This window comes from Saimiri boliviensis, chromosome 3 (genome assembly GCF_048565385.1).
Source record: "Saimiri boliviensis isolate mSaiBol1 chromosome 3, mSaiBol1.pri, whole genome shotgun sequence".
NCBI classification, from domain to species: domain Eukaryota; kingdom Metazoa; phylum Chordata; class Mammalia; order Primates; family Cebidae; genus Saimiri; species Saimiri boliviensis.
This window is the reverse complement of record NC_133451.1, coordinates 14,740,241-14,884,419: the sequence shown is the minus strand read 5'-3', so window position 1 is coordinate 14,884,419 and position 144,179 is coordinate 14,740,241. Positions and strand designations below refer to the sequence as shown.

Here is a 144,179-nt window from a genome sequence, read left to right as displayed (position 1 = left end):
CCGAGACCCACAGCTTCGTTAACTGCCTCCCTCTCCAATTTACATTTAAACCTCCTGAATTTGGCTTCACTAAAAGATGACAGTTTCCTAATGGACTTCTTGGTGTGATGACGTAAAAGTATCCCCTATGAAGCTGCAGGCAGAATACTGCTCAACTCCCCACAAAGATGTCCATGTTCTACTTCCTGGAACCTACATATATGTTATCTTCCATGACCAAAGAAAATTTCCAGATCAAGGTAAGGTACTTGAGATGGGGATAGCATCTTGAATATCTAGTTGGGCTCAATCTAATTCCATGAGCCCCTAAAAGAGAAGACCCTTTTCCAGCTGTAGTCAGAAGGAAATGTGACTATGGACAAAGAGAGGCAACGGTGCTGGCTTTAAAGATGGAAGACGGGGCCACAACCAAGGAATGTGGATGGCCTTTAAAAGATAAAAAACTCAAGAAAACGGATTATCCCCTGAAACTCCTAGAAAAGAACATGCTGATTTTTGTCCACTGAAACCTGTGTAGGGCTTCTAGCTACTCAGAAGGCTGAGGCGGGAGGATAGCTTAAGTCCAGGAGGTTAAGGCTGCAGTAAGCCATGTTTCCAATACTGTACTCCAGCCTGGGTGACAGAACAAAACCCTGTCTCCAAAAAAGGAGAGGCAGAAGAAGAGAAGAAGAAACAGAAGTGAAAATGGAAGTAGCAGCAGCAGCAGAAGGAGAAGAGGATGAGGAGGAGGAGAAGGAAGAGGATGAGAAGGAGAAGGAAGAGGAAGAAGAAGAGAAGAAGAAGCAGCAGACACTGCTGAGAGGACTGAGAGAATTTATTCCCAATCAGAGAATAAATTTGTGTGAGATGATAAATTTGTCTTGTTTTAGGCCACTAAATTTGTGATGATATGTCACAATGGTAACAGGAAACTAATACAGAAATATTTGGGGCAGAAGTGTTCAGTGTGAATCTATGATTACAAGAAATACAAGGACTAAAGTGATTACTTAAATGATATCAAAGAGAAATAACCAGGGCTGGGTGTGGTGGCTCATGCCCATAATTCCAGCACTTTAGAAAACCAAGGTGGGTGCATTGCATGAGTACAGGAGTTTAAGACCATCCTGGGCAACATGGCAAAACTCCATCACTACAAAGAATATGAAAAATTTGCCAAGCATGCTGGTACAAGCCTTTAATCATAGCTACTCAAGAGCCTGAGGCAAGAGGATCTCTTGAGACCAGGAAGCGGAGGTTGCAGTGAGCTGAGATCATGCCATTGCACTCCAGCCTGGGTGACAGAGCAAAATCCTGTCACAAGAAAAAAAAGAGAGAGACAAGAGAAAGAAACAGCCAGGCAAACTAAGATTGTAGCATGTTATTGAAGAAGCCAAATCTTAGTTTGGCTTTACAGACTGGCTAAATTATTCACAAAGCAATGCTAAGCATTAAAAATCCAAGAGGGACTGCTCTGGATGAAAATAGGCAAAGGAGACATAACCAAAAGCAATGTATGATACTCGATTAGATCCTAACAAAGCAGCCTATAAAACACATTATTGAGGCAAATGGAGAAATTAGAATATAGTCCTTATAGCAGATTATATCATAGAATTATTGTTAATGTTCTTAGTTATGATAATGTGGTTGGTAGAAGAATGTTATTATTCCTAGGAAATACTTGCTGGAATAGTTAGGGGTAAGGTACTGTAGTGTCTGCAGCTTACTAGAAAAAAGGAAGAAAGGAAGGAAGGAAAGAAGGAAGAAAAGGAATGAAGAAGGAGAAATAGAGAATAAGGAAAGAGAAAGAAAGAAAATATAGATGGCAAAATGTTGACTCCTGTTTAATCAGACTGAAGTGATTCTGGGAGTTCATTGTATAATCTTTCCATTTTTCTTATATTTTAAGACATTCATAGCAAGACTTGGAGACCTGAGCTAGTTAGTAGAGAATTTGAACACAGAAGAATGGATCCTGAATCACCTGCCTTGCAGATACTGCAGATGGGTTGATCTTTGCGTATTGGATTTTGCAGTGGCTATCATTCACGTCTTCATTCATTTATGTGTCCTTCTGGGCACGTACTTATCAAATACACATTAAGCATCTCTCCTAATCTGGTTCAACTTTTACATAACAAAGTTGTGAATTGTTTTTCAGTTGCCATGGGCTCCCAGGTTAACGTCACATAACCTGAGCATGCCCAGATCAACCAAGTGTGCAATCATGCCTGTTCTGAGACTGAGAGCAGAGACTGCATTAAGAAGTGGACACTGGGAAGGTGTGGTGGCTCACTACTGTAATCCCAATACTTTGGGAGGTTGAGGTGGGACGATCACTTGAGCCTGGGAGTTTGAGACCAGCCTGGGCAACATAGCAAGACCTTGTTTCTACAAAATAAAAAATTAAGTGGGTGTGGTGGCACACACCTGTGGCCCCAGCTACTCAATAGGCTGAGGCAAGAGCATCATTTGAGCCCAGGAGGAGAGGGTGCAGCAAGCCATGGACATGCCACTGGGCTCCAGCCTGGGCAAGAGAGCAAGACCCTGTCTGGAAAGAAGAAGGAGAAGGAGAAGGAAAAGGAGGAGAGGAAGATGAAGAAAAGAAGAAACAGAGGATGCAATCAGATCGAGTCCTGGCATTATCCCATGGCAGAATCCAATCAGATAATCACCTCATTGCAAGATCCAATCAGATCACACCTTGTTACCTTATGCTTATAAAACCTGACCCAACCCGCAGCTCAGAGAGACAGATTTGAGCATTTCCTCCTGTCTTCTTGCTAGTTGACTTGCAATAAAGCTTTTCTTTCCTCTAATGTCAGTGCCGTGGTGTTGGCTTCTACGTGCACTGGGCAGTGAGCCCATTGATTGCTCATTAACATTTTATGTCCAAAGAGATCACATGGAAAGGACACCTCCCATGGGAAGGGAATAATCAGGTTGATATTTCCTGCCAACCCCTAGGCAATTGGCTAACCTTGAGTGAAGAAGAACCATTTCAAGTGACAGCAGGTCAGGCCGGAAGAGATCTTTGCAGCACTAACTTTTCTGGGGACCATTGAGTAGCAAAAGGGAACAGAAGGCAATGGGAAAGACCTCCTCACCCTCACCCCAATTACTTTGAAATGCAAGTTTGAAAAGTTGTGTTTTGCCTTAATCTCAGGATACATCAAGCTGGGCACTTGACTGAAAGACAATTTGTCTTTTAGAGCAGGACAAAATCATCCATTCTTCCATTTAACTAATATTTGTTGAACTCCTATCTTTTGTCAGGAGCTGATCTTGATGCTCATAGTGGAAAAACGAAGCTTCTACCCTCATGGAGTTTATATTATTTTTGAGGATGGAGATGGAGAAAAAACAAAAAAGCTAACCTCGTAACGTAATGGAGTCGTAATTACTACAAAAACAGGCAAAGAAGAATGGGGTGTAGAGAGCCCAGGGGCTTTTGTGGATGGAATAGCTGGCAGTGGCTCTCTAAGAAGCTCACCTTTCAGCAGAGACCAGAGTGGAGAAAGAAAATGTACCTTGTGAACTTGTGGACAGATGTCTTGGGAAGAGGAACAGCTGAAGCAGAGTTCCTTGTGGAGAATGTTCTTGATGTATTCAAGCAAGGGGACAGAGTGGTAGGAGAGGGAGCAGGAGAAGAGGAAAAGAGGTTGTGATATAATAAATATGTTTCTTAAAATAACCTTTGTCTAGGGTTTCTGGCCCAGAGCTCCCAAAGTATTTAGAATTTCCTGAGTAATCGGGTAAAGAAAAATGTCTTTCGCTATTCTTAAGGAGTCCCTTTTGCCCATTTTGTCTTAGTTTATGCCAATGAGACAACTCTTGGAGGACCCCTGGATAGCTTCAAGGTGGGGGCTGGTCACCAGAACGACTAAGCCTTTGTTATAAGCTTGGAGTTTTCAACCAACCTCGGGGAAGGGAGAGAGGTGGAGACTGAGTTCAATCTCCAATGGCCAATAATTTAATCAACCATATCTACGTCATGAACTCTCCCTAAAAACCCCTAAATGATGAGTTGAGGGATTTCCAAGTTGGCGAACACGTCCAAGTGCCAAGAGGATGGTGCACCCCAACCCCATGGAAACAGGGATTTCTGCACTTGGGACCTCATCCTATGTACCTCTTCATCTGGCTGTTTATTTGCCCCCTTTAAAATCAATTTTAATAGTAAGTAGAATATTGGCCTGAGTTCTGTGAGTCATTCTCCAGATTACTGAACCTGATCTGAGGCAGGGGGAGGGTGATGGAAAGCCTCAACTTTGTAGCCACATTGGGAGAAACGTAACTGGTTACTTACAATTGGCATCTCAGGTGAGGACAGTCTTCGGAGACTAAACCCTTAAGCCTGTGAAGTCAGAGACTTACTCCAGGTAATTTATGTCAAAATTGAATTGTAGGACTCTCAGTTGGTGTCAGAGAATTGGTTGGTTATAGATAAAGATGCTGTAAAGGTAGAGGGTGCCCAAGAACCAGACTGTGAAAGAACTTACGGACCATGAAGAGAAGTTTGGATTCTAGTCTAAGTAATTGCTTTCGTATCATTTGTATTTTTGGATGGCCAACTCCATAACTATCTCCTTACATACATGAATTCCTTTATTTTTCATATTCACAAAAACTCTTTGATACATGAGGTCAGTATCATCATGCCCATTTTACAATTAAGATAAAAGTAAGGCTCAGAAATCATGGGTAGCTTACACACAGTTATGCAAATTGGAATGATCATTTGAATTCAGTCCTGCCTGGCAACGCCCTGACAAGGGCAATGGCAGGGATGAGTGTGGACATCTTCCCTGGCTGGGCATGACTTCTTTGAAGAGCAGCAACAAGAGTGTGTAATGGTGAAGTCAGAACAGGAGGCCACTGCTCAGAGATGTCTGAAAGGCACATTGGGTGTAAGAGCAAATATAGTGCATGAGACCACACCAAGGGACATTGTAAGGGGACAGACAAAAAGGGGATAATGTAAAAATAGTGCCCCTGATTACACTGTCGTATTTTTCATTCCTTTTAGAGCATATTGCCCTGTGGCAACAGACCATGCTAGATCAACACGTTCCTTGCTTTGGGAGAAGGCCTAATTTGAAGTCGTTTCTTAGTTTTCTTAAAGCAAACTAAATATGGGACTGAGAAGGAATCCTCCCTACTTCTACATTTGAGTCCTTGTGGATGAACTGCAATCTAATTTAAAGGTAGACAAGATTGAAAACCTGAATTAGGAGTATATGTTTGTAACAATCGCTGAGGTTTGGCCAATTCCACAGGCCACACTTAAACCACTCATACACTGCTGAGTGTTCAGACTGTCTTCAAATAGGCAAATGCTGAGCTGTAACCAGTCCAGTTGTTTCTGTACATCACAATTTCTGATTTCTGTAGGTCACTTTATTTTTTTGTCTATAAATTTGTTTAGACCACAAGATACCCCCACAGTCTCTCTGAATCTGCTGATTCTGGGGACTGCCCAATTCGCAAATTGTTCATTGTTCAATTAAACTCCTTTAAATTTAATTTGGCTAAGGTTTTTTGTTTTGTTTTGTTTTGTTTTTAACAGTTTTGAGTCCCAAAGTTGACTTTCTAGAGTCACTAGGGAGAGAGCAGTGTTGAAAACCAGGTGGTTTTTTTTTTGGTTTGTTTGTTTGTTTGTTTGTTTGTTTTCAGGAGAAAAGGGTTTCTCTACACTGGAAAAGTTCCCCTGTACTTATCAAGAGCCAAGCCTAGCTGTGTAGGATGACCGCTACACCACAGGCCAGAGGGGAAACTCCGGATGTGATGCCTCAGAGTAGGAAGGGAAGTACAGGACCATCAGGGCAATGGGGAAGCAAGCCACTGTCCCGGCTCCTGTGCAGGATGAACACCCCAGAGGGTGGAGGGGAGTGAAGAGCAACAGAGAAATCTGCAAAGCTTTGGAGTGTATCTGAAGAAGGCTTTATTCTTGCTTCTCAGTATTTCTCAAGTTAAATCACAAAATCCTGAGAGAATGCCTTTGTTAAACATGGCACCCACAGCTATGCCACAGGCCAGATGGGAGACTCTGGATGTGATGGCTGGGGGATTTGATGAGTTTCTGTGCTACGCACCTTGCAAAAGGGGACACAAAGGTGCTGAGAGAACTGGTGGACAGAAGAGGCACCTCTTCTGGTTCCAGATCCCAAAGAGAATTAGCCAGCAGGAGCCACACCTCAGTGACACCAGCAAAGAACAAGGACTACTGGCCTCATCCCAGCTCCATACACTTCCTCCTGCTCCCAGATGCCTTCTTGCAAATGAGATGGTGCAGGAGGAGCTTCTTGAGAGAGAGAGAAAATTACCCTGATGAGCAATTTTATCTCTGAAGTTTCTATTTACCCCAAAGAGGCTAAGTTAACCTCAAACAGTGTAACTAAAACCCAGAGATGAAGCAACGTTTAATTGCCTCACTGAGCCCCTCTTCCATCATTATTAGCAGGAATGGAACTTCAGTAGACAATGCCAGCAGTTTATAGAAATAATTTATGCAGACCTACCTGAATTGTAACGTATTTGTTTTCGTTTCTGGATGCTCAGAGCTCACCTTACTCAGACTCTCAGTCTTTCATGAGTTCCTTCCTTTGAGGGTTGTGGTGCATCACATTCCTGGTTTGCCTCTACTTTAGAGGTATATTTTATAGGTCTTCTCTGTCGCCTATGCTGGCCTCATCTCCTCCTTCCTACCTTCACATATTGGGGTGCTTTAGGGGGTCGGTCCTTGGAATGCTTCTGTTGTCATCTACATTCTTGCTTTCCAAAGAATCCCAAGACCAATCTCTCCTCTAGGTTCATACTTGTGTATCCAGCTGCCTAGCTGGCATAGTGCTTGGATGCCTAGTGGTCATTTCCAAGACAGCCCATCCAGAAGTCTTGATTCTCAACCGGCTCCTCGTCCAGGTGTCCTCATCTCTGTATATGGCATTCTCGCTTATCTACGTATTTGGGTTCCATGTATTCAGGTTGTAAACCCAAGAGCCATCTTTCACTCCTTTTTGCCTCACATCTGATACATTAGCAAGTCCTGCTGGCTCTGCCATCAAACCACCACCGTATCTCACCTTGTATCTTCACTGGGCCTCCTGTTTCCATCCTCCTGCAGGCAAGTCTCCATGTAGCAGCCAGAATGTTTTCTAAAACATAAAACACACCTAAACCCCTGCCCAGGACCCTCCAAAGTCTTCTTGTCACATGTGGAATAAAAACCAACCTCCGCTGCATGGAGGAGGTCCCTGTAAAATCTGACCCTTGCTTCCCTCTCTGTTCTCATTTCTAATTTTTAATACCTCTAACTCATTTCTCTGTCTACCTTAACATGACTTTGGTATTCCACAGTCTTCATCAATGTGCCTTTACTTTGAAGATAAACCTTTTTCTTTATTTTCTCTTTATAAAAATTTTTAGTAAAATCAACGTTGCATGACAATACACTGAGTTTTTGTTGTTCTTTTTGTTTTGAGACAGAGTCTTTCCCTGTCACCCTGGCTGGAGCGCAGTGACATGATCTTGGCCCACTGCAACCTCTACCTCCCTGGTACAAGCGATTTTCTGCCTCTGCCTCAGCCTCCCAAGTAGCTGGGATGACAGGTGCATGCCACCATGCCTGGCTGATTTTTTGTAGGGATGGGATTTCTCCCTATTTTCCAGGCTGGTCTCTAACTCTTGGTCTTAAGTGATCTACCAGCTTCAGCCTCCCAAAGTGCTGAGATTACAGGCATGGGGCACATGCCCAGCCAATACACTGAGATTTTTATGAATGTAAATTATTGTTGAGTCATGCTTTAAGGTTGCTGAGTAGTGAAATCTGCAGTCACTGTCTTCATTAATATGACTTTACTACTCTAGGAAACCCTTGCCCAGGAAGAGGAAAAGACTTTATATCAGGAAGTTCCTGGGAAACTGATTTAAATGAGCATGACATTGTTCAGTATTTCAATGGACTGTATCAAATGACTGTTCATATACTCCAGGACTCTTGTAAACCTTCTCCTGGGAGTCTGTATTAATACACGTTCACACTGCTATAAAGAATACCTGAGACTGGGTTATTTGTAAAAGAAAGAAATTTAATTGACTCACAGTTCTACATAGCTAGGGAAGGCCTCAGGAACCTTACAATCATTGGGGGAGGCAAAGGGGAGGCAGGCACCTTCTTTATAAGGTGGCAGGAGACAGGATGCAAAGGAGAGAACTGTTAAACACTTTTAAAGCATCACATGTTGTGAGTACTCACTCACTATCATGAGAACAGCATGGAGAAAGTCACCCCCATGATGCAATCACCTCCCATCAGGTCCCTCCCTCAACACCTGGGAATTAAAATTCCAAACCAGATTTGTGTGGGGACACAGAGCCAAATCATATCAGAGTCCTTAACTTGCTGTGTCTTCCAGTCCTGAAGGATTGTCCAATGATCGTTACCCAATCCTAATCAAGCCTCTGTTTTGAAAGACCCACCTTAAAACAAATCCTGAAGCCCCATGAGCATTTAAACACCCTGATTTTGTCTTCTTTGCTCTGGAACGCTACTAAGGCTCTGCCAGGGTGGCACTAAACTCCACTTGGCTGACTAACTGGTCATTGCAGTGGTATTGTCAGAGAACAGGTATCCAAGAGTAAAAATGAGTGAGTAATCCTGCATCTGAGCTTTGTGAAAGTGTGCCTGGGGTGTGAATGTGCTTGCGTCTGTGTGCACATGCATGCTCTCAGGGATTTCTGAAGAAAGTGACACCTAAGTGGAGTCTTTCTTGGGCCAGATAGTTTCATATCCTGTTTACCTGTTTTTGTCTGACTTGCTGTCATTATGGATCCCCTTTTTTGGGCCATCACTAAAGTGTGAAAATGGTAACAGTACCTTTAATTGTAAAGGTCACATGGTACAATGGGTGGACTTGGAACCACAGTTAAATCTTTGCTCTGCCACTTACTCATACATTGGTTTGGGGGATATATCTTAACTTCTGAGCCTCATCTTTAAAATTCAGGTAACACTATGAGTTAGTCATGGTACTCCAAGGAAGCAGAACCAACAGGATGTAAGAAGAGAGGGAGAAAGAGAGATTGATTTTATGAAATTGGCTAACATGACTGTAGAGATTTGGCAGGTCTGGACTTTTCAGGGTAGGCAAGCAGGCTGGAATCCCATAGAAGCATTGAGATTCCAATCCAAAGGCCGTCTGCTGGCAGAATTTCCTCTCCCTCAGGGCACCCCAGTCTTTTCTTTACGACCTTCACTGATTGGACGAGGCCTGCCATATTGTGGTGGGTGATCAGCTTTATTGAAAATCTGACTGTGGTGTCAGGATATATATTAGTTTTCATCCACAGTTCTGGCTCATAACTCTCATAGCCCCTGTTCGGTCTTTTGCTATAATGTTGAGTGGGTTAGGCTTCCAGGCAGGCCTCTGATCTCCTGCTCTCCTTTCCTTCTATTGTTCTCTTACCTTTCGGACTGTGGGTCTTAAGACCCTCCCATGAGAGGGGCCCACCGTATACCCTGTGGAAAGGAATGTTGACGTCATGAAGTGTCTGTAAAAACCCGGGAGGACTAGGTTCAGTGAGCTGAATAGCTGACCCCATGGAGGTTCCTGGAGGTTGGCGTATTCGGGAAGGGCATGGAAGCTCCATGCTCCGTCCCCCAAGCTCCATGCCCCTTCCCCCCATATATCACCCTGTTCATCTTTTAGTATCCTTTGCAATATCCTTTATAATATATCCATAAATGTGTTTCCCTGAATTCTGTGAGCTGCTCCAGCAAATTAATCCAACTCAAAGAGGGGATCATGAGAACCCTAACTTGAAGTTCTGGAGGTCTGGACTTACACCTGGTGTCTGGGGTTATGGGGAACAGTCTTGAGGACTGAGCCCCCAACCTGTGGGATCTGACACTGTCTCCAGGTAGATAGATAGTGGGTAGACAGTGTCAGAATTGAATTGGAGGACACCTAGCTGGTGTTCACTGCTTAGTGCCTGGGGAAAACCCTCCACGTTTGATCATAGACGTCGTCTTCTGTGCTGATGACTGTGGATTGAGAGTAGAGAAAAAAACACAGTGAGAAAATTTTCCCTTCACCCTGATTTAAATGTTAATTTCATCTAACAAAATACCTTCACAGAAACATCTGCAGTAATGTTTGAACAAATATCTAGATATGATGTGGCCTGGTCAAGTTGACATATAACATTAATCATCACATAATACCAGACTTTGTTTCAGCAACAATAGCAAGAAATCCGACTTGATCTTTTGTCATTTTTCCAAACCCCTAGTATTACCATTTTCTCTTTTTCTAAGGTTATCAATTAGCAGTTACTATTTTTTTTAAATTGACTTAATTTTGAATTTTTTATTTTATTTATTTTTTGACACAAAGTCTCACTTTGTTGCCCATGCTGGTGTGTAGTGGCATGATCTCAGCTCACTGCAGCCTTGACCTCCCAGGCTCAAGTGATCCTCCCACCTCAGCCTCCCAAGTAGCTGGACTACAGGTGAGCAGCACCACAGCTCACTAATTTTTCTATTTTTAGTAGAGATGGGGGTCTCGCTACATTTACAAAGCTGGTCTTGAACTTCTGAGCTCAAGTAATCCGCTTGCTTTGTCCTTCCAAAGTGTTGGGATTATAGGCATGAGCCACCATACTCAGCCTTAAATTTATTTTAATAAGAGGGTTTATTTTATTTTTATGTTAAAATAAAAGTATAATTTTATAGATAATAAAATAATTATAAAGTTAAATACTACATTAAGAAATTTAAGTTTGGTTAAAAACTGTTGCCTCATCTAGGCTCTGAGGCTGAGTACTGTTCCCTCTAGAAAGAGAGAGAGAAAGAAGGAAAGAAAAAAAGAACAAGAGAGGAAGGGAGAGAGAGAAGGAAGAAAAAAGGAAGGAAGAAAAGAAAAAAGAAGAGAAAAGAAAAATGATGGGCATAGGGGGAAAAAGGGGGAAGTAATAAAAGGAAAAAAAAAAAACTAAACAAAATAGTTTTCTTAACCCAAGACTTGTTACTATGTTGTTTCTGGGAATTATCTAAAATCATTACAAGTAAGACTAAAAATTGTCTTTCATGGATATTTATTTTACTTCTTAGAAAACATAGACTCCTAAGAAGGAAGCTCTTCTTTTGAACAAAGGGAATTCAGTGCCTAAAAGCTAAGAGAAAGAGAGAGAGAGAGTATGTGTGGTGGATATTTGGGGAATGAAATGCTGCATGCGCTGTAAACTTTTTTCTCTCTTTTCCCTAAAAACCTCAGTAAAATCTACTTGGAACACTAAGCAATGAGTTCCTTTGGAATATAAAAAAAGCACTGAGTCGTACTTTAAAGTTGCTGCTTGGCAAAAGCAGAATAAGTCAGCCGGCCAACATGTGGGCGATAAATGCCATTTTGCTCATCAAGCAGGGACTGGACATCTGTTAGGTCCAGGCTCCAGCCCCAGCACTGGGAGTGTGGAAATGGAGAAGACCTGCTCCCTCCTCTTGTGATGCTCATAGTAATTAGATGGAAGTGGTGGGGGTGAGTTGTCTCCCATAGAACAAATGAGTTTTCACAAGGTTATATGTTGACTTCTCTATTCTTTGTACAGTGAGAAAAGAATGTTTAAAGACCATTGTGGTTTTAAAGCAACTGCAGTAAATGAATTTCACTAGCAGGTGATTTTTGTCTCAACCCATCCTGATTAAAGTTGGAGAAATCAAGTGGGTAGCCCCCTCAGATTCAAGGTTTCTTCTTCCTGTTTTAGTCTGCTATCAGTGGCATACGTTGGTAACCACTTCAGAATGTTGCTTCTTAAGGCTGGCCAACAGATTCATCCATCAGTATTCTTGAGTCTGGAGCCAACCAATGCCCTATTGTTCAATAAAAATCACAGTGTTCTGAAATTTAACCAAGAATTAGATATCCCATTGGTGACCGATTGCTCTATAGATGATTCTTGGATTGTAAGAGCTTCCCTATGGAGGAAATCTAGAGGGAAACACTAAGCAATCAAACTTGTGTTGAACACTTTTGAGCCTAAAGATAGCAAAAAGGACATCAAACCTCTGTGCCCACCAGGCCATCGGGAAAGCGTTCAAAAAAGATTCTCATTGAGATCAGCAGTGAGTCACTTGCTTTAATCAGTTTCCTTATGTCCCACAAGTAAGTGTTAGGATTACAGGAAGTGAGCTTTGTAAAAGCCTGGAGCATCTCTTAAAATTATTTTAATACTGGAATTGAAAAGAATATATTTTGCTTTCCAGAACCAATTCTTTGCTTAAACCAGTTGAGCAAAAAGAGACATTGAACATTTTATTATCATTATTATTATTAAAAATCCCTATTAGATAAGTCTTTACATTTGCTCCTATTTCCAAATATCCCATATTAATACATTTATTTGTTCACTGTCATTCATTAAACAAACATCTGTTATTCACATGTTATGACAACCGCCAGGTACCATCACTTCAGTCACACTGATCATCTGCTGTTCCCATTCTTTTTCCAGATTTAGTCCTTCCTTTGTGCTGTTCTCTCTAGAATTTCCTTCCCCGACACCACTGCCTGATTCAACCTTCAGAATGGGATGCACACATTGCCTCTTTCAGGAAGCCTCTCCTGACCATCCTGGCTTAGTTGCTGATAATGTGCCAAAATGGCCAATTTGCTTATTTATATCCATCCGTTCTTCAAGGGAAAAGGCAATTTATGTGGTCATCATAACATATGAAGTGTATAGAGTTTTAGCCCAATCTCAAAAGTAGTGGAGAGCTATTTAAGAAATTTAAATTAGCTTGGTTTCTTCAGTACCGTGTAGATGAAGTAATAGTAGCACCAATGACAGTAAGAGCCATCTCACACAATCTTTTTTTTAAAAAAATACATCTAAAACCACAATGCAGTATCTTCTCACACCCATCAGACTGGCTAAAATGGAAAAAATAAACAACACCATGTTGGCAAGGATAGGGAGTGAAAAGAAGTCTCATACACTGGGAGAGTATCTGTTGGGACAATCACTGTTGAAATTTTTATTGGTAGCAATTACTAATGCTGAGCACATGCATAACCTATGACTCAGTAATCCACTCCTTAAACATTCGTAAGAGAAATGCACACACAGGTTCGCCAAAAGGCATGTACAAGAATGTAGTATCATTACTCTTATTAACCCCAAACTGGAAAGTACCCAATTTCCCATTGAGAGTACAATAAAGAAACAAGTTATGATATAGTCACATAACAAAATACTGGGTAGCAATAAGAGTGAGAAAATTACAGTGCACAACAGGAATGAATCTTGCAAACACAGTGTCGATCTGAAAAAGCCAATTACAGAATGTTTATGAAGTATGGTTCTGTTTATACATGTTAAATAAATGTCATTGGAGACCATAATTCAATTAATTCAGGTCCTGAAATAAATACTATTCAAACACATGTGCCACACATAAAACTTTGTGGTACACAAAGTTCAAAAGAGGCAAAAAACCACTCTGTGGTGTTAGAAACCTGGATGTGGTTTTCCTTGGGGGGCAGTTACTGGTTGGAAAGGGCCTGAGGGACGCTTTTACAGTGGTTGCAATGTTGTTCTTGACCTGGGTGCTTGTTACACGGTGTGTTCATGGGTGTTCATTGTGCATGTGTGGTGAGAGAGACAGCAGATTCTCTGGGATCTCTTCTTGTCAGGACATGAATCCTGTCAGATCAGGGTCCCATCCTTATGACCTCATGTAACTTTAATTACATTGTTAGAGGCCGTGTCTTCAAATACAGTGACGTTGGGGGCCAAGGCTTCAACCATATGAAGTTGGCAGGGAGGCAGAGCCACAGACATTCCACTCATAACAGGAGCTGCGAACACTTCGCATCCATTTTTAATTTGCTACGCAGGAGGCGTTCAAGGTACTCAAGGACAAGAAATGCAGCAGGAGCTAATAGGAAATGGAAACTGGACACTGGAACCTCCTGGACGCTGAGGCTGCCTCTCACTTCTTGCTCTCCCTCAGTGCAAGTGCTCCGTTCTCCTCTCTCAACCGAGGCCTGGGTCTATTGCTTATGGGGTATTCCTGACCCTAGACCTTTAACTCTCAGCTTCTATGGTCATCACCAGATGCCATCATTCTCTGGCCTCCTGTTTCAAGAGAGAAATCTGGTTGACTCAGCCCAGACCATACTCCCCCTGCCATACTTCGCCCCCACTCCCAACACACACCTCTTGAGTCTGGTTTCCATGAGCTGTTTCAAGGAGTGTATTATGTGATGTCTAGGGCTGCCCCTTCCAGAAGCAGATGACTTGGCAGAAATGTTTCTAGTATAAGTTCTTATGGGTCTTAAGTAGTTATTGTGGAAAAGTTTAAAAATCAAAATCTTCTAGTCTGTAATTTAAGGTTTCCCAAACAGTTCAGAACCAACCCACCTGTACCCATTAAGAATGCCTTTAATCACAAGCAACAGAAAATGAGGATCTAGATTTATCTTTAACATATTATAAGATGTTTAGAGTTGGGTAATTCTTGCCTTTGGTTCAGTGGCTTGATGTGCCAAAGCCAAAGTCTCTGATATTTTCTAGGCTTTAATTTCATGCTTTTGACCACATAGTCTCAAGTTGGCTGCTACACCTCCAGACATCACACCCACTAGCAGTATATGTCTGCCTTTTCCAAACAAACAAACAAACAAAAAAATCAAAACCTTAATCAGACCTTCCAGAAAACTTCCACAGAGACATATTATTGGCTAGAATTATGTCAAATTACAACCCCAAGCTTCAAAAGACTCTGGAAAGATATATATGTGTGTGTGTGTGTGTGTGTGTGTGTGTTTGTGTGTGTGTGTGTGTATGCATATATACATATATATGTATATATAATATATAGAAACAAATATATATTATATATTTATATATAATATATAGAAATAAATATATATTATATATTTATATATAAATATATAATATATATATATATATATATTTTGACTTTTCTGGACTTTAAAGTAAAAGGTGGCAAGAGAGAATAGAGCTGGAAATGGTAGTTGGGATATCCAGCAGAAATATGTACCATATTCTTTTGAACAGTATTTTAGCACCTGAATTAACTCAGAATTCTTTCCCCTTTGGTCTCCAATGACATTTATCACATACAAAAAATAGAAATGTTAGTAAACAAAGAAACAGACACATGAAAAAATGATGATCTTTTTATTTCTCAACAAATGCAGCCCAGGTATAATCTAGATATCACCCACATTCTCCCATTCTCTGAACGATTGGATGTTGAGCCATCTGGTAACCCAGAACTGGCTCCTCTGGCATCTCAGAGAAGGGAGTGTCCACATCCTGTAGCAGTGTCTCTGCCAGCATGTCTTGGCAGCCATCCCAAAAAAAACAGAATTGGAGAATCCATCCCAAAGAACAGAGGTTGAGAACAGGGGCCAGGGAGACCTACATGTTACCTTGTTTGGGGAATGCTCAACTGAGCCATCCAAACAATGCTCAGTTTGAAAAGCTGAAAGACGCATTATTTTTCCTCTTCTTGAATAAAAACATTTAAAAATCAGAAACCATGAGTTTTAGATAAGAAGGACTTTTGGGGGAAAATATGTAAACTCTACATGTTTTGTTCCTGTTTCTGTCTTCCGGAAAGGGACCCATAAATCTTGACAATAATTTGCTTAAGATTAATAGCCCATTGTCTCACTTTGCTATTTCCATTTTAGAAAGGAAAAAATCATTACACAATAATGCCACAGGGCCTCAGAGGGACCCAAGGGATTTTCCAAAGAGTGCCCAAGATGCTTCAATTCAGCCAGATTGACCTCATTAGCCACACCTTATAAGTGCTGCCAAGACTTTGCTTAAACCCTACCCTTCACCTAGAAACCCTTTGCTCCTCCACCCCATTTACTAAAGTCATCTTCTTCCTTAAAGACCATTGCAGATAGAATTACCTTTTGCTACAAGAAAACAGTAACTTACACAAATAAACAGGTTTATGCTCCTCATGTAACAAAAAACCTAGAAGAAGAAAGCCCTGGGCTGGTCATTAGCTCCTCAGTGCCATTAGGGATCTGGCCTCATTTGTCTTTCTGCTCAGCCATCCTTAGTGTTGTGGTTTGAGCGTTTTTGTTCTCTCCAAATTCATGTGTTGGGAGCTGAATCCCCAATGCAATAGCATTAAGAGGTGGTGCTTGATGGGAGGTGTTAGGTCTGCCCTCATGAGTGAATTAAAGCCTTATGAATGGATACATGTTGGAATAAAGCTCTTTACTATAAAAGTGGCCTATGAGAGAGGGTTTGCTTTCCCTCTCTTCTGTCACATGAAGAACAGTTTCCGTTTCCCCTGGTGGATGCAGCTTTCAAGGTGTTGATGGCAGATGTGATACCTCGGTTCTTGTCTTCTTGGTTTAAAAGAATTTAAATGAGACACACAGCACAGGAAGTGTGACACCGAGCAATTTATTCTTTTGATAAAAGAATAGAGAACAGACAGTATACCCTGAGAGGGAGATTTCAGGGTGGGCTTCTTATAGGGGTGAGACAGCAAAGATGGTACTAGGGAGATCCCTTTCTGGGAGCCTTACATGGTTATTCATAAGGAGGTAGAAAGAGGTGTTACTAGTAACACGTTCTGGGCAGTCGTCTGGATGCACGTGGGCAGTAGCTGATTGTTCACACATCGCATTCTCATTAACATCTTAAATCTCCACCCAGGGGTGTGGCTTTTACAATCATAATGAGCAAGGAGTCAGTTTGAGGACAGGTAAAATCAAACTGTGCATGCTTTCTAGAGAGGAAAGTCCCCATTGAAGATAGCTTTTCTTGAGTGAGCGCAATTATAATTTGAATGCTAAGGCTTATTGTGTTGGCTGTACCGTCACCACAGCTGCTACGTTCTGAGAACATGGTCATTTTCTTGACCACCTATCCTGCCTCAAAGATACCATCTTGGAAGAGGAGACTCAGCCCCTCCCCAGAAAACAAACCTGCCAGCACTTGATCTTGAATTTCCCAGTCTCCAGAACTGTGAGAAATACATTTCTGTTCTTTATAAATGAACATTCTCAGGTATTTTATCATAGCAGCACAGCATGGACTGATAAGCTGTGGTGTTCATCTTCATGCTTGTTGTTCTGTGATTTTCAGCTGGCTACTCCACCTCCGGCATCTGATCCACACTGCAGATAGGAAGACAGGGAAAGACAAAGGATGAAGGACCAAACAAAGGCTTGGGCCAGCTCATCAGGCCTTTGTCAAGAGCTTTCCTGGAAGATTCTCATGGAGATGGGTTTACGCATCAGTCCTAGACTTAAAGTGAGATTGTGATGGGATGTATGCTTTGTTTGTTTTGGTTTTTTTATTAACATAAATGATCACATTGCAGCCTGGAACAAAAATCTATGCTACTTTTAGATGAAAAAGAAGAAATTGATATTGAGTAGGTGGCCAGCAGTACTTGCCACAAGAACCCATCTCAAATTCTGTCTCCTTAGTGAAGGTTTAGCTGACATTCTCAGCCACAGTGGTTCCTGCTTCCAGAGCTCCCACAGCACTTTACATATACACTGTGCATTCTTAGCAAGATGTTCGTGTCTGTCTATCTAGGACATTCTTTGACAGCTATAAATCTTTTGTACATCCAGACCATGCACTGTATTTCCTTGAACAGAGCAGATATAGTAATTGAATAGTTCAAAGGATAACAAATATGTAAGTCCTCATAACTTTTCTTTGGACAACAAAAATCAGCTTTTTGTTTGGTCTTTCTGTTTGTTTTTTTTTTTTTTCTAAAAAGTTTTAAATTTAAACTCCCATGTGTTTTATAAAGACAAATTCAACTTAAATGTTTATCTGCTTAGTATGATTTAATGTTCTGATCTGACAAAACTCTTGTAAGTGGATTTGCCTCCCAGCAGGGTTTATTCCTGAGTCTTAAGACTTTCATTCCACTTGACATGTCTAAATTCTTAATAAAATATTATTAAAATTATGTTAACATAATTTTAAAAATCATACTAGAACACATTTCTGTCAAGGTTTTAGGTTGATTTTACCACCTCCTTTCAGATTCCAACTGTAATGCTGAAGATCTGATTTTTCAAAGCTCTGTTGTATTAGTCAGTTCTTGTATTACTCTATAGAGATACCTGAGACTGGAATACTATGCAGCCATAAAAAAGGATGAGTTCACATCCTTTGCAGGGACATGGATGAAGCTGGAAACCATCATTCTCAAATTGACACAAGAACAGAAAACCAAACACAGCATGTTCTTATTCATAAGTGGGTGTTGACACAGGGAGAGGAACATCATACACTGGGGCTTATCCGGGGTAGTGGGCTAGCAGAGGGATAGCAGGGGTTTGGGGGATTGGGGAGGGATAGCATTAGGAGAAATACCTAATGTTAATGATGGGGTGATGGATGCAGCAAACAACCATGGCACATGTATACCTATGTCACAAGATTGCATGTTCTGCACATGTACCCCAGAACTTAAAGTATGACAAATAAAATTTAAAAATAAATAAATAAATAAATAAATAAAAAGAAATACCTGAGACTGGGTAATTTATAAAGAAAAGAAGTTTAATTGGCTCACGGTTCCACAGGCTGTACAGAAAGCATGATGGTGACATCTGAGCGGCTTCTGGGAGGCCTCTGGAAACTTACAAACATGGCAGAAGGTGAAGGTGAAGCTGTTGCTTCAAGTGGCCAGAGTGGGAGGAAGTGGGTGGGGGAGGTGCTACATGCATTTTTAAACAACCAGATCTCATGATATCTCACTCACTGTCACGAGACCAACACCAAGGAGATGGTGCTGAACCATTCATGAGAAATTGCCCCCATGATCCAATCTTGCTAGGCCACACCCTCTTGCTAGGCCACACTTCCAACACTGGGGGTTATAACTGAACATGAGATTTGTGTGGGGACATGGATCCAAACCATATACCTGTCAACACTACCTGCAGAGCTGGAACAAGGGTGACACTTTGCATTTTTACAATACAGTCTCTATGACCTGAAATTTTGTGTGCAAAAGTTTTCACTTTATACTTCTTGGTCATTCTCATTAGATTCTTCAGAGCTCTTCAGAATAAAAGTAAATTCAGTTTGGGGAAGAATTTGATGAAGAAATGCCAATTTGAAAAAAGCTACTCTTCACTGTGGTGAACTCAATGAATGGACTGCTAGAAATTCTGTTTTGAACATATTGTTTTTCCTAAGTCCTAAAGATTACAGTGCTTTCAGGTGACACAGTTTAACCATTCAAATTGCTATTGTTAATTGAACATATTTATCATGTATGCATTACACAGTAACAGGCACTTTGCTAGGCATTTTATGTATGTTTCCTCATTCAATCTATGCAACAACAATATGTGGCAGGAATTTTATTTCAACTTTGCAGATGGGAAAATAGGCTCTGAGTGGCTAAATATGCCCAATGTCACATAACTAAGGAATAGAGGAGGCAGGATTTAAACCTGGGCCTGTCACCTGCAAAGTCCACCCTCTAAACCACATGCTACCTTATTCCCTCCTGCACCATGGTTTAGGATCCCCTCCAGCAGAGGAAGGTAAAGGTTTTTTGTTTTTGTTTTTTGTTTTTTGAGATGGAGTCTTGCTCTGTCGCCCAGGCTGGAGTGCAGTGGCACAATCTCAGCTCACTGCAACCTCTGCCTCCCGGGTTTAAGCGATTCTCCTGTCTCAGCCTCCCAAGTAGCTGGACTATAGGCACCCACCACCATGCCTGGCTAATTTTTGTATTTGTAGTAGAGATGGGGTTTCACCATATTAGCCAGGCTGTTCTCGAACTCCTAACCTTGTGATCCGCCCACCTCGGCCTCCCAAAGTGCTGGGATTACAGGCATGAGCCACTGCGCCTGGCCAAAAGTAAAGATTTTCCAGTAATAATGGGTACCTTTCTGTGGACTCCTGGTACCCTGATATTTAAATCATGCAAGACAAAACCAAGATTAAAGGACTCAACAGTCTCACTGTAGATGCTGATGAAATTTTTTTTTTTTTTTTTGAGACGGAGTTTCGCTCTTGTTACCCAGGCTGGAGTGCAATGGCGCGATCTCGGCTCACCGCAACCTCCGCCTCCTGGGTTCAGGCAATTCTCCTGCCTCAGCCTCCTGAGTAGCTGGGATTACAAGCACGTGCCACCATGCCCAGCTAATTTTTTGTATTTTTAGTAGAGACGGGGTTTCACCATGTTGACCAGGATGGTCTCGATCTCTCGACCTCGTGATCCACCCGCCTCGGCCTCCCAAAGTGCTGGGATTACAGGCTTGAGCCACTGCGCCCAGCAATGCTGATGAAATTTTTAAGCAGAATACAAAGAAATCTCATATAGTACCTTACCACACGAATGATATGAGTTAAAGTAAGATTACCACACGAATGATATGAGTTAAAGTAAGATTGGGCATTTGCTCCTCATGCCTGGAACTTTCTTACAGATGATTTTCCTGCATTAAAAATTATCTATATCCTAGAAAAGTATAATTTTTTAAAATAATTGAAATGTTGTTAGTTCCAATAAATGGATAATATAGTAGCTTTCTGTCATATTAAAAGAATCCTACATATAAAATTGTATGAATATGAGGACATGATTTAATGTCCCAAGAAAAATTTAAATACTAGCCCTTCCACTTGTTGGCTAAGTGGGGCTGGGTGAGTCTTTCCACCTCCTTGAGACTTGGTTTGCTCATCTGTATAATAAAGTCTGATGACACCTGCTTTACCCACTTTATAGGATCACAGTGCTTCAGAGATTGTCTGTGTTCAAATTCCAAGTCTACTGTTTACTATTCCTGAGGCCAGGAGCAAGTTATTTAATCCCTTGATGACTTTAGCTTTCTTGACTGAAGTGAAAAACAATAACTTTATTTTCCTCATAGAACAATTCTGAGGATTAAATGAATTTATACAAATAAAGCTCTTAAAGCAGTGGCATAAAGTGTGCCCTAGAGGAATATTTACTATTATTATCAATAGTGGCGTGTGTCTGTATGTGCTTGAAAACAAGCACCACGCAGGGCTTGTGGCTGCCATTGCTGGAGGAGTTACATCAGAGAGGGCCTTTTCTCTCTGCAGACAATGACATCACGGTTGTCTGTGTAACAGGTGAACTGGCAGACACAGTCCAGAGCAGTGCCAGTCTAGGTAACAAGATCCAACACAAACAAAGATTTTGAGAACTGGAGGGATTAATCTAGAAGAATCCAAACCTCAGTGTGAGTGAGCCATCCACATTCAACTAGCAGTTAATTAGCCATAAAAAACAACGAATTATACTAGATGGATATGTTACATCATCTACCTGCTTGCGTTTTGTTGTCTGCAACTAACGTCTCATCTTCTTTATGACCTTTGTACAAAGTCCTTCCTTGACTTTATTTAAAAATGCTTTCTAAAGTGATTTATCTTCTTTTTCTTTTTTTTTTAACCTTAAGTATGTTTATTTCAAAATAAATCCTCATTTACTTATTACTGATGATAATGCAAAATGATACCCTCTGTGTAGAGCGGAAATTATTCATGCATTTACCTTTTGTTCCAACAACTGAGCTCCTAAGAACTCATCCAATAGTAGACTGCATAGGTAAGAAATGCATGCATGCAAAGCAATTAACGGTGGAAGTGTCTGAAAAGCCAAGATTGGAAACAACGCACATACGTAGCAATAGGGACTGGTTGAATACGCTGTGGAACAGCCACATACTGAAGTATTGTGCGGCCACTAAAAAATAACGAGGACCATCTGTTTGTATTGATATGGAGAGAGATCCAGAATGAATATATTGTTCATTGGAAAAAAGCAAAGGGTTTAACCACATATAGTATGTTGCCTTTTGTATAAGAAGGGAGAGGATCACTATGTATCTACTATATAACATATATGTTTTGAGATGTGTGTGTGCATGAGTGTTCCTGTATATATACAAATAAACCAGAGCCTAGTAAAAATGCGTTACCTGTAGAGGGCAGGGAGGAAGAAGATGGGAGACACGGAGCAGAAGGGCTTTTCTGTTGATCTTTCTAAATAATTTTGACTTTTGGATCATGTAAATGCCTTGCCTATTCCAAGGGTAGAATCCCATCACCTGACAATGAAATACATTTTTAAAAATCTAAAAGAAGCCCTATTACTATCATAAATGGAAATTCCACTTGCCATAAATACATGGTAACCATAAAAATAGGTCATTGCTAAAATCTCTCTCTCTCTCACACACACACACACACACACGCACACACACGCACATGCATGCATGCATGCACGCCCGCACATGCATCACACACACACACACACACACACACACACACACATTTGGTACCACCCTTTGGAAAACATTCCTTTAAACACTGCCTTAGAGGTTGCCCCCGCTAGGAAGCTCATTTGAACCTCTTCCCAGGATGGGTTAGCTGCCCCTTCTGTGGGCTCAATCACTGCATGTGTTACACTCTATTCTAATGATTTATTTGGGATCCTATTTTCTCTGCTGGACTTGAATTCTCTGAAGGCAGGAAATATGTCTTTTTCATCATTATAACCCCAGAGTCTAATTACTTGTAGGTGAATAAGTAAATGCATACATACACATAAAGAAAGAATGAATGAATGCGTGCATTTTTGTTTAACCAGTGCTCTCTGTGGACTGCAGTTGTCTTTTCACAAAAGTAGTGTGGGCAAGGCTATGGTCCTGAATGCACCCCATGTGTTCCTCTCTGGCTCACAGCCTTCTATTAGTTGTGTGTCTCCAGAACAATTGGCTCAGAGGTTCCTTCATCTCTGCCTGTGTACACTTGAACCTAGTTGACTTCCCAACAGTTGCAAGTCCTGCAGCCAAAGAAAATGCTCTGGTTTCATCCCATTTGCTCTTGGAATGCTGCTGCGTCCCCCAACATTTCCAGGGATCCCTGAGTGATGTTGACAGTATCCTGTTCAACTCTCACTCAAGATTTCTTCTCTTGCTGAATTAATATCTCTGCTTGCCTTTTTTGCCTGCCTCCTTGCTGTGTGGCTTGGCCATATGGAAGATGAAGGTTTGGGGGTAAGGGCAGGAGGCCTTTTTATAGTGTTGAGAAACAAAAATAAAATTCTAAGCCCCCCAACCAACTGAATTGACCTCTTCTTGGCCGGGAGCTGCTCAGAAAACCTTAAAAACTGAGTTCTCAACCACGACAGCATGGAACATCAGGCAGACTTCATTACGACCCCTCCTTTGATGGTCACCATTAGGCTTTCTTTCCTAAGGGTTAAACAGGAACCAGCCCTTTTGAAGATTTACTCTGCCACTGGTTACAGCCAACTGCCTGCAGCTGCTCCTCCATTTTTTTGGGCTCAACACAGAAACTGATCAATGTTCTCTTCTGGTAAGAAACCCTGGGCCATGAAGTGGTTCCAGCCAGTTGATGGAGCCTGCGCACTGAGTGTTCTCGTGTCCTCTGCTTCACCTTTCGACGTATAAGGCCTAATTGTAATATATCTAAATGTTAAGCCTCCATCCAAAGCAAACATGTAACATATATGTTAGCTTACTGCACATGTGTGTGCCTCCCCTTCATGAATATTCATAGTTTCTCCTAGAATCTGCTGAATATGCCTCCTTGGCCAACCTGTTCAGCATCAATTCCTGCCTCATCCTTCCCTCTCTCAAAATGCCTGCTCCCAGCTTCTGCCAGAGGCTACACTTCCCAGCCTGCAGAATGGCCAGCTGCAGGAGGCAGCCCGCTATAAGAAACAAAGCTCTCCTTTCCAAATTTATTGATTCTTCAGTTGACAGTGGGGAACATGAAACCACTTAAAACAGACAATGAGACATCACTGTTCAAAAGTCCCCAGACTCTCCCCTCCCACAGTGAGTGGCTCCTGGGCTGTCTCCGTCCTTGGCTCTTCATCCTGCATCCACCTTGTTGGGGTGAATGTCTTCTGAGGACCTCTCCTAGCTCCCACTTCCCTAGGTTCCAAGACCCTTACCCTCTCTCTCCTGGGCATCTCCAAAAACTGAAATTCCTGTTGGCATATTTTATAGAACTGCTTAATGCTCTAATTGCCATTTTACTGTTGTGGGTCCTGTTCAAAGAACCTCATTCATCTCAAAGGTAAAGCGCTTTCCAAGATTTTGCATGAACCAGGGTGCCGCGAAATCAGGCCCTGCTTTGAGCTCAAAGTATGATGGCATTTTGTATTAGCTTAGGGTCCCTCCTAGATAATAGCTCCTGTATGTAAAAAACAAGTAGAAAATGGATTCTTTCCCACCCACCTGGAGTAAAGCCCATAGGTTGTGGGGTGGGATGGGATGGTTCCTCCAGCTCCAGGGATTTCTATGAAACATGACTTCAACTTGACTATCACTGCTGCTGCCCTTGCTTCTGCTCCTCCTCTCTGTCATCAGGTAGATAGTTTCCTGTGGCTGCTGTAACAAGTCACCACAAACTTGGAGGCTTAAAACTTCACATATTTATTCTCACAGTTGCAGAGGCCGCAAGTCCAAAATTCTTTCATTGGGCTGAAATCAAGGCGTTGGCAGCGCACGTGCTCCCTCTGGTGGCTGAAGAGCAGAATCGCTTGCTGGCCTCTGCCAGCCTCTAGAGCTGCAGTCCTTGCACTGCCCGCTGGTGGCTCTCACGTCTGTTTTAGAAGCCATCAGAGTAGCGTCTTGCCCTAGTGGTCACATGGGCATCTTTGTCAGACTTCCCTCTGTTTCCCTCTTGTAAGGACATTTGCGATTATATTTAGGGCCCACCTGGATGATCCAGGATAATCTGCCATCTCAAAATCCTTAATCTAAGCACATCTGCGGAGCTTCTTTTGCCAAATAAAGTATTATTCACACATTTCCAGGGATTAGAGCCCGGATCTCCTGCAGGGTGTGATTCAGCTACCACACATCTATGCTGTGCTGTTGAAATGAAGCATCGTGCTGCCTAGTAGGGGGTCCGTCTCTGGGTCCTCATTGCAATGGCCCCTGGCATCTCTGCTGACCTTCACAACCCATGTGATTCTCTAGTCTGTCTGGCAGCATTCCAGGGGGAAGCCCAGATGGGGCCTTCGTTCACCGGGCTGAGAAGGAACAGCTTCTGGATGTGATGCCATCCGTAGGGCCATTATCCTGGAAACAACAGACATTCATTTTTTCTATATGCTTTTCCCAAAACTTTTTGCTCGCCTGGAAAAAACCAGGACACATAACAACAAGGTAGAAAGTGTAGCAGAACCTCAGACTGCAGCTGTTCCTACCAAGAAGTCAGCTTAAATCCATCCTGTCTTTGCTGAACCTCTGCGTGTGGGTTACACCCGCGCTTCATAAACAAATGTAGACATCATCAGGGTTACTTCCCACGCTTTATCAAATCGGAAATGGCAACAGGAAAGAGGAAAAGAGGAGAAGTACTATATTGCTATTTAATACCTTGGCAAATAAGAAAGTGATTTAGAGGGAACTGGGAAGATTTCTGCCTCTGCTAATTTGCATTCTGAGATCTACCAACCTTTCGCCCATGTCATCATTGGTGGGTCAGTGTCCTAAAATACTAAGAGGGAAGATTCATGAGTCATACCGCCTGAGTACAAGTCATGGTGCAGCCACTTGCTAGCTATGTGCCTTGGACAAATTATGAATGAACTTTTCTACTGTGCCTTAGTTTCCTCATCTAGAACATGAGTATCTGTCCTGTAGAATTATTTTTGGAATCAAGTGAGATAGTTTGTAGAAAGCACTTTTAATACCCCCTGGGCCTTCACAAGTTGAACTATGGCACTATGGTAAAGGGAAGAATACAAATACAATGAAGATGAGTAGATTAGGACTAACATCTGGACTCCAATGCTTACAACTGGGAGTACAACTTGCAGTAGATCAGGGGAGATCTAGCAATAAGACAACTTTTGGAGTCATCGCTATATGGATGGCATATAAATGGATGAGATTAGAGGCAAGAAAGGGACTGGGTGGGGCTGGGCACGATGGCTCACGCCTGTAATCCCAGCACTTTGAGAAACCTAGGAGAGTGGATCATCTGAGGTCATGAGTTCGAGACCAGCCTGACCAACATGGTAAAACCTCGTCTCTGCTAAAAATAAAAAAATTAGCTGGGTGTGGTGGCAGGTGTCTGTAATTCCAGCTACTCGAGAGGTTGAGGCAGGAGAATCACTTGAACCCAGGAGGAGGAGGTATGGTGAGCCAAGATCGCATCATCGTACTCCAGCCTGGGTGACAGGGAGACTCCATCAAAAAGAGAAAGAAAGAGAGAAAGAAGGAAGGAAAAAGAAAGAAAGAAAGAAAGAAAGAAAGAAAGAAAGAAAGAAAGAAAGAAAGAAAGAAAGAAAGAAAGAAAAAGAAAGAAAGAAGGAGAGTGTATATGGGATTCAATAACTGAAATCTGGATCTACAACATGAGACCTGGGTGAAAAAGAGGAAGCAGCAAAGAAGGGACAAAGGAGTGGGCCATATACAGGGAATCAACAGAGAGATAGCATGGCATCCTGGAAGACAAGTGAGGAATTGTCAGGGATGCAATGACCAACTACACAAATACCAAGGTGAGTACTGATGAAGGACCAGTGGACTTAGCAGCATAGAGGTCATTATGACTTTGGCAAGAGCTCTCTTCCTAGAGTAGTGGACAAGAAGGGAGATAGAATGAGTTCAAGAGAGAATGGGAAGAGAAAAATAGAAGTCAGTAACTTTAGTCAACTCTTCCATCAAATTTTACTGTGAAAGGGAGCTAAGAAATGAGTCTCCAAGTGCAGGGGTCCAGAAATTATTTTTTATTTGTATGCCTATTTTTTGTTAAATGTGGGAATTAACTGTATGTTTGTATGCTGATGAGAATAACCTAGCAAAAAAGAAAAAAAATATATAGAGAACAGAGGAGAATTTCTCAAAAATGTCCTTTAAAAGGCAACAGGAGTGAGATCTAGTCCACAAAGTGATTGGCTTTCTGTCATCTATGCTGGTAGCTGAGAATGTAGCCTATGTGGGTACAGACTCTGGTGTATGGAAAACCTCTCTGAGTCTGTTTTCTTATCCCTAACTTGGGCTTATAATGCTCATCTCACATAGATTATGTGGGGACTAAATGAGTTAACATAGGTGAGTGTCTGGTTTCAAGCAGCACTAAAACAAACTACAATCCCTGACTTGTCACATTGTCCCTAAGTAACAATTTTCCAGACCTGGGAACCTCTCCACTGAAAGGTTGTGCATATATTAGATAACTGCAGAAGCTAATGAGATTGGATTTATCCATAAATAACTCATCGGATTTTTAAAACATTCCATTTTTAATAAAGTGCCTCAGGACACTACATATAATGCATCTTATTAAAATAGTAAATCAAAGGCAATGACAAAATCTGATAGTGCATCATATTTCATATCTTTAGTGTCCTGTCTAGATAAGCTAGTTTAAAACTTAAGATTTATTTAAATGTTCCATATCCTTTATGACAAAATTAAGGTGCAATAGCTTCAGGCTATAGGTCAGAATCTGTAAGAAACGACCTCCTACCATATACTAGGTTTCAAAGAATGAATTAACCAAATGCATGAGCCAAAAGTTTGAAGTCAGCCAAATTGCACTGGGCTAAGCTCAAGGCTTGAAGTTAACTTGTCATAATGGACCTGACCATAAGAAAGATCTTTAACCTTCTGGATCTGTTTCCTTTCCGTAAAACAAAAAGCTTGGACCTGATGACCACACTTTCGTTGTCAGGTTCTATGATTCAGAGAGTTTAAGATTCAGTAACCATTTATGGGCAATAGAAAATAGATTAGAGGCCACCACTATCCTTCTGTGGAATACGGCCAGATTGCTCAACATTTTTGAGCCTCAGTTTTTCTATCTTTTATCTGTGTTGTGAGAACTGAATACACTCCTTCGAGAAATCTCTTTATTAGGAGTCCCCTGCTAATCCATCTAGGAGCTAAAGCGGCCGCTCTCAACAAAGAGAGGGTGGAATGTATCAGAACCAACCTGTGGAGTATTTTCAAAACACTTATTCTCCCACACCTCAGAAGCTGAGTCAGGGGATAAATAGGTTTCTTTTTTTTTGAACTATGAGATGGATATATTAGTCTGTTCTTGTATTGCTGGGTAATTTATTAGGAAAAGATGTTTAATTGGCTCACAGTTCTGCAGAAGCAAGACGCTGGCATCAGCTTGGCTTCTAGGGCAGCCTCAGGGAGCTTTTACTCATGGCAGGTGAAATGGAAGCAGGCATGTCACATGGCAAGAGAGGGAGCAAGAGAGCAAGGGGGAGGAGACAGCTTCTTTAAACAACCAGCTCCTACATGAACTCATTACCACAGGGAGGGCACCAAGCCATTCATGAGGGATCTGCCACCATTACCCAAACGCCTCCTACCAGGCCCCACCTCCAACCCTGGTGGCCACATTGCAACATGAGATTGGGACTGTACAAACGTCCATACCGTATCAACTGGTAACGGTTGCCTAGACCCTTGTATTGAGAAGACTACTAAGGACATGAATGGACTTAATTAAACAGTTTTGTGGTTGATTAATGCTGTCTCTAAGGGATACAGGATTAGGGAGAGGTAGCTGTGTTCGTGTGTTTGCAATCCTAGGTTTTAAAAGAGTACAAGTCTGTCAGCATTATTTCTCACTTCCATTTCATTCTTTTTTCCTTTATTATTCAATTTCTTTCCCTTCAAGACCCTGTTATTTCCCTAGATAAGACTTGAGTGCTCTTGGTATTTTAACTTCAACTAAAACTGAGAGAAGACAAGTTGGTAGAGGAATGTGAAAATGACTTTCCTCATTGGATTCTGTGGCAGACTCTGCACAGATGGGCACTGTGCCTCCTCTACTCCCAATAGGAGAGGGAATCTACTTCACCAATCCCCTAACGGGCTGGTCTTGTGACCTGGTTTGAACGATAGAATGTAACTCATGTGACATTCTGAAATTTCTAGGCCTAGACCCTAAGAAGCCAAGTTGATTCTGCCTTCACTCAAAAGGGATACAGCCAACTATGGAAAAAGATAGAGTGGCTACGTGGAGAAGAATCTAGGTTCCAGGCCTAGGAGTCAGTCCAGCCAACATCATAAGATGAGTGAGGCCCAGAGATCCTAGACAGTCCCCACTGTTCAAGCCATTCCAGCTAAGGTGCCAGACATGTGAATAGGACCATCTTGAATCCCCCAGTCACTCGCAAGCCTTGTGAGACCACGAAGAGGCTGAGGTGATCTATTCTAGCTGAACCCTGCTGCGATTCCCAGCCCACAGAACCCTGCACAACACAGTGGTTATTGTTCTAAGCCACTACATTTTGGGGTGATTTGCGATGCAGCAACACATGGTCGAAACAGTTTCTAGCAGGGATTTTAGTTTATTTGAGCACAGAAACGTGTGAGGAAAGAACGTTTGAATATTCAGGTTACAAGGTCTTATAAACCATGCAGCTCAAACAGTTCATTTTGCCCCTGAGAAAATCAAGGCTCAAATAAGTTGCTTTACCCAACCCCTTTAACACAGAGTGAGTAGCAGAGCGGAGGTGAGAACACAGGTCTCTTCCTCTCCATATAGGTTCTCCAAAATTAATGACAGAATTCTTCTTCTTCCTCCTCACACTTGATTCCAACTGCATTAAAAACTTGAATTTTAAGATTTTAATACAGAATGATAGGCTTCAAAGTGCACACACGTTCAGTGGGTCCCACACAATTCAGCTCTCAATTACATACTGACTTATTCTGCTCTCTAGTTACTTCATTAAACATATTTCAATTAATAAATTAAAATTTCTTTAAAAATTATGCACGGGAATGTGTTTTATAACAGTATTTTGAAGTGTATTCATTAGAGTTATTATAGATAGGCCCTGCTTTTCACAATAAAACCAGTCATTTAAAAGCTTTATGTAAACAAATCATATTTTAATGAAATAGAAGATTTCATTTAAAGAAAATCAGCGGTGAACTTTTTACAGTGCTTGAATCATTTTTAAGACGATGAATCACTACAGGGTCGTTTTCTGTCTTGAAAGCTGAGATGTTTATATTAGGTTTTCTTAAACTCGGGGACAAATATAAAAGATGAAACGTACACGGTACATAGAATGGTCCCTTGCTCAAAGTAAGGGCTAGAAAAAAAAAGTAACCATTAACGTGTATTTCATGTACTGAATTGTGTCCCCCAAAAGATATATTGAAATCCTAACTCACGCGGGAATGTGACCTTGTCTGGAAGTAGGGTTGTTGTAGATCTAAGTAAGATGAGATCATTAGTGAGCCCTAATCCAATATGACAGATGGCCTTAAAGAAGAGAAAAACGATGTGTGGCGACAGAAGCAGAGGTGGGAGTACTGCAGCTGCGAGTCAAGGGCCCAGGATGACGGCCACCATCAGAAGCCAGGAAGCAGCAAGGAAGAATTTTCTAAGGAAGTTGGCACTGCTGACACCATGGTTGTGAACTTCTAGCCTTCGTTACCGCAAAGGAATGAATTTCTGTTGTTCCAGTCCACCTGGTTTTGGTAATTTGTCACAGTGACCTTAAGAAGCTAACATCACATACATCTTATTTTTTTTAGAAGGAAAAATTAGACAGAGTAAGAAAAATTAAGACATAGAACAGAAAAACATTTTTGGCCAAAACTATAGATACTCCCAAATTTTTCCATTTATTCCACTTATACTCTAAAAGCTAGAAGAAAAGTAAATGCTTTCTCAAGCTTCATGCAGTTGGAGTTAGTCATGTGGCACAACTCTAGTCAATGAAATACAAAAGAAAATTCTGCTGGGACATTCTGGGGAGGCTGTTTTGCTTTGATTTGGTTTGTTTGTTTGACAAGAAGTAAAGGCATGGCCAGGTGAACCGTTCTTGTTCTTCCTCCTTCAATTCAAATGTGACCTCCTGGGGTAAAGCAGTTGTCTTGCAACAAATAGGTGCAAGCACAAGAGAAAAACCAAGAGGATCATGAGGAGGAGCCACTGAGCCACTGAACCAAAGCCAAAAACACCTCTCTCTAGACTTTTAGTTATATGAGAAAAATAAATCCGTATTTGTTTAAGACATTACAGTTTGGATTTTCTATTACTTGCAACTGGACACATTTCTAAGTCAGGAAGGCAACTATTGCAATTGCCAGGCTAGATGTAATATGTAAGGATGAGAAAAGAAGAGAGAGATGAGAAGCCAAGAGAGAGAAGAGAAATATTACAGATATTGAATTAGCAGAACTTGGTGTTCAATCTGGGTGCAGTGGCACAACCTTGGCTCACCGTAACATTTGCCTCCTGAGCTCACACCATCCTCCTATCTCAGTTTCCTGAGTAGCTGGGATTACAGATGTGTACCACCACACCTAGCTATTTTTTGTATTTTTATAGAGATGAGTTTTCACCATGTTGCCCAGGCTGGTCTTGAACTCCTGAGCTTAAGTGATCCGCCCTCCTTGACCTCCCAAGGTGCTGGGATTACACGCATGAGCCTCATTCTAATTCTTGATTCCTTTTATGTGACCTCTCTGAAAAAAATTTTTTTTCTTTTGTCAAACTGTTCCCTGAACTCTCAAATTTCACAATGCTGTGCCCTGGCAAAATTCTATTTTCATCTCTGTTTTGAGTGTTTGGTGGCCTCTTCCTATTTTGAAATTCAGTCCTTCAGTTCAGAAAAATGTTCTGGATATTTTTAGCAATGATTTCTTCCTCAATATTTCTTTCTGTTCTTTCTTTCTGGAGTTCTTATTATGGGATTCTAACCTTTTGGTCTGGTTCTCTCATTTTCTTCACTGTCTTATTTTCCAACCCTTTTTCTTTTTATCCAAGTTTTTGGTAGCTCTCTTCAACATTATCTTCCAATTCTTCCACTAAAATTTTCATTTCTTCTATAATATTCCAAAAGCCATTTTTTCCCTAAATAGTCCTTTTTTATTTCTAAAAAATAGCATCCTGTTATTTTTTCACTTTCATATCTTTGCTTATATTTATTACAACTTCTTGTTTTTAAACTTTTCTTCTTCCATTTTAAATTTTCCTCCAGATGTATCACTGTCATTTGAGTATCTAGTTTTTATACTAGTTTTTTTTTTTTTAAGCTGTCTGGTGATCCTTAGTTGCCTTTTTATCCATCAGAATAATTAGATCATGTTGCAGTCACAAAGAGAGAAATTTCAATAGTGTAAAATAACCATGTTCCTTTTTTGGTCATGGTTTGTGTCCTTCATGGATTGGCCAGAGAATTGTTCTCATCACCTTGACTCAAGCCCCAAGCTCCTGTCTATTTCACACTGTCTCATATGTGTTTGCTTAAAGAGGCAGGGAAAAGAAAGCATACCCTGACTTTTAAAGATTCTTTCCTGAAATGACACACAAGACTTCCCTTCACACCTCAATTAGCCAGAGTGGCTCACATGGCTATGTCTGAGTTCCATATGGTGGGGATTATACTCGTTTCTTAGGAAGGGACACAGAATATTCATGGATAACACCATAGTCTGCCACATCTGCTCATATTATACAAGGAGGCATTGAAACACCAGTCAGAAGCTAGCAAAGGGGGGCAAGAATGGGGCCGCTTATTGAATGTGGACTTCATGATAGGGTGATCTGACAGGCCTGTTTCATAGAGGTAAACTGATGTCTTGGGCTGGTTCAATTCACTAGAGACAATTCTTTAAATCTCTCCTGAAGATTTCAATATTCTGAAATCCATGCTTCAATATCCTGGTGACTGAGTGAAGAAAGAAGGCTGGGAGCAATGTCTCAGCATTCAGAATGTAAATTTTACTTGATCCTTTGTTTTGTTTTGGTCTTGTACTTTATTCTCTCACGTGACTGTTGCCCTGGTCTAGAGATTCTCTCTACATTATCCTCATAAGAAAATAGACCTCCGAAAATCTCTAGAGATGAAGAATCAGTGGGAATGTCAATGGATTCTTAATCAGACCTTTAAGCAGTCCTCTGGTTTAACACACCACTCTCCTTTAACTTCCAGAGGTATTTGTTTTTATCATCTCCTTTTGAGGAATTGCAGTGTGTTGGTTTACTAGGGCTGTCATATCAAAGCACAACAGACTGGGTGGCTAAAACAACAGACACATGTTTGCTTACAATTCTGGAGTCTGAAAGTCCAAGATCAGGCTATGCATAGCGTTGGTTTCATTCTGAGGCTTTTCTCCTTAGCTTTTAGATGGCACCTTCTCCCTGTGTCTTCACGTGGTCTTTCCTCTGCTGGAGTCTGTGTCCTAATCTCCACTTCTTCTAAGGACACCAGTCAAATTGGATTAGGGTCCACCTTAATGATCTCATTTTAATTTAATTGCTTCTTTATAGGTTCTATCTCAGGAAGGAAGGAAGGAAGGAAGGAAGGAAGGAAGAAAGAAAGGAAGGAAAAAGAAAAGAAAAGAAAGAAATAGGAAGGACGAACAAACCTAAGATTTTTTTCCAAATCATTGGGAACCCTTCCTAAAGCTAATTTTTATGACTGTATAAGTGAACCTTCTAACAGAAGGTTATCATGTTCTATTGATATGGTTTTCTTATCTGGGGAAAATACCCAGGGTTTGTAATCTTGTGCCAATAAAATTTAGACACGGACAAATACAGGAGCTTAGGAGCAGAGGTTAAATAGGCAGAAGAAAGAGAAAGGAGAACAGCGCTCTCTCTCTAGTGAAAGAGAGGAGCTTCCAAAAGAGAAAGACCAGCCAGCGGCAGATACGCTGGATTTTACAGACGGGCTTGAGGAGGCGGTGTCTGATTTACCTAGAGCCCACAGATTGCAGGTGTGACATTTACATAGCATTCAGGGAAGGCTGGCCACCCAACTCTAATCTTATTATACAAATGGGCTTTCCACTTGATTGGCACCATCTTGTCTGATCTTTACTGTACCCATGGCTGACAAAGAGAAGGGAAGATGGAATTGCCATTTTGAACATGATTGGCACAACTGCTGGGATGTATGTCTGCAGCTTGATTTTACAGACTGCTCTTTGTTAGAAAGGAAAATTATTTGGGGCTCCTTTTCCTTAAAAGAAAAACCTTACCAAGGACTTCCATACTCTCACTATCTGCCTAAGTAATTTTTCTTTAACTCCTGTATCACCAATTATCTGTTTGACCTATGGTTGTATTTCTATATTTTCAAAAAAAATAACACTATAGTAAGCAACTAGTCAAGAATACATTTCTTGATAAATACCTCAATTCATCAAATCTGAAATATTATATATTGTAAGAGACAGCAAAAGGGTTGAAGAAGTTTGTTTCTGATGAGGAGCAAAGCAGGGTTGGTAAGGTAAAGAGATTGGTTTTTTCCACGGTTTTCAAAAGCAATTTAATTCTATGGACATCTATGAAATTTGATAAAAATAAAAACTGAGGGGAAAAAATGAAGCCAGAAAATTGTGTATATAATAGGTATTCAATTATTTAAAACTAATTTTAAAAAGTCAGAGAAAAAGTACAGAGGATCAACAAGGGTAAGTTTACAGGTGAGTTTTATTTTCATTATCATGTATTTCTAGCTTTTTCAAAATGTTTTGTGGTAAGCAGCTAGTTTATACAAAAGAAAAAATTTCCTGTTTTTGTTTGTTTTGCTTTATTCTAAAGAGAAAAATGATCAGAAAGAAACATACCAAACAATGGTACTTGGGTGGTGAAAGTATGAAGGCTATTTCTTTTTTGAGCTTCTCTGAAGTTCCCCAATGTCTTATAATGAGCATGTTTTGGGGGCTTTCGGAGACCAAGAAATAGCACTCTGGTTGAGAAACAGACAAAGAAGTAAAGGAGTTGGAGAATAAAATATCACCCTTATAATTGCTAAACACTGAGTTGGAGGACTAGCTTAAAAGCCAGATTTCTGTGTTGGCTAGTTAATTAATCAAATTAGCTGGAAACCTACCAAACACACACTCTGCTTTGCAGCGTGAGGACAATCCAAATGTGCACTTGGACTCAGTTATTGAGGTATGACACAGCTTTTGGGATCTTTTATCATCCTAAACATCCAGAGAATCACCAAGAAAATGTCAATTATTCCCATTAGTGTTATCAAAGGGTGGTTATATTTCTGTTACTAAGTGACAACTCACAATATTTAGCATGGGGACAACCAGGAATGGAAAATGGAAACTCTTGCTAAAGTGACTGATGTAAGTTTCATAAATGTTTGTCAAAGCACTACAGTGAGAACAAAATTAAGAAATAAAAATGTAAATGTGGGTAGAGGAAGCCTGGGTAGTTTCCAGAGCACAGTGGGGAACTAGAATTTTCCCCAGGCTTCTAGAAATCATGCCTTTCTGATCAATCTGAGATTGCCTAATTGGTGGATGTGTACATCTTACCATTTGAAAATGAGCACTTTGATCTCATTTAAAAAAGAAAACAAAGAAAAGGAGCCTCTGCTTGGATCAATCCTAAAGGAGAGGGCTTTCAACCTAGATCAAGTCTCTACCTTCTCATTCTCTTCCTTGTTATCAAACTGTTACAGGAAAGAGAAATTCTGATCCAGACTCCAAGAGAGGGTTCTTGGATCTCACACAAGAAAGAATTCATGGCAAGTCCACAGTGCAAAGCAAAAGCAACTTTATTAAGAAAATAAAGTGGTGAAAGAACAGCTACTCCATGGACAGAATAGGGCATTCCCAAAAGTAAGAGGAGGAACCACAAGATTAGGATTATAAGAGGGATAGGGATCCTCCAAAAATGTAGGTGTAGCTAAATGATAACCAGCCATTGTTCTATCTTACCTTTTTATAATCTCTTGCTGCTCAGGAGTCATGGAGCCAGAGGGCACAAGATTTGTGATTTCTCTACTTACTTCTATAGATAACATCACTATTATATAATTTAAGATTGGTCTTCTGAGGTATTTGTCAGACTTTTACGTTCTGGGCACCAACTGACTCCATCCAGACCGAGTCTCAGACTCAGTGCATGAGGACTGTTTTCAACTATTTTTTTCCTTTTTTTTGAGACAGAGTCTTACTCCGTCACCCAGGCTGGAGTGCAGTGGCATGATCTCACCTCACTGCATCCTCACTGCACCAACCCTTCATACCTATATTTATATATACATGGCCCTATACAAATTTTATAATAATAAAGCCTTGATACTTTTTGAGATCATACTCTTTGTCAGGCTTCAGTTAGGCATTACACTAAAACTATAAAAATGGTGATTAATTCTGGGTGGTGGAGTTAGAAATCATGTTCACATTCTTCTTTCTCTTCTCAGACTATTTCCCAAATATTGTTTTGTAATTAGATACAAAGTTATAAAAAATTTATAAATCAGCCTTACATAAATATTTACTACATCAAGCGTTTTAATACATTTTCTTTAATTTTATGTGACATGAATTTCCAAATTCTTCTCTCTATTCTCTGAAAAGCCCAAGACCTACAAAAATAAGACATGTCATTTCAACAGAAGTGGAAGAGCACGTTTTGAATGTTTCAGGAGTTAGAATATGCAGAGTTGCCATTAACTCTCTGGTACTGAAAGTAGCCTGAGTTTCTTTTATGAATCATTTGCATTTTTAAGATGATAAAAGGGGATTCTTAGAAACTTCCACTGACCTCAGATTACATGACAGAAGGAACATAAAAGTTTCCCAATGTGGTCTTTGATAAGGACACCATAGACATCAAGAACACAAAGCTTGACCTCAGAGTTTGGGACCAACCCCCACACATCCCGACATTCTTTATCAGCCCAACCTGGAATCTGTTATCCAAAGATTATATTCATTTATTTTTCTTTGCCACAAGTTTCTTTAGAATATCTTCTTTACTGATTATATTGGTCTTCGATTCAGAAAGAATTTTTTTTATTTTTTTATTTTTTTATTTATTTTTTATTTTATTATTATTATTTTTTTTTTTTTTTTTTTTTTTTTTTGAGACGGAGTTTCGCTCTTGTTGCCCAGGCTGGAGTACAATGGCGCAATCTTGGCTCACCGCAACCTCTGCCTCCTGGGTTCAGGCAATTCTCCTGCCTCAGCCTCCTGAGTAGCTGGGATTACAGGCACGCGCCACCATGCCCAGCTAATTTTTTGTATTTTTAGTAGAGACGGGGTTTCACCATGTTGACCGGGATGGTCTCGATCTCTCGACCTCGTGATCCACCCGCCTCAGCCTCCCAAAGTGCTGGGATTACAGGCTTGAGCCACCGCGCCCGGCTCAGAAAGAAAATTTTGTACGCTGTCATTCTAATGTGGGCAAAGTATTTTAGAGTATGATTCCTTTCCCCAAAATGTATTTGCTTTGATTTTTTTTCTGATGGCCCAAATAAGTATATTTTATTACATCTCTCTGGCAAAAAACTTTTGACTGAATTCAAACAATGTCAGCCTGAAGGTTAATTGAAATGTGGACACTTCTATGGAATTTCCTTCAGTTGCTTATACATTCTTGCAAAGCCAAGAAAAACAGTGAGCTGTACGGATAAACTGACTCCAAATTATGAGTCCGCCAATTATGGTGATCTGAGGCCAAGTCACACCCTGGGTGGCACTATCTGATCTAATTGAACATGGTGTAACTAAGGATATCAAAAGTGAGAAGTCAGGAGAGTAGACCCCTTTAAACAGCATTCCAGACTTTCCCTGGTCTTGGGACAAACAAAAATATAGTGAAGACTCCCAGGAATTGGCAGCATTCACCAGTTTCAAGGATATCATAGGTCTTCATTAGAGAACTGCTTGAGTTAAGCCTCCCTGATTGGGATGGGGGGTGATTATCATTGCTATGAACTGCTAGAAGCTAGCAATGTGTGGGATTAAATGGCATGTGGTGAGAAAAGGGAGGTCCAGGATGCTTTGGTCTCTTGCTTCTGTGCATCAGGAGGTCCCCTTCCTTGATTCTAATGTGTGTATACCTAATTTTCTCTTTTATAGAATCTGTCAGATTCCCAGGCTACTGTTAATCTCCCAAAAGCAGCATTTCTTACCGCTTGTATTCACTGGTAGATGATTTGTTTACTCCATGGTTTGGGGATCATAAAATGTTAGAACAAAAAAAATTGTTGAACTCATCTTGATCAGGTGTGGTAGTTCATGCTGTAATCCCAGCACGTTCAGGGGTGGAGGTTGGAGGATCTCTTGAAGCTAGGGGTTCAAGACCAGTCTGGACAACATAGCAGGACCCTGTCTCTACAAAGAACAAAAAAATTATCTGGGCATGGTGGCATGCATGCACCTGTGGTCCCAGCTACTCAGGAGGCTGAGGTGGAAGGATCACTTGAGCCTGGAAGGTCAAAACTGCAAGAAGCTGCAATTGTGCCACTGCACTCCCACCTAATAAGAAACAGCAAAAGGGCTGAAGAAGTTTGTTTCTGATGAGGAGCGAAGCAGGGTCAGTGAGGTAAAGAGATTGGTTTTTTCCACATTTTTCAAAAACAATTTAATTCTATGGACATTTATGAAATTTGATAAAAATAAAAACTGAGGGGAAAAAATGAAGCCAGAAAATTGTGTATATGATATGTATTCAATTATTTAAAACTAATTAAAAAAAGGCAGAGAAAAAGCACAGAGGATCGAGAAGGGTAAGTTTACAGGTGAGTTTTATTTTCATTATCATGTATTTCTAGATTTTTCAAAATGTTTTGTGAGAAAGAGAAGGAAGGAGAGAGGGAGGGAGGGAGGAAGGCAGGCAGGCAGGCAGGCAAGCAGGAGGGAAGGAAGGAAGGAAGGAAGGAAGGAAGGAAGGAAGGAAGGAAGGAAGGAAGGAAGGAAGGAAGGAAAGAAAGAAGTTCCTGACATATAACAGATGCCCAAAAGATACTAGTTTTATTCCTTCTTCCCCAGAGAAATTCAGCCTCTTTATTCTACAGGCAAGAAGATGGTGGCCCAAGAGGTACCAGGACTGTCCACTGTGACAGTGTCACCTGGCAAAGCTCTGAGAAGATGGAGCAGACAATCAGCTTTGAGCATCACAGCTTATGGCACAGAACAGCTGCTCCATTCCTGGAGGGACCATTTCTTTTCCAAGAAAGGGTCCCTGTTGGGATTTCAGAGTTTATCTGGTTTAAAAATCACAGTGTTGTGTTGGTGGGAGTGTAAATTTGTTCAACCGTTGTAGAAGACAGTGTGACGATTCCTCAAGGACCTAGAACCAGATATACCATGTGACCCAGCAATCCCATTACTGGGTATATACCCAAAAGATTATAAAGCATTCTACTATAAAGACACATGCACACATATGTTTGTTGCAGCCCTATTTACAATAACAAAGACTTGGAACCAACCCAAATGCCCATCAATGATAGACTGGGTAAAGAAAATGTGGCATATATACACCATGGAATACTATGCAGCCATAAAAAGTAATGAATTCATGTCCTTTGCAGGGACATGGAAGAAGCTGGAAGTCATCATTCTCAGCAAACTAACAGGAACAGAAAACCAAACACCACATGTTCTCACTTGTAAGTGAGAGTTGAACAATGAGAATATGTGGACACAGAGAGGGGAACATCACACACCTGGGCCTGTCAGGGAGTTGGGGGCAGAGAAGGGAGAGGATTAGGATAAATACCTAATGCATGCAAGGCTTAAAACCTAGATGAGGGGTTGATAGGTGCAGCACACCACCACATCCCATGTATACTCTATGTAACAAACCTGCATGTTCTGCACATGTATCCCAGAGCTTAAAGTAACATAAAATAAAATAGAATCACAGTGTTGGCCTGAGGGCCACATATGGGTATGCTATGAGGTTTGGAGGTTTTTCTTTTACCTCATGCAATTTTTTTTATTGCATTTTAGGTTTTGGGGTACATGTGAAGAACATGCAAGATTGTTGCATAGGTACACACATGGCAGTGTGGTTTTCTGCCTTCCTTCCCCTCACCTGTATCTGTCATTTCTCCCCATGCTATCTCTTCCCATCTCCCCACCCCCCGTCCCTCCCCTATTTCCCCCCAACGGACCCCAGTGTGTAGTGCTCCCCTCCCTGTGTCCATGTGTTCTTATTGATCAACACCCACCTATGAGTGAGAACATGCGGTGTTTGATTTTCTGCTCTTGTGTCAGTTTGCTGTACTTCATGCAATTTTTAAAAATTAATTTAAGATTTGAAAGATGTCACATAAAAGTCTAGATTCCTGGCTTTTCTGGAGTGGCTGGAAGACTCAGTGACCTGAGGCCTTCACATCTGCCTAGTGACACTGAGTTGAAGCCGCTAGAGATAGGACCCAGGTCACAGGGCCATTTTACTCATTTGTGTTACCTGCCAACCCCTGTAGATATTGGAGCCTGTGACTCCTCCAGTTGTCCAGCTGTTTTCACTTAGAGATGAGGAAACAGAGGCCCAGAGAGGTCCAGTGTTCTTGCACAGGGTGGTGTAGCTGGGATTGGCCAAGCTGGATCTAAAACCCCAGTTCTTGCCTCCCTGTTACCTGAGTATATGCTCCATGGCAAATGAGCACAAACACTTTTATTGATGAGCTAGGTGATCCCAAAGGTCTTCTGTTGCCCCTTACAGCTTGTTCACTTTAGGAGTCAGATCAAGTTTAGCGTAGCAAATGCATACAGCCCTTAAACGTTTTTCATTTACTCACTTCATTTATCCCTGTCATTATGAACACAATTCTGGGGTCAGACCAAACCCGGTCTCAGTCAGGCTTTGCCTTTAACAGCTATGAGACCTACAGCAAGTTTCTCACCTTTGAAATACCAGTCTTGTATATTGCAAAGCACAGTGGGGCAGATTAAATGAAATATTTCATGTTGAGTACTCACTATAGTGTCTGAAATACAGTAAGCGCTCGACAGAGGAATTAAAATAAATGTCAGAGGAATTAAATATGGCAAAACAACAATGTAGCTAGTGATTTTGCATCTGCAAAATATGAGTACATGGTGATCCCACAGATTTAAATCTAACACTACACTGTTTTCCTCATGATTCCCCCTTTCATAAATATGTCATCTCTGTGCTCCATTGGTCTTGAAACCACTTTTGCAAAGTTGATGACAGTGAGAGAGGACTAGCATGGCTGACTCCAGTCTTGCCTCTAGCCTCCCAGGCTAGCTGTCCATGCCCATTCTTGAGCACAGGTCAAGCTAACTATGGGAGGAATTTAGCTTCTAGTTTGACTAGAAGCAAGGATGATACTAGGGCCTCCCTGAAATGAACTCCCTCCTTGCTCAGAGACATAAACTGCCTTTTTAATATGAATGAAAAAGCACAAGATTGGGATTACAAGAGGAACGTGCATCCTCCTAAAATGTAGGTGTAGCTAAATGATAACTAGCCATCATTCCCCATGTTACTTTTTTATAATCTCTTGGTGTTCAGGAGTCATGGAGCCAGAAGGCACAAGATTTGTGACTTCCCAGCTGCTCCTATAGATAACATCGCTATTGCAGAACTTCAGTTTGGTCTTTTGAGATGTTCCTTAGACTTTTGCATTCTAGGCACCAAATGACTCCATCCAGAACCAGGACTCACGACTCAACAGGTCCTGTGGCCTCCTATCTGGCTCTTGCTGAAAAATAATCATTAGTCTTCAGCAAAGAAATGAAATTTTAAAACGTTCATGCAGAAAAACTGGTCAACTGCCCTTCTATATCAATCCATAATATTTGCAGCACATCCAGTAGCGAGCCTTCAGGTTATATGTCTTTAATGAGCCAAGGTCAGTGCCCTTAATGATACAGAAAATGGAAAAGCCTAGATCCCTTTTTCAAGTTGAAACTTGGCCTTGCTTCTCCTGAGTTTCTTGAAAATCAGATGACACCCATATTGTAACTCAAAAACATGGTTTTCTGAAAATGAAATTAAACATTAATGGTTTGTCTTATAAATCTCCCTGATATGACATTGAATACTTCAAAAAACTTGAAGATATACTACAGCCTTGAAACCAAACACAAGATACAGTTACCACCATAATCAGATGTCAGGCCTTAGCTTGGGTCATAGTTTAATCTACCAAGGCTCAGAATTTTCTTTTGTTATTAAGGGAAAGGCATGCTTGAGTTACAAATATCTGAGGATCCCATTTCACTGAGTAGCAGACCATTATAGTCACTGGTAGGGATTATTGCCTTGATACTAGAAGCCAATAATAAACGTAAACTTAACCATGAATTCTTGAGCTCCTCCTGAGTCCCAGGAACCATTTTCACATGGGATCTCCACAACAGGCCTGGGACAGAGGTGCCACCATGTCTATTTTATGCACAAGGCAAAAAACTCTGATAAATGAAGTGATGTGCTCAAAGCCCCACAATTAGTTTATGGAAAAGTGGCTCAAAGTCTCAAAGTCCCACAACTAGCTTATGTCTCTGACTCCAGGTAAGGATGACAAATCATTCCACTTGCCTGAAACATTGAGGATTTCCCAAATGTAAGACTTTCAGTGCAAAAACTAGGACAGTTCTGGGGGTACAAACTGGGGCAAGTAGGCCGTTGTCTGTTCAAGACCAGAAGACCAGTGCTCCTTCTACCGGACAACTCTAGCTAAGGGGTTACATCGGCTGCTGCAAGACAGTCTTGTCATCCAACCACTGTTTAAAACATGGGAATTTCAAACACCTAGCTAAAGGCACCCTTCCATGCCCCTCCTTTAAGACAGTTTCTTCATGGAGGCCCACAGCTCCACATCATGATTGGTGATTTGAAACAGGTTATGACCTAGACTGGTTTTCTTTTTTCTTGTTTTTCTCTTTTCTCTTTTTTTTTTTTTTTTTTTTTTTGAGATGGAGTCTCACTCTATTGCCCAGGCTGGAGTGCAATGGCACGATCTTGGCTCAATGCAACCTCTACCTCCTAGGTTTAAGTGATTGTCCTGCCTCAACCTCCTAAGTAGCTGGGATTACAGCCACCCACCACCACACCTGGCTAATTTTTGTATTTTTAGTAGAGACAGAGTTTCACCATGTTGGCCAGGCTGGTCTCAAACCCCTTATCTTGGGTGATCATCCTCCCAAAGTGCTGGGATTACAGGTGTGAGCCACCACACCCAGCTTGTTTTCTATATTGAACCATTATGCTGATGATTTAGAAAAAAAATTATTCCTCATGGACTAATCACAGATGGGACAAAATGGCTTGTTCTTGAAGTCCTGTGAAGGTGGTAGAAGGCAATCAGATTGCAGCCCTCTGCACATTTCAAGAGACCATAAATTATTTGCTGATTTGCTGGACAGCAAAACACTTAGCAGAAATACGGAAAAACATTCACAAGTTTTTCCACTTGTGAATAAAAACCTCTCAGAATAAAGCAAAACAAATAAAAATCTCTTTAAGAAGTATTGAAAGAGAAGATATATTCATTTATTATTTGGTATATTAATAATTATTTAGTTATGAATTTATGAAAAGAACAGAAGTAATTAAATATAGTTAACTATTATACCAAAAAGCAATCATTTTTCTTATTCTACAACATATAAGAGGTTTTATTGCATTGTATAAATTATGTTTCCTGGAACCATCTTAGCAGTGTTTCAATAATATTAACTGAATTTTCCCATTTGCTTAGATTATTTCTGGTGGGTCTCCTTCTATGGTTTATTTAAATATCAATCGGTGTGTTTAGAAAACTTTTACACATTTTGAATTCTTCAATGAAAAATCCTTAAAGACTGCCTCTTTAAAAATGAACCAAAAATAGTCTTTTAAAACATCATCTAGTGATAAGCTACATGTTGAATGGCAGGGACAGGATTAAGGTAGATGAATATGATGTTTAGGGAACTTGTGCAACCCGAGAATGACGTCTCCTTAGATTTTGTGCTCCCAAAGCCCCTCTTGTTTACCCTAGTCCTGAACCTGCTGAATAGAATGGACTTGAAATATACCCTTTACCTGGCTCTAAAGTTTTATATTGGCTTAGAAGTTTCTGATTCAAAACATATACACGCACTCCCAGTTTGGTGATATTATTGAACAGAATGTCTTACTTGTCTCTTTACTCTGTTGATTATTTTCTGTGCTGAAGCTTTGTATTCTAATGTAGTCGCATTTGTCAATTTTTGCTTTTGTTGCCCATGTTTTTGAGGTCTTAGCCACAAAATCTTTGCCTAGACCAGAAGTGTTTTCCCTGTGTTTTCCTCTAGTAGTTTTATAGTTTAGGGTTTTGTGTTTAACTATCTAATGCATCTTGAGTGGATTTTTTTGTGTATGATTAGAGATGGAAGTACAGTTTTATTTTTCTGCATATGGATGTCCAATTTTCCCAGCACCATTTATTGAAGAGAGTGTCCTTTCTCCAATGTATGTTCTTGGAGCTTTTGGTGAAAATCAGTTGGCTATAAATACATGTATTCATTTCTAGGTTATCTCTTCTGTTCTGTTGGTCTATGTGTTGGTTTTTATACCAATAACACCATATTGTTTTGGTTACTATACCGTCACCCTGTGACAGGCTCTGGTGTGTGATGTTCCCCTCCCTGTGTACATGTGCTCTCATTGTTCAACTCCCACTTATAAGTGAGAATATGTGGTGTTTGGTTTTCTGTTCTTGTGTCAGTTTGCTGAAAATGATGGTTTCCAGCTTCATCCATGTCCCTGCAAAGGACATAAACTCATCCTTTTTTATGACTGCATAGTATTTCATGGGATATATGTGCCACATTTTCTTTATCCAGTCATTCATTGATGAATATTTGGTTTGGATCCAAATCCTTGCTATTGTGAACAGTGCCGCAATAAACATACATGTGCATATGTCTTTATAATAGAATGATTTGGATATATACCCAGTAATGGGAATGCTGGATCAAATAATATTTCTAGTTCTAGATCCTTGGGGAATCACCACACTGTCTTCCACAATGGTTGAACTAATTTACACTCCCATCAACAGTGTAAAAGCTTTCACATCCTCTCCAGCATCTGTTGTCCCCTGACTTTTTGATGATCGCCATTCTAACTGGTATGAGATGGTATCTCATCGTGGTTTTGATTTACATTTCTCTAATGACCAGTGACAAACTTTTCTCATATTGTTGTTAGCTGCATAAATGTCTCCTTTTGAGACATGTCTGTTCATATCCTTTGCCCATTTTTTGATGGGGTTATTTCTTGTAAGTTTAAGTTCTTTGTAGATTCTGGATATTAACCCTTTGTCAGATGAGTAAAATTTTCTCCCATTCTGTAGGTTGCCTGTTCACTCTGATGATAGTTTCTTTTGCGTGCAGAAGCTCTTTAGTTTAATCATAACCCATTTGTCTATTTTGGCTTTTGTTGCCATGGCTTTTGGTGTTTTAGTCATAGAGTCTTTGCCCATGCCTATGTCCTGAATGGTATTGCCTAAGTTTTCTTATAGGATTTTTATGGTTTTAGGTCTCACATTTAAGTCTTTAATCCATCTTGAGTTAATTTTTGTATAAGGTGCAAAGAAGGGCTCCAGTTTCAACTTTCTGCATACAGTTAGCCTGTTTTTCCACCACCATTTATTAAATAGATAATACTTTCCCCATTGCTTGTTTTTGCCAGGTTTGTCAAAGATCAGGTGGTTGTAGATGTGTAGTGGTATTTCTGAGGTCTCTGTTCTGTTCCATTGGTTTATATATCTGTTTTGGTACCAGTACCATGCCATTTTGATTACTGTAGCCTTGTAGTATAGTTTGAAGTCAGGTAGCATGACGCTTCCAGCTTTGTTCTTTTTGCTTAGGATTGTATTGACTATGTGGGTTCTCTTTTGTTTTCATATGAAATTTAAAGTCATTTTCTTCCAATTCTGTGAAGAAAGTCAGTGGTAGCTTGATGGGGATAGCATTGACTCTATTAATTACTTTGGGCAGTAAGGCCATTTTCACAATATTCATTCTTCCTAACCATGAGCATGGTATGTTTTTCCATTTGTTTGTGTCCTCTCTTATTTCCTGGAGCAGTGGTTTGTAGTTCTTGAAGAAGTCCTTCACATTTCTTGTAAGTTGTATTCCTAGATATTTTATTCTCTTTGTAGCAATTGTGAATGGGAGTGCACTCATAATTTGGCTCTTTTTAAATCTGTTATTGGTATATAGGAATGCTTGTGATTTTTGTGAAGTCTCACTCTGCCACAAGGCTGGAGTGCATTGGCATTATCTCGGCTCACTGCAACCTCCATCTCCAGGGTTGAAGTGATTCTCCTGTCAAAGCCTCCCAAGTAGCTGGGACTACAGGCATGCACCCCCATGCCCAGTGAATTTTTGTATTTTCCGTAGAGATGGGTTTCACCATGTTGGCCAGGATAGTCTCGTGATACACCAACCTCAGCCTCCCAAAGTGCTGGAATACAGGCATGAGCCACCACACCCAGCCAAAACAACACACTTTAAAAATAATCCCATCAGATAGCAGAGACTCACCCGTGTTCTAAAAGGCTGACAGCAGGAAGGTCTGATGAGATCCCACCTTGCTTCCTTCCTCTCACAGCACCAAGCCAAACAAGCTGTCACTGGAGAAGCTTATGACTTCTGAGGCCCAGGGCCAAAGTCATCCAATTCTGAAGTGTCTAAGAAGAATCTGAGACTTAGCAGCAGCTCCCACAGGGTCTCTCTCTCTCTCTCTCTCTCTCTCTCTCTCTCTCTCTCTCCTTCTCTCTCTCTCTCTCTCTCTCTCTCTCTCTCTCCTTCCTCTCTCTCTCTCTCTCTCTCTCTCTCTCTCTCTCTCTCTCTCTCTCTCTCTCCAGCTTGTATCTGATTATTCCATCAGTGCAGGAAAATTCCCTGGAAGGCAACACTGGGAAAACTGAATGATTATTACATATTATTCACAATGGGAGATTTGTTCTTGTGCAGAAGGTCAGGGCCAACTTTCCCATTTCTTCTTAGCTCTTCTGCTCTCTCAATGTTCTTTCAGTTCTCTGATTCCACCGGGAGAAAATTTCTACTCCCAGCACATCTTGTCTTCTGGCTCCATTGCACCAGGGAAGGCTGCATATTTCAACCATCATCAGAGCAGTAAGTACCTAGTCAGAAGAGCAGAGTCTTGAATTGGCAGTGCCAAAGGGGACTGTTGAACCCTTGATCAGCTTGAAGGTGAAATTTGTACATGTGAACTTCTTAGATTTGTGAGCATTGGAGTCTATCGCTGCATTTTGTCAACCCAGCTTGGAATGGGTCAGCTATTAGTGAAAAGTATCTGGCCCATTTCTCTCTTGGGTGGGAAAGTTCTAACCATATAGGATGATTCAAAGCTTGTGAGAGACTATAGCTGTTCCTATAGTCTTGGTTGGCAGGAGAGCCCTTCTCTACCCTCTTCTCCAATGCCCCAAAAGCCTCAGGGTCTCAGCATCTAAACTAGTTAGGCTGGTCAAGGAATTTCCTCCAGAATAATAACAGGTCCCCCCCCCAAAAAAAAACAAAGCTAACTAATATTGATACATTTCTTCATATATTTTAAGCATTATTCTAAGAATTTAGCACATATCACCTTACTTAATGCTCAAAACAACCCAAAAAGATAGACACTTTTATCACTCCCATTTTACAGACAGAAAAACTGAGCTCTGTCCTAAGCATTTTACCTGTATTAGGCCCTACACACCAAACAGATCTGTGCAACCATCAATCTGTGGCTGGTGAGGAAGGAAAGTGGGCACCATGCACTATCTACCATTTTCTTTGGTTACTTCTATTCCCAGAAATAGCCACATCTGTGTTCTGGCAGCGATAGAGCGAAAGCTGAGTGTCTGCAGGGCAAGTGGCAACTTTTCTACCTGACAACCCAGTGGAGTAATCTGGAGTGTTATTCTTGACTAGGTGGCTTCAAACTATTTTCTTGACTTCCTAGAGAATCTATAAGCTCTTGATAGTTTTTGGAAAATTCATTTTCAGCCTGTGATGGTTAATATTGTCAATTTGATTGAATTAAAGGCTGCAAAGTATTGTTCCTGGGTATGTCTGTGAGGGTGTTGCCAAAGAAGATTAACATTTGGCCGGGCCCGGTGGCTCAAGCCTGTAATCCCAGCACTTTGGGAGGCCGAGGCGGGTGGATCACAAGGTCGAGAGATCGAGAGCAACCTGGTCAACATGGTGAAACCCCGTCTCTACTAAAAATACAAAAAATTAGCTGGGCATGGTGGCGCATGCCTATAATCCCAGCTACTCGGGTGGCTGAGGCAGGAGAATTGCCTGAACCCAGGAGGCGGAGGTTGCGGTGAGCTGAGATCGCGCCATCGCACTTCAGCCTGGGTAACAAGAGCAAAACTCCGTTTCAAAAAAAAAAAAAAAACCATTTAAGTCAGTGGTCTGGGAGAGGCAGACCCACCCTCAGTCTAGGTGAGCACCATCTAATCAGCTACCAATGCAGCAAGGATAAAAGAAGGCAGAGAACATGAGAGAACTATTCTGGCTGAGTCTTCTGGCCTCCATCTTTCTCCCATGTTGAATGCTTCCTGCCCTCACACATCAGACTCCAAGTTCTTCAGCTTTTGGACTCTTGGAGCCAAACCAGTGGTTTGACAGGGGCTCTAGGGCCTTTGGCCACAGACTAAAGGCTGCACTGTTGGCTCCCCTGCTTTTGAGATTTTGGGACTCGGACTGGTTTCCTTGCTCCTCAGCTTATTGTGGGACTTCACCTTGTAATTGTGTGAGTCAATGTGCCTTAATAAACTCCCTTTCATGACACATCTATTCTATTAGTTCTGTCCCTCTAGAGAACCCTGACTAACACACAGCCAGAGTGATGTTCTGTTGTCGCAGCTGAGATCACAGGCTGATACAATATGCGAAGTGCCCTGTATAATAAACATTGGTTTTCTTGGCCAGGTGTGGTGGCTCACATCTGTAATTCCAGTACTTTGAGAGGCCAAGGCTGGCAGATCACAAGGTCAAGGGATCAAGACCATCCTGGCCAACATGATGACACCCTATCTCTATTAAAAATACAAAAATTAGCTGGGCGTCGCGAGAATCACTTGAACCCAGGAGGCGAAGGTTGCAGTGAGCCAAGATGGCACCACTGCACTCCCACTTGGCAATAGAATGAGACTCTGTCTCAAAAAATAAATAAATAAAAATAACAAAAACAATAAACTTTGGTTTTCTCTTTTCTGTGGGTCTGCATTTTGCATCAAGATTTTTTTGATTTTGTTGTTGTTGTTGTTGTTGTTGTTTTGTGTGTGTGTTTTCTTTGTTGTTGTTTTTGAGACAGTGTCTAAACATCTATCACCCAGGCTGGAGTGCAGTGGCACAATCTCAGCTCACTTCAGCCTTGACCTCCTGTGCTCAAGCAATCCTCTCATCTCAGCCTCTCAAATAGCTACAGGAACATACCACCACACCTGATTAATTTTTGTTTAAATTTTTTTCAAAGATGAGATCTCACTATGTTGCCCAGGCTGGTCTTGGACACCTGGGCTCAGGCAATCCTCCCTCCTCAGCCTCCCAAAGTGGGAGGCTTGAGTCACCCTGCCAGGTCTTTTGCACCAAGTCTTTAAGTATTGTTCCATGTTTATGTCACTTATTAAGTATCACACACAAGATCATGTCCTTTGCAGGAATGTGGATGGGACTGAAGGCCATTATCCTTAACAAGCTGATGCAGGAACAGAAAACCAAATACCTCCTATTCTCACTTATGCATGGGAGCTAAATGATGAGAACTCTTGAACACATAGTGAGGAACATCAAACACTGGGGCTTGTTTGAGGATGGAGGGTGTGAGGAGGGAGAGGATCAAGAAAAATTACTAATGGGTACTAGGCTTAATACCTGGGTGATGAAATAATCTGTACAACAGATAGGGTGCAGTGGCTCACACCCATAATCCCAGCACTTTGGGAGGCCAAGGCAGGTGGATCATGAGGTCAGGAGATTGAGACCATCCTGGCCAACAGGTTGAAACTCCATCTCTACTAAAAATATGAAAAAATTAGCTGGGCATGGTGGCACGGGCCTATAATCCCAGCTACTCAGGAGGCTAAGAGAATCACTTGAACCTGGAAGGTGGAGGTTGCAGTGAGCTCAGATTGCGCCACTGCACTCCAGCCCAGCAACAAAGGGAGACTCCATCTCAAAAAAAAAAAAAAAAATCTGTACAACAAACCCCCATGACACAAGTTTATCTATGCAACAAGCCTGCATATGTATGCCTGAACTTAAAAGTTAAAAAAAAAATCACACATTTTGATGTAATTACATTAAATCCTGCTGAGTCTCAAGGTGAGTCTTGTTAATAGAGAACAAAAGATGTGTCATGATGTGATTCTCAAATGTGAGACTCCTACTGAAAAACAACATTCTTTCATCTTCGATGTGTCAAGCGATAAAGAGGTGTGAGTAAGGACTCTCAGATCTTTGTAGACAGCAGCATTGGACTCTTGTTGGCATCTATTCCCACTTACTCCACCAATGAGACACACCAGGACAGTGACCTATCCTTTCCCCAGCTACCTAACTCACTCAATCACGGGGTGCAGTAGGTGGGAGGTCTTGTTTTCTGTGGGGTGCTACCCACTTAACATGTCCCTTAATTCTTTCAAACCCGGAAACAACTCTTTTAAAAATAATTATTCAACACAGTCTTTATTATACTTTTATTGTTTGTATGATTCACTTTTGTCTGTTACAAATATATTTCAAACTAGACAGTCACAGATGTTAATAAACTTGCCCAATGTGTCACCTGTCTCTTAATTAATTCCATAGTTTTCACTGCCTTCTGCTACTTGCATTCCAATGAGAGAATGGTAATGTGTGCTTCTCTGAATCAAGTTCAAGGATAAATGCCCTGTTGGGGGATAGTTCAAAGCCTATTGTGCTTTGTGTGTGTGAGCTAAGGCCCAGCTAATCACCACCTCTCTACACAGCACCTTTCAGCTGGCTACTGAGTTCTCGGTGGATTGCTTAAAATATATATTAAAATGATGACTCTTCATAGTATAAGTAAATTAATTGCTTCATTATTCTAAGAAAAACTGTGAGAAAATAGCAGTGTGTTTCTAAAATGACTTAAAGTCATACAGTATTCTAGGTGTATTTTAATATTTTACTTTATACAATTTTTATTTGTCATACATAAAAATTATCGGGCACATACAACAATTTGCCTTTTAAAAACTCATAAAAGCAGTTTTTCTGTACAGTATGGAATCTTCCTGAGAAACTCAAGTTACCGATTTAGGAATTGTTCTAAGGAAGAACAAGGCACCAAGAAGCAAATTGATGCTGTCCCCTTTGTATCACAGTCTGCAGACACGGGTTGAGCTTCCTCCAAACACGAGCTACGAAAGGCACAGAAAGTTGCCAAGACAAAGCCAAAGAAACAATATGTTTTGCCAAATTATTTGCTAGCTTGGTCTGCTGGTTACGTAAGAGATTTGGACGTGGCACTAAGCAGGTTGACACAAATGGTGACTCAGGGCTAAAGTAAGACCTACTGAATGCTGTAATTACTGTGGACTGAGAGACACTGTTTTTGTAACAGGAAAGGATATATACAATCATGTGCCTCATAACTGTTTTTCAGCCAACAATGGACCAGATGATGGACCACATACATGATGGTGGTCTCATAAGATTATCATACTGCATGTTCACTTTTTCTATGTTTAGATATACCAACATTCATCATTGTGTTAAAATTGCCTGCAGTATTCAGTACAATCACATGCTGTACAGGTTTGTAGCCTAGGAACAAAAGGTTATACCATGTAGCCAGGTGTGTAGGAGGCTATACCATCTAGGTTTGTGTAAATACAATCTATGATGTTCACACAATGACAGAATCACCTAGTGATGCATTTCTCAGAACATATTTCCATTGTTAAGTGACATAGTATGTATATAGGCATGTGTGTGTGCGCATATATATCATATGACTGTATACAGGCGTGTGTATGTATGCAGTCACATGCACTTACATATATTTGTGTGTGTGTGTGTGTGTGTGTGTGTGTGTGTGTTTGTCCTTTCAAGTATTCAGTCTAAAATCAAATGACTATATTTGAAAATGTGCCTCAAACATCATAAGGTCAAGAGCCATTACAATAGAAAAATGGTGAGCCTCGGGAAGTTAGAAAAGGGGCATTAAAACCCAGGTCATTCCCACAGCCTTTGGGTAAGCATGATGGTGAGTGAAAGTTGGGATGGTAAGAGAAATTTTTACAGCAAATGAGAATGGAGTAGGGAGACAGGGAGTAGTAGCACATTTATGAGTAAAATATGAGGTTTATGAGCAACCAGTAACCCAATAGAGAAGTCACTTATAAGAAGAGCCATATACGTGGTGAGGGAGTATTTATACATGTAGGTCAGGAAGTCCCTGGGCCAGAGATGGCAAAGATACCCATGTTAGAACTACAGGGGGAAAAGAAGAGCACAGAAATACATCATGCAACAAGGCCATTCATTTGGAAATGTAATGCTTTCTGAAAACTTGAGCATTCATTTTCTTCACTTGCCTGTTCTAATAAGAGAGGTTTGGTGTGGTCATTTTTCAGTAAAAAGGATTAATATAAAACTTTCATTTTAATTTTACACAATAATTTTTCTTGACTATTGATAGATCACAATAAAAGCAATGCTGATGATGTAAGTTATTTTAAGACTTTGGGGGAAAAGGCTTCTGTCTCTGGTGTTGACTTTATTGTGGAGGACCCTCCAAAATCTTCAGCTCTGCACCAGCAAGTCTGCTGAGTCGTGTATGTTGACATAAACCACAAGGAGTCAAGGAGGTAAAACACCACAGCGACTGGCTCAGATCTCAGATATGCAAGATGAGTCCTCAGGATTTTTCACACACTGAAGAAACTTGGCAGGTCTATGACAAGAAAGCAAAAAAGGAAATCAAGAGGCCATAGAATACATCTGTGGTCCAATTTGCTAATGGAGGAAACCCCCTTTTTAGCTATAACAATATGCACAGACCACTTAGCATCCATACAAATACATCTCCTGCAGTGACACATCAGGAGAGGAGCTGTCCCTGTCAGCTGATGATCAAAACACAGCAGGAGCAGCAACCAAGGCCAGGGACCCCCACAATTTCTGTGGCTAATTTGCTTCATTCTCTTCAGAAGATTCCTGAGGGAGTGTTGGATCCAGGGTAAAAGGCAGAGGTTATAGACCCTCTGGGAAAGGCTGGAGATCCTCAGCCAGGAGACCAAACTTCCTTTGCACAGAACAAACCTTAGATAAGCATCTAACAAGAGAATGGCTATTATTTTCACAAAAATTGGTTAAAGCAACAGGACCCAATGGGAGTGGCTGGCACATGAATAGGGGGATGGTAGACAGTGAGGAAGGAGATTCTTTAAATGTGATTTTGCTAAATATGAGCCAAGGAAGAGGGAGATCCTTAGAAGCAACTGCCAACACCCCTGGGCTTCTGGAAGGAAGAGGTATCAGAACCTGCCCTTGTGATGGGTCACCTCAGGCTCACCCCCAGTCAACTGTCATGACCAGTTGGGTACAGCAGTTCTACATATAGAGTCACTCCATCGTCACCAATATGGTAACCTGAGATCCCCTCATGAAGATATTCTGGGAAAACAAAGTATCCTCTTTATTAAGGAAATGCTGCTATGGAAAAGAAATCTTTCTAAGACTAGGATTTTTGAAGCTACCTTTGCTTTACATTAAATGAGGATAATATGACTATGTTTATTAATTCCAGTTTCTAATTGGGAATTCAATTTTGAAAAAGTAGTAGTACCTATGCGTTAAGATGATCTCTCTCCGTGGATATGTAAGTATTCATATCCAACGTCCCCATAAAATGGACATTACTTTTCATCTATCAAATAATATTTTGATGGAGAGAGTAACATTTTGATTGAGAGAGAACATTTTGATGTTTTGAAGTAACATACAGGAATTAATGTACCCTTTAGGGTTTTTTTTTTAAATGCCACTAGAGGGCCTAGCCAGATAAATCATGCTGACCGCTAATTTTATGATATCCATCATTGATTCCACTGGTTAAAACACATAAACATGTTAAGAAACTCCATATACATTTTATCAGGACCATGAGTGTGTGTATTAAAAAAAAAAAGAGGCTTGGAAATATACATGTTAATAGTGTTTGTCTCTAAGTGATGAAATTTATTAAGGGATCATATTAGAGTCATTAGGAAGTCTAATTTGTTTAGATCTAATATATACATATATGTATGTATATAATTATACTTCTGGAAGGAAGAGGTGTTTGATTATTAAATAATAACATCGAAAGCGCTGGACAGAAGTTTGCTAAAATGAAAAGGTATGTTTGGAATGGAGACATTTAAACTACAGTCTATGTCTGTATCCATGACATTCACCTTGGGCTCCCCTAGAGACAAACAACTGTTCTTTAAAGCCACACGGCAGTTAGACACAACAAGGGGTCCTGCCAATCCAGTCATTAAAAGAGTCATACTGAATATATTACAGCTTCATGGTTGGAGAAAATGAACAGTGATTTCAAGACAATACCCAAGTTTAAAGTCGCATGATCTGATGCTCTGAATAATAAGTGTTGGCTTATAAATGACCTGCCTCCCACATGGACCACTGTCTGTACAAGTCCAAATGGAAGCCATGCCCATATTTTTTTTCCAGATGAAGAATGAGTGAGCTCACTTGGATACTAGAGCAGACACAAATGAGGAGTTTGATGAATTGTAATATAAAGGCCCTCTGGTCATTTATGAAAAAAAGGTTAATGTTTAAAACAAGAAAAAAAAATAAAGAGTATTGGGAATAAGGGCATCTTTATTTCCCAGTCTTTATCCAGGTTTCTACTATTCTATTTTCTCCATGCAACTCGTCTTTGAACAGCTTAGACTGGTCAGATATCTGAAAGATTTTTTTTACAGTGGCTCCTTCATTCGTTATTTCTGTTTCCCTATATAACAGCTGTAGAATACTCACATCCTTTCCTGGCAGTTTCCAGATAGAAGCAAGCTGACCAATGAGGAATTAGGGTCATTTGGGAAACTAAAGCTATCAGAAGAATCCCTTAAATCTATGCTTCTGCTTTTCTGATGTGATTAACAGGAGAAGGTAATGGCAGGAGACAGGAACAATATTCTAGCATCTCAGCTTCTACCTTCTTTGAATGACTTTTCCTTTCTGCATCAATCTTGTTCCAAGCTATTACATGTGGGAAAATCTCCAAAGATGCTTCTACCAGTGAGTCCCTATCTACACCATTGGTCACAACTGCTTAAAAATGAGTGAGGGGGTCTTAGTTTTGAAACTAGAATTATAGGTGACTTTAAAAATATGTATCTATCTGTAATTTTAAACTGTTTTCTAATAAAAATTATTAGTAAAATTTTTTAAATACTTTATTTTTTTATTAAAAAAGATAGATCTTGGTAGACTGCCATACGACACCTTATAGCGTGTTAGGCATTTGTCCTGAGATCCAACTAAGGAAGCTTCAGATGCAAAATGGTGTCAAGTCACAAGGATTTTACAGCTTGGGAGAAAGGGCTTAGCAAATCATTCCTTTGCTCTCCTGAAACTAGCGGGTCGGTGAACCCTGGGCTGGGCCACTCACACTGGGAACCAGTAAATATGCTGTCAAAGGTTGTATCAGCTTTAGAGGCAAGTCGTACCGGGGACCAGTAGAGAAGGTTGGCGAAAGGTGGCCAAGTGAAGACCACTAGCTAGGAAAACCTTCTGGACTAGGTTTGGAAGGAGGGACAGAGATCACCAGAGGCTGCCATCTGAGATCATCATCAAGCCCTAAGAAAGATTCCCACAGCCCTCCAAACTCAGAGGAAGCTGAGGATAAAAGGAAATTCTACAGATGGCAAGACAGTCATTTTTTTTTTTCTTCAAGAAGAAATCAATTACCTGTAGATATTCTTGCAAGAAAATGTAATATTCCTTTTGCTTATAATCAATTCAAGCTCTTTTATAGAGGGATCCTGGCATAAGTCTCTGGGGAAGAAAGAAGAAAGAATATTACAAGACCTCACAAACATGTTTTGAGTCTCTTTGTTTGTTTTTGTAGCAGGCCCTGGACAAGACCCTTAGATAAAGAGGCAAAGCAGAAGCCCAGTGTCTCAGAGCTCCCGGGTCAGCAGGAGAGCTGAAGTGTGCAGCAGGTAAATATCCTTTGCAGAAATAAAATTAAGAGGCTGTTGGGATGAGATTCATGTACATTCATTTTCTGGGTCAGTTTGCTCCCAATGAGTTCTTGTCACTGTGGATTCTTTCATGAACTGATTCATGAAATATCCCTTGGGTACAAAGTAGTAAGATATACCTGGAATCTCCTCTTCCATCATGCATCACCCAGGCCTGTAGTGTGTGAACCTTCCCTGGTTGCAAATTATGGACTTCCACACTCCCAAAAGTGCTAAAATAGAAGAAGCAAAGAATACTGTCAACCCCAAACTAAAGCATCCACGCTCCCTTAAAAACCAGTAGGCAGGATGGTACTGTCTAGGACCTGTCTTTTGGAGTTGACCCATCAAATCGCAAATTAATAACACGTTTTTATTCAGCATGATCCTCGATTAACAAAACTCTCAAAATAAAATTCTTTAATTGTGCAATTACGTTGATTCCTTAAATACTTGCTATTTGAAGAGTGGTCCTTAGACCATCCTAACGAACATCACCTGGGATCTCATTAGAACTGCAGAACTTCCGCTACCACCACCTGCTGAAATGATCTGCAGCTGAACGATCCCCAAGTGATTCACATGCTCAGCAAAGTTTGAGAGGCCGTGCTTCGAAAGACCACAGTGGCCTGTTTTAATCCCATTCCTAAACTCTTCCCTGTTAGTCTCTGGCAACTGACACTCCAGTACTTAAACCATAATATCAGATCATAAGATTCTGAAATGTTAATGCTTTCACCCAAAAAATTGGGATCAGAAGACAAAAGGACAAATGCTTCCTTGTATAATTAAATATCAAAACAGGAGAGAAGAAAAATTATGTGGAGCACCTAGAGTTTCCAAGGCAGGTTAATATATGCTTCCTCCTTTCAGTCAGCCTCATGTGGGATTAGAGAACAAAAATTAAAGAGCAAAGACCAAAAAGGCAATTGATGCAGTAAAAACTGTAACTGTAGATCAGACAAGAAGGCACAGGTGTGGCCAGATTCACTGGTGAGGATCATCAAATGAGGATGACAGCTGATTCTTACTGAGCACTTTCTCTGTTGTCAGACACAGAACTCAGCATTTTTCATCCATTGTCTCAGTTAATCTTCCCATCACCATCACCTCTTCAGGTACATATACAGGGGCTTAGAGAGGTTGAGTGCCCCACCTAAGGTCACACAGATAATATGTAATGACCTCCAGTACCTGCTTTTAACCACTATAGTACATTGCTAACAATGTCTGCAAAAAGACAGTGAAGGCCAAGAGCCCAGCACAGTTCCCAATATTCCCAGTAACGGTTTTACTACTGAATTGGGATACTACAGAACAGAGATTACTACACTTTTCCTGGAGGAAAGGGGAGGTAAGGCAGGTCTTCATGGATGGTGAGGATTTAGACAGAAGGGAGCAGGGGAGGCAGGTCATATGGGGGAACAGTGTGAACAACGGTGATCAATGGGTAGGGTGGAATGTAACGAGAGCGAAAGCTCAGAAAATTACACCGTATCTGGAGAAGTTAAGAGCCGGGGATAGACATAGTGTGGTGGCCATTAAAACCTGGTAGAGTTCACGTCCTTTGTAGGGACATGGATGAACCTGGAAACCATCATTCTCAGCAAACTGACACAAGAGCAGAAAATCAAACACCATATATTCTCACTCATAGGCGGGTGTTGAACAATGAGAACACATGGACATAGGGAGGGGAGCACTACACACTGGGTTCCGTTTGGGGGAAGTGGGGGAGGGGCAGGGGGTGGGGAGGTGGGAAGAGATAGCATGGGGAGAAATGACAGATACAGGTGAGGGGACGGAAGGCAGCAAACCACACTGCCACGTGTGTACCTATGCAGCAATCTTGCATGTTCTTCACATGTACCCCAAAACCTGAAATGCGATAAAAAAAAAAAGCTTGCAAAAAAAAAACAAAAAAAAACAACCTGGTAGAGGATTTTTGGCAAAGAAGAAATCAGACATAAGCACTGACTTAGGAGACAACTCTCTCCATAGAATTCAAAATGTTTACCTTTTTTGGCTCAGATCTTCAGAACTGACCTGAAACATGAAAATCATATTCTTTCTAGGGATGAAATATCCACTGTGAAATTTGCAACAGTATACTTGCAAACAGGATGCAAAATAAATGTGTACCTGTTTTTGTCAAAGATTTTACTGCGGGACCCATTGAGCATCACATGGACCACACCACAAGCAGTTTCTGCAAACTTAAAAAAAAAGAAATGTCCACCATTCATCATGCAAACTTAATCATCATGCTCCAGCAGTTTCATTCAGAACAATACTTAGCAATAGCTAGTTAAGCAAAGATGTTCTATATGGTTTTAGCACAGGAGTGTCAGAGCTACATAATTTTAATTCCAAGCCACTGAACAGATTATGCTTCATATCAGAATTCTTGAAGCAGTTGTTCCAAACTGTAAGTGAACAATGTTCAGTGTTGTAGTTCATAGAGCTGCTAAATTCAGTGGCTCAGAAGTTAGAAGTCCAGATGAGTAACAGGAATGTCTAGAGAGGGAAGATGAAAGTGTTTTCTCACTGACATGCACTGTAGACGTTACACTTGTTTAGTGGGAGCAGGTGGATGATTCAGAAACAAGGGAAATGGGAACACTACAAAAGGGGAAACCGAGGAGAGAAGAGGGGACCCTCAGGCCTGGAAAGGCACAGAGAGAAAGGAGGACTGAATAAATGAATGAATAAATATGCTTGAGCAAAGAGTCTTAATTCTTCATGCAACAAACATTCAGCAGGAATCTTTGTTAGGCTTTGGAAAAAATAAACAAAATAAAGTGGCCTATATGGTCCCTCCAGGAGGCTTCCCCAACCCCTGGAACTAGCTCGGGTCCCCTTCGCTGACTCTGACAGCATCTTACATTCCCTCCACATTATCCAACTATATTGTATTATAATGATGAGTCTAACCTACCCCCAAAATTAAAAATTAAAAAAAAAAAACACTGCCTCTGTTACCAGAAAAAGAAAGCAATAAGTCTGAAAAAAGAAGGGCATCCACATACATTCATGAGTGAATGGCAAAGATAAAGGTGCTGGTAGCTCACAAGGGTAGGATGCCTTCGATCCTGCGCAGTTCTGTACTCCTAGTGCCAAGGACTAAGTGGGAAACACAAGGATGTTCTTGATACATATAGAATGTGACTTGGTTTTAAAAGTTCTTAGCAACAGCACTGCCCTAAAACATACCATAGAGTGGTGAAACAGAAACTGTTCTCAGAAAAAGCAAACAAGCAAAAACTATAAAGTGCCCATGATCACTCACTGTCCATAGTAAGTACTCAGTTTATGTTTATCTATTTATCTTGTAAGTTGCTTCAGTGTAAGCAACTTACATTTTACTGTAAGTGGACAAGGAAGCATTTCTTTTCAAGTATATTAGGAAAAAAGAGAAAGGAAGGAAGAAAGGAAAGAAGAAAGTGGGAGTAACAATATACTAATTATAATGCTTCAAAATTAAACTTAGACATTTGAGGTGCTGGGGCAGGCAGAACATAAATTATTTTCAAAGTGGGTGGATTTTGAGTTACATTACAGGATAGTGGTATCTTATTTTAAACATTGCAGTGACCCCAGGGAACATGCATATTTTGATTTCCATTTGACAAATGAGGAATCTGAAGGTCAGAATGAGTAAAAGAATCTGCCCAACTTTAAACATAGTCTCCTTATGTCAACTTCCAGGCTGTTTCCCTCTCTCCATCATAACAGGGTTTACATGAATCCCCCTAAGACAGAGGTTTAGCTAGGTATAACCCAGAGTTAAAATCAAACTGTCATTTAAAAGACAGAATTAATAAGCAGATTCAAAGAACAAGATTGAAGAGCATGGTTTTGGAATCAAGAAGACCAAGGTTAGGCTCTTGGCCCTGTAGCTTATTATCCCAGAGAACTCGGATGAGTCACTTAACTTCTGAGGCTTAGTTTCTTCACCTTTAATGTGGGGATTTGGCACACTACCTATGGGGATGACTCAATGAGAATGACACAGGAATGTTCCTCAAGGCTTGTCACATATATGCTGCTATGATTTGAATGTATGTGTTTCTTATACTGAAACCTAAGACCAGTGTGATGGTAATAAGCAGTGGGTCTTTTAGCAGATAGGCCCTAAGGGGATTAATACCCTTATAAAAGGGCTCCGGGGAACTAGCTACATTCCTTTAGCCCCTCTGCCTCTGCCATGTGAGGCCACAGCAAGAAGGTACGATTTTGGAATCAGAAAGCAGCCTCACCAGGCATCCAATCTGCTGGCACGTTAATCCTTGATTTCCCAAGTATCCAGAACAATGAGAAAACAAAATTCCTGTTTTTTAAAAAATTACCAAGTCTCAGGTAATTTGTGACAGAAGCACAAATGGACTAAGACATATGCACTTAACAAAAACATTTCCACCTGGCCCAGCTCCTCAGATAGCTATGTTTAATTTTGAAGAATTATAAATAGTATATTGTTGCTCCCACCTTCTTTTTTCATTTCTTTCTTCCTTTCTTTCTCTTTTTTCCTAATACACTTGAAAAGAAATGTTTCCTTGTCCACTAACACTGAAGGAACTTACAAGGTAAATAAATATCCACAGTCAGCTTTGAGTAAGGTCAGAAATAGATGGGGGTATTTGTATACAATGGAATTGTATTCAGGCATTAAAAAATGTATTCCTGGCCAGGTGCAGTGACTCATCCCTGTAATACCAGCACTTTGGGAGGCCAAGGCAGGTAGATCACCTGAGGTTAGGAGTTTTTGACCAACCTGGCCAACATAATGAAACCTCCTCTCTACTAAAAATACAAAAATTAGCCAGGCATGGTGGCCCATGCCTGTAGTCCCAGCACCATGGGAGGCCAAGGCTGGCAGATCAGCTGAGCTCAGGAGTTCGAAACCAGCCTGACCAATATGGTGAAACTCTGTCTCTACTAAAAATACAAAAATTAGACAGGCATGGTGGCCCATGCATGGTGGCCCAGGTACTCGGGAGGCTGAGGTAGAATTGTTTGAACCCAGGAGATGGAGGTTGCAGTGAGCTGAGATTGCACCACTGCTCTCCAGCCTGGGCAACAGAGCAAGACTTTGTCTCAAAAAAAAAAAAAAAAAAAAAAAAGGATTCTTGTCATTTGCAGCAACACGGATGGAACTGGAGGGCATTATGTTAAATGAAGTAAGCCAGAAACAGATGCTTAAATACTACATGTTCTCATTCATATATGGAAGCTAAAAATAAGCTGATCTTATAGAGGTAAAAGTCAGAACAGAGGCCACTAGAGTCTGAGAAAAGTAGGAGAAGAGGGGATAAGTAGAGATTTGTTATAGAATACAAAATTATAGTTAGATAGGAGGAATAAATTCTGTTGCTCGATAGCACTGCAGGATAACTATAGTTAATAATACATTAAATAGTTTCAACTAGCTGGGAGGGAGATGTTGAATGCTCCCAACACAAAGAAATGATAAATGTTTGAGATGATAGATATGCTGATTACCCTGATCTCATCACTACACCTTACATGTATTACATCACTACATATCCAATGAATATGTAAAATTATTATGTATCAATTTAAAAAAATAGGTAGAGGGTGCCATGGAGTACTTACAAGTCTAGATTTCTAGGTCAGACAGCTTGGGATAAACTCTCACATATGCCACTTACTATGTCTGTACATTTAGTAGATTCCTTATTTACTTATACCTTCACATCGTTATGTGTTAAATGAGTACAATACTCACAGTACCTGCTTCACAGGGCTCTGGTGAAGATGCAAGTTCTTGGTTTACATAAAAAGCTGAGGAATGGCTGGGCATGATGGCTCACACCTGTAATCCCAGCACTTTGGGAGGCTGAGGCAGGTGGATCATGAGGTCAGAAGTTCGAGATGAGCCTGGACAACATGGTGAAACCCCATCTCTACTAAAAATACAAAAATTAGCTGGGTGTGGTAGTGGGTGTCTGTAATCCCAGCTACTCTGGAGGCTGAGGCAGGAAAATTGTTTGAACCCGGGATGTGGAGGTTGCAGTGAGCCAATTGTGCCACTGCCCTCCAGCCTGGGTGATGGAGTAATACTCTCTCAGGAAAAAAAAAATACAAAAATTAGCCAGATGTGGTGGTATATACCTGTAATCCCAGCTACTTGGGAGGCTGAGGCACTAAAATTGCTTGAACCCAGGAAGCAGAGGTTGCAGTGAGCTGAGATCATGATGCTGCACTACAGTCTGGGCAACAAAGTGAGACTCCACCACACACACACACACAAAAGAGCTGAGGACTGTACCTGGCACATAGTAAGTGGTCTATACATGTAGATTGTTACTGCTGTCTCAGGAATCTAAGACTGATTAATATCTGAATCAGAGAATTAAACCCTAGGTTCCTGGTAGCCAAAGTCAAACAGTGTGTAAGAGCCAAGATTCTGCAACTGGAGGCCATGGACCATCTATGAATGTTCTAAAATTGGATGTGCACATTTTCTGGCATGTGCTTCTGAACCTTTTTCTCAGGGATGAATCCTGTATTTTCATTCCTAAAAGGATCTATAATCCAAAAGTGTTAAAACCAAGCACTGACTGGATGACATCTTAAGTTCTGTGGTCTCCAAAGCTCTAGAATTTCACTGCTTGGTACTTACCCTGTGAGAAACTGTTTTCCAGAATACTGAAACAGGGTTGCTGCTGCAGTCTTTTCTCCAGTCTGGGCAAGATCGATAGTTTAATTCTAAAAGACACAGTTTATAGAAAATAAAGTGGAAAAGAATGAATATAAACAAGCTCCACTCTTCCCTGGCTATTCAATCATAGTGGAAACATTTTCCAATGTATCACTGCCAAGACAGAGGCTGGAGAACGGACACATTTTGACCCAATTTAACTAAGTGTCCCCTGAATTCCTTCCAAAGTTCTTACCTTATCTTCCAAATCCCAGATGGGAACACAGTGGCAAGTCATGATTCTGGGAAGTGCTAGAAAAAGTTCATGTGATAGAGATAAGCCCTCTACATTATCCCCAGTCCAGGAAGAATTAGAGGTGAGATCAGTCCTTCAGTGGTTGCTTTTGCCAACCCCTTTTCTGCTTCCTGGCAATTCTCCTTGGCTGAGTTTCCTGCCCCACCTTCTTAAGTCTTCACCACTTACTCTCAGACCAGCTCAGAGTCTTCCTGCACTTGCTCTCATCAAGGCAGTCTTAGCCCTGAGTAAAGTACAATAGATATAGAGCATGAATACATAGTTTTTGTGTCACTTCTCCCAAAGAAATCTGCCTTAATGCACATTTATTGAATTTTAGGTCTTAGAAAGATAAATTAGATGGGAACCTTGCCTTCAGAGGGTACGTGATACACTAATTCTAGGAGTCTCATAATGATTAAATGCTTTAAAACCAAAACCACACAAATAAAAAAAAAAACATTCGCATGTACAGATGTAAATAATTATTGTGGAGTCAAAAGGAATTATCTTCCTGATAGAGGTCAAAAGGTTGATGGTGAAATGGACATACATTTTGTAAAGTGCTTTAAAGCATATATGTTTTCATGAATGTAAACCTCTTTTATCTTCACAATCACATCTAAAGAGATTCTCTCAATTGTCATCTTTCCTCTCCCAATAGGATTCTTCCCCATGGCTGCCTGCCATTATGAAAACATAAACATATCATAAAATAAAAATTTAAAGTTAGGAATATAAGAAAAAGAAGAAAATTTAGCAAGGAACAGAAATAAACTTAAGAATACAAAAAAAGACAAGAGAAAAAAGGAGATTAGAAAGTTGTGACATAAATTAAGAGCTTAACAAACAGGCTGGATACCATGGCTCACACCTGTATTCCCAGCACTTTGGGAGGCCAGGGCAGGTGGATCTCTAGAGCCCAGGAGTTGGAGACTAACATAGGCAACATGGTAAACTCTGTCTCTACAAAACATACCAAAATTAGCTGGGCATGGTAGTGCATGCCTATAGTCCCAGCTACCCAAGAGGCTAAGACAGGAGGATTGCTTGAGCACAGGAGGTTGAAGTTGCAGTGAGCTGAGATTGTGCCCCACAATCTGAGTGAGAGGGACAGACTGTTTCTGAAAGAAGAACAAGAGGAAGAAGAATAAGAAGAAGGAGGAGGAGGAGGAGGAGGAGGAAGGGGAGGAGGAAGAGGAGGAGGAGGAGGAGGGGAAAAAAGAAAGAAGAATAAAAAATAGTAAAACAAATAAGGCAAAACTAGATCAGGTTAAAATGTTGAGAATAAAATAAGCCAAAATACTAAAAAATTAAAATATAAAAATTAGGCCTTTTTACTCTTCCACTTTCTGCCATGTGAGGACACAGCAACAAGCAGAGAACAAGTCTTCACCAGACAATGACTTTTTCAGTGCCTTGATCTTGGCCTTCTCAGCCTCCAGAACTAAATACTTCATGCCTAGAGGAGTGAATCAGCAAGATGGCAGGATGGAAAGTCTCAGACTCGACTCTAGAAAGTTCAACTAGCAATTATCCACAGACCAGGATGTCTTTTTGAAGGCTCCAATACTTGAAAACAAGCTTGAGACACGTATGTGGTCCATAGAACTGGTGAAAACCAAATTGGATGGGTAAGAAGAAAGATCTCACTTTGACTATGGCACCCCTTTTCCTCCCCCAAAGAAGAACACAAAGCCAGATGGAGAAGATTTTCCTGGGCCATGGTTTCCCTAGCGGGAAAGAGAACCAGAGGTAATTATCCATCTTCCCTAGCATTCCAAGATGCTTTCCAGGAAAGCTGATCCAGTCTCATTTCACAGGGAATGTTGAGGATTGGAGCACAACTAGATTGCACCAGATTAGGTAGAAACAAAGAAAGGAGGCAGAAATCATAGTGACCAGCATATGGATCTTGATGGTACCTCTGTGTTTCTGCCAGCTATGACATCCTATAGGAAATACCAGCCAGTTTCATGGCCCAAAACAAGCTGAGCTGGTCTCCTTCAGAACCACTTTGGGAAGTTCAATCTAGCTTAAGTTCCTAGATAGCTAGATTCCACTCCTAGCCTCAGAGACCGCCCCAATGACCCAACCCAGGCAGGTAGATGACTGTCTTTGCCCATCCTAGAGAAAGATAAATGCTTGATTTAATTGATACAGGAAGTCAAGCAGTGGCTCCACTCAGCCAAAATGCCTGCCAACAACCTACCCAGGAAGGGAATCTTCTACCTCAGTGCATTTTGGAGAAGCATCAGAGATAGCCCCAGTTGACCAGGAAGGTCAAACAGCTGCTTACTTCAGCCGAAAGTCAACCCATGGCTCCATTCTCAGAAAGGTGATCTTCAATTGTGCATTAGGAACATAGCCTCTGATCTTGCCTGTCTACCTAGCCTTGGAGCCCGGCCTGAAATGCTGCTGAACTTCAGATACCAAATATTATAATTACCTGGCCAGGAAATACATGCTATAAATGATGTGATTAGAAGCCATCACAGTACCCAGCCAGTATAAAACAATGAAACCACAAGAAAGACAATAAGAGAGGAAGAAAGAAACAAAGTATCTTTTAAAAAAGCAGAAAACAATTAATAAAATGGCAGTATCAAGTCTTTACCTATCAACAATTATGTTGAATGTAAAAGGATTAATTCTTCAACCAAAAAACAGAGAGAATTAATAGATTTTTTTTAAGATCCAACTATACGCTGCCAACAAGAAACTCACCTTACTTTTAAGAACACATATAAACTGAAAGTGAAGAAACATATTCCATGTGAATAAAACTAAAAGAGATCAGGAGTAACTACACTTCTTTCAGACAAAATAGACTTTAAGTCAAAAACTGTAAAAAGAAACAAACAACATTGTATAATGATAAAGGGGTCAATTAATTAAGAAGATACTGTAAATTTGTAATATTGTAATAATTTGTAAAATTGTAAATATACATGCACCCAACATTAGAGAACCTAAATATAAATAACAAATATTTAAGTATCTGAAAGGAGAGATATAATGTAAGGCAATAATAGTAGGGAACTTCAATACCCACTTTCAACAATAAACAGACCATTTAAACAGAAAATTAATAAGGAGACAATGAACTTGAACAATGTTTTAGACAAAATGAACTGAAGAGACATATACATCAGCATTGACACTATCTGACAGTAACGTTAATACACACTCCTCTTAAGCACACACAGAATATTTTCTAGGGTAGGGCACATATTAGGACACGAAAAACACGCCTTAGCAAATTTAAGAAGGTTATAGTCATATCAAGTATCTTTTCTGACCACAATGGTAGAAAACTAGAAATCAATAAAAGAAGAAATATTGGAAAATTTACAAATATATGGAAATTAAACAGCATGTTCCCAAATAAACAATGAGTCAATAAAGAAATTAAAAGGAAAATTTAAAAACATGTTGAGACATGAAAATGTAAATACCATATACCCAAAACATAGGGGCTGGAGCAAAAGCAGTTCTAAGAGGAAAACTGTAGTAATAAATACCTACATCAAGAAAGAAGAGAGATCTCAAAAGAACAAAAACATTTAACATTATGGAAGGAAACAATAAAGACTACAAAAGAAATAAAATAGAGACTAGGAAAACAACACAAAAGATTAACAAGCTTAGAGTTTTTTTTTTTTTTGAAAAGATAAACAAAATTAACAAATATTCAGCTAACTTAACTAAGAAAAAAGAGAAGACTCAACTAACATCAGAAATATAAAAAGAAGATACTACAATGGATATTACACAAATACAGAGGGTCATAAGAGAAACTACAAATAATTATTAATATATGCCAACAAGTTAAATAGTATAAAGGAAATGAATAAACTTCTAGACACATACAACCTACCAGGACTGAATCATGAGGCAATGAAAAATCTGAACAGGAATAATGAGTAAGAAGATTGAATCAGTCATTTAAAAGCCATCAAAGGAAAGCCCAGGACCTGATGAATTCACTGCTGAGTGCTATGATATCAAACATTTAAAGAGCTAAATCCAATCCTCCTCAAACTCTTCCAAAAAAACGAAGAGGAGAAAATACTTCCAAACTCTTTTCATGAGGCCAGCATTACCCTGATACCAAAGCCAGATAAGGAAACTACAAGAAAAGAAAATTACAGGCCAAGATCCTTGATGAACATAGATGCAAAGATGCTCAACAGAACACTAGCAAACTGAATTCAGCAATATGCTGAAAGAATCATCCACCATGATCAAATGGGATTTGTTCCTGGGATGCAAGGATCCTTCCACATACACAAATTTTAATAAATGTAATATAACACATTAACATAATGAAGGACAAATAGCATGTGATCATCTCATCAGATTCAGAAGAACCATTTGAAAAATTCAACATTATTTTATAATAAAAACCTTTGCCAAATTAGGCATACAAGGAAGGTACCTCAATAAAATAAAGGTCATATATGAGAAGCCCACAGCTAACTTCTACTCAATAGCAAAAAAATCAAAAGCCTTTTCTCTGATATCTAGAAGAAGTCAAGGATGCCCACTTTTATCACTACTATATAACAAAATAATGGAGAAGTCTTTGTTGAGCAATTATGTGAAAGAAATAAAAGGCATCCAACAAAAAAAAGTGAAATTGCCACTATTTATTGATGCCATATATATTTAAAAAGCTCACTCAGCACTCCAGCAAAAAACTATTAAAAGTGACAAATATAGTAAAGTTGAAGCATTCAAAAGCAACACACAGAAATCAATAGCATTTCTGTACATTAGCAAAAAACTATCTGAAAAAGAAATAAAGAGAATAATCCCATTTCAATAGCTACAAAAAAATCCAAGTACTTTGGAATAAATTCAACCAAGGAAGTAAAAGATTTGTATACCAAAAACTACAAAACATTGATGAAAGAAATTGAAAAAGACACAAACGAATGGAAAAATATTCCATGCTCATAGATTGGAAGAATTCATTCTGCTAAAATGTCCATATTATCCTCATTCTGCTAAAATGTCCATATTACCCAAAGAGATCTACAGAGCCAATGCAATCTCTGTCTAAATTCCAATATCATTTTTCACAGAAATAGAAAAAGCAATTATAAAATACATGTGAACCCACACACAAAAAAAAATAGCCAAGGTAAACATGAGCATAGGAAACAAAGCTAAAGGCATTACACTACCTGATTTCAAACTATAGGTATAGTAATTAAAACAGCATGGTGCTGACCAAAAAAACACATATGTTTACCAATGGAACAGAATAGAGAGCCCCAAAATAAACTCATAAATGAATGGTCAATTGATCTTATTTTTACAAAGGTGCTAAGAATATGCAATGAGAAAAGAAAAATTTCTTCAATAACTGGTACTGTGAAAACTGAATACCAGCACACAGAACAATGAAATTGAACCTTTATCTCATATCATATGCAAAAGTCAAACAAAAAGTTTACATTAACTTTAAATTTAAAATTGATTTAAGTAAATTAAGCAATTAAATGTAAGACCAGAAACTGCAAAACTACTAGAAAAAAACTATGTTAGTCTTTTAGTATGTTACTATAAAGGAATATCCAGGGCTGGGTAATTTATTAAAAAATTTGACTCATTATTCTGCTAGCTATAAGGTTCAAGGCTGGGCATCTGCTTAGGAGTTCAGGTTGCTTGTACTCGTGGCAGAAGATAAAAATGAATCAGTGTGTGCAGAGATCACATGGTGAAAGAGGAAGCAAAAGAGAGGGGTGGTGCCAACCTCTTTTAAACAACCAGCTCTCCTGGGAACTAAGAGAGTGAGAACTCAGTGATTACCACAAGAACAGCACCAAGCCATTCAAGCCATTTGTGAGTGATTTGTCCCAATGACCCAGACACTTCCCATTAGGCCTCACCTCCTCACATTGGAGATCACATTTCAATATTTAGTTTAAAGGATCAAATATCTAAACTTCAGCAAAACCATAGGGAAAAAACTACAAAAAAATGATTTTGGCAATGATTTTTTTGCATTTGACCTCTAAAACACAGGCAACACAAGCAAAATTAGCAAATTGCATTACATCAAAATAAATTGCTTCTGTACAGCAAAAGAAATCATTAACAGCATAAAAAAGAGAAACTCAATTTATGGATAGAGAGATAATATTGGCAAATCATACATCTGATAAGGGGTCAATATCCAAAATATATAAGGAACTCAGACTTGAGAGTGGAACAAGATGGAGGAATAGAAGGCTCCACCAAACGTTCCCTTCACAAGACACCAATTTAAGATCTATCTATACAAGAAAAGCACCTTCATAAGAACCAAGAATCAAGGCAGACACTTATAGTACCTGGGTTTAACATCATACCACTGTAAGAGGCACTGAAGAGGTAGACAAAACGGTCTTAAATCACCAGTGCCACCCCTCTCCCACCCCCCAGCAATAGCTGCTTGGTGTGGAGAGGGATTCTGTGTTCTAGGGAGAGGAAGAGCTCAGCAAATGTGAGGCATTGAACTCAGTGGTTCCCTGTTACAGCAGAAAGCAATACCAGACCAAAATCAACTGATGCCTGTCCCCAGAGGGAACATTTAAATCAGCCCTAGCCAGAAGAGAACTGTCAATCCTAGCATAAGAAACCTGAGTTTTCACAAGCCTCAATACTGCAGACTAAAGTGTCCTGGGGCTCTAAATAAACTTAAAGGGCAGTCTAGGCCACGAGGACTGCAACTCCTAAGTGAGTCATAATGCTGAACTGAGCTCAAAGCCAGTGGCACACATGACCTACTGAGACACCAGCCAGGGTAGCCAAGGGAGTGCTGGCATCACTCCTCCCTCAACCCCAGGCTGCACAGCTCACGTATCCAAAAGAGGCCCCTTCCTTCTGCTTGAGAAGAGGAGATTGATGAGTGGGGAGGACTTTGTCTTGCATCCTTGGATACCAGCTCAGCCACAGGATAAGGCACTGGTGAGAGTTACAAGGCCACCTGGAAAGGCTCTGGCTCCCAGATGGCATTTCTAGGCACACCCTAGGCCAGAAGAGAACCTGCTGTCTTGAAGTGAAGCACCCAGTCCTAGCAGGATTCATCACCTGCTAACTGAAGAGTCCTTGGGCCCTGAAAAAGCAGAAGTGATGCCCAATTCGTATGTCATGGGCCTTGGGTGATACTCTGATATTTGCTGGCTTCAGGTACAGCTAGAGAGAGGTAGAACACCAATTGAACTTGGGGGTCCTGATTCCAGGATGTGGCTCTTTGATAGCATTTCTGGGCCTGCCCTGGGCCAGAGGGGAGCTGCCTCCCTTGAAGGGTGAGTCCCAGGCCAGGCAGGATTACCACAGCTGACTAAAGAGCCCTGAGCCTTGGACTATTTGAAGTACACTGGCAGTACTCCCTGTGGGCCTGTGATGGTGGTAGCTATGAAGTGAGGCTCCTCTGCCTTAGAAAAGGGGAAGACAGCATGGGAAAGACTGTGTCTTGGGGTTTGAATGCCAGCTTAGCCACAATACAATAGCATACTAGGTAGACTTCTAAGGTTTTTGACTCTAGTCCCTGGCTCCTGGATGGCACCTCTGGACCAGCCCAGGGCCTGGGGGAACTTGCCACCCTGAAGAGAATGCAGGTCTGGCTGGATTTGTCACCTGCTGACTGTAGAGCCCCAGAGCCTTGAGCAAATATAGATGGTGGCCAGGAAATAGTTACAGCAGACTTTGGGCAAGATCCAGTGCTGCAGTGGCTTCAGGTCTAACCCAGCAAAGTCCTAGTTGTGGTGAAGTGTGTCACTCCATTCCCAGCTTTATGTGGGTCAGAACAAAAAGAGCGAGACTCTGTTTGGGAGAAAGTAAAGGGAATATAAAAAGAGTCTCTACCTGGTAATCCAGAGAATTCTTCCAGATCTTGTCCAAGACCATCAAGGTGGTACCTCTATGAGTGTGTGCAAGACCCACAGCATTACTAGGCTTGCAGGGCCCCCTACAGCAGATACAGGATAGATCACAATATCTGAGTCCTTTAGAATATCTGGAAAGCCTTTCCAAGGACAGGTATAAACAAGCCCAGACAGTAAAGACCATAATAAATACAATGCCTAGACACAGACAAACATCTACAAGTATCAAGACCATCCAGGAATACATGACCTCACCAAATAAATTAAATAAAACATCAGAGATCAATCCTGAAGAAATAGGGATACATGAGGCAGATAATTCACAATAGGGGTGTTTAGGAAACTGAAAGATTCAAGATAATACAGAGAAAGAATTTAGAATTCTATCAGATAAATTTAACAAAGAGATGAAAATAATTAAAAAGAATTAAGTAGAAATTCTGGAGCTCTGAAGTGCAAATTACACATTGAAGAATGCACCAGAGTCTTTTAAAAGCAGAACTGATCAAGCAGAAGAAAGAATTAATGAGCTTGAAGACAGGCTACTTGAAAATACAAAGTCAGAAAAGCCAAAAGAAAAAAGAATAAAAAACAATGAGGCACACTGACAGGATCTAGAAAACTGCTTTAAAAGGGCAAATCTAAGAGTTATTAGCCTCAAAGAGGAGGTAGAAAAAGAGATACAGGTAGAAAGTTCATTCAAAGCGAAAATAGCAGAGAACTTTGCAAATCTAGAGAAAGATATCAATATCCAAGTACAAGAAGGTTATAGAACACCAAGCAGATTTAACCCAAGAAGATTGCCCCAAGGCACTTAATAATCAAACTCCCAAAGGTCTAGAATAAAGAAAAAATCCTAAAATCATTAAGAGAAAAGAACAAATAACATTCAATGGAGTTCCAATGCATCTGCAGACTTTTCAGTGGAAACCTTATAGAGCAGATGAGAGTGGCATGACCTTTAAAGTGCTGAAAGAAAAAAAAGAAGTTTTTACCCTAGAATAGTATATCTAGTGAAAATATCCTTCAAACATGAAGGAGAAATGAAGACTTTTCCAGACAAATAAAAGCTGAGGGATTTAATCAACACAAGACCTGTCCTAGAAGAAATGCCAAAGGGAGTACTTCAATTAGAAAGAAAAGGATGCCGATGAGCAATAAGAAATCATCTGAAGATACAAAACTCACTGGCAATAGTAAGCACACAGAAAAACGCAGGTTGTTTTAACACTGTAACTATGGTATGTAAACCACTCTTTTCCTAAGTAGAAAAACTAAATGATGAGCCAATCAGAAACAATAACTATAATAACTTTTCAAGACATATACAGTACAATAAAATACAAATAGAAACAACGAAAGTTTTAAAGTGGAAGAATGAAGTTAAGAAATTGAATTTTTATTAGCTTTCTGTTTGTTGCTTGTTTGTTTCTTTATGCAAATAGTGTTAAGTTGTTATCAACTTAAAATAATGGGTTATAAGATATAATTTGTAAGCCTCATGGTAACTCCAACCCCAAAAACATACAACAATTACACAAAAAATAAAAAGCAGAAAGCCGAAAAAAAATCACCTTCATAAAAGGAAAAGAGAAAGGAAAGAAAGAAGAAAGAATTTTTTGCCATTTGTCTGGGCAAAAAATTACTGAGCAATATCCCATTAGCACAGGCAACCAAAGCAAAACCACAAATCAAGCAACAAAATAGCAGTAGTAAGTCCTTATTTATAAATAATAACATTTACATCAAATATAAATGGACTAAACTTTCCAGTCAGAAGGCAGACAGTGACTGAATGGATAAAGATGAAACTGGACCCCTATCCCAAATCACACACAAAAATAAAACCAAAACAGATTAAATATTCAAATCTAAGACCTCAAACTATGAAACAACTACAAGAAACCACTGGGGAACTTCTCCAGGACATTTGTCTGGGCAAAAAATTATTGATCAATCCTCCAGGAGCACAGGCAACCAAGGCAAAAATCAACAAATGGAATCACAACAAATTAAAAAGCTTCTGTAGAGCAAAGGAAACAATGAACAGTGAAGAGACAACCCACAGAATGGGGAAAAAAATGTTTACAAACTAAACATTTGAGACGGCATTAAAAACCAGAATATTTAAGTAACTCAAACAACTCTATAGGAAAGAAACCTAATAATCCAATTAAAAACAGACAAAAGATTTGAATAGATATTTCTCAGAAGAAGATATACAAATGGCAAACAGGCATATGAAAAGGTGCTCAAATCACTGATCATCAGAGAAATGCAAATGAAAACTATCAAGAGATACCATCTCACCCCAGTTAAAACTACCTTCATCCACAAGTCAGGCAATAAGAAATAGTGATGAGGATGTGAAGGGGAACCATCGTACACTGTTGGTGGGAATGTGAATTAGTACAACCACTATGGAGAACAGTTTTCAGGCTTCTCAAAAAAGTAAAAATAGAGTTATTATGTGATCCAGCAATGCCACCTGCTGGGTATATAAAGAAAATCAGTCTATAGAAGAGGTATCTGCACTCCCATGTTTATTGCCACACTGTTCACATTAGCCAAGATATAGAAGCAAGCTGAATGTCTTTCAGTAGATAAATGGATAATGAAAATGTGGTATTTATATGCAATGGAGTACTATTCAGCCATTAAAAAGAATGAGTTCCTATCATTTGCAACAGCATGAATAGAACTAGAGGTCATTAAGTAAAATAAGCAAGACAGAAAGACAAACATAACATGTTCTCATTTATTTGTAGCATCTAACAAATCAAAACAACTGATCTCATGGACACAGAGAATAGAATAATGGTTACAAGAGGCTGGGAAATGTAGTGAGACATTGTGTGGAGGTTGGGATGGTTAATGGGTACCAGAAAAGACAATGAATAAGACCTACTATATGATGTCACAATAGGGTAACTGTAGTCAATAATAATTCTATTGTACTTTTTCAAACAAACTTGCCCAATCCATGGCCCATAGGTCTCGTGCAGCCCAGGATGGCTTTGAATGCAGCCCAACACAAATACATAAACTTTCTTAGAAATTAGGAGTTTCTTGGCGATTTATTTTAGCCCATCAGCTATCATTAGTATTAGTGGATTTTATGTGTGGCCCAAGACAATTCTTCCAGTGCAGCCCTGGGAAGCTGAAAAATTGAACACACCTGTTTTAAAATAACTAAAAGAGTAAAATTAAATTGTTTGTAACACAAAATATAAATGTTTGTGGGGAAAGATACCTCATTTTTCATGATGCAATTATTATGCATTGCATGTTTATATCAAAACATCTCATGTGCCCGATAAATATATACACCTACTATGTACCTATAAAAACTAAAAATTACAAAAACAAATAAAATCAAAATACATAAGAAACACAAACAATTAAAAAAAATTTTAAAGGTAGGCAATGGACCTGAATAGACATTTTTCAAAAGACATACAAATGTCCAACAAATATATTTTAAAATGCTCAACCTTCCTAATCACTAGGGAAATACAAATTAAAACCACAATGAGACATCATATCATATTTGTCAGAAAAGTATAATGAAAAAGATGAAAGATAGCAAGTGTTGGCAAGAATGTGAAGAAAGGGGATTATTTGTACACTATTGGGAAAGTAAATTAGTATACCCATTATGGAAAATGTGATGAAAGTTCCTCAACAAACTAAAAATAGATATTATCATATGATCCAGCAATCCCGCTTCTAGGTATCTGCCCAAAAGATTTCAAATCAGTTTGTCAGAGATAGCTGTTCCTCCATGTTCCTTATGGCACTATTCACAATAGCCAAGATACGGAATCAACATGGGTCCATCAACAGATGAATGGATAAATAACGTGTGGCCTATGTACACAATGGAATACTATTCAGACTTTAAAAAGAAAGAAATTCTGTTATTTTTGACAATATAGATGGAACTGGAGAACAATATGCTAAGTAAAATAAGCCACCCACAGAAAGACAAATGCATGGAATCTACAACAATCAAGTTCACAGAAGCAGATAGTAGAATGGTGGATACAGACACCAGAAGTTGGAAGGAATGGGGAGATAGTGGTCAAAGAGAATGAAATCTGTTAGAGAGAAAGGATTTTTAGAAATATTTATTGCACAGCATAGTGAATGTAGTTAATAGTAGTGTGTTGCACAGTTCAAAATTGCTAAGAGAGTAAACTTCAAATATTCTCACTACAAAAAATAAGTATTTGAGGCTGGACATGGTGGCTCACACCTGTAATCCCAACACTTCGGGAGGCTGAAGAGGGTGGATCATTTGAGCCCAGGAGTTTGAGACCAGCCTGGGAAACATGGCAAAACCCTGTCTCTTAAAAAAATACAAAAAATTAGCCAAATGTGGTGGCATGCACCTGTAATCCCAACTACCTGTGAGGCTAGGGTGGGAGGACCACCTGAGCCTGGAAGGTCAAGGTTGCAGTGAACCATGATTGCACCACTGCACTCCAGCCTGGGTGACAGAGCGAGACCCCTTTCTTACAAACTAAAAAAAGTATTTGAGGTGGTGGGTATGTTAATTAGCTTGATTTAATTATTCCACATTGTATTCATAAATTCATTTTGCACCCCACAGATATGTACAATTATAAATTGTCAACTTATGATAAAAATGAAATAAATATATATACATCAGGAACTTGAAAGATAATCTATTAAATAAAGAAATTAGAAATTTGGGCCAAATTATTAGAATGTAGATAAATAAAACTACATATACATAATTCAGTTTAAAAGAAGGCAAAAATAAAGAACTCTGAAATGTAAATAAATCAGTTTTTAAAAACAGATTATTTCATTTTCTCTACTTTATTTCAAGAAACAATGAAGTAACAAATTGAAAAATAAAACCAAAGGAAAAAAGTTTACTGAACTACATTTAAAAGCTGAAGATGTTAAATGAATGACCAATAAAACAGTCATTATTAAAAGGGAAATTTAAAAAGGAAAACACGGGACATGGAAAAAAAAAACCTATAAAATCTTTCAAAGTTAATGGAGAAACATATTTACATACCATATTCTAAGTGGGAAGACTGAGATTTAAATATGAAAGATATTTTAAACTTTGTGAAAGTAAAAGTAGTAGGTGAAAATATAGAAGAATGCTTATCTAAGAAAATATTTTTAAGGAAGACATGAAACACAGAAGCTACAAGGAAGAGAATGGACAGGTTTTCTGCATTTCTGTGTGGCAAAATAAATACTATAATACTATAACAGACCGTAAATACTATGTAAAGTTCAAAATAATAAAAATAGTTTTGCCACCTTGAGCCAGAGAGCAGGTAGAAAAACAGGGCAGTTAAGAGCAAAGTTTCTCGAGTCAATCTGAGTTTCCTTCTTGCTTTGCCACTTACTGGCTGGCAAGTTATTTAATTCCATGCCTCAGACTTCTCATCTCTAAAATGGGATCATCATATGACCTCATGGGGCTGCAGAGGATAAAGCGAGTGACTACTTACGTAGCACATGGAACGCTGGCACTTTGTAAGTGCTCAACACATGCTTTTATTAATTTATTAAAAAACTTCTACTAATAAGAAAATAATAGATATCCCCTACAGATGATTAAAATATATGAACTACCAGCTTACAGAAGAAATAGAAAATCTACCGTTTATATATATATAATAGCCTCATCATCAAAGAAGTTCAAACTAAATTGAGGTATTAATTTCTTCTCAAATGGGCCAAAAATATTAAAGTATTCATATCTATTGTTGGTGAGGATATAGGCAAATAAACTATCTCATATACACTCTTCTTTTTTTCTTTTTTTAGTATAAAATCGAGATGGGGTCTTACTATGTTGCCCAGGACAGTCTGTTGGGCTCCAGTGATCCTCCCTCGACCTCCAAAGTGCTGGGATTGCAGGCATGAGCCACTGCACCTGGCCTCATATGTTCTCTTGATAAGGGTATAAATAGTTACCATATTTTAAATGATGTGTTATTGGTTTCTTTTACAATTTATACTTTAACACTGAAATTTCATTCATAAAAATTTATCCTTCAGGTATGCCGGGGTGTGTGTGTGTGTGTGTGTGTGTGTACACAAAAGTGTTTTTTACAATAGTGATATGATAGCAACAAAAATTAAAGCAACTAAATGTTCATTAATAGGATTCTTAATGATAAGGCCTTTTGAAAGAATATAGCTATCTTTATACCTACTAATTTTAAGTGAATAAAGCAAGTTGCACAGCGGTATGTGTATATTTTAAATATATATGTTTACATTGGCATAGGAAAAAGTTTGGAAAAATCTATATCAAATTATTGACAATAGTTACCCTGTGAGAAGTGATGTGGAGGCAGGAGGTGGGTGGAAAATTCAAAGCGACATTTGCCTTTTGCTTTTATGCATTTCTGTAATGTGCAAGTATTTTTTTCAAATAATCATGCTTTATTTTTGCATTTGAAAGTAATGCAAACCTGGGATGAAAAAGCTATAATAAGACAAGCTTTTAAAAACGATGAAAAGTAGTAAAAATAAGAATAAAACTATATAAAGTAAAAATATCTACCATATAAACAAAAAGAGAAAAAAGGAAGTTAAAACTTCAATAGGGTTTTGGTTGCAGGAAATCCCTTCCCATGGTGAGGTATTGAGTCTCTCTGGCAGGATAAAGCTATATCTGAAAAAATAATGGCAAACCAGTGCCTGAGATGGAAGAGTCCAGTCCATGGCTACCATGATGATTCTGAAGAGCAAGGACCTTGGTCTAGATCCCACTGAGACCTCATCCTGTTCTAGAATTCTTTGGACCTGAATGATGACCTTATAGAGAGCAAAATACCAAGAATTCAGAAGCAGGCTATGTGAGCACTCAATAGAAGGGAATGAGGGAGTGTGGGCAATCCTAAACTCTGAAGTCAATTTTTCAAGAAAACAGAGAATGCTGTTTTATATCAGCCTGAGTTGCCATTAAGGGTAGTGCTATAGTTTGGATATTTAACCCTCCAAACCTTACATTGAAATTTGATCCCCATTGTTGGAGCTGGGACCTCATAAATAGCATAATTCCTCACAAATGGCATGGTTCTGTCCTTGTGGTAATGAGTGAGTTCTTGCTCTATTAGTTTCCAGGACAGCTGGTCATTGCAAAGAGCCTGGCGCCTCCCCCAACCTCTCTTTGTTTTCCTTCCTCACCATGTGATTTCTGTACATGTCAGCTCCCTTTCCCCTTCGGAATGAATGGAAACACCCTCAGGCTCTCACCAAAAGCAGATGCTGGTGCCCTACTTCTTGTACTGCCTGCATAACTGAGAGCCAAATAAACCTCTTTTCTTTATAAATTACCCAGCCTCAGGTATTCCTTTATAGCAACACAACTGGACTAACACAAGTACAGATGGCTTCAGGATGGGTGCCTGTGGTGCTGTCCACCACACTGATCATTCAGGGTCCCTAGCAGAACTCACCCTGTATACCCTACACATCCCTGGGCAATCCCACAGGGCCCAGAGCCTCACCAGAAGTCCCGAATTCTCCACACCATGTGAGGTCATCAGCAAGGTAGCCTAGCAGCGTATCCTCCAGGGTGAACATGTCCCGGTGGACTTGTGTGTACTGATGGGCCAGATCTTTTATTCTGCTCCAAAGGAGAGTCTAAGAAAAAATAAATACAATCGATTACTAAGATCAGTTTAGCATGTCAATAAATAAATCCACAGTTTTGTAAATGAAAGAAAACAGAGCATATCAGAGTAAATCACACTTAGAGTAAAAATTGTAGGCATCAATGATTTCTGTGTGCTGGAGAGTGGAGGGGAGAGAGAGAGAGAGAGTGAGTGTGTGTGTGTGTGTGTGTGTGTGTGTGTTTTCTAGATCACATTGTAAATACATTTATTATTCTAGGTTGGAGTCAAAAAAAGTCTGAAAGCCACTGATCAAAACCTTATAATCAACATGGGATCACATCTGGAGGTGGCATTAGAGAATTCCAATATTCCTAAGGTTGGGTAATTTATAAAGAAAATTATTCCAAAAAAACTTTGTCTATGTGCTATTTTCAGGAAGATGTACTCTTTGATTCTTAAAGAACTATGTAACCCCTTCCAATTTCCCTAAACATTCCCTAGCCCTATCAAAAAATATATACAATAGTTTTTTTTTATTTAAGGGTCACTCTTAAAGGTACAGAGAGTGAAATTTTATAATTACATTTCATGAATCTTTTCATTTTTTTTTAATTTTAATTTTAAGTTCTGGGGTACATATGCAGGATGTGCAGGTTTGTTACATAGGTAAATGTGTGCATGGTGGTTTGCTGCACCTATCAACCTATCACCTAGGTATTAAGCCCAGTATGCATTAGATATTTTTCCTAATGTTCTCATTCCCTCTACCCATCCCCTGGCAAGCCACAGTATGTATTTTTCCCTCCTGGTGTTCTCAATTTCCAGTTCCCACTTACAACTGAGAACATGAAGTGTTTGGTTCTCTGCTTCTGTGCTAGTTTGCTGAGGATAATGGCTTCCAGCTCTACTATGTCCCTACAGAGGACATGATCTTTTTCATTTTTATAGTTGCTGTTGTTGTTGTTGTTGTTGTTGTTGTTGTTGTTCAATTTTCTGGATATGGCTAGGCAGTTCTGAAGCACCAGTTACTAAATAGAGAATCTTTTCCCCATTGCTTGTTTTTGCCAGGGTTGTCAAAGATCAGATGGCTGTAGATGGGCAGTTTTATTTCTGAGATCTTTATTCCGTTCCATTGGTCTATGTGTCTATTTTCATACCAGTACCATGATATTTTGGTGTCAGTATCCTTGAAGTATAGTTTGAAGTTGGGTAGTGTGATGCCTCCAGCTTTGTTCTTTTTGCTTAGGATTGTCTTGGCCATATGAGCTTTTTGGGTTCCATATAAATTTTAAAATAGTTTTTTCTAATTCTGTGAAGAATGTCAATGGTAGTTTAATGGGAATAGCATTGAATCTGTAAATTACTTTGGGCAGTATGGTCACTTTCACAATATTGATTCTTCCTACCCATGAGGATGGAATGCTTTTCAATTTGCTTTTGTCCTCTCCGATTTCCTCAAGCAGTGGATTGTAATTGCCCTTGAAGAGGTCCTTCACTTCCCTTGTTAGCTCTATTTCTAGGTTCTTTATTCCCTTTGTGAATGGGTGTTCATTCATGATTTGGCTCTCTGCTTGCCTGTTGTTGGTGTATAGGAATGTTTGTGATTTTTGCACAGTGATTTTGTATCCTGAGACTTTGCTGAGGTTGCTTATCCCCTTAAGGAATTTTTGGGCTGAGACAATGGAGTTTTCTAAATATTCAATCATGGCATCTGCAAACAAAGACCACTGGACTTCCTTTCTTCCTATTTAAATAGACTTTATTTTTTTCTCTTGCCTGATTCTCCAGCCAGAACATCCAATACTATGTTGAGTAGGAATGACAAGAGGGGTCTTTCTTGTCTTGTGCCAGTTTTCAAGGGGAATGCTTCCAGCTTTTGCCCATTCAGTATAATATTGCCTGTGGGTTTGTCATAAGTGGCTCTTCTTATTTTGAGATATGTTCCATCAGTACCTAGCTTTAACATGAAGAGATGCTGAATTTTATTGAAGGCCTTTTCTGCATCTATTGAGATAATCATGTGGTTTTTGTCTTTAGTTCTGTTTATGTAATGAATTAAGTTTATTGAGTTGTTTATGTTGAATCAGCCTTGCATTCCAGGGATGAAGCAAACTTGATCATGGTAGATAAGCTTTTTGATGTGCTGCTGGATTCAATTTGCCAGTATTTTATTGAAAATTTCTGCATCGATGTTCATCAGGGATATTGGCCCTAAATTTTCTTTCTTTCTTTTATCTCTGCCAGGTTTTGGTAACAGGATGATGCTAGCCTCATAAAATGAGTTAGGGAGGAGTCCCTTCTTTTCAATTTTTTGGAATAGTTTCAGAAGAAAGGGTATGAGCTCCTCTTTGTACCTCTGGTAGAATTCAGTTGTAAATCTGTCTGGTCCTGGACTTTTTCCTTTCTTTCTTTCTTTTTTTTTTTTGGTGGTAGACTATGTATTACTACCTCAATTACAGAACTTTTTGTATGTGTGTCTATTCAGAGATTAGCTTCTTCCTGGTTCAGTCTTGGGAGGCTGTAGGTGTTCGGGAATTAATCCATTTCTTCTAGATTTTCTAGTTTATTTGCATAGAGCTGTTTACAGTATTCTCTGATGGTTGTTTGTATCTCTGTGGGGTCAATGGTAATATCCCTTTTATCATTTCTTATTGTATCTGTCAGATTCTTCTGTATTTTCCTTTTTATTACTCTAGCCAGCAGCCTATATATTTTATTAATTGTTTTCAAAAAACAACCTCCTGTATTCATTTATTTTTTGAAGGGATTTTTGTGTCTCTATATCCTTCAGTTCTGCTCTGGGCTTGGTTACTTCTTGTCTTTTGCTAGCTTTGGGATTTTTTTTTCCTTGCTTTGCCAGTTCTTTTAATTGTGATATTCGGTTGTCAATTTGATCTCTTCCTAGCTTTTTGATGTGGGCATTTAGTGCTATAAATTTCCCTCTTAACAGAGCTTTAGCTGTGACCCAGATATTCTGATATGTTGTCTATTTGTTACTAATAGTTTCAAAGATTAGTACCTGTTCCTTCCTCTGGAAGCTTCATTCCAGAGGGGCACCAGCCTGATGCCAGCCAAAGCTCTCCTGTATGAGGTGTCTGTTGACCCCTGTTAAGACGTTGCTCCCAGTCAGGAGACACAGGGGTAGGAGGAACCCACTTGAGGAGGCAGTCTGTCCCTTAGCAGAGCTGGTGTGCTGGGCTAATAGAATCCCTCTTGTCAGGAGCAGCTGCTGTCTTCAGAGCCAGCAGGCAAAAACTATTAAATCCACTGAAGCTACGCCCACAGCTGCCCCTTACTCCAGGTGCTCTGTCCCAGAGACATGGAGATTTTGTCTGTAGGTCCCTGACTAAGGCTGTTATCTTTCCTTCAGAGATGCCCTGAGCAGTTAGAAGGAATCTAGAGAAGCAGTCTGGCCACAGCCATGTTGCCACACCCAGCCCAGATGTCCCAGCCTCCTTAGCACTGTCATGGGAAAACCACCAAAAGTTTCAGTAATGGCAGATGCCCATCCCCAACACAGCTCCATCATCTCAGGTTGACTTCAGACTATTGTTCTGGCAGCAAGAATTTCAAGCCAGTGGTTCTCAGTTTGCTAAGCTCCATGGGAGTGAAACCTACTGAGCAAACCCACCTGGCTCCCTGGCTTCAGCCTCATTTCCAGGATAGTGAACAGTTCTGTCTCACTGAGGTTACAGGTGCCACTGGGGTATGAAAAAACTCCTGCAGCTAGCGCAGTGTCTGCCCAAACAGCAGCTCAGTTTTGTGCTTGAAACACAGGGCCCTGGTGGTATAGACACACGAAGGAATCTCCTAATCTCAGTTGGAAATGCAGAAACCACCCACTTTCTGCATTGGTCTCGCTGGGAGCTGCAGACTAGAGCTGCTCCTATTCAGTCATCTTGCCCCTCCCCCATTCATTCTTAATAGGAGTCAGAGGAAGATATTGGTTTAAAGTATGGGTCCTAAGATTCCAGTTCTTATTGAAGCCCAGCATTATCATCACTTATTAGGTGTTTCACCTTGAGCAACCAAAACATCACTAAGCCCACCTACTACACCCTGTAATATGGTAATGATAATGACAAACTCATGGGTTGCTAAAGAGATTAACTGAGATAAATGCAAGTAAATTGCCTAGCATACTATCCATTGCATAGTCACTTATTTGACAAATGTCAGCCTGGGTTGTCATTTTCCAGACAACTTTTCTGTATAGGGCATCACACCTGGTGAATGGAGAAGTTTCACAATGACTCCAGCTCACCAACAATGGAATGAGAGGCTGTAATTTGTGGATAGAGATAAGGGCTTCAAAAACATAATTTTAAGCACACGGAATTGACTTAAACATTGACTAAAGAAAAGGTGCCCTCTAATAGACCTTTTCCAATATAATCAACATATTAGAATCCAGGCCTCTGTGGCTTCAAGTATCATACCATTTACATTTAAACTGGTCACTTTCAAGCCTGCCAAATTTGGGCAACACTGGTCACCTAAACACACCAAGTCTCAGTTTTCTCACTGTTGAAATGGGGATGTTGACATCTGACCTGCCCATTCCACAGAATGGCTGTGAAGACCTAAGAAGATAAGGATTAGTAGAGTCTTTTGCAAGCAAAAAAAAGCACTCTGCAAGTGTAACTTGGCATTGTTGTTATTATTATTACTACTAATAATAATATCACTGGTCAGGAGAAAGTTTTGTAATTATATAGTTTGGTTTAATTTGTTTGTTTGAGTTGGGTTTGGTGTTAGGTTTTTGTTTTTTTTGTTTGTTTGTTTGTTTGTTTTTTTGGGGGTTTTTTTGCATAATTTTTGGCTAAATCTCCTTTCCTATTTATCTGTTCCCATTTCTCTCTCTTATCTCTTTTCTCCACATGTCCTAAATCTTATTATGTCATGGCCCCTCAATAGCCTGCAAATTCCACTCTTATCAACCACACCCACTATAATGTCTGGATTTTTCCTCTTCCTCGTTCTCATCAAAATTTGGTACTGGCTGGGCACAGTGGCTCACACCTGTAATCCCAACACTCTGGGAGGCCAAAGCAGGCCTCGAGGCAGATTACAAGGTCAAGTGATCAAGACCATCCTGGCCAACATGGTGAAACCCCGCCTCTTCTAAAAATACGAAAATTAGCTGGATGTGCTAGCTCATGCCTGTAGTCCCAGCTCCTTGGGAGTCTGACACACAAGAATTGCTTGAACCCAGGCGGCAGAGACTGCAGTGAGCTGAGATTGCACCACTGCAGTCCAGTCTGGTGACAAAGCAAGACTCTGTCTCAAAAATTAAAATTAAAAAATAATTGGTCCTGTGCATTTTTACCTTTGGTTTTTATCCCCAGTTATAAAATCAAAAGCTTGCCCCCAATTACCTTGTTGCAAGGTACTGCCTGATTTCCCAACTTCAGTAGTGGCTGATAGTCTTCTTCTGTGATGTTGCAAGGATGTTTTGAAATAAATGCACCCTTGAATGCATCCCATACGTTTTGACAGTCTATATGTCTGTGAGATAAAACACAGAAAATAAAATAAAACACGAATTATTACATTGAAAAAATATTTTTGGAACATAATTATTTTTTAGAATGTCATTTAGGAAACAACTATTATGTGCCAGGTAGTCCATACATATCATTTCATCTGATACGTGGTCTACCAGAGATACAAAGAGGAGCTGGTACCATTCCTTCTGAAAATATTCCAAACAGTAGAAAAATAGGGAATCTTCCCTAACTGAGGGCAGCATCATTCTGATACCAAATCCTGACAGAGACACAACAAAAAAAAGAATATTTCATGCCAATATCCCTGATGAACATAGATGCAAAAATCCTCAATAAAATACCGGCAAACCAAATCCAGCAGCACATGAAAATCTTGTCGACCATGATCAAGTTGGCTTCGTCTCTGGGATGCAAGATGGTTCAACATACACAAATCAATGAACATAACTCATCAAATAAACAGAACTAATGACCAAATCCACATGATTATCTCAATAGATGCTAAAAGTCCTTAAATAAAATTCAACATCCCTCCATGCTAAAAATGCTCAATAAACTAGGTATTGATGGAACATATCACAAAATAAGAGCTATTTCAGACAGATCCATAGCCAATATCATACTGAATGAGCAAAAGCTGAAATCATTCCCATCAAAAACTGGCACAAGACAAGGATGCCCTCTCTCACCACTCTTATTCAACATAGTATTGGATGTTCTGGCCGGGGCAATCAGGGAAGAGAAAGTAATAAAGTGTATTTATATAGGAAGAGAGAAAGTCAAATTGTCTCTCTGTGCAGACAATATGATTGTATATTTAGAAAACCCCATGGTCTCAGCATAAAAAACTCCTTAAGCTGATAAGGAAGTTCACCAAAGTCTGAGAATATAAAATCAATGTGCAAAAAGCACAAGCATTCTTAGACACCAATAGAAGACAAGAAGAGAGCCAAATCATCAGTTAATTCCCATTTATAATTGCTGCAAAGAGAATAAAATACCTGGGAATACAACTTACAAGAGACATTAAAGACTTCTTCAAGGAGAACTACAAACCACTGCTTAAGGAAATAAGAGAGGACACAAACAAATGAAAAATAATGCCATGCTTATGGTAGGAAGAATTAATATCATGAAAATGGCCATTATTCCTGAAGTAATTTATAGATTCAATACTATTCCTATTAAGCTACCATTGATTTTCTTTGTAGAATTAGAAAAAAACTACTTTAAATTTCATATGGGACCAAAAAAGAGCCTGTATAGCCAAGACTCTACCTGACTACAAACTATACTACAAGGTTGCAGTAACCGAAACAGCATGGTACTGGTACCAAAACAGACACATAGACCAAGGGAACAGAACAGAGCCTCAGAAATAACACCACACATCTACAACCATCTGATCTTTGACAAACCTGACAAAAACAAGCAATGGGGAATGGATTCCCTATTTCATAAATGGTGCTGGGGAAACTGGCTAGCCATATGCAGAACACAGAAACTGGACCCCTTCCTTATATCTTATATAAAAATTAACTCAAGATGGATTAAAGACTTAAATGTAAAACCATAAAAACCATAGAAGAAAATTTAAGCAATACCACTCAGATCATAGTCATGGGCAAAGACTTCATGACTAAATCATCCAAAAAAATGGCAACAAAAGCCAAAATTGACAAATGGGGACTAAACTAAAGAGCTCTGCACAGCAAAGGAAATTATCAGAGTGAACAGACAACCTACAGAATGGGAGAAAAATTTTGCAGTCTATCCTTCTGACAAAGGTCTAATATCCAGAATCTACAAGAAACTTAAACAAATTTACAAGAAAAAAAAAATAAAACAACCCCATAGAAAAATGATTGAAGGATATTAACAGACATTTTTCAAAAGGAGACATTTATGTGGCCAACAAACATATGAAAAAAAGCTTTTGATCACTGGTCATTAGAGAAATGCAAATAAAAACCACAATGAGATACCATCTCACACCAGTTAGAATGGTGATTATTAAAAAGTCAGGAAACAACAAATGTTGGTGAGGCTGTGTAGAAACAAGAATGCCTTTACACTGTTGGTGGGAGTGTAAATTAGTTCAACTATTGTGGAAGACAATGTGGTGATTCCTCAAGAATCTAGAACCAGAAATACCATTTGTCCCAGCAATCCCATTGCTGGGTATATGCCCAAAAGCATATAAATGATTCTAATATAAAGACACATACACACGTATGCTTATTGCAGCACTATTTACAATACAAAGACTTGGAACCAACCCAAATGCCCATCAATGATAGACTGGATAAAGAAAATGTGGCACATTATACCAGGAATACTATGCAGCCATAAAAAAGAATGAGTTCATGTCCTTTGCAGGAACATGGATGAAGCTGGAAATCATCATTCTCAGCTAACTAACACAGGAAAAGAAAACCAAACACTGCATGTTCTTACTTACAAATGGGAATAGAACACATGGACACAGGGAGGGAAACAACATATACCAGAGCCTGCCAGCAGGTGGAGGCAAGGGGAGGCAGAGCATTAAAACAAATACCTAATGCATGCCGGGCTTAAAACCTAGATGATGGGTTGATAGGTACAGCAAAACACCATGGCACATATATTTCTATGTAACCTACATGTTCTGTGCATGTATGTCAGAACTTAAAGTAGAGAGAGATCCAAGATAGCTGATCACTAGCAGCTCGGGATTGTAGTTCCCAGTGAAAGCTCAAAGAACAAGAGGACACCACACCTTCACATGAATTCTTGTTGCTCACGCACTAGGAGATTCCCAGCGGAGGACCCCCACGGGTCGCCAGCGCGACTCTTGTGACCGGCGAGGCGGTTTTGCTGGTGCCTCGGAGTGTCGGTTCTTGGTGCAGAGTCAGAAAAGCACCATCAACCTTAATGCCGCCGATTTAGTCGGCGCAGTGGGTTGCTCAGATTTCAACGCTGAGAATCAATAAGTTGGAGGTCCACTCAGAAACTCAGTTACAAAGACGGTAATTATAAAGACCACAGATGGATAAATCTACAACGAAGGGAAGAAAACAGCCAAAAAAGGCTGAGAATACCCAAGATCAGAATGCCTCTCCCTCAGCAGGGGATCACAGTTCCTCATCAGCAATGAAACAAGGCTTGATGGAGAACGAGTGTGTTCCAATTACAGAAGCAGGCTTCAAAATGTGGGTAATAAGAAACTTCTGTGAATTAAAAGAACTTGTTCTAACCCAATCCAAAGAAACTAAGAACTTTGAAGAAAAGTTTGATGAAATGTTAACAAGAATACACAATTTAGAGAGGAATATAAGTGAATTGATGGAGCTGAAAAACACAATACGAGAACTACGTGAAGTATGCACAAGTTTTAACAGCCGAATTGATCAAGCAGAAGAAAGGATATCAGAGGTCGAAGATCAACTCAATGAAATAAAACAAGAAGACAAGATTAGAGAAAAAAGGATAAAAAGGAACGAGCAAAGTCTCCAAGAAATATGGGACTATGTGAAAAGACCTAATCTACGCTTGATAGGTGTACCTGAATGTGATGAAGAGAATGAATCCAAGCTGGAAAATATGCTTCAGGATATTATTCAGGAAAATTTTCCCAACCTAGTAAGGCAGGATAATATTCAACTCCAGGTAATACAGAGAACACCACAGAGATATTCCTCAAGAAGAGCAACTACAAGGCACATAATCGTCAGATTCACCAGGGTTGAAATGAAGGAGAAAATGCTAAGGGCAGCCAGAGGGAAAGGTCAGGTTACCCACCAAGGGAAGCCTATCAGACTTAACAGCAGATCTCTTAGCAGAAACCCTACAAGCCAGAAGAGAGTGGGGACCAGTATTCAATATCCTTAAAGAAAAGAACTTTCAACCCAGAATTTCACATCCAGCCAAACTAAGCTTCATAAGTGAAGGAAAAATAAAGTTTTTTGTGAACAAGCAAGTACTCAGAGATTTCATCACCACCAGGCCTGCTTTACAAGAGCTTCTGAAAGAACCACTACACATAGAAAGGAACAATCAGTATCAGCCTTTCTAAAAAATACCAGAAAGTAAAGAGCATCAATATAATCAAGAATTTACATCAACTAATGGGCAAAATAGCCAGCTAATATTAAATGGCAGTATTAAACTCACATATATCATTATTAATTCTAAATTTAAATTGACTAAATCCCCCAATCCAAAGACAGACAGGCAATTTGGATAAAAAACTAAAACCCATCAGTATGCTGCATCCAGACCCATCTCACATTCAAGGATACACAAAGACTCAAAACAAGGGATGGAGAAAGATTTACCAACCAAACAGAGAGCTAAAATAAATAAATAAAAAGCAGAAGTTACAATTTTTGCCTCTGATAAAATAGTCGTTAAAGTAACAAAGATCAGAAGAAGCAAAGAAGGACATTATATAATAATAAAAGGATCAATGCAACAACAAGAAGAGCTAAAGATCCTAAATATATACACACCCAATATAGGAATACCCAGACATACAAGACTAATAAAGAGACTTAGACTCCCACACAATAATAGTGGGAGACTTCAACATTAATATTAGACAGATCAGTGAGACAGAAAATTAACAACGATATCCAGGACTTGAACTCAGATCTGGAACAAGTAAATGTAATTAACATTTATAGAACTCTCCACTTTAAATACACAGAATATACACTCTTATCAGTACCACATCATATCAACTTAGAAATTTAAATGAAATGTTGGTTGGAACCTTGTTTGTTATTCTCTTCCCTCATTTTCTTTCATGTCTCCATTATTAAGGACAATTATAGGCATACCCATATTTAGACTGCATTCTAGCCTGGGCAATAAAGCAATACCCCCATCCTCTCTCCCTCTTCCTCTTTCTCTTTCTTCCTCTTCTTTATTCTTTTTCTTATTATTCTTTTTTTCTTTCTCAAAAAAAAAAGAACTTAAAGTAAAATTTTTAAAAATTAGCATATAAAAATCAATCAATGTAATATGCTACATTTTGTAGAATAGATGACAAAAACCATATAATCATCACAACAGACACAGAAAAACCATTAGACAAAATCCAACACCTTTGTTTTGAAAAAAAGAACACTAAGCAAGTTAGAAATAAAATGGAATTTTCTCAACCTGATAAAATTCATCTGCTAAAACCCCACAACTATCATTTTACATAATGATAAAAGACTGGATACCCCCTCTTAAGATCAAGTACAATCCAAAGATGTCCGATTTTATCACTTATAGTCAACATTGTATTGGAGCTCTAGCCAAGGAATTTAGGTAAGAAAAAGAAACTAAACCATCCAGATTAGAAAAGAAGAAGTAAACCTATCCCTTCATAGATGACATGATACCGTGTATAGAAAATGCTAAGAAATCCACAAAAAGGAAACTATTAGAACTAATAAACATTTTCAGCAAGGTTTAAGGTTGCAAGATCAATATACAAAAATCAATTGCATTTCTATACACTAGCAATAAAAAATATAAAATTGAAATTTTTAAAATTCCATTATATATTTTAACAAAATTCCATATTCTATAATAGTGGCAAAACAATAATATTCTTAGGAGTAAATACAACAAAGAATTACAGGACAGGAACACTGAAAAGTACAGAACACTGTTAAAAATTAAAGAAGAACTTAACACATGGAAAACAGTCTACATTCATGAATCAGACTTAATATTGTTAAGATGGCAGTATTCTCCAAACTGATTTACAGCTTCAATGCAATCCCTCTAAAAATCCCAGTTCCCTCTTTTGCAGAAATTAAGTTTATCCTAAAATACATATGGAAATGCAAGGAACACAGAAAAGTCAAAAATCATGAAAAAGAAAGCCAAAGTTGAAAGACACATAATTCCTGACTTCAAAACTTACTACAATGCTACAATAATCAAGACAATTGGTACTAGCATAATGACGTATTGCCAGGACCAGTTCTAACTGGCCTTACTCCATTGATAATAGGATGTCAAGTTATTTTGCAGGCACACAGCCAAAAAGTTGTAAGTCACACAGCCAAAGCAAATGCAGAAAAGAAGACGTCAATCTTGAATAACAATCAGAAGTAAAATTTTACTCCTGCCCCGCCACAGAAGCAAACGGTCAAGACGTGACTGGAACCTGAGGGCCCAAACATTTTCAAAAGCAAAACACCTGAGCCCAGGCATGTCCACTGTTAAGACCCCCTACCATACCTTATCATTAATGGTCCTGTTTAAAGTCCTTCCAGTCAAAACCTGCCCTACCAGTGCTTCTGCATACCAGCTTGACCTCCCTAACCCATAAAACTTGCCCCACATCCCAGATGGGGAGACAGATTTGAGCTTTGCCTCCTGTTTTCTTGCAAGTCAACCTCACAATAAAGTTTTTGCTTTTCTCAAAAACCAGTTCCATAATATTGGTTTCTCTGTCTGTCAGGCAGCAAGCACATTGCTCAGTAACAATGATAGAAATATTGATCAATGGAATAAAGAGTCCAGAAATAAAGTCTCACAGTTATCATCAATTAATTTTAGACAAGAGTGCCAAGGTCATTCAATGGGGGAAGAAAAACACTTTTCAACAAATGATGCAGGGACAACAAGATATCCACATCCAAAAGAATAAATTAGGACCCATATTTTACATCATATACAAAAATGGACTCAAAATGAATGAAAGACCTTAATTAGAAAATTCTTAAAGGCAAACATAGAATAAAAAATTGTCACAATCTTAGATTAGGCAATTATTTCTTAAATATGACACCAAAGCACAACAACAAAAGAAAAAAGAAATAAATTACACTTTATCAAAATTAAAATCCTATGTCCTTCAAAGGACACCATCAAGAAAGTGAAAATAAAATTCACAGAATGGATTAAAATATTTGCAAATATTATTTCTGTTTCAGGACTTGTATCCAGAATAATAAAAAGCTCTTATTAACACATATAAAAATGCTCAACATCATTAGTCACTAGGGAAATGAAAATCAAAACCAAGAGATACCACTTACTACTCAGTAGGATTGGGTTAGGGGTTGAATTATGTCTGATCTGAAATTCAGATGATGACGTCCTCACCCTAGTACCTTAAAATGTGACCTTTAAAAAATAGAGCAATTGTTGATGTAATTAATTAATGCCAGGGTGGCATCCAACAATTCCTCTTTTAATAAGCACTTCAGGCAATTCTGAGGCAAGTTTAGGTTTGAGAATCATTGGGTTATACACAAAAATGTGAAGAGTTCAGCAGTGGTTTCTTTCCAATATCTGAGTAGCATATTTCCACTTCATCCACACTTGCCTTTAAAAGCCATGCCAGGAAACCATTATCAATCTGGTTTTCTCTATACATTATATTTAAGGAAAGAAAGCTTATTACATTATGTACTTCAATGTCAATCAAAATTTATGGGGTACCATTGTGGACATTTTAGAGAAAAGAGATTTGGCAGCTATTTCCCTTTAAGGGATCTTGTTTTAATTCCATTAATTAATGCAGTGGCCTTCTCAGGTACTTCTCCAACTCCCTCGTAAAACCCTTCTATGTCTTTCCTTTGCAGCATCTTTGCAAACAAAGATGGAAGAATAAGAGAATTTTCCACTACAAAATATCTGGCAGGAAAATGAAATTAATGTGCAGAGCACCTACATGTACCAGATGCTCTCATAAGTGTGTTCATATATAATTACCAAAACTTTCACTGAATCCCACAGAGAATTAAAAGACCTCCAGAATTGTTTTTATACTTCTTAGGTATTTATACCATACTTCAAGAAACATTACCTCAGCATTCAAGAAAGTCCAGGTTTCAAATTTAACAGAATTCCTTGTTTAAATGGAGCAGAACTATAGAGCATTAGAGTTGAAACAGACCTTGGAAGAGTTTGTAACTTAACTCTCTGACCTTTCTACATCTTATGAATCTGAACTTTCACTGTGCCCTACAAATAGGAGAAAATGAGGAGAGGCAATGAGAAATTGTGGGCAGGTTTTATGAAGCTATTTGTTTTATCCTTAAAACCAAACACCTCACCTTGGTTGTGGAAGTTGATTTTTTTGTTGGTTTAAATATATATGATGAAATAAAAAGGGATTGGGACTGCGGTAGACAGGGATGTGGGGAGATCTTTCCAGCTAAAGAGGCAGCAGAGAAGGACTGAGTCATTTCTGAAAGTTCAGTAATATTTTTCTTCAAAGATTCTTCCGTTCCAAAATTGGAAGCCTTAGTCATGGGAGTTCTAAGGTGCTGCAGTTGGGACAGGGACATAGTGTGGCAATTGTTAGCTCAGCAGCTGTTCCTGAGAGTTCACTCTGTGCCTGTGATTTGCTCCTTCCTAAGCCAGAAGTGCTGTTGGAAGTCCTCCTATTCAGAGGTTCTCAGTTCTGGCCACACTTCAAGGTCACCCAAAGAGCTTTGGAAAAGATACAGTGCCGGCTTTCAGACCCACAAAGTCAGAAAGTGGAAGACCCCAGAATCCAGAATATCTTTAAAAGTCTCACAAATGATTCTAATGGTCAGCTAGGGAAAGTGGAAGACCCCAGAATCCAGAATATCTTAAAAAGTCTCACAAATGATTCTAATGGTAAGCTAGGGTTAATGACAAGTAACCTAACAAAACCCTTTCATTTCACAAATGAGGAAATGAAAGTTTATAAAGGAAACGTTACTAGCTCAAGGTCACACAGCAGTTAAACGTTAGACCACCAGTTATTCAACTGAGCTTTCCTCAGCACTTAAATTCAGGCAGAACCAGAACCCACAAGTGTCCCCTGATTCCTTCTACCATCTCCCTCCACTGCTACTGCCTTACTTTACTTTCTGACAGCCAGTTAGCCAACAATCAGCAATGACTAATCACTGTAATAATTATAAAAACCACAACAATTAGCATTTAGCAAGCACTTTCTTCACACAGGCATCTGGCTAAGTGTTTTACAGGCATCACATTGGATCACACAAACCTATTGTTATTAGACCCATTTTACCTATATACTCAGAAGATCAAATAACTCGCCCCAAAACTCCACAACTAGAATATCCCAGCTAGAATTTGCATCTTAACTGTCCAAGTCCAGACCCCATACCCTTAGCTACTTCATCAGATAGCCTCCCAACAGGCCATCCCAAACATTGCTTCTAAGAACAGAGGGCTGTTGTACAGTATTTATAGAGAAAGAAAAGCTTGCCTTAAATTGGTCTTTTTTCAGAGCCACCTGACTTAGCCACCATAATGGAACCAAACAGTTCCCAGAGGGCCCAGATAAGGCTCATGCAATCAAGCAAACAAATCTGAAAGTAATTCATAACATCGTTTTGAACTGTTCAACTATAATTCCTTCATCCTAAGACTTTAAAACCAGGGCATCCTCAATGATTGTCTATCCAAAAGAAAACTTGGAGAAATTGCCCCGCACTATTCAATCCATGTTTTAGGAATAGCTATCCGTGGACAGTAAGAGTATAAAGTTGTTTTGTGACCTTCTATTCTCCTCCTTATATTCTCAATTTTTTCTGTGATAAGCATATATGACAATGGGAGTCATAATAAAACTTTGATTTTCATGTTAAATTGCCTGAGCAACTATACCAAATGTTGGAGATTCTTGGAGGGTCTTAGGAAATGGGAACATCTCAGGTCCCATTTCCTAAGACTCAAAGGCACTGTGACAATCAGGCTGCCATCATCAGTGTTTATGCTTGGCTGAAGCTCCGTGATCAGCTTCTGAACAAGACAACTAACCTACTGATGAAAGTTTTCCTGGAAGGCTGGGGAAGCCTTGATCTGATAGCAGTTTTCTGCTTGCCTCCTCAAATGGTGACCTGGAGGCTCAACACAGCATAGGCTGGGCATGAATGCCAAAGATCAAGGTCAATGGCAGGATCTCCCCTTTCCCACCATTCTGCTCCAGCAGATCCCAGACCTCTCACTCACCCTATCCTCCTGTGCGTCATTCCCTCGAGTTCACCTCCCACCACTTCCTTCTACCAGCACTAGCAGGAGAAAGGGAAAGTCATGATCACCACAGAGCTTTCACCACCTGCCAGTGTGCCAAGTACCTTACATTTAAACCTCACACCGGTCCATGGGCGAGGTATTAGCACCATCCCTGTTTTAGACATAAAGAGACTAAAGCCAGATAAGCTTATTACTTTGTCCAAGTGGCAGAGCTGCCTTACCTGCCAAACTCTGTTCTTTTTGCTTAACAATGCTGCCTCCCACCACAGGAAATTTACAACTGTGGCCCTACCTGCAGAATAGGATTGGCTTTAACAGAAATGAGGATCTGAGAGCCTGAGAAGAGTTCCTGTTTCCCCAGGTGGTACAAAAGGTTCAAGACCAGACTAGGGCACAGTTATTCCCAAGTGCTGGGGCAAAATGAGACAGGAAAGAGAGCACATGGCAGGAAGAGGTGAAAACGCAGCTATATTTGGTGGTTAAATCCAGTTTGTGGGTTGTCAGCCTACTTCAGGTGTCATACCTCTGTGCTGGCACCTCTCTCTAAACCTATACCATTCTCACAAAGAGCAACTATGTTTCAAAGTCCCTGTCAATTAAGCAACATCACTTTCATAATGTGTCCCTCTCCAGGGAAAATTCTCATACCCTAAATCCTCTTGCCCAAAAGCACTTAGATCTTGAGGGGATAATTACACTCATTGTTTGAAGTTTACAGCTGTCAAGTCCCATAGGGCAGGCTGTGTGGGCTCACAGAAAACAAGCAGGTTAACTCAGCTATTAAGTCTCAAATTTGAGGCTACCAGAACCTGTGTTTAAGGTGAAGACTGCCACCTTGTGGGAAAAGTGAGTGATTGGTGGGAGTCACTGAGGAAATCAGGATTATCTTAGTAGAATCTTAAAATCAGATACTCTTCAGACTGAAGGAAAGCTTAGAAATCATTAATTCATCAACCCAGAAAATATTTATTGAGCACATACTAGGTGCTGGAAACACTTATGAGCACATAGGATGTATCAGTGAACTAAACAAAGATCTCTGTCCTAGGAATTTACACGTTATTGGAACAAGACTTACAATAAACAACAAACATCATGAATATGTAAGTTATAAAGCATGCTAGAAATTTATGAATTCTATGGGAAAAAGGTAAAATAGAGTAGAATGAGCGTCAGGAGTGAGGGGAGAGGAGGTGTCAGTGGTATTAAACAGGGTGGCATTAAATAGGATGGACATATTCGAGTAAAGAATTGAAGGAAGCAAGGGACTCAGCTCCTCAAACATCCCAGGAACTTTCTAGGCAGAAGGAACAAGCATCACAAAGATCCTAGTGCCTGAAATTTGGGGATAAAAGACTACAAAGTGTAACTGCTCAGATGATGGGTGCACCAACATTTCACAAATCACCATCAAAGCACTTACTCATGTAACCAAACACCACCTGCTCCCCAAAAACATATGGAAATAAAATTTAAAAAAAAAAAAAAAAAAACACAGCAAAGAAGCCAGTGTGAGTGGAAGTAGTAATACACAGAAATGAGGTCAGAAAGGTAAAGAGGGCAGACCTGAGACTTCATTAACTATTTAAGGAATTTGGCTTCTACTCCTGGTGAAGTGAGGAGCCAGAGAGGATTCTGAGCACAAGACGTACATGATATTACTTAAGTTTCAGAGCACTGCCCCGGCTGCTTTGCTGAGTGTCATCTGAAAGAGAGAAAAGGCAGAGATCGAGATTTCAGTGTTATCTGGGCAAGTGCAGTGATTTGGACTAGGGTGGTAGCAGTAGAGATGGGGACAAGTAACAGGTTCTGGGTTCACTGTGAATTTCCTGATGGTTTGGAAATGTTACAGAAAACAAAGAGTCAAGACAATTTCAAGGTCTGATGCCTGAGACACTGGAAGGCTGGAGTTGCCATCAACCAGAATGGGGAAGGTTTTGGGTAGAGGCATCACTGATCAGCACAGTTGATCACTTCCCCCTGCGTAATGTACTTTCTACTCACTAATTCTATGAGATCAACCCCTACTTCTACCCTAAACATTAACTAGAAATGGATCAGAGACGTAAAACACAAGCCATATAGGAAAAAAATAGCAAAAGGGAACTTAACTAGATTTTTTTTTAACTTTGCTTCTTAAACGTTTCCATTAAAGAAAATGGAAAGGTAAGTCACAAAATGAAAGAAAATATTTGTAACACACATCTGAAAAAGGACTTGTTTTTGGAATATATAAGCTTCCTACGAGTCAATAATAAGAACAAAAAAAACTAATTTTTCTTATCACTTTTAAATGACACATAATTGCACATATATATGGGGTGAAGGGTGACATTTCAATACATGCATACAATGCATAATGATTGAATCTGGGTAATTGGCATATTCACCATCTCAAAAGTTTGTCATTTCTTTGTGCTGGTAATGAACAAAAGTTTCTCCTCTCAGTGTTTGAAAATATACAGTAAATTATTGTTCACTGTAGTCACCCTGCAATGCTACAGAACACTAAAACTAAAACTTATTTCTCCTATCTTTATATAATTTGGTATTCATTAATCAACCTCTATCTTCCTTTACTCCCTACTCTTCTCAGGTTCTAGTAACCACTATTCTACTTTCTACTTCTCTGAGATTAACTTTTTTAGCTCCCACATGTAAGGGAGAATATATGAAACTTGCCTTTCTGTGGGGCTTACTTCACTTAACATAATGTCCTCCAGGCTCATCCATGTTGCCACCAATGATAGGATTTTATTCTCTTTTATAGGGGCATTCCATTGCGTATATATATCACATTTTCTTTATTCATCTATTGATAGACCCTTAGGTGGATTCCATATCTTCGTCACTATAAATGAAACTGCAGTAAAGATGGGAGTGCAGTTATCTCTTTGACATACGATTTTATTTTCTTTGGCTATAAGTCCACTAGTGAGATTACTGGACCATATGGTAGTTCTATTTTCAGCCTGTTAAGAAAGGTCCATGCTGCTTTCCATAATAGCTGTACTAATTTACATTTCTGCCAACAATGTGTGAGAATTTTCTTTGTCACTTATACACTGTTGGTGGGAATGTAAATTAGTTCAGCCACTGTGAAAAATCAGTTTGGAAATTTCTTAAAGAACTATTAATAAAAACTGAAATACCATTCAACCTAGCAATCCCACTACTGGATATATGCGCGAAGGGAAATAAATTGTTCTACCAAAAAAAGACATGCACTTATGTGTTGATTACAGCAGTATTCACAATAGCAAAGACATGGAATCCATCCAGGTGCCCATCAACGGTAGATTGCATAAAGAAAATGTGGTGCTACATATACACCATGGAATGTACCTTAAAAAGAAGAATGAAATCATGTCTTTTGCAGCAATATGAATGCAGCTGGAGGCCATTATTCTAAGCAAGTTAACACAGAAAACAGAAAACCAAATACTACATTTTCTCATTTATAGGTGTGAGCTAAACATTAGGTACACATGGACATAAAAAACGGGAATAATAGACAGTGGGGAGTATTAAAGGAGGGAGAGAAGGGAAGGAAGGGTGCAAAACCACCTGTTGGATGCAGGAAGGGTTGTAAAACCACCTATGCTCACTACTTGAGGGGTAGGTTCAATCATACTCTGAAACTTCATCATCATTCAATATACCCTTGTAACAGACCTGCACATGAACCCCCAAATCTAAAGTAAAAGCTGAATTTTTTTTTAAGTTTCCTTTTATCTGCATCCTTGCAAGGTTTGTTATTTTTTCCCCTTTTTGATAATAGCCATTCTAGCTGGGGTTTTTCACTGTGATTTTGATTTGCATTTCCCTAATCATTACTCACATAGAGCATTGTTTCAAATACTTAGTGGCCATTTGATGTCTTCTTTTAAGAAATGTCTTTTCAGATCAATTACCCATTTTAAAAATCAGATTATTTGGCTTTTTGATGTTGTTTAAGCACCTTGTATATTCTGGATATTAATTGTTTGTCAGAGAAACTATTTGTAAATATTTTCTCCCATTCTGTGATTTGTCACCACTCTGTTGATTGTTTCCTTTGCTGCACAGAAATTTTTAGTTTGATATAATTCCATTAGTCTATTTTTGCCTTTGTTGCCTATGTTTTGGAGGTCTTATCCATAAAACAGTTGCTCAGAACATTTCCCTTATGTTTTCTCTTAGTAGTTTCATAATTTGGGGTCTTACATTTAAGTATTTGACTCATTTTGAGTTGCTTTTTGTATATTATGATAGATGGGGCTGTAGTTTCATTCTCCTATATATGAATATCCAGTTTCCCCAACAACATTTATTGAAAAGGGTGTCCTTTTTTCAGTTTATGTTTTTGGTACTGTTGTAGAAAATCAGTTGGCTATAAATGCGTGAATTTATTTCTGGGTTCTCTGTTGTGTTCCAGTGGTTTGTATGTCTGTTTTAATGCCAATACAAAGCTGTTTTACTATAACCTTATAGTATATTTTAAAGTAAAGTAATGTGATCCCTCTAGGGTTTTTTTTTGTTTTTTTTTTTTTTTTTTTTTTTTGCTCAGAACTGCTTTGATGTGGCCAGGAGCAGTGGCTCATGCCTGTAATACCAGCACTTTGGGAGGCTGAGGCTGGTGGATCACTTGAGGTCAGGAGTTTGAGACCAGCCTGGCCAACATGGTGAAACCCTATCTCTACTAAAAATAGGGCATGGTAGTGCATGCCTGTAATTCCAGCTACTGAGGTGGCTGAAGCAGAAGATTCACTGGAACCCAGGAGGCAGAGATTACAGTGAGCTGAGATCATGCCACTGCACTCCAGCCTGAGTGACAGGGAGACTCTGTCTCAAAAATAAAATAAAATAAAACAATTGCTTTGGCTATTTGGGGTCTTTTAAGTTTCCTAACAAATTTAATAATTTTTTTCTATTTCTGTGAAAAATGTCATTGAAAATTCGATAGGGATTGCATTGAATCTGTAGATTGCTTTGGGTAGCATGGAATCTTAACAATATTAATTTTTGCAATCCATGAACATGGGATATCTATCCAATTTTATGTCCTTTTTAAATTTATTTTATTAGAGTTCTGTAGCTTTTATTCTAGAGATCTTTCACCTCTTTGGTTAAATTTACTCCTAGGTGGGTGGTTATTTTTTTACAGCTATTGTAAATGGGGTTCCATTTTTTATTTCTTTTACAGATAGTTTATTATTGGTGTATAGAAATGCTACTGATTTTTATATGTTGATTTTGTATCTTATAGCTTTACTGAATTTGTATATGAATTCAAAGAGTTTTTTGGTGGTCTTTAGATTTTTCTACATATAAGATAATGTCATCTGCAAACATGGTCAATTTGACTTACTCCTTCCAAATTTGAATATCTTTTATTTCTTTCTCTTGCCTAATTGCTCTGGTTAGAAGTTCCAGTACTAAGTACTGTGGAATAAGAGTAGGGAAGGTGAGCATTCTTGTCCCATTCCAGTTTTCAGAGAAAAAACTTCCAACATTATCCTGTTCAGTACAATGTTAGCTGTGGATTTGTCATATATGGCATTTATTAAGATGAAGTGTGTTCCTTCTTCTAAACCTAATTTTTTGGGAGTTTTTATCATGGAGGGATGTTGAATCTTATCAAATGTTTTTCTGCATCTATTGTGGTGATCCTATGATATTTGTCCTTCATTCTATTGATGGGATGTATTATGTTTATTGATTTGCATATGTTGAACCACTCTTGCATCCCTAGAATAAATCCCTCCTGGCTATAGTAAATAATCTTTGTAAAGTGTTGGATTCAGTTTGCTAGTATTTTGTCGAGGAACTTTCCATTTATGTTCATCAGGGATACAAGCCTGCAGCATTCTTTTGTTGTTGTTGTATCCTTATTTGGTTTTTGCATCAGGCTAATTCTGGTCTTATAGAATAAGTTTGGAAGAATTCTCTTCCCTTCAATTTTTTGGAATAGTTTGAGAAGAAATGGTGTTAAAAGTTAGTAGAATTTAGTAGTAATGTCATCCAGTCCTGAGGGTTCTTTTTCTTAATTGGGAAACTTTTTATTGTTGTTTAATAAACATTATTGTTGAGGTTCCTCAAAGCTTTTTATTGGTCTGTTCAGATTTTGTATTTTTTCCTGGTTCAATCTTGGTAGGTTGTAGGTGTCCAGAAATTTATCCATCTCCTCTGGGTTTACCAATGTGTTGGTGTTCATAATAGTCTCTTATGATCCTTTGTATTTTTGTATATCAATTGTAACATCCCCTTTTTTATTTATTTGGTTCTTCCTTCTTTTTTCTTAGTCTAGGTAATGCTTAGTCCATTTTTTTTTAAAAAACAACTTTTCATTTTGTTGATCCTTTATGTCACTTTTCCAACCTATTTTATTTATTTCTGTTCTGATCTTTATTATTTACTTCCTTCTACTAATTTGGAGTTTGGGGGTTTTGTTTTGTTGTTTTGCTTTTGCAGTTTCCTGAGATTCACTGTTAAGTGGTTTGTTTTAAATCTTTCCACTTTTTTGATGTAGGCAGTCATTACTATGGACTTTCCTCCTAGTACTGCTTTTACTATGTTCCATAGATTTTAGTATATTGTGTATCAATTTTTATTCATTAGACATGTTGTCAATACTTTTTTTTAATTTTTCTTAATTTAGTCATTGGCCCATTGGTCATTCTGGAGTATATTGTTTAATTTCCAAGTATTTGTACAAAAAAACCCTAATTTTTAAAGAAGGGCAAAAGATTTGAACATATACTTCAATAAGCCTATGAGATGATCCTCAGCATCATTAGTCATGGGGGAAATGCAAACTACAACCAGCATAAAATAATACTACAAATTTTTAAATTGCTAAAATTTAAAAGTCTGACAATACCAAATGTTAACCAGGGTGTATAACAACTAGACTATTCACACACTGATGCTATACATATAAAACTATACAATTGCCTTATAAAACAGTTTGGTGATTTCTCAAAAAGTTAATCAACTTATCTACCGTATGTCTCAGCTATTCTATTTCTGGGTGTTCACTCAAGAGAAATAAAACAGTATGTGTAAGAATTAAAGAAAGAGGAAAGAAACATGAAAGGTGGCTTGCCAGTTAAGATGAATTTATTTCAGAGAAAACAAACTTGAGAGGAGCTTTTGGACAAGTTAGGTTAGAAGCATATTCTCTTACAGACTAAGAGTTTTTAAGGATTTAGTGTGGGAGTTTATTAGAGGCTTGGACTCCTTTTGTGGGGTTTTTATTTGTGTGTGTGTGTGTGTGTGTGTGTGTGTGTGTGTGTTTGTGTGTGTGTGTTTGTATTTATTTGGGAGGAGAGTTGTGTGTCTGTTTTTATACATTTTTCCACAGCTGCAGGCATACCCCCTGAGGTCTGCTTTTAGCTTTCCTATTTTAGTGCACCTGAAGGGAAAGGAATGTGCTTATTAAGGTCTACTGTTTTACTGAGGCCCATTGTATGAGGGTGTAGTTTGCCAGTTACCCAAGAGACTTTTCTTCCACCTCCCTCTATGTCCAACCTGTTTTATCTGTCTTCTCTTTTTTGGCTGCTTGTAGTTAGAAGAGAAGTGATTTCCTTGAAATGCATGAGGCTAGAAAGGGAGCTGGAACTTACAGTGGTGGTGTTTGTCCAAGATGACAGTGCTCCTGCTCTGACAGTATATCCGTATAATAATTTGTACACTAATGTTCATATAACCTATATTCATCATATCTAAAAAGGGAATACAAGCCAAGTGTCTATCAACAGGTAAATAGATAAACAAATTATGATATATACACACAATAGACCCAGTAATAAAGAGGAACAAGCTATTAATACCTCCAACAACATGGATGAATCACAAAAATATCGTGACAAAGACATACAAGTCAGACACAAAAGAGTACATTGTATGTATTCCATTTATATAAATTTCTTAAAAATATAAATTTGTCTCCAGTAATAGAAAGCAGACCATCTCTACTGGATATCAAAGCATTAGTAATCTAAACAACGTGGCAGTGGTATAGTGACAGACCGTAAAACACATTAGATAGTACAGAAACAAATTGACATACATAAAGAAACCCCATACACAACAGAAGTGGCATCATAAATCCCTTGATAAAGGATGGATTATTTGATAAACAGCACTCACACAACTGACTATCCATCTCAGGGGAAATGAAATGGGCTTCCTAATTTCACCACACACAAAGATAAATTTCAAGTGGATAAAAGATCTAACTAAGAAAAGCAAAAGTTTAACATTTTTAGAATATATTTAACCCTTTTGCGATCTCACACTAATCAGTTCTTAAATAAGATACAAAAGGCACAACCATAAAAGGAAACATAAATTTGATCAAATTTAAATCTTTAATAAGATAAGGAACATGATCAATAGAGTCAAGAGTTAAGCCATAGACTGGGAGACTAAATTTGCAATCCACATAAGTGACAGAAGATTGGAATCCTGAGTGTATAAAGAGACAATTCAATATAAGAAAAAGGAAAAGAAAATAGGCTTTTCATAGAAGAAACCAGAAATACATAAAAAAAAAAATCACTTGTGTTAATGATCAGGGAAGCAAAAAAAATAAAACAACAAAGAAATGAGCATTTTTTTTTAAATTTGAGAATTCCAAATGATGAGGAGGATGAATAGCAATGAGGACTTTATACCACTTTTGTGAAAATAAAGTGCTACAACAATTTTGGTGACCATCTGGTCATATGCAATGTGGCAGACACAGTTGGTTCCCTACTCTAGAAGATTTCTTTTACCCTTCTTCCCTATTGGGAAAGTATATCTCCTATTATGATTCAAAATATCAAATTCTCACTTCTCTAGCCTCTTTTATAGTTTCGGGTAACCATGTGACTTGGTTCTGGCCAGGGAGATTTAAGGAGAAGCCTAGAGAGGGTTGAAAGAGGGCTGCTGGGAAATATGTTATTTGGGGATGAAAGGAGACTTGAAATGAGGGTGTGTTCTTGCCCTTCACCCTGCCTTCTGTTCCAGGTATATGAGGACATGATGCAGCAACCTTGTGACAAAAAGCTGGAACCCACTCCAGGGAGATGGAAGAGTGGAAGGAAAGAGCCTCAGCCATCACTGAACTGCTGAACCAACCCTTTGACCACCCCACTTTTGGATGTCTTATTGTATGTGTCAAATATATTTTAAAGTGGCCAGGCAGTATGGCTCATGCCTGTAATCCCAGCACTTTGGGAGGTCAAGGTGGGAGGACTGCTTGAGGCCAGGAGGTTGAAACCAGCCTGGGCAACAGAGTCAGACCTCATCTCTATAAAACATTTGTTTAAAATTTAAAATATATTTTAAACCTTTACAGTTGAGTGTTCTATGACTTGCAGCCAAACGCATCTTAAATTGGTATACCTGCTGTTATTTGTTGAATTTTATCCACCCAAAGAATGTTGAAATCCTAACCTCCAGTACCTCAGAATATGACCTTATTTGGAAATAAGATTTTCCAGATGATCAAGTTAAGTTGAGGTCATTAAGGTGAACTTAATCCCATATGACTGGGTCCTTATAAAAAGGGGAAATTTGGACATAGAGACAAACACAAACAGAGAGAAGACAATATGAAGACACTGGGACAACATCATCAACAAAACAAGGAATGCCTGAGGTTACTAGCAGCTTGGAGGAGAGCATGGAGCAGATTATCTCTCACAGCCTTCAGAAGGCACCAACTCTTCTGACACCTTGATTTTAGACGTCCAGCCTACAGAACTGTGAGACAGTACACTGCTATTGTTGAAGCCACCTGGCTTGTTGTACTTTATCACGGCAGCTGCAGCACACTGGCACTCCCTGTAAGGTGAAGATGGCACACCTCACAACCTTAGTCATTCCACCTCAGTCTTTCTGTTAAACACACTGGGAAAAAATCATATGCACAAGTAGATGTATATGTTTTAGCATTGTTTATGCCAGCAAAAACTGACAAAAAGATAATAGACTACTTAATAAATAGATAATAATAAATGAGTTGTATGGTCATTCAATAGGATACTATGTAGCACTTAAAATTGATGAGCCAGAATTTATATATTAGCATGGGTAAATCTCAAAAGTGATGTCGTTAAAATCACTAAAATATATTTTTAGCTAGAAAAGCAAAGTTCACTCTACAAGACAAAAACACATAGTAAATGCAAATAAAGATTAAACTGAGGTAACATTCCCTCCTTATCAGACTGGTAAAAATAAAAATCAGAAAATTTGAAGATACTCTGTGTAGTATGGATATCGGGAAAGAGGAGTTCTCATTGCCTCAAGAAGATAATTGTCTTGTGAAGAGAAGTTTGACAATGTTTTCAAAATTAAAAGTAGCATATGCTTTAACTTAGCAATTCTACTTCCAGAATTCTATCTTATACACGGATCCACCCATGTATACATACAGAAGGATTTCATTGCAGCATTGTCGATAATGTTGCCAAAGGTTTAAAACAATCTGAATGTTCATAGATACAAGTCCAAAGTATAATAAATTCATAAAATAAAATCTACGTAATTATTAGAATGAAACATAGCTACACTGATCATCAACATACATGGTAGAATGAAAAGAAAGTAAGACACAGAAGAGATACTTTGTGTGGAATAAATATATGGATATATGTGTATATATGCAGAGAATATTTCTAAAAAGATATGAGAAAAACAAGAAGGAGTATTTGCCTCTGAGACAGGAGAAAAGGAAATTGGAGGAAGGATTATTTTAATTTTATTTGTAACATGTTATTTCTTTAAAAACTAGAAACAATATGCAATATTTAACACAAATACGGCAAATTTTTATTGTCTGTTAACTCTATGTGGTGGGCAAATGGGTATTTGTACTACTATTCCATGAACATTTCAGTGTGCTTAAAATGTTAATAATTTAACATTTTCAATTTTAAAAAGGAAAAATTGAGAGGAGATTGACTGAGAAATACTGAAGAAGGCTATGATGATACTGAAGGAGGAAAGGGAGCTCCATCAAGTAGGAAAAATGAAGAAAGCCAAACCTGGGGAAATACAAAGTTACAGTTTTCAGAGGTAAATTGATATGTTCAGATCCTGGGGTTCAAAAGTACCTTTGAAAAAATGTTATATAGAAGTATTAACACATAAAATCACGTCCCCAAAATGTGAATAACTAAATCTTAAATGGCTTTGTGTATGTGTGTGGTTTTAAATCTCTCTCAGTTTCAACAAGGTGTTTTCAGTTCTTCTTTGCCCTTGAAGAATTCCCATGGAGATCTAATTACTGCTAATTTAGACACTGCTACAGACAATTTAACTCATAAACTATCTCTCCTAGGAACCAAGATAATCAATGAAGCAATTTTATCATGAATTTCACAATATTTCATCTATGAAGTGCCAAATTCCCAAATAACTAAAATATTTGCTTGATAGTCATAAGAGAAAATGAACATTTTGACAATATCAAGGCAAATATGGATCGTGGCCAGGGAAAAATATGCCCTGGGAAATTGATAAGGTCTCTTCAGATCAAACTTGGCTAATTGCTTCAAAACATCCAAAGACCAAAAATGTAGAATAAGTGTCTACAATGTGGATGCACCATGTTTGATGCATTCTAGCAGGAAGCACACAAGTGAGCTTAGCAATTTTTAAAAATATTACATAATAGAAAAAAACTTAATTGTATCTATAAGAATACTTATGCTGAGGCTGTCCATTTAAGCAGGTATACATCTTCCTTTTGTGGATCTCCTTGTTAATTTTTTTAAACTGTGATTTTCTCCACTATTTAGAATTCTACTTTGGGGCTTAAGTGATTTTACATTCTTTTCTATATTTCTGTATTTATCTAAATGTTCTACAATGGGCATGTTTTACTTTTATAATTAACAAAAAAGAAGATTTATTAGAGGAAAAAAGAATGTTAGCCTCTTGCTACATTTACTCTTTACATTTCTGACCTCAGTTTTCACCATTATTGGTCTTTAAAAACAAGTTCTTATCATCTCCTTTTTCCAGAATAGACATTTACTGGTAATATTTTGCTGAAAAAAGATAATCTTCTACTCCCTATTAAGATCAAGTATAAAACTCTGTGAATATTACCATTCCTCCCCTTTCAGTCCCTTTCTGTGACACACACACACACACACACACACACACACACAAATTCTTGTTTTCACCTACTATTAAGTTTTTTGTTTTTTTTCTCAGCATCTTACATACATATTTTTCACCACCCCCTTATTTCAGAAAACTGTCTTTGTGGTTTTCTGACCTGATCTACTTCTTCTTCTGCTTTTCTTTTTCTTTCTTTTTCTTTTTTTTTTTTTTTTTTTTTTTTTTTGAGACGGATGGAGTCTTTCTCTGTCACCCAGGCTGGAGTACAATGGCATGATTTCGGCTCACTGCAACCTCCACCTACCAGGCTCAAGTGATTCTCCTGCCTCAGCCTTCTGAGTAGCTGGGATTACAGGTGCCTGCCACATCCAGCTAATTTTTATATTTTTAGCAGACATGGGGTTTTAGCATGTTAGTCAGGCTGGTCTTGAACTCCTGGCCATAGGTGATCCACCCACCTCGGCCTCCCAAAGTGCTGGGATTACAGGGACATGGCCTGACCTGATCTATTTCTAAGAGTTTCCTTTAATGGCAAGAATAATGCCTAGACAATTCTAAATGCACTTAATGCCACAAAAAATTCAACTGATAACCTGTTTAACTGACTCACTTTTTAACTGACTCACTATACTAAATCAACACTACTCATTCCCTCTATAAAAGCAAGTTTTCTGTCTTCTACACAGCTAACAAACTACACTTTTGCACACCCAAGAATTTTTGTTTCTACCTACTTTATTTTTCTATTTATAAACATGTTCCTGTTTGTTGCTTTTACTTATATAATTTAATTAAATTGTGCACAAAATTGAGTAAGTAGAAAAAGAAAAACTTTTTTTCTGTGAAAACTAAGCTTCATGTTTTGGAAAACATCCAGCCCCTACTTCATTTCTGTTTCTGTTTCCCTGGCCAGCAAAACCCCTTTCAAGAGTTGTTCATGTGCAACAGTCTCTAATTCCTCTCTCTTTTAATTTGCTTTTTTTCTTGAATTTGTTTCACATAGGCTTTTATCAATACCACTCCTCCCAAACTGACCTCGTCAAGTCACCAATCCAGCGGTCAATTTCCAGTCTTCACCTTACTTGGCCAATCAGAATCACTTGAACTAGCTGATTATACCCACTCTTTCTGAAATGTTTTCTTCCCTTGTGTCTGTATACACTGTTGACTTCCAAATTTGTTATCTCCAGCCCAGACTTCTCTCCAGGATCCCCATACTCAGCACCAGTCTTCTGGTCAACATCTCCACTAGCCAGGGTTATGTTCCAAGTCCCTCAGTGATGCCTGAAACTGCAGCTAGTACTAAACCCTTTGTATACGTACTGCTTTTTCAATCTGATAACTGAGATGGTTACTAAGCAAGTAGTCATCTCCTTGCTTAGACAAGTAACAGGCAGGTAAAATATGCAGCATGGATATTCTGGACAAAGGGATGATTCACATCCAGGGCAGAAGAGAGCAGGACATCATGAGGTTTCATCATGCTACTCAGAAGAGTGCTCAGTTTAAAACTCATGAGTTGTTTATTTCTGGAATATTCCATTTAATATTTTCAGACCATGACTGGCCATGGGTAAGTGAAAGTGCAGAAAGTGAAACCTTAGATAAGGGAGGGTTACTGAATGTGCAAAGCCGAGCTGCTGCTTCCTTCCCTACTTGCTTCACCGCAGTCTTTCTCTCTCTGATAAATGGAAATTCATTTTTTCAGTACCTCTGCCCCAAAATTTTGGAAGCATTGCTGTTTCTTCTTTTTTCTCACATTCCATATATAAGCCCATAGCAAATCACATGGGATCTACTTTCAAAAGGTGTCCAGAATCCACCCACTTTTCAACATCATCCATTACTATCCAAGCCAAAATCATCTCTTATCTGAATTACTAAAGAGCTTACGAATGGCTTCCAGGCTGATGTCCTTGTCCTGCTACCATCTATTCTCAATGCAGCAGCCAGAGAGATTCTTTAATTAAGGCATTAGAAACTGGTACATAGTATTTTGACTACACATCACTAGTGGGATAAATCCTGTACCCCAAAGACCAAAAGAACCATAGAGAAAACTGATATCAACAGTAGACATTTCATTAGCAATTATATATATATGTGTGTGTGTGTGTGTGTGTGTGTGTGTGTGTGTGTGTGTATGTATGTATATATATATACATACACATGTTATATATAAAACAATTATATACAACCTATATATGGGAAGTGAATACATAATTATATTAATTTCATTGGGAACTAAGATTTTCAGTGTAAAAGAGAAACAAGCATAAAATTAAAATGTCAAATAAAAACTGTGCCCTTTACTTTGAAGTGAAATTATCAATGTGAGCTCATAATTTGTCTCTTTCTCAAAATGGATATATTTTCTAGCATTTGATACCAAAAAGATCAGAAAATTATAAAAACACAATAGTAAGGTAAGCAGCACTACTGGAGAGAGGTCTGGGCTGGAGACATAAATTTTGAAGTCAACAGTGTATACAGACTCAAGGAAAGAAAACGTTTCAGAAAGAGGGGGTGTAACAGCTAGTTCAAGTAATTCTGATTGGCCAAGCTCTCAGTCAACAAATAATAAAGGGATGTAATTGGCCAAACCCAGAAGGTGGGAAATTCTAGAAGATGAATTGCCCAGTCTGCTGAATAAATTAATATGCATTCATAAATGTAGGAGGGAAATGTTTGTAAATTAAAAGAAATTTAAGATACATATCTTTTTAAAGCAATCTGTCAATTTTGATTAGAACAAATCCATTATTGAACTACATTTTAAAGAAAATCATGGAAAATTAAACATATAGTCAATATTGGGTGGCATGAAAAATTACTCAGTTGTGTCAGGTGGGATGATGGCATGATAGCTGTGTTTTTTAATGTTCTTTTTAGAGATACAGATGTAAAGATTTGCAGACTGAAAGATTTAGAGATACAGACTAAAAGATTTACAGACAAAATTATATAAAGCCTGGAATTGGCTTTAAAGTACACTTTTTTTTTTTTTAAATGGGAAACAGGTGAAATAAGAACAGCAGAATGTTAATAGCTGTTGAACTCAGGTAATGGGTAAGTAGGGGTTAATTGTATTATTCACCCTAGTTTTATATATCTTTGAGATTTTCCGTAAGAGAAAGCTCTGAACACACTGGCTGGCTTGCTGCTTTTCAAAGCCTTTGCCCATATCATTCCTTTTACCTAGGATGCTCTCCTCAGGTATTTCTATGCTTTGCTCTCCCTCTTTCCTTAGGTCTTTGCTAAAATGTCGCCTTCCAATAAAGCCTTCTGTTTTAGTAACTTGCTGTTGCTTATAGCAGAATACCTGAAACTGGGTAATTTATTTTAAAAATGAATTGATTCCTTACAGTTATGGATGCTAAGAGGTCCAAGGTTTAGCGGGTACATCTGGTGACAGGCTTCTTGCTTATCAGAACTCTGCAGAGTCTTGAGGCAGGGCAGGGCATCACACGGTGAGGAGGGTGAGCGTGCTAGCCCAAGTCCCTTTTCCTCTCCTTGTAAAGCCTGCAATTTCATTCCAGTGATAACCCATTGATCCATTAAGCCATTAGCATATTAATATGTTACGAGAATACCTAAAATGTGAAAATAAGGCAAAAAGATGGGCAGCAGGTCTTCTCGGAGTCACACTGGGGCACTGTTTGCCAGGTTTACCAAAAATTATTTAATTATCTGGTAAAATATATTCTGTTTGTCTTTTCTATTTACCGTTGATTAATAACTCAAACTTTACGAAGTTAGATGGTAGCTTGGAGATCTTTTCTGTTAAGCATACAAATAATTTCTGTCTCATAAAAAAGAAATCCCCGAAGTTTATGGCTTTTTATTGCCCTGAGAAACATTCATCAGTTTTGTATCTACTCAGTGCCTCAAAATGTTCTTTGGCCTAAGTTTATTGTTTTGCTGATTCCTTCATAAATGAGCAAATAAATCTTTGATGTGTGTTGATTCTGTATGCTATGAAAGCCATGCTCTTACCTTTTTGAAAAATGATTTTGAATTGTGGTGAGCTGGGCAAATTCAGCTCTTATTCTTGCCTATTTACTATTTGAGGCTCTGATTCAATGTGTGTTTACACAGCACACACCTACCCCCTTGCAACAAGGCTGTTCTTCATCAGCAGAGGATGCTTGGATGCACTCCACCTCCCATCAGATTTGTCCAAGCCAAGCAGCCCCAGGCCCTTGACCCTCTTCATCTGGCTCCTCATCCTGTCACCCCTCTGTTTGGGGACCTGAACTCACACATCAGTCATTTTTTTGAACATAAGCTCCTGAGACTGAAAGTGCAGAGAGTGATGATGGGATCCTCCTGGGGGTGGAGAATGTTTTAGGTCTCCCTGTTTATGCTGACAAACAACGTGATTCTAATGCAGAATCACAAGGAAATGTCACCTCTCAGAACAACTCCAACCAACTGGTAGCATCTCCATGGTGCGCTGAGTGAAAGACTCTGAGGCTGAACCAGGCTCATCCAACATGCTCTGAACAATCAGCAATGCCCTCCATGGGCACAGTATTAGGAGTGCCAGGTGCATGCTGCATATTTCCTGACCCAGCTCTAAGAAGTGATTGTTAAAGAGGTGAGATCAAACCACAAAGAACATGTCCTGGCAACTAGGAGAGGACATGGCATTCTGCTGCTTTACATGCAGAGATTCATCATCTTTCCTGAAGTACAAAGACAAGGCTTTGTGGCTCCCTGAAAGGCGGCCAGTGACCCTGCAGCCTCAGGACTCACCTTTGAGGTCTACAGGAAAAGGAGCAGACACTCTGTCCCTGCAAGTGCCCAAGGGGGCTCAACATTAAATAGCACCCAAAGACCACCATGGCAGGCGGAGGGAGAAACCCCGGAAGAAAGGAAAAGCTGTTTCCTGCTTTTTGAAAAATGAGCCCCACATTTTAATTCTGCACTAGGCTCCATAAATTACATAGCCAGCCTGACTATAGCATATCACCAAATTACTTAATCTCTCTCAGGATCCATTTCTCCAACCCTAAGATGTGGATCCTGAGACTTTCCTGCCGGAATTCGGAGAAAGTTTACAAAGAACCAACCCTGTAGTTTCTAGTACATTGCAGGAAACCTGAAAACATTGTTTCTCAATTTTTTTCCCTCCAAAATATCTAAACTGACATTTGCCAGCTGTTTTCAAGAGTTCAAAGACAAAGAGGAAAGGAGGAAGTGCAGAAGCCATGAGTGTTCACTGTGATTTTTAAAAAAAGAAACTTTCTTCAGGCTAAACACCACCACTTCCTGTACCTATTAATTATGGCACCAGAACAAGAGCAAGTGTGTGTCTTGAGCAGTGAGCTCCACCGACATTCCTGTAACGGTGTCCGAAGCAAACCACGAGGCCAAAAGGCACAGAAATAGGTCTCTTCCTCTCCCTTTCCTGCTATCTCTGTTGTCTCCCACTCAGCCTTTTCACCCACTCTGGAGGCTTCCAAATAGCCTTTGCTACCAGAAGATTCTATTCCCTGGCTATATTTTCCCTGCTTTCCTGGTAGCACCCCAAGCCCTCCACAATCAGCTAATTTGCATAAATACTCCACTCCACCCTTCCTTCCATAGGTAACCCAGCCCTATGGTCTCACTTCCTCATTTGTAACCACAGCAACCCCCAGGCTCCACACCCTGGAGGCTTGTTTCACTGTCCCTTCCACATTCAATCTGTCTCAGGTGCACCTAAGATTCTTAGAACAAAAGGTGGGACTGAAGGAAGCCTTCAATCATAACACTACGCACTGAGAAGACACAGGTGAGCATGATGCTTTCCAGTTCTCTAAAGAATCTCACGGTCTCACCAGGGACACTGTTGTTGAGCAAGTGGTCATTCCATCGCTCCAGGGGGAAACCATGCAGAATTCTGTCCTGTGCAAAATGGTCACCCTCATACTCTCTTGTGTGCTGAGAAGATCCAGGTATGGACAGGCCAAGATGAAGTCCATACCCTCTCATCAACAAAATCCTCCCCAAGATCCCTAAATGTTTAAGGGTTTGGTCAATCAACTGGCTGATCTTCCCTGGCAGTAGCATCTTGTCTGGCCCCCAGGATTCTCTCAACAGTGTACTACACACTCTTCAGAGTGCCCTCTTCTTGAAATTCTACCTTTAAAGGAAGACCTGAAATGCTATTTCTTTCATGAAGTGCTTCCTGACTCTGCCCCACCACATGGTACGCTTCTGTATCTCCGTGGCATCATGCTGGCACTCCGCTAACATATTCAGCAATTCATATAGTCTTTCTTGTTTGATAGGGGTACATCTCTTACCTCCCTGCAGAATCTAGCACAGGGCTAATAGCACAGAAGCAACGGCTCCTTTCTCAGTGACCTCTTGGCTGCATACAGGCTTCTTTGTCATTACAGATCATGTGGTGCTGCACTGCTCTGTTCCCAGGTTGGCCCTCCCTGCACCTGCAGGATCCTGGAAATCAATGCTTGTGTTTCTTCCTTTGTGAATCTCCCATGCCTCACTCTAGCACTAGGTGGACTGTTAAGTCTTTGCTAAGAGTTTGCATAAACTGTTAAGTCTTTGCTAAGAGTTTGCATAAATTTGCTATTTTGCACACTTTGTGCTAACAAGTTTTGCTGAGTAAACTCTAAGAAAATCCCACGGTCATTAAAATGAGAGGCATGGGGAAGTAAAAATGGAGAATTGGCTCCTGAGAAATCCTGCCAGAAATTCTGAAGAGGAAGGAAAATTAAAAAAAAAAAAAGAAATTGACATGAACATGAATCAGAAAATGTAGTCATTGTGGGAACAGAAGTGATCATTAGAAGACAAGGTAAGACAGATGAAGGATTTTCTCTAAGTCTCCCACTATTTCTATTTATGTTCAACCAGCATGATGTGGACTCAAGGGAGCTCATTTTAGCAAGCTTCTACTAAGAGACTATAAGGTGATGAGCAATGTGTTAGACAACTGGAGATGCAGAAGTGAATAAAATAGTCCCTCCCCAGGGGGCCCCCAGCTTGTCTTGGGGCAGGGATAAGGAGAGTTAGAAATGCCTGCTCCCATCCCTGAATGCTTGCCTGGACCACCGGCGATCTGCAACTATCATCAATACCCTAAATCACCATCATCCATGGAGAGGGCTGGTTTTCACCAAGGCGAGGAGATTGGTGGAACTAAACTTACACTCTCTGGATATCTTCCTACAGGCCCAGTTTTCCGTACGGGTTGGCTCTCCATTTCCTCCTGCAGGCCCTATCCCATCCCTAACATCACTTGGGTCCTGACTATCACCCAGACACTGGGCTCCCTCCCGCAGTACCAAGATGCTGTCAGGGCTGGCAGTAGGCATATGCTTTGTTGAGTCTTGACCATGTGTCTTCTAGGACTCATGTGCCCAGGGCCATCTTGGTCAGAAGGTAGCTCCTGTGTTTGGCCCTCGAGAGAGGAGAACCAGGGGTAATCTATTCAGGAATATTCTGCATGTAATGTCCCTGGTTCAACTCAAATAATCAGCTTGGTAATGAGAAGAACAAGCTTCAGTACTCTCCTACCCAACTAAAAAACTGGCAAAAAGTGAGGGTGAGAGATTTTTTGAAAATGACAACCAAGGAAAAGGGACAGTGAGGAAGATAAAGTGCTACAACTATAAAGAAATACTCAGGAGCTATTACACAAAGGAAAAATTAACAGTTTCTATGGTCAAGACAGAAAGTGAGGGTTTGGGGAGTAATAGTATGAAATAGTTCACTGGGGAGGTTTATTTATTATGACTTTGTTTATGTTGTATGTTTTTAATACCCTGGCTTAGATACCGTTCATTTAATTCAACTGAATATGTAATGCCTATTATATTTCAGGCACTATTCTAGATGCTAAAGATATATCTCTAAACAAAAGTCCCTAGGCACAAGAAGGCATTCCAGGAGGCATATATTAGATAATTATCATCTTAAATGCTAATTGATAAAAGGTAATAAAATGGAGCACTAAATGTAACAGAAGGACAAAAGACCAACCAGAAGAAAATGAAAACAGAAACGCTACCACATCCAAATGTGAAGGGTAAAGGCTGTCTACAAAATTTTTGTTACTTCCTCCACAAAGGGTTGGAGTTTGCTTCTCCTTCTTTTGAATCTGGGCTGGTCTGGTGATTATTTTAATCTATGGAATCCATGGAAGGGAAGCTGTGCCAGTTGTGGATCTGAAGCTTTGGGAGGGCCTGCCAGGCTCCACTTTTGAAAGTTTAAGAACCTTGAAGAAATTCAATTACACAAGGGAAAGACCATGTGGAGAGACCACATGGATAGAGAGAGGCCCTGTGGCAGCACAGAGAGGCAGGCCCGGCCAGCCCAGCTGAACCCAGGTGCCATCATGGAAGTGGGACATCTTGGACATTCCTGCCAAGATAATTGTGCAGATGCCTGCACCCCCAGCTGACAACAAGTGAAACAGGCCACTCAACTGATCCCAGTCAAACCACAGAATCATGACAGACAATAAATGATTGTTTTAAGTCACTAAATTGTACGGTGGTTGTTTATTATGCAGCAATTGATAACCAAAACTGAAAGTGATACCAAAAATCGAGGTGCTGTGTAACAAAATTAAAATACGTATGTGACAATTAATTTTATGTGTCAGTTGGCCTAGGCCATGGTACCCAGATATTTGGTCAAACACACCTGATTGTGGTGTGATGGTGTTTTTTAGATTTTTAAATCAGGAGACTTGGTGTGAAGCACATTATCCTTCATAATGTGGTGGGCCTCATCCAATCAGTCGAAAGCCTTAAGAGAAAGATGGAAGTCCCAGGAGTAAAAGGGAATTCTTTCAGAGACTGCCTTCAAATGCCAACTACAACATCAACTCTTCCCTGAGTCTCCAGGCTGCTGGCCTGTCCAGCAGATTTGGGGCTTGCCGGCCTCCACAATAATATAAGCCAATTTCTCAAAATCTCTTTCTATTAATATATTTACATTATGTTCTGCAAATTTTGTTTCTCTGGAGACCCTTACTACTATACTGTGGCATTAGTACTAGGACTGTGTGGAAGGCAGGAGTGGAGAGGTATAAAGGAAACTGTTAGTGCAGGCAAGATGGACTTGGGGGAAATTGTTGTTAGCATGAGAAGAAAGGCAGCCCGTATTATGTCCTGGTAGACAGTTTGGTAACACTGCCACCTGTCACAATACAGAGAGTAGAAAATATACTTAATGAACTTGTAGGTTTGGTAAGGAGATTTCCAGGCAGAATGTTGAAAGTGTAAACTCTTACTTCTGTTTTGTTTTGTTCTGTTCTGTTCTGTTTTTTTGAGACAGAGTCTCACTCTCTTGTCCAGGCTGGAGAGCAGTGGTGCAAGCTCAGCTCACTGCAACCTCCTCCTCCCAAATTCAAGCAATTCTCCCACCTCAACCTTTAGAATAGCTGGTATTTTAGGCATATGCCACAACACCCAGCTAATTTTGTATTTTTAGTAGAGACAGGGTTTCAGCCTGTTGGCCAGTCGGGTCTTGTACTCCTGACCTTAAGTGATCTGCCTGCCTCAGCCTCTTAAAGGGCTGGGATTACAGTCATGAGCCACACTGCCTGGCCCAGCTCACTTCTTTTAGCTGTTTCTGATAAGGTACAGAAAGAAAGAGAGAAAAGAATTATTTATTTTTTAAAAGCAGAATCAAGAGCAAACATTTCCATGTGAGGATTTGTTGGGTTTGAAAATAAAACTGTCATTCTTAGTCCTTCAAAGAATATCAAAATAAGAAATAGTCTTAAGGCAATGATCAAGTCCAGGGTGCTGCCAGTAAGACATGTTCACAAGGTCAAGATTTCAGGGGTGTGGTTGTAAGGGTGAGTGTGTGTGTGTGTGTGTGTGCGGGCATGCACATGTTATCCAAAATATATAAAAAGCTCCCATAGAAGAAATAAATAAGCAACTCAATAGAAAGTATCAAGTATCTGGACAGGAAAATTACACACACAAAAAATGACAAACATATACAAGATGCTTAGACTCACTTATACTCAGGGAACAATTAGATGCTCTTTTACTCTTAAGTAAAAAGGTGGAAAATATTCAGCAATGAAGAGATTGTGGGAAAGCATCCCCTTTGATAGACTGATGATGGGAGAGTAAAATGGCACAACTATTTTGGAGGGCATTTGGAATACCTGGAATTTGGAAAAATCATAATTTAAAATATGCATAATTCTCCCCCTTTACTCAGCAATTTCAGCATTAGAAATCTGTCCTACAGGAATACTCCCACATGTACACACAATATATATGTGAAGATTTTCGTTGCATCATGTTTCTCCCAACTAAAGTGAAAATTTCATGAGTGGGAACTTTGTCATTCACTCTTGTGTCCTCAGTAGCTAGATCACTGCCTGGGACACAGTGGGTGCTGAACAGATACCTGCTGGATAAATGAATGGGATTAAAAAGTTGGAAATAAACTAATTTCCTGTCAGTAGAACATGGTTACATCTAGTTCATGAAATACTACAGGCTGTTAAAAGGAATGAGGTAGACTATAAGAACTCACATTGAAAGATCTTCAAGACCAGTGTTAAGTAAAAAACGAGTAATAGGCCGGGTGTGGTGGCTCACACCTGTAATCCCAGCACTTTGGGTGGCTGAAGTGGGTGGATCACTTGAGGTCAGGAGTTTCAGACCAGCCTGGCCAACATGCAGAAACCCCATCTGTACCAAAATACAAAAATTAGCTGGACATGGTAGTAAGTGCCTATAATCCCAGCTACTCAGAAGGCTGAAGCAGGAGAATTGCTTGAACCCGGGAAGCGGAGGTTGCAATGAGCCGAGATCATGCCATTGCACTCCAGCCTGGGCAACAGAGTGAGACCCTGTCTCAAAAAAATTTAAAAAAAGAATAATTGTAAAAAAAAAGTGGAAACAACACAAATTCCATTGTTGGAGGGCTGAGTTACTGCATCATTATTTAAGTAAATAATACTAGGCATTCATTTTAAATGATTGGTCTCGATCTAAACTTAAGATTGTGGGAAAGTATCTGTAATAAATTGTTTTCAAAAAAATAACATTTTGTGCACTTATTACATATTAAGATTATTCCTCTTAATTCTCATAAATTCCCTATGTGGTTGGTATGACATTTAATGCTTCCATGTTAAAGTTGAGAACAGGGTGGCTCAGATAAATTAAGTGATTAGCCCAAGGTCACACAGTGACTGAGCCAAGATTTAAACCCAAGCAGTGTGACTCTAGTATTCATACTCCTAAAGTACCCAAGGATATGTTCTGGTTTAAGCCTGTTGTCTCAACATACTCATTAATCCTATTTTCCTTTTCTTTTTCTTTAAATAGGGACTCACTTTGTAACCCAGGCTGAAGTGTAGTGGCACCACTTCAGCTCACTGCAGCCTCGACTTCCTGGACCCAGCCATCCTCCTGCCTCAGTCCCCCAGGTAGCTGAGACTACAGGTGTGCAGCACCATGCCTGGCTAATTTTTGTATTTTTAGTAGAGATAGTGTTTCACCATATTGCCCAAGCTGGTCTTGAACCCCTGAGCTCAAATGATCCACCTGTCCCAGCCTCCCAAAGCACCAGGATTATATGTTTGAGACACCATGCCAAGATGCTGTTTTCTATTATCATCCTTTCTGTTTCAAAACTCTCTAGACATAATCAGTACATTTTATAGTCAATATAGTCAATTTTATCTTAGGAACATATATAGGCAGTATAGTTTAGTGGCTAAGAGTTCAGTCTCTGTTGCCAGTTTGGGCAATTTATTGAAACTGTACCTCAGTTTGCTTACCTGTAAAATGGGGATATCAATAGTAATTATGCCATATTGTTGTTAAAAGACTAAATGATTTGACAGTTTTAAGTGCCTGGTACATAGTAAAAACCATATTAGTTCTAACCTATTTATATGTACATATATATGTGTGTGTGTGTGTGTGTGTGTGTATATATATATATATATAGAGAGAGAGAGAGAGAGAGAGAGAGAGAGAGAGTATACAGTATGAGATGTTTGGAAAGATGAGTTCATCAAAAAATTAACAGGCTATATATATCCTGTTTACTATTGTTTACTATTTTAACGAGCTTCTGGTTTTAATAAGTATTAATTTGTTAATATTTAGTTGAATATATATGCATACATGCATATGTATATGTTGAACAAAGGTCTGTATGCATATGTGTACAAACACCTATGTTCAATACTGAGCTCGCATCCTGACAAACATAAAAAGCACGAAAAGTCATGTGATTTCTGTGGCATTTTGCTTGCCTTATGGATGTGCTAACGGAGTTATCAGTGTGAATTTACCAAAGATGATTGAACATTAACCAAAAAAAAATTTTTTAACTGCTAAATTAAGATGAAAATAAACATGAGGTTGCTTTGAATTTCACTTCATACTTTATAGGGCAGTCTGAAGAAACGCCTTAACTTCTAGTTTCTCTCTCCATTACGTACCTAATTATGTGCAAACAAAACAACTAATGGGACATTGGGAAATCCAAGAGGTGAAGATTTTTTTTTTTTTTTTTTTTTCAACCAGAACCGTTGAGTATGCCCGGGGAGGCGAGAGAGGCTTTTTCGCTCATTTCCTGGGGTTGTTTAAATGCGGGGTTTTGCAATTGCAAGCACAGAACGTAAAGTAGCAGCTCTGCCTGCATGTCTTCCAGGGATGTTCCGTTTTACATGCAACGAAAATGAGTCCTCCGGGTGAAAGCGAGCCCTGGGAATGAAATCAAAACAGCAGTTCCCTTAAGGAGAGGTTAGTAGCTGGGAAGGCTCATGAGAAACCTGGAAGGTCCCATAGAGTCATGTGGTGGTTTTTTCCAAGGTTTGTACAGATTCACCGCGTTGCTGCGCCTTATCATCTAAGTAATATTCTCGGTTTTCAGAAACTGACGTTATTTTGTTAATTACTTCTCTGGTCACATGTATTTCAGGCCGCGCAGAAAGAGTCGGAGTGCTATTTTACATAAATAAATAAAACTAACTGCCGTGGTTTGACCCTTCCACACCCTCCTCCTTGTCCACAGGCTTTGCAAGCCACGTAACCAAGCGTCCTCTGTAACCGTCTGGGGCACTTTCGGGTCAGAGACAGTGGGCGGAAACCCCAAGAAAAGTTGAAAATGCCAGCGACAAAAAAAAAAAAAAAAAGAAAAAAGAAAAGAAAAGAAAGAAAAGAAAGAGAGAGAGAAAGAAAGAAAAAGAAAGAAAGAAAGAAAGAAAGAAAGAAAGAAAGAAAGAAAGAAAGAAAGAAAAAGAAAGAAAGAAAGAAAAGAAAATGCCAGCGACCCCCTGCGCCTGCGAGTTATTTGTGTCCCCGAAGCGGTGAAGCGGGGCTGAGCGCGCCGAGAGTGGGCTGCAGGCCGGAGAGGGGCTGGGCTCTGGGCACCTCGCCCAGAAGGCCGGCGTCGGTGCCAAGTGTTCACTGGCTACGCAGCAGAGCCACCGAGCAGCGCTCCCTCCGTGGGCACGCTGGGCGCCAAGGCCAGCTGCTCCTGCAAGCGGCCCGCGGAGCCCCAAACCTGGGACTCCCGACTTGGCACCCCCCGGAGGTCTCTCGGCTGACCCTCCTCGGTAGATGCCTGGTTCCAGGCAATCCCGGAGGCTCCCCCGCGCGCGGGGCCCTGCTGTCCCCGCGGTGCCCACCGGTGTGGGCAGACCCACCTCATCTCAGGATGGAGGGTTTGAGTGTAATTGACGCATCGCTCCTGGACGATCTCGGGAAAGCGGTCGGTGGTGCCCCGCCCTCCCCATTGCGAGCGCTGGGACTGCTGGTGCCACCTCGGGACCACCACCGCGACCACCACGACGAGGGTCAGGACCAGGAGGCCGACGCCAAGACAGAGCTGGCCTTTCCTAGAGAGCCGGCAGCAGGGTTTGTCCCCGGACACCGGCCTGAACTCACAGTTGGCCATAGGGCTCCAGGAGGGGTCGGCTGGGCAAAGATGAGACCGGTGGGAGGCTAGGCAGCAGGAGCAGGGCGGGCCGGGTTCTGAAACGGCACCTCCCCTTCTCTTTCACTTGCCTTTTCTCTGTTTCCCTTCCCACCCCCAACCCCTTGCCTCAGAGTTCCGTGGCTGGTTAAACCAATAAGAGTTTAAAAGACTAACAACTATAGGTTCCTGTGCAGTGACCCAACCCCTCCACCTCCAGGGAGAAACAGCCACCTTAATCCTCTGCAGGTGTCCTAAGGCGACGGGCAGTACATCCTTATACTCCCTGCGTTAACTCCCTTCAGCAACGTGAGCCTTGCACTCGCGCCACATTTGCTTCCTGGAAAGAGTGAGGGTGGAGTGCCCGCTTCTATACCTGTGTGCACACAATGCCCTCTGCCTTGAAAAGGGTGTCCTACTTCTCCGTCTTAGCTCTGACAAATGCCTTGTCAACCACCTTCAAAGACTCAAGTCTGACTCCTTCTCTCAAGTGGCATCAGTAGCTAAGCTCTGGGTTCAAATTTCTTTCTTGCTGGATGACATGGGGCAAGTTACTTAACCTCTCTGCTTCAGGTGTAAAGCCAGGATAATAGCAGTACTTACTTCATGGGATTGTTATGAGGATTAAGTGAGTTAATATTTACAACATGTTTAGCACAGTATCTGGCACGTGGCAATCACCCAGTAAATGTAAGTTGTTACTACCAGCTCCATGGAGCTGCTCAGAGATGCAATTTTATAGTGCATGCAATGTGTTTGAAGCAGGGTCTGGCATACAGTAATACTGCACTCTATGTGGGAGTTTAATAAATAATAAAGTGACTTTTCTTGCCTCTTGGTTAAGAGAACATCTGTGACATTCAAGCAGACCTAAGTAATGTGATCAATCAAGTTACCAAACTGCCTTGGGGCAAAATTTGAAAATGGCAGATGCAAAGACTCTGCAGCAGAGAAGCCCTTGGCCTGTTCCAGGAGCAGCAAGGAGGCGAATTGTAGTTAGGCTAGAGAGTTGAGGAAATCAGAACAGAAGTTCAGAAAGTAGCAGGAGGCCAGATCACCCATGGCCCTGTAGGACAGGGTGACTTTTTGGACTGTGCATTTTATTTACTTTTTATCTATTTAATTTAATTTAATTTAATTTAATTTAAAGTTCTAGGACACATGTGCAGGATGTGCAGGTTTGATGCATAGGTAAATAAATGTGTGCCATGGTGGTTTGCTGCACCTATCAATCCATCACTTTGCTACTAAGCCCCACACGTTTTAGCCATTCTTTCTAATGGTCTCCCTCCCTCCACTTGCCCCAACAGGCCCCAGTATGTGTTGTTCCCCTCCCTGTGTCCACGTGTTCTCTTATCCTTCAACTGCCACTTAGAAGTGAGAACATGTAGTGTTTGGTTTTCTGTCCCTGTGTTAGTTTGAAGGATGATGACTTCCAGTTCCATCCATGTTCCTCCAAAGGACATGATCTCGTTCCTTTTTGTGGCTGCACAGTATTCCCTGGTGTATATGTACCACACTTTGTTTATCTAGTCTGTCATTGATGAGCATTTGGGTTGATTCCATGTCATTGCTATTGTGAATAGTGCTACGATGAACATATGCATCACGTATCTTTATAATAGAATGATTTATATTCCTTTGGGCATATACCCAGTAATGGGATTGCTGGGTCAAACGATATTTTTGGTTCTAGTTCTTTGAGGAATCCCCACACTGTCTTCCACAATGGTTGAACTAATTTACATTCCCACAAACAGTGTAAGTGTTCCTATTTCTCCACAGCCTCACCAGGATCTGTTGACTTTTTAATAATTGCCATTCTGACTGACATGAGATAGTATCTCATTGTGGTTTTGGTTTGCATATTTCTAATCATCAGTGATGTTGAGCTTTTTTCCACATGTTTGTTGGCCATATAAATGTCTTCTTTTGAGAAATGTCTGTTCATGTCCATTGCCCACATTTTAATGGGGTCATTTATTTCTTTCTTATAAATTAGTTTAAGTTCCTTGAAGATTCTGGATATTAGACCTTTGTCAAATGGATAGATGTGAAAATTCTCATTTTGTAGATTGTCTGTTCACTCTGATGATAGTTTCTTTTGCTGTGCAGAAGTTCCTGAGTTTAATTAGATCCCATTTGTCATTTTTGTTTCTATTGTAATTGCTTTTGACATTTTCATTATGAAATCTTTGCCCATACCTATGTCCTGAATGGTATTGCTTAGATTTTCTTCTAGGATTTTTATAGTTTCGGGTTTTACATTTAAATCTTCAATCCATCTTGAGTTAATTTCTGAATAAGGTGTAAGGAAGGGATCCAATTTCAATTTTCTGCATATGGCTAAGCCAGTTTTCCCAGCACCATTTATTAAATAGGAAATCCTTTCCCCACTGCTTGTTTTCGTCAGGTGTGTCAAAGATCAAATGGTTGTAGATGTGAGGTATTGTTTCTGAGATCTCTGTTCTGTTTCATTGGTCTATGTGTCTGTATTTGTATTTTATTTTTAATCCATTCATGTATATTTTATTTTTAACCCATTCAAGGTCACCAAAAGGCTTGATCTGGCATATTATTTTAAAGGCTCAATCTGGCATTGGTATTGAGAATAAACTGTAGGAGGATAAGGAGGGAGAACAGCTAGTAGCAGTAACACAGATGGCAAAGGAAAAAAAAGATGGATTCTGAATATAGTTTGAAGGTAGCAGCAGCAGGATTTGCTGATGAATTGGATGTAGTATTTGCAAGAAAGAGATGAGTCAAAGATGATGCCAAGATTTTTTATATGTGTAACTGACCAAAGGAAATAACTCACTGCAATATAGAGCTATGGGAAAACAGGAGGTAAAGTAGATTTGGTCTTGGGAAGAGGAATAAATCAAGAATTCTGTTTTTGATGTGCTAAGTTTGAGAAGTCTATTAGCCCCAAACAGGAGGCATCAAGTAGCCACTTGGGTATAAGCATCTGGAGTTTGGGCAAGGTATTAATGCTGGGGACAATAATAAGGGAGGCTTTAGCTTTGGACAGTTTTTAAAGCCAAGAGGATACATAAGATCCTGTGAAGAGTGTATGCAGAGACAGAAGAAGAGTTTCAGAGTGTCAGCCATGAGCCAGTCCTCTAGCAGAGGCCAGAAAAATGAGAGAGCCTCAGCAAAGAGAACTGGGGAGGGTGACCCCTGAGGCAAGAGAAAGGATACCCTGAAAGTTATTAATGATATTGACAAGAGGAATCATTTTAGAGGAACGATGAGGACAAAGCCCACTTACAGCAGGTTCAGGAGACTATGTGAGAAGAGAGATGGTATCAGTAAGTTAGCTGGGGTTTGTGTGTGTGGAGAGTTTTTCCGTAAAACGGAATAGAGAAATAAAGCCATAGCTAGATGATGCTGGGCAGTCAGGAGAGAGTATTTTGTTCTGAGGTGAGATGATCACAGTGTGTTTGTAGGATGCTGGGATGAACAAGTAGGCCAGCAACAATTGACAATGCACCAGTAATTTCCCTCAATGTGCTGAGCTCAAGAGACCCTCCTGCCTTGGTCTCCCGAGTAGCTGGGTCTACAGGTGTGCACCACTGTGGGCCTGGCCAGTTTTTTGTATTTATTTGCTTATTTATTTTGTAGCGACAGGGTTTTGACATGTTGCCCAGGCTGGTCTCGAACTTCTGGACTCATATATTGGTGAGAGGTATCCAAAGCATAGGTGAGAGTGCGGGTAGGAGCTCCATCACCTCACAGAAGAAAGATGAAAAACATAGCTCTCGGGGTTGGGAGGTTCATGGATTTGGTAATGATGACATATGGATGTCCTTTTCTGCTGCTTCTCAGTGAAATGAAAAAAAAAGGTCATCTTCTGAGAGTGGGTGGGGTGCTGGTAGACCTGGAAGGAGGACAGGAGAGCAAATGGACTGTGGGTTCTCAGGGTGTCGTCAAGTGGTCAGGAATTTTTTTAAAAGGTCAGTTAGTACGTTGTGTTCTTTCCCCAGCCACTCCCCGCTGCTTAAATAAAGGGTGAAAGTGAGAAGAGCTGGATTTGCCAGGGTTGAAGTTTGATACGTGTACTTGTGTTCTAGGATTGCCATAATAAAGTGCTATAACTGGGTGGCTTAAACAACAGAAATACATCGTCTCACAGGTCTGGAGGCTGGAAGTCCAAAATCAAGGTGTCGTCAGACTGATTTCCTCTGAGGCCTCTCCCCTTGGCTTGTAAGGGCTGTCTTCTCACTCTGTCTTCACATGGTCTTCCCTTGGAACTCCTGTGTGTCCAATTTTCCTCTTTTTATAAGAACACTAGTCATACTGAATTTGGGCTCACTTTAATGACCGCATTTTAACTTAATTATCTCTTTAAAGCTATTACCCTGTCTTCAAATGCAGTCATATTCTAAAGTCCTGAGGGTTAGGATTTCAACATATGAATTTGGGGGGTACACCATTCAGTCTCTAACACCAATAAGTATAATGCAGAAAAAAAATCAAGGAAGTATAAACTTTAAGCAAAGATGGGTTTTGTTTTGGGTTTTGTGGGTTGCTTTGTTTCTGTTTTTTGTTCCTTGTTCTTTGGTGTTTTGTCTTGTTTTGTTGTTTTGGGGGGGGGATTTTGGGACAGGATATTGCCCTGTCACCCAGGCTCTGGAGGCAGTGCTGAGATCATGGCTCACGGCAGCCTCAACCTCCTGGGCTCAAGCGATCCTACTGCCTCATTCCCCCGAGTAGCTGGGACTACAGGTGTGCACCACTACACCTGGATAACTTTTTGTATTTTTTCATAGAGATGGGGTTTCACCATGTTGTCTAGGCTGATTTCAAACTCCTGGATTCTCTCAAGGATGGGATTTTAATAATAATCTAGTCCCACAGAAACTGAAGTGAGGGCAAAAGGAGGGTGAGAGATCACAAAAAGATGAGAGAGCGCATGGCTGGGGTCCTGAAGGGACAAAAGAGTTGTTACAAGAAGATAACATTTGCACTTGAGTGCTTTCATAGGCAATGCAGACTCACTCTGTCCAAAACTGAACTGTTGATCTTTCTCTGTCAAACCAGTTCCTCTTCTGGTCTTTGGCATTTCCATGAAAAGAGCCAACATCTCCCGCAGTTACTCAAGCTAGGAATTTCAGTCTTTGACTCTTCCCCTCATTCCACATATCCACATGGACGTTGGCTCCTACTGCCTGCAAATTATTCATTAAATAACCATTTTCTTCATCTCCACTATCACCAACTTAGTCCAAGAGAAAGTTCACCTCCTCTCTCACTCAGGAAGAGCTTCCCCACCACTCTCCCCAATCCACACTTTCCACCTTCCTCCATGTATTGTCTACACCACAGCCAGCCTGGTGGGTTTTTTTTTTTTTTCCAAGCTACCCTTTTTAAAGACATAACTTTTACAATGTAATTCTGATTTCCCCCCCTCTTGCTCTGGATACGGCAAGTAGCCTGTTAGTCAGCCTGTGTCTGCTTCTTCAGCCACCATGAGAACCTCTGTCCCCAGCTACTCCTGTGCTTCTCCACTCTTGCTGGCCTTCTCTCTGCCCCCAACCAGCCCAAGCTCTCCTCTTCCTATGGGCCTTCACAGATGTCATGCCCTCACCCTGCTGACTCCTATTGCCCCTTCATGTCTCAGCTCTAATGCGACATCCTCAGGAAGCCTTTTCTAACCTCACTCAGCTCCCAAGCTAGGGGTATCTGCAAGTTGTTGTACACGCTTCTCGCTGAATAACCATAGACGCCAGCAGATCTCCTGAGACAATGCCTATCTCAGAGGCGCTGGTCTAGACCACCTAGCCCAGGAACACATACTCTGAGAATTTCTTTGACATGTTTCCTCCTCAGGAGACCAGAAGTTTACACAAGGCTAGGTTGGCAGCAATTGAAATTTATTCTCTTAGTACCCTGGAATCAAGTTGATGTCTATAAATGCTGGCTGAACAAACCAGTTTGTGAATAACTCAGAAATGTGGGTTTTGCCTCTGGATTCATTTCTGTCATTTCTGATCTTGCTGGTTCCCTGCCTTCTTCTTCTCCCTTGTTCTGGGCATGTGCTTTCTTTCATGAGGCCTATAGGCCTATAGTGCAAAGTTAAAAATCAGTTATCATGCAGGAAGGTTTACTACCTGTTCTTTACAGAACTGAACTTTATAGTTCAGCTTCCCATCTTGCGAAATTTGTAGCTTTCCAGCTTGTGAAATGAAACACCTAAGACCTGCCATAAAACACACCCCTTCAAAAAGGCTATTTGTTTCTGACAATAAGTATGATAAACACACATGGAATAAATATCAAATAGATTAAAGTGCTAGATTCAGAAAACAATTATTTCTTCTTCCCTGAACTCCTCTCTTCTCATTTTAAGGAACAAGCAGTATACACACACACACACACACACACACACACACACACACACACAGAGAGAGAGAGAGAGAGAGAGAGAGAGAGAGAGAGAGAGAGAGATCTTCATTGTTTCATAAAAATTATAGCATCAGATATACCCTGTTGTGTACCTGGCTTTCTTCACATAGTAACGTATGTTGAAAACATTAAATATCAGCACATGTTGCTTACCCATTTCTTTTAGGTGACTCCTAGAATTCTGTTGTATATTATGCTAGACTTTACTTAACTAGACCTATATAAATGGGCATAAAATGCTACCATAAATATTCTTGTGGCATATATTTTTAAGGGTTCAAGTACATACACTCCTAAAAGTAGACGTCCTGAGTCAAAAAGCACAAGCACTTAAAATTTTGAAAGATATTGCCAACCAAAGTGGTGATACCAGTTGTGAGGAATGGTGCCTGAGAATATGGGTTTTTCAAGACTCACACAGTTACAGTTTCCAGTTTCTTTGTCTTCATTTCTGATTATTAATCATCAGGGATTTGGGGCAACTTCAGATTTTAGTTCCTCTTCCTGTGAAATATAACAAACACCTGAGTGAATAAAATCTAAAGGAAATCTATAGCTCTTTACTTCTGCTACATCACTTCGTTGTGAATATTCTCATTTTTCACTTTATCTTTCTGCAGGTAAGATGCTTGGCTACTCTGGCATATTTGAGGGGAAGAAGATAACAATTGCACAAGAAACTACCCAGATCTTCCTACCACACCCTGTTGCTGTGATATGATTTGGGGCAAGTTATTAACATTTTGGAATTTCTATTTTCTCATCTGTAAAATGGGCACAGTTCAATGTCTACTCATCAGGTTGCAGTGGGGATTAATTGAGATAATATACAGACCTAGAACAGGCTAGACACTCAACATATGGTAATATTGTTATTGTAGACTTATTTGTGCATAATTATACTGCACTGAGGCTTGAAAAACAGCATATTCTGACATTCGTTCATGCCACAAATATTAAGGATTCACCATGGGCCAGGTACTGTGTTGAGTATTGAGGGCACAGAAATAAATGGGTCTTGAGGAATCCCAGTATAGCACAGCACTTAAGAGCACTTTGTGGTCAGGTGGGCCAGCGTGGGCTTTACTGTTTGGTCAAATAATAAAGATTCTCTGAAGGACAAATTTCTCATCTGTCAAACAGGTTGAAAAATATCTGTGGGGGTCGTCACTGAATCCTTTGAGAGTTGAATCAGGTAATGTATATAGAGAACTTAGCTGAATGCCTGGCCCCTAGCAAGTATCCAATAAATAAGCACCAATATTGTAGTGGTGATTTAGCAAACAGGGGGAATCACAATGAACTGGAGTAGTTTTCAGGAAGGCTTCGAAAAGACAGTGACACTACAGCATGCTGTTGAAGGGCAAGCAAGGTTTGCAAAAAGGAGGAACAGCATTTAAGCAGAACTTTAGGGAGAACAAAAGGGTGGATTTGGGGACACCTGGGGGCAAGAGGCATGACTATCTCCAGACCACAGAGCTGGTTAGTAAATACACTGGTTCTAGAAGAAAAATTACACATATTCTTTCTTTGGCCAACTTCATTAGTCATTTTAAAACCATTCAATAAAAAAAAAATCGCATTTTAGCCATGCTTGGTGGCTCATGTCTGTAATCCCAGCACTTTGAGAGGCTGAGGCGGGTAGATCACTTGAGGTCAAGAATTGGGGACTAGCCTGGCCCACATGGTGAAATCACGACTCTACTGAAAATACGAAAGTGAGCTGTAGCACCAGCTACTCGGGAGGCTGAAGCAGGAGAATCCCTTGAGCTTGGGAGGTGGAGGTTGCAATAAACTGAAACTGCCCCACTGCACTTCAGCTGGGTGACAGAGGGAGACTGTCTAAAAAAACAAAACAAAAGCATTTTAAAAAGTGGAAATAGAGAAAAGAAGAAAAATGCTCCCCTTTAAAACCCAGCTACCATGAACATTTTGGTGGTATCTTTCCTTTTTTGCCTAATCTTTGATAGCTTTAAAAATGATTACAAAATATTATATTTATTTTATATATATGTGTATATATATAAAAAAATAAAAATATATAATGTAATATGTATTTTCTTTTCATATTTTAGTCCAGGGATTGAATATCGAGTGAGACCTTCCTTGGTCCTTTATCCAAAATTGCAGCCCTCCCTGCAGTCCTTTTCCTGCTCCCTGCTGAGTTCCTTTTCTTGGCCCTCATCACCACCTCACATGTGCTATAGTTTACTCATCTTGTCTATTATATGTCTATTCCCCTTTAAAATATAAGCTTCTGGGGACTGAATTTGCTTAACCCAGTACCTAAAACAGTGCATGGTGCTCAGTAAATACTTAGTGTATGAATGGATGAATAAGGGGATGGAAGTAAAAAGAATTGCATTAAAATGTGATACTCATCAACAAATAGTTGTGCAGTGCCCTCTAAGCACCAGGGACTTAAGGACGTACCTGCGACAAAGACTGGTTTCCTTCTACAGTTTAGTAGAGGATGGAGGTGAGGTGGCAAAACTGTCCCCAAAAATCAAAAAGTATAGAAAGCATATGGTTATCTATGATACGAACTTGTAATCCAGACATGAAGGCCTGTAAAAGATGTCTTGGATTTGGGGTGTCTAAGCTGTCATCAGAAGGTTAAGGAATAGTAACTGGGTGAAGGAGGTGGGACAGTGGGAGAGCCAAAAAGTGAGATTGTTGAGCTGCGGTCAGACCTGAGGGAGGATGTGGCTGAGAAGTTGACTTCTCATTAACCCCTATCTTTACTCTGATGAAATAAACAAGGAAGCATAGAAGGAAGGGCAGGAGCCCAAGTGAATTAAAAGCATTTTGAGGCATCTTGCCAAGTTCTATTTACTCTTATTTCATTAAAAATACAGAAAGAGGGCCAGGCGTGGTGGCTCACACCTGTAATCCCAGCACTTTGGGAGACCAAGGCAGGCAGATCACAAGGCCAAGAGATTGAGACCATCCTGACCAACATGGTGAAACCCTGTCTCTACAAAAAATTAAAAAATTGGCTGGGTGAGCTGGTGCACCTGTATCGCGCCACTGCACTCCAGCCTGGGCAAAAAGAGCAAAACTCTGTCTCAAAATAAAAATAAAAATAAAACACAGAAAGAGTAGTAAATACAAGCTGCAGCCTTGCTTGGTTTCGGATGTGGGAGGAAAAATCATGCAGCTATCTTACATGAATCTGTTAGAAAGAAGTAGGTTACAGGTATGATCTGGGTGGCATCAATGAGCATGCTTTTCTGTTGTTTTTGATATTCAGCCTTTATCCATTCTTCTTTTTGTGATGGTATCTTGACTTGAGGAGACACAAAACATACTGAAGAGATAGAGACCTCTCTAAAGAAAACAGGTCAACTCTGAGCTTCCTGGTAACACTCAAAGCCTTGTGAGAGGAGCAGTGTGAAGAAAAGGCGAGAACAATCCCTGGACCAACCCAAGCCCACAGGCTACTGCATCTCGCACCCAGTGCCTTTGTCCCACCGCCGGTGCAGCATGCCCGAGAGAATGGCTGAAGGGGATGCCAAAGGAGATAAGACCAAGGAGAAGGATGAACCGCATGGCAGATCTGCAAGTTGTCTGCTAACCCTGCCCCTCCAAAGCCAGAGCCAAAGCCTAAAAAGGCCCCTGCAAAGAAGGGAGAGAAGGTACCCAAACGGGAAAAAAGGGAAAAGCTGATGCTGGCAAGGAGGGGATAACCCTGCCGAAAAGGGAGATGCTTGAACAGACCAGACACAGGAAGTTGAAGCCGCTGGGGATGCCGAGGGGAGTGTGTGCATTTTTGAAAACTGTACTTTTGGTGGCTGTGCAATTTGAAATACTACTTTTTATCAAGTTCTAGAAAAATCAGATTTTGTTTTACTCTTTTTAAAGCTACGTTGTTAGTACACAGAACAATTTATTGTTTTTGGAGGAAGGGTCATATGTCACTAACAGAATGTCTCTGAAATTGGACTGATGTGGGGAAAACATCTTTCCCTTCTAGTTTTTAATTTTTTTTCTAACTTTTAGTAGAGATGGAGTTTCACCATGCTGGCCAGGCTGATCTCGAGCTCCTGACCTCAAGTGATCTGCCCACCTCAGCCTCCCAAAGTGTTGGGATTACAGGTATGAGCCACCATGCCCAGCCCCCTTCTAGTTTGGAAAGACTTCCTCTTGGCTCCCAGGAGAGATTCCCTGACTTTGACCACATGGTCACCTTGGCACAAAAGTCTTATGGTATGGAAAAACAAATTCATTCATTTCTACGTCGTCTTCCTTTCCATCTTTCAGCATAGCCTTAACTCCCTTAAACCCAGATACCTGTTGGGACCTGACCCCCAATACTGGTTACCAGTGTGTCAGGCAATCTGGACTTTCCAGTGAGGCCTCTGAGATGGTGCCCCTCAAAGGAGCAGCAGTTCCAATTCTAGATTGTGGATCATCAGATAAATTCTGTCATTTTTATTTTACTTCCTGAAAGTCAGAGTTGGCTCGTGAAAAGCTGTTAGACAGCATGCAAATGTGAAATGTCAATTGTCAATCTAAACTTTCCCTGTTCAGAGATCAGTCAAAGACTTCATGGGTTTTACAATGGCTTTCTGATTTCTGGTAGTTTATGGAAGAAGAAAGTTTGAAAGTTGTTGTATATTGTTAATGATTGTCTACCCATGTCCTGCTGAAATACCATGACTGTTGATAGACAGTATCTTTAACAAAGCTAAATACAGTTTAGCTTGGGGAAAAAAAACAGACCTGCACCCAAGAGCATGTTTCCAGAAGTTCCCACTATATACCCTAAATCCCCTTTGAGAACAGACTGATCTGTCAAGTGTAAGTCTTTGTTTTCACATTTACAGTATGAAAATCATCACATGTTCACATGATGGCAGTGTTGTGAGGGTATTGTTCACAAAGGACCTGACACTCAAAAATGTTAGCAATTATTGTTGAAAGAAAAAAACAAGAATTAGATAATGAATTATAGCATCTCCCTTTTCTCCTTTTAACATTGTGTCTTATTCCTCAGCAAATGAGCAAAAGATGCTGTTGGCTTGTAGACAGATGGTTTTAACTGGTGAATCCGATGAAGACCCTGGATCTGTTGGTGAATGTCCAACCTGTTGTTGCTGAGTTTGAACCATGGGAGAGGGAGTTGTTTATTCTGCAGGCATTGCTTGAGTGCCAGCCACATACTGGGCATGGCTCTGGTGCTAGGGACAGAGAACTTGGTATTTCTGGTGAACGAAGGCAAGCAATTGCCCTGTTGGCATGGAGCGGACCTTCTAGTGGGGGAACTGAAGACAGACGGCACCCCCATGTCTAGAGGCTTTCCCAGGGAAATTGACTGCTTTTTGCTTGACGTATACACTCACATGTTCTTGCAGCAAGGCTGAGCCACAGGGAGATTACATGAGATGCTCAGACTCAAAGAGCTAGTGGGGGTGGAGAGCTGGTGTTGGAGTCTGGGCTCTGGTGGTTTGGGAGAGGAGATATGGCCTGTCAGGAACCAAGTGCACACAGTGAAGTAGAAAGAATAATACAGAAAAATATTTCTTTATTTAAATGGAAAAAAATACATACACATATTCATGGAAAATATTTTTTTCAGTGGAAAAAAAAAATATATATATATATATATTCATTTAAGTAAAATAGGAGTAAAGATAGAACTTCATGAGAAGTCAACTTCTCAGCCACATCCTCCCTTAGGTCTGACCGCAGCTTAACAGATCTGGTGACTTTTCAGCTCCCCCACTGCCCCACCTCCTTCACCCAGTTACTATTCCTTAACCTTCAGGTAACAGCTTAGACACTCCAAATCTGAGACATGTTTTACAGGCCTTCACATCTGAATTACAAACTCATATCATGGATAAACATACACATTCTATACTTTCTGATTTTTGGGGACAATTTTGCCACCCCACCTCCATCCCCTATTAGATTGTAGAAGGAAACCAAACAATCTTAGTCTCAGGTGTATCCTCAGTGGCTAGCAAGTCCCTGGTGCTTAGAGGGCACTGCATAACTATTTGTTGATAAGTATCGTACTTTAATGCAATTCTTTTTGCTTCCATCCCCTTATTTATCCATTCATGCATTAAATATTTACGGAGTTGTTTTAGGTTCTGGGTTTATAGCAGTTAAGCAAATTCAGCCCCCAGAAGTTTACATTTGAAAGTGGAATAGATGTATAATAGACAAGATAAGTAAACCATAGCACATATGGGGTGGTGATGAGGGCTAAGAAGGGAACTCAGCAAGGAACAGGATAAGGACTGTGGGGAGGGCTGCAATTTTGGATAAAGGACTAAGGAAGGTCTCACACAGAGGGTGGCACTTGGGTAAGAGTCTGCATAAGGTGAAGTGAAAACTGGGGGAACAGGGCTCCAGACAGAGAAGAGAAATTGCAAAGGCCCTAAGGCAGAAGCAAGCCCGGTGTGTTCAGAGAACAGCAGAGGTCAAGTAACAGGTCCATGGTACAGAAATAATAAGGAGAGAATAAGTGGGAGATGAAAATAGAGATGTAATTAATTGTATGTGCGTCGGGGACCCAGAAATAGCTACACACTAGTGCGGAAAAGTGACGTCTGACATGTTTTGTCAGGCTCACTCTGGCTGTGTGTTGAGCGGAAACGGAAGTGGGGTGGGGACAGAAACAACGAGGCCATTTTGGAAGCCATGGTGCCATAATCCAGACAAGAGATGATGGTGCCTTGAACTGGGCTGGCATCAGCAAATGTAATTAAATTCTGAATATATTTTAAAGGTACAGCAGACAGGATTTGCCATTGGAGTAAAGAGATAATGAGAGCAGTCAGAGACAACTCCATGATTTTTGGCTTGAGTAACTGGAAGGATGGAGTTGTCATTTACTGAGTAGAGAAAGACTGTGAGAGGACAATTCATCTGGGGTATGTTGAGCTTAAGATTCCTGTTACATGTCTAAGTGAAAATGTTGAAACAAACACCATACCATGCTCCACAAAAGTTAACTTATTAAATCCTCATAAGAACCCCCCCATGAGGTAGCTGGTATTCTTGATGCCATCTTACAGGAAAGAGACTGAGGCCTGAGGCCCAGAGAGGAAGAGTGACTTTTCCAAGTTTACCTAGCTGGTTGGTGGTGGAAGTGGAGAACTGGGATTCAAGCCTAAGCAACGAGGCTCTGGAATTCATGCTCACTTTGCAGAACACACACACGCATGTGCACACACACACACACACACACATACTCACTTCCCACCTCATTCTAGTCACTTAAGAAATTCCTTGCCCTGAGCACTCATTGAGCCCATTTATGAGCCAATCACTGTGGGTGCTCTGATTACAATGGGTCTGAGCACTGTGGTGCTCTGATTAGAATGGGTATGAGTCAACACTGTGGCCCATGAGTTAGGTCATACTTTGTGTATGCAGCACGATGAAGAATTCTGTTTTTGTGGGGAAAGAGGTTGCATCATGAGTACTTTAGTGCCAGCAGAGGAATTCACCAATTGTAGTTATGCTGATTTTATGAAGACCACTTTAAACCAGGGATCGTGTCTGCATGATCCGCCCAGACTGGGGGAAATCTTTATGCTAAAGCGTTGCGGGAATGGTGTAGTTGAAAGACAAGAGCAATGCGACTGTGGATCTGTACAGCAATGTGAACAAGATGCCTGTTGTCTATTGAACTGCATTCTGAGGCCTGGGGCTACCTGTGCTTGTGGGCTTTGTTGCAAAGACTGCAAGTTCATGCCATCAGGGGAACTCTGTAGACAAAAGGTCAATGAATGTGACCTTCCAGAATGGTGCAATGGATCATCTCATCAGTGTCCAGAGGACAGATATGTGCAGGACGGAGTCCCCTGTAGTGACAGTACCTACTGCTATCAAAAGAGATGTAATAACCATGACCAGCATTGCAGGAAGATTTTTGGTAAAGATGCAAAAAGTGCATCTGAGAATTGCTAAAAAGAAATCAACTCTCAGGGCAACCGTTTTGGTCACTGTGATATAAATGGCACAACATACCTAAAATGTCATATCTCTGATGTCTTCTGTGGGAAAGTTCAATGTGAGAACGTGAGAGACATTCCTCTTCTCCAAGATCATTTTACTCTGCAGCATGCTCATATCAGTGGTGTCACCTGCTGGAGTATTGACTACCATTTAAGGATGAACACACCTGACATTGGTGAAGCGAAAGATGGTACAGTGTGTGGCCCAGGGAAGATCTGCATACACAAGAAGTGTGTCAGTCTATCTGTCTTGTCACATGTCTGCCTTCCTGAGACCTGCAATATGAAGGGATCTGCAATAACAAACATCACTGTCACTGTGGCTATGGGTGGTCCCCGCCCTACTGCCTGCACAGAGGCTATGGGGGTAGTGTCGACAGTGGCCCAGCATCTGCAAAGAGAAGAGTTTTCTTGACAGTGATTATGATTCCTTCTTTGTCTGTTTTGATTTTCCTGTTTACTGTTGGGCTTCTTACGTATCTACGACAACATTCTGGTCCCAAGGAGACTAAGGCTCATTCATCAGGTTAAGAAAATGTCTCTAATTTAATATTCCATGCATTATTACACTTTAGTCTCTTGGCAGTAGAAATGTTAGTACATCCCTGAAAGTGAGCACATTTCTGACCATTCCCAGAAAGCTGCAAAGATCTTCCCTTACATCAGTACCACAAACATTGTAATTACGTGCAGGTGATTCTTAACGTGTTTGTATCTATTATTCATTTTTTTAAGCAGCAAATAAACCTACATCCTTCCCTCAAAAAAAAAAAAAAAAAGAATGGGTATGAGTCACTTTCTGCGGGCCTGATCTTCGGAGTGGAGTCCCACACGGGCTGAGAATAAAGCAATGGGCAGCTCTCCAGAGGAAAATCAGGGTGTCATCACCAGAAATAGGATGAATAGATGCTGAAAATATATATATATATATTTCTCAAAACCTATTCTGATATCAAATTTAGCCCATCATACATGGACAAAGTTTATATATGAGCGATTCCTTATATGCATTTCAAACACACCCAGAACACCAACTTGTGCCAAAATTTTCTCAACAGATTTTCTAATAAGATGTTTACTTGATTCCCTCGGACAATTCCACTTTCCTTTCTTATTTTCTGACACAAAGAGGCTGAAGGTCAAATATCTCAGCTGAGGGGAGGAACACATTCTTGAATATTTAAGAAGAAACTGTGAAATGCTTTCTCAATGCAGCATTTTTCAGAGCAAGCTAAAAACAAAAGCAAACAAAAATTCCAGAAGAAAGCCCCAAATATAATTCATTGAAAGTAGAAATACTAAATATGATTCACTGATTTTTTTTAAATCTTACTTTATTTTTTAGAGAAGCTTTAAGCTTACAGCAAAATCCAGCAGAAAATACAGAATGTTCTCATATGCTCCCTTCTCCCTACACATGCACAGTCATAGCTAGCCATGGTGGTGTACACTTGTGGCCCCAGCTACTCAGGAAGCTGAAGTAGGAGCATCACCTGAGCCCAGGAGGTGGAAACTACAGTGAGCCAAGATCATACCACTGCACTCCAGCCTCGGTAAAAGAGAGATCCTACCTGGTAAAAGAGAGAGACACTACATACATCTATAATGCATATATTTACAGATGTATATATTTATCCATTCATGTTTACATATATAAGGAAAAATTATATCTTTACCAGACAACTATTAATTCATATATTCCATTTATTTAATAAATACTTGTAAGTTTACCATATGTCAGCACTGGATCGGCAATAAACAAACCAGATAAAAATCCCTGCCCTCAGCTACTTTGAAAAATAATCTGGCAATTTATCAAAATGTTAAACAGAATTAACATGACCTGGAAATTCCACTCCTGGCTATCTACCCAATAAATATGAAAACATATCTTCACACAGAAATGTACATGAAGGTTCATAAAGGCATTATCATAATAATTGAAAAACAGAAACCACCCAATGTCCTTAATTAATGAATGGATAAACAAAATGTGATATGCTTACACAGTGGAATATTATTAAGCCAGAAAACAGAATGAAGTGCTAACACATACCACAACATAACACATACCTTGAAAACATGCTAAGTATAAGAAGCTAGTCACAAGAAGTAACATACTGAATAATTCCATTGACATGAGATATCCAGGATAGGCAAATCCATAGAGATGGAAAGTAGATTAGATGTTCTCTAGGGCTGGATGTGGGGGGAATGAGGAGTGACACCCTAAAAGGGATGGGGTTTCCTTGGGGCTGAAGGAAGTATTCTAAACTTGTGTGATAGTCACAAAACTGGATATACTAAAAACTACTGTATCATATACTTTCAGTATAAACTTGATGTATGTAAATTAGATCTCAAAAAAAGATGTTAAACAAAATCCCTCCTCATATAGGGTTTATACTCTCTAGTGCAACTCCCTTCCATTTTTCCTGGATCTGATATGAAGATAGCCCATTCCAGATGTGATGCCACTGGGGATGGAGCAGGGGAAAGAAAGGAGAAAGAGGGGTACTGAGCACTTATTAATTTATGATACTATCCAACTAAATAGTAGGTCTTTGGCACTGTACCCCATGACACCTCCTGTCCCAGAAACAGGAAAATTGTTTCCATTGCGGGAACTAGTCATATGCTGCATCTTACCAACTCTTAGGAAGAGAAGGAAGGAGTGAGGAAGAAAAAAGGGGACAGAAGAGAAGTGAAGAAGTGAGAAAAAAGGAGAAGGAAGAAGAAGGTAAGGAAAAAGAAGGTAAGGAAAAAGAAAAGAAGAAAAATGAAGATAAAGGAGAAGTTAAGGTAGAAGAACATGAAGGAGTAAATGAAGAGGAAACATTAACTGAGAATTTACTGAGTGCCAAACGCCATACTGGGGTATTGCTATACAGTGTTATCAAATCTTCAAAATGAAGTAAATACTCTTACTATACCTGTTTTACGTATTTGAAAACAGTGTGGTGAACACAACATTTTCAGAGGTACCACTGCTGGGAGTTCTGTCAGTCAGACCTTGAGCAGCATATCCATCTTCTTTTGCCCAGAAATCTGGGTAGTGGGCTTCGTAGTGGACCAGTAATAATCTGGATGTTATTCTTGGCTCTTTCCTTGGTCTTTCCTCATCCCTGAGATGCTGGAGCTTCCTAATATTCTGTGATATGCACCAGGAGATAGTTTTGATATAGGTAACTAAGAATCTTGCCTGTGGCAGGCAAAGGTCAGTTAACTTAACTGAGGACACACAGATATATGTGGTGGAAACTGGACTTGATCCTTTTGCATTTGATTCCAAGCAATGACTCTTAGCCATCATTCCCTACCAAAGGCACTGAGCTGTGTAGGCCATAGCACCATGATCCACCTGCAGTGAAAACAACACCAGCATGCAGGTTGTGGCTTAGGTGGGAAACACTTTGTTCCGTTCCATTATATAGAAGTACGAAGGCATTGACACCAAATGCTTTATACAAACTAAAACTTAATTAATTGATCTTAAATAATACTGCATATTCTCACTTATGTGAAGAATCTAAAACAATCAAACTCATAGAAGCAGAGTGGTTACATAGAACCAGTGGTTACAGAGGCTGGAGGGTAAGGGTACAAGGGAGATGATGAACAAGGTACAAAAATCTCAGGAGGAATATGGGTTTTTGTTTGAGATCTATTGCATAGTGTGGTGGATATAGTTAATAATACAGTATTGTACATTTCAAAATTGCTAAGAGTAAATTTTAAATGTTCTCATGACAAAAAAGTTGCTAAGGATATGATTTCATTCTTTTTTGTGGATGCAAAAGCTCCACATCTTTTGCAGCAACATGGATGCAGCTGTAAAAGATGCAGCTTGGGATAATGACTTAGGATAATGGAGGCCATTATCCTAAGTGTATTGATGTAGGAACAAAACATCAAATACTGCATGTTCTCGCTTATAAGTGAAAGCTAAACATTGAGTACACATGGACATAAAGATGAAAATCATCGACACTGGTGACTACTAGAGGGGAGAAGGTAGGAGGGGAGGGAGAGTTGAAAAACCAGCTATCAGGTACTATGCTCACTACCTGGGTGATGAGATCATTAGTATACTAAACCTCAGTGATCTACAATTTGCCTATGCAACAAACCTGCCCATGTACCCCCTGAAACTAAAAGTTAAAAAAATGCTAAGTATTTGAGGTGACGGATATGTTAATTAGCTTATTCTATTTAATTATTCTATTTATTTGTAATAATTATTCTATTTAGTTATTCTGTTATAAATTATAACATCACTTTATACTCCAGAAATATACACAATTATACACTGTCAATTTACAATAAAAAATTGTTATTAAAAATGCTGATGTTTTTGGGTTTTTAAAACATTAAACATTTAATGTTTAAGAAATTCCCTATAAAGGATTTTCTGCAATATTAATGGAAAGGAGTGGTGGAGAGGGAGTGAGACTACACCAAGAACCAGCTCGGCTGGGAGACTCCCACCCATGTGGGCTGAAGGTATTGAGAGGCAGACACCCAGATAGCCAACAGAGTGGATCTATCCTGGGGACCAACAGCCTGAGAGCCTGCAGGGCTTACAGATCTACAGGACTGAAGGCCCCAAGCAGAAATTCATCCATGTATTTATTTGCTCTTTGACAGGTGATTCTTATTAATACACAGCTGTTCTACATATGCACATAACTCAGGAATATACCAGGTAAGCAGCTGTTACCTACCTACCACTAATTGCAAACTAAAAGTAACTCCACAAGGGAGCCATGGGGACAGGGTAAAGTTAATGGTTCTCAATAAGATTGAGGAGAAGTTTTCTTTAACAGGATGACCACCGTTCAAAATAGTCTGGGAGGTATGTGCTTTCATCCTCTTCATAGACAGGGGAATAGTCATTCTGTTCAGGCAAGGTCACAGGACTAGGTCAGTGGAACTGGCATTTGTCCTTGGGCACACAAAAATACATTGCATTTTGTGCAAGGGAGAAGCAGATGGTCTTCCTCCACCCTCCTGGCTTCTTCAGCAGCGTTATAAATTAAATCAACATATAACAGATTAACAAGAAAAAAAATATGTTTAACTACATACATTGGCACAGGGGTCCCACAAAAATATGAATTGAAGAAGGACCAGATGATTGAAGCTGATATAGCAGCCTGAGCTGCAGAAAGGAATGGGAGAAGCTTGGGGCTTCCTGCGGGTGGTAGAGACAAGCTATGAGAAGGGGAGGGAGGAAATACAAGGTGAATAAAAGTTTGCCTTTTATGCAAATAAAGTATCTGAGGTCATAAAAATTGTCTGGGAACAGCCCTCTTCCTGATGCAGATAGTATTACTAATGTAGATTTCTTTAACAAGAAACATAAATTTCAATTTACAATAGACATAAATATCTTTTAAAAAGGTAGCTTTTCAGAGATACTCCTGTGTCTGTAGTTTATCTGAATAACAAGCTTGAAACATGCCAAGAAGTGTATTTTGGGGTGGCACATCTTGTCTCCCACAGTATGTTTGCGTGGTGCATTCTGAGCCCCGGCAAATGAACATCTTGGAAAGAGATCTGACTGGCCACTGCACAGCTGTGCGATGCACAGAGAAACGTGACTAGTGCTCCAAATCTCACTCTTAACAGCTCTCCACAGCCCAGCATACCTGCTGGATGTTACAATAACCCAAGCCCACGATGATGGCCTGAGTCATTCAGAAAAGATACAAACCCAGTAAGGGCATCATCTTCACAAAACTGTTTATATGTAATACGTTCTATATCAGGATGTTTCTCAACATTTGTTAACCTGTCAAACACATTCTCAACTAATCTCCACTCAGGTCAAGAAAATGTGGTTGAGTGCCACTTCCTGAGTGTGGCTGGTACCGCAAAATAGTAACTCAATGTTTTTTCAAACACCTCTCACTGCCAGACTTGCCATTGTCATGCACACCTTTCATCACAAACCACATTATTGAAAATGAGAAAGAAAAACTTTCCTCTAGCTGGGTGCTTCATAGGACTTGCCAGGTGAGACCATCTCTGAGGGTCTCTGACAGCTCAGTTTTACTGCATACTCTGTTTTCATGACCCTTTAAAAGGCCAGATTGTCTACTGTTTTTCTTTTATGAGAAGAGCCTCCCCCGACCCACCCTGCTGTCTTTTAGCAAAGCATCAAAAGTCAGTTTTTTCCCTTGTTTTTGTTGTTCTTGGTGGTGTGTTTTGTTTTATTTTTATTTTTTCAAATTCCATGGTTATTTTCAAAATGAAGATCTATCTTACCACGTAATTGTTAAGTTTATGTTTATGTTGCAGAGAATGGGAGAACTGTTTGACCACCACCTTTGGAAACTTAGCATCATCTATCCATTTACATGATACTTGCCCTGTGGAGGAATTCAGAGCTCTCAGATTGGTTTGCCTTTGTTCCCTGAAAGTTTTGGACAATTGAAAATACAAGCAGGAATAAGAAACACATTTATTTGAAAATGAAGTGAAGTGCTTATCTGTCTAATAACCCTATGATTATTTGTGTGTGTTTTTTCAAATAGGGTTTTCAGAGTACACAAATCAGAACACAGAGACATGCATAAACACTCAGAGACATTCATCACTGGTGGTAATGATCACTCTACATTGACTAAAGGTTACATCTGGATTCAGCATTTCCTTTCCTCTTTGGGGCTTTTTATCTCTAAATAATACGCAGTTGTTCAATTCATTGCTAAACTACAGAGATTCAGCCAAGAATGAATACATTAATATCGCAAATGCATTTACTATTTGACTCACTGACCCATTTCTAGGAATTCATTCTACAAACATACCTGCCCACAGGAAAGATGATAAATATACCAGATTAGTCTTTGCAGCATTGTTTATAAGAGAAACTGATTGCAAACAACCTGAGTGATGTTCCTAACAGGAGATGGGTTAAATAAATTACAAAATATCTCTCCCATAGAATATTATGTAGCTGTAAAAAAATAAAGTGAGGAATTTCTGTATGTATTGATACAGAATAATCTTTAAGATGTGGTAATAGGGTATACAAAGTATTGCATGTGAATGCTTCCTTTTGTGTAAGACAAGGTAGGGAGTAATAATATGTATTTGTATATACTTGTATTTTTACAAAGAAACCCTAGACAGATCTACATGAATCTTCAAACAAGCAGTCACCAGAATGAGACGTGTGGGAACAGAACAGGGAACAGGAGTGGGAATGAGATTTTTTCATAGTGTTTTATTTTTAAGCCATATGTACATATTACCTTTTCGGAAATAATATAAACATCACCAAATGTAATCTAAAACAAATCTATATACTTAAATTACAAAAAATGATCCATTGGGAAAGAGTCTGTTTTTCTGTCTTATCAGGCATGCTTATCAAATACTTCATCAGCTGGAAAATCAACAAAATAAAGTATGTGGGCAGCTACATCCGACAATGATTCTTTATCTCATTCAAAACCACGCAGTGCTGATGACATCCTTCCTCTCAGTGTTCATGCTTCTGCTATCACCCAAGGGTACTGAGTTCATAGCCTGCTCATGGAAGGTAAGAAACTTTGCACACAGCCCTTAGAGAGAGACAATCATGCATATGTGCATGCTTCAGAGAAGGACATCTGGAAATTCTGCAATGTTCCTGAACTAAACATACCCCTGTTTCCTTGGGTCCCTTTAGGCCAGGGTTCACAGTGGGGTCACACTAATCCCAACAATCTATTTTAGTGGCTCATGAAGCCTCTGTTTGTCTTACAGAACATCATCCTCTTTCAAAGAGCCTCTGCCTCAATATTTCTGGGGGTCATTGCAGGGAGTAGCTCATCTTTGTTTGCAAAAGCTGCCCACAGTCCTGTGACCTCCATCATGGTTTTCCTCTCCTCTCAATCTCCAGTGGTGACATGCACTGTAGAGGCTGTGGCCTCACACCCCCCACTTGGCCCACCAGATCTTCCAGCCTCTCCCTTTGGCTCTCTGCCCTGGATCCAGCCCCAATAGGCTCTTCCAGAGGAAGGAAGGCAGCTGAGGTCTGCTTATCCATTCCCCCAGCTGGCTTCCTTTCTGCAGGGTTGCCTCAGGCCATTGGATTCCTTGACAGAGGTCGCAGCTCTTCTCGAAGTGGCCTCTCTGTGGGACTCTCTCCTTCCGGATTCCCATGGCCTCTCTCTTGCCTCACTCCAGGTGTCCCGCATGCGGCCCCCTGAGGCCATTTATCCGGCCCCCTACCGCACTTCAGGAAGGGGCACCTCTTTCATTGGTGGTCAGTGAGAGGAGCACAGTATGTGGCGGCCCTCCAATGGTCTGAGGGACAGTGAACTGGCCCCCTGTGTAAAAAGTTTGGGGACGCCTGCCTCACTCCATGAGGCCTTGGTACATCTCTGCACACTGTCAGTGCTTTGCAAATGGTCCCTATTAAACCCCCTTCAATTTTCCTGATTTGCCTGTGCCATCTGTGTGTATGAATAGGGCCTGACCGATTTGGACTATCCTGCCTGCAAGGCAGTTTACACATGTCCCACCACTGCTTTTGGTAGCCACCATCTCTGCAGCCGTCCAGCTGTGCTATGGCTGGGCCACACTTTGAGAGCTGGGTCCCATGCCAACACTATTTGTGGCTCTGTGTCTCATAACATTCTTAAAGACCCTACTCTTTCTCCTTAGGGCTCCCCTAACTGACAGGAATGCTACTACTAATTACACCAGGACCAAGGACACCTACTGGCACCATCATAGCCATTGAGGATCTTTGGTCTCTGCATATATATACAGATGCACACACATACATAACAAACTCTGCTACAGATGTGATTGATACCTTCTAATTCTCCCTTTTCCAGCCCTCCTTTATCTGTCAATAATCCCTCCCACAAATGGACATCTGAAAGCCCCATGCTATCAGCACTGATGTATCTGAGCCCCAGAGACAGAGGCAGCTTAGACAAAGTCTGGAACTATCTAATATGAAACTTTAGAAGAAGAGTATAGCGTGGTATATTTTAGATATGACATTTATGTCAGAGAGATAAAGAGGGTAATATATTGCCAGATGAAATGCTAATAGGACAGCCACTCTATCTTCTTAGTGATTTATACTTACTATTTACATTATCAACCAGCATCAATGTGCAGTGGCTAGAAGGTGCTCTCCAGTGAACCTTTACTGGCTCTCTATCTCATTCCAACAAAAGCCAGGGAAATAGCCTGCAAGGCCTGACCTGATCTAGCCTATTTTCTTCCTTCACCCTGATCCTGCCATCCTGTCCGCCTTGCCATTCCTCAAACAGTTCAGACACATGGCCACCACCGGGCCTTTACTTCTGCTTCTTCTGCTTGAAATGTTCATTCTATAGAGAGAAGAATGACTTGATTCCTTCATTCCTTCAAATCTTTGTTCAAACATCATCTTCCCAATGAGGCCTATCCAGACTTCTCATTTAAAACCGTAGCCCCCAGCCTAGCTTTCTTTCTCCTTTCCATTATTTCCTGTAGCATGCTTCACCTTCAAAAATATAATTTATTCCTTATACAAGCTTGTTTACCTCCACCCACTAGAATGTGCACTACAAGAACATATGCACAATTTCCCATTTACTGAGTAGATCCCAGCACTTAGAACAGCACCTGGAACTCATAAACACACAATGATATCTGTTCAATGAATTAATGATCAAAGCACAAATTTGATCATACACCTCTCTTGTCAAAGTTTTTAAATCTTTTATGGTTTTCCATTGCTTTCGGGACAAAACTAAATCTCTTTAGCATGTTTATAAAATGGCAGTAATTCATTTTCTAGCCTTACACAAGCCACGTTCCTTATTGCCA

General features: G+C 39.8%; 1 protein-coding gene and 1 pseudogene across 3 annotated transcripts; one reads left to right on the top strand and one right to left on the bottom strand.

Moving 5' to 3' along the window:
- Nucleotides 1-50,446: 50,446 nt before the first annotated feature.
- On the bottom strand, nucleotides 50,447-120,083 carry CD38 (CD38 molecule). Of its 3 annotated transcripts, none has more exons than XM_003927453.4 (8): nucleotides 119,702-120,080; nucleotides 83,833-83,962; nucleotides 78,347-78,482; nucleotides 62,637-62,722; nucleotides 58,133-58,206; nucleotides 56,131-56,223; nucleotides 55,716-55,802; nucleotides 50,447-52,686 (listed from the first exon to the last, which is right to left on the bottom strand). In XM_003927453.4, the coding sequence occupies exons 1-8, from the start codon at nucleotides 119,950-119,952 to the stop codon at nucleotides 52,623-52,625; spliced, it is 921 nt and encodes a 306-aa protein (XP_003927502.1). In that variant the 5' UTR covers nucleotides 119,953-120,080; the 3' UTR covers nucleotides 50,447-52,622. The 3 variants fall into 3 exon arrangements, with proteins under 3 accessions (XP_003927502.1, XP_074252017.1, XP_074252016.1); XM_074395916.1 differs by having other exon boundaries at nucleotides 119,943-120,075; XM_074395915.1 differs by lacking the exon at nucleotides 55,716-55,802 and having other exon boundaries at nucleotides 119,702-120,083.
- Nucleotides 120,084-127,728: 7,645 nt separating this feature from the next.
- Nucleotides 127,729-138,655, top strand: LOC101041531 (disintegrin and metalloproteinase domain-containing protein 21-like; annotated as a pseudogene).
- Nucleotides 138,656-144,179: the final 5,524 nt, after the last annotated feature.

Coding starts and splice junctions, on each gene's coding strand:
- CD38 (XM_003927453.4), bottom strand. CDS start 119,952: ATGGCCAACTGTGAGTTCAGGCCGGTGTCCGGGGACAAACCCTGCTGC. Junction 56,224..58,132: donor AAAATCTTTGACAAAAACAG/GTACACATTTAT, acceptor CTTCTATTTTAG/CACTTTTGGGAGTGTGGAAG. Junction 55,803..56,130: donor GATGGAAGAGGAGATTCCAG/GTATATCTTACT, acceptor TTTCTTCCCCAG/AGACTTATGCCAGGATCCCT.